The sequence below is a fragment of the Nansenia antarctica genome (assembly GCF_963989245.1).
Source record: "Nansenia antarctica genome assembly, chromosome: 2".
In the NCBI taxonomy this organism is placed as follows: domain Eukaryota; kingdom Metazoa; phylum Chordata; class Actinopteri; order Argentiniformes; family Microstomatidae; genus Nansenia; species Nansenia antarctica.
In genome coordinates this window covers 46445407-46589585 of record NC_137675.1, presented here as the reverse complement: position 1 = coordinate 46589585, position 144179 = coordinate 46445407, and the positions used below count along the sequence as shown (strand labels likewise).

The following is a 144179-nucleotide window of genomic DNA, read 5'->3' as shown; positions in this document are numbered from 1 at the left end:
CTCCACAAAGCTGCACCAGAGACGACACTCTGAACCTACACTATTAATAGAACTGCCCTTGCAAACAAGACGCAGCTCGGTGACACAGAGACACAGAGACACAGACACGCAGAGAACACATAGAAGTGTTATACATGTAAATGTAGTTGTATCTTATTGTAATTATCATACAATTCTGCATTGACTCAGTAAACGTAACATTTGAATTTACTTAGTAAACAGAGACATAGACCATGCATTGATGACTAGTTAATGCTCACACAAGCAAAGAGGAATATGTGACATTTTGATTGGACGATAATCCCAAACGGACAACACAACTCTTGCCAATTCTATCTCCTGACAGAACCAAGAAAATGCAGAGAAACTGAGCGACGGACTAAAACGGGGGCGTTGCTGAGGGCCAATCTAACAGAAGTGGGGGCTGAAATGACAGTGAACGATTGAACCAGATGAGAGAAAGTGGAAACCACAAATGATAATTCTCTGTGTAACTGTAAATGAAAATGTTGTTTTTCTGTTTGGAAGCGGAAACATGATAATGACATGACAGACTACAGACTTTGATAAAGCAATTACACATACGAATATGACAGTACTTCACACAATCAACAGTGTTAATCGGCCAACAGCTGAATGCACGAGCATTACACATTGATGCAACATTTATGATAAAGAACCATTCACACTGACTCAAGAGTGTCTCTGATAAATCTACTAAAACCAACGGGTGATTGACTGAGAAATATTGATTATAAGAGAGGGATAGAACATTTAAATGTTCATAGCAAATTTAAACCTTAATGCAAAATAAGCTTATAGTGTACATAGACCAACGGGGAAGTATCAAGCCATCAGTTATGATTGTGATCAGAATTTTTTAACATACGGGTAGAATAGAACCTATCTACCTCATTAAAAGTATGCTTATTGGAATTGACTCAGATTGCACATTGACAGTGTTTAAACTAAGTATTGAAGACTGATTTGGATATTAAAGGGACGGTTCAAGGTTTTTCACAACCCACGTCATAGTTTGATACCCATGGCATGAACCTCAAATGACAAATCCTTTTGTTTCCTCTAGGAGCATTGATGAAGGACGAGTTAACCCTTTTGAGAGAAACTAAATGTCTGTCTACCTGTACTTAACGATTGTGCAATCCCTGTATCTAAAAATGTCTCAGCAGGCAAGTGCATAACTCACTAGAGGGGGGGGACCACAGGGGGCCCAACCCATTCTCGACTCTGACGATGAGACCCAAGCAAACGGGAATACGGACACGTATTATGACAAACGATTACTGATTCCAGTACCATAATGATGACTATCTCTGCTATTAACAATTATTATTGATGTTGTTGTGAATTAAGATTGAAACTAGGACAAGAGATACCGGACAGACGATGCGTGCCGAGAGAAACCGTGTGATCCAGGCCTCGTTGTGGATAAGATGGATAGCCACAATTTTATCGGTTATGTATACGCTCTGGGTGTTAACTAACGAAACAGACATTACTTTAACTGAAGACTCTGACACTAATCTTGTTCGCATGCGTCGTGACATCCAGGGAGTTAAACCGAATAGCGCACTAGACTCAGTTGCAGGAGTTTGCCAGTTTGTTGAAGATTGTTGTACGTATTCACCACAACAGGATTAAACCTTTAAGATTAGACAATGGGGACATAGAACAATAGGGGAGAGAAAAGTAGGGGGTGTGGATTTAGAGTTTCAATAACACTGTTAAAACATTTGAGCAAGCATCATGATGGTGAATGAAATAATTTCTACTGTGAGTCTCTCAATAACACAGCAACAAGACAAAAAAGGACGACAAGGCGAAAGACAACAATGTTCCACCAGCATCTCAGATAGTGCCTCATTGCGACCGGAAAAGCATGATGGTCCCTCTGTTGAAGATCGACCTAGGATATCAAAGAACCAAGACACCTAAAGAAACTGATTGACGACATCCCTATTTGTTAAAAATGTATAATTATGTAACAAACTATGGAAAAACATTTGATTTGACTTAATGATGGAAATGATACCTACTTCATTTGTAATGAGTAGTTAGACATAGTAATGAGAAACCTATTTGGATATTTTCTCCTTTAAACAACAAAGGTTTTTATCCAAAGAAGGTGATTATTCATCAGAGCAGTTTTAACCACAAAGTGACCTTTTACTCATGCCAAGTCAATTGTGGAGTGAGATGTTTGTTCACTTTGTCAGGCCACATGACTGAGGACTTATATTTGTCTATGGGGAAAGTCATTTGATGACGATTCCGGGGGAGGAATGCAAGATCTCAGCCATGTGGAAAGAAAGAGAAATAATTAAAGTTACTGTCCATTAGAGGAGAAAAAAAAGAGTGAGCTGATATGATGCGTTTTGTGTAACTATATGCAAATGCGGTGTGGCTATCGAATATAGCAATACTCATTGTTTGACCTTAAGCATACTTTAAGTGTGTCCACTCTCAGGACATAAACTGACCACTCTTAGTCAACATGCTTTTCTCTGTAACTGGACCTGAGCCAAATATAGAGACCACGGCTAGTGGGGACCAGTATAGGTTACCAGTGGTCAGCAGGGTAGAACAGCATGGACACAGGATGGAGACTTATATGGGAACTGTTGTCAGTATATTTGGGAACGGTCGGTCAGCTGACTGAGAGTCAGGTAACTGTTGCCGGGACGACTAAACCGTTATGGTATGGAAAAGAGGCGAACGCCACATCTAACTTTAAACTGTTTCCTGTGTCAGCGGAAATCTAGGATATAAGCCCACTGCAAAATGTCATTCGGTGTGTGTCTCTCCTGCTTGCCGTGTTGAGAGGACGCCCAGCGCTGTATGGAATAAACTTATATCTTAATGGTCTACTTGAGCAATCTATTAATTATTCACTTAACGGGGAAGGAACAAATCTCGGTCGCCGCCCTCTTCTGAATATTCACCCACTATCAATGCCATATACTATGGAATCATTTGTGATGCTACGCCAGACATTTCCCACACTGAGCAAAATGTTGTTCTCATACGATATGTCCATTATAATGAAGATACGGGCGAATGGGAGATTACTGAAAGATTCATTGAATTCAAAGATTTCAACCAAAAAACAGGAAGTGAAATAGCAGGGATGATAGAGAGTGTGCTTCTGGATATAGGGATAGACATCAGTGATTGCAGGGGGCAAGGGTATGATAATGGGGCAAATATGTCAGGGAAAGCCAAGGGAGTCCAAGCCCAAATACTGAAAAGAAATAATCATTGAGAGGAGGAGGAAGAGGTTCCATGATGAGACTGCTGAAGAAACAGGTCAGAAGGATAGGCCAGAAACAACATTTCGGAACACTGTGTTTTTCTCTGCCATGGACCAGATAATAAGTGACTTGGACACTCGGTTCAGAACCACAGCAAATATTGTTGAAGAATTTGCTGCCATACTTAAAGTTGGGCAGTTGAGTGACAGTGTTATGGCTTCTGTGTGTCAGCCACTGAGGGAGAAGTACAAAAAAGACCTCACAGATCAGTTTGAGAGCGAAATCAGGCATCTCAATGCAATCTTTTCAGCCACTTTCCCCTCTGGTTGTAGCTCTCTTGCACTCCTGAATGCAATCTATAAAATGGAACTCCAGAGCATTTTTGGAGAGGTTTGCATTGCTCTGAGGATTTTCTGCACTCTCCCAGTTACCGTTGCCGGTGGAGAAAGGGTATTCAGCAAACTGAAACTGATCAAGAGCTATCTGAGATCAACAATGTCTCAAGAGAGGTTGAACAATCTTGTTCAAACAGGACAACAATATTGTCAATAGAAAGCAAGTTGGCTTTATCGTTAGATTTTAAGGATCTTGTTAAAGATGTTGCTACCAAGAAGGCCCGGCGCTTAGCTTTGATTTGACTTGTAATTCTTCATTTATTTATTTGTGTGATTTATTTATAATTTGGTTCATATCTTTATTTATTTTTTATTTTTGTCCTTGTTTTGATCAAATCTTAAGGTAATTAAGTTAAAGAATGTTGAGATTTTTATTTGTATTTATGTGTGTGATTTATTTATAATTTGGTTCATATCTTTATTTAATTTATATTTTTGTCCTTGTTTTGTTCAAATCTTTAAAAAAGTGAAAGAATGTTGAGATTTTTTTGGCTGAATTGTTCCTGTATTAACTGTAATTTTCCATTAAATTTACAAAAGATGGCCATCATTGGATTTCTTGCAGTGCATCAATAGTTCATCAACTTCAACTGGGTTGTCTAGGTTGATGGGTGGTTTAGGTGATTCAACAGATTAGTGACCTTGAGCTTGTATATCCTCAAAGCATGTACTGTATGTATGAGTTGACTTGGAAACTGTTGACATTCAGGCTCTGAGTCAAAAATATCCTGAAATATAGATAGGATTCAGATAGGAAAGAGTTCTAAATGGATTGACTTCTATAGCGCCTTATTCCAAAGCACTTTACAATGGCACCTCATTCACCCATTCACCTACCAATGGTGGCAAGCTACCATGCATGCAAGGCCCGCCGGGTTAGAGGTTGATGGGTGGTTTAGGTGGAGGGGGCCCAAAATGATATTCTGTCATGGGGCCCAGAATCTCTAGCGGCGCCCCTGGGTGTGAGACAGAGAGACAGAAGCACACTGCAGATTCTCCAAAGCATTTAGCATACTAATGAGATACAACCAGTTCTGTTTGGAGACCATGCATGTACACTTCCCCACCACCAGATGGCAGCCAAATGTCCCTACTGGTGCGTTGAGCCGACCCAACCGGGGCGCCCCGTCACATAAAATAAGTTAGTAAGTTAAGAGTGCGTGAGTTACATTAACATAACCCTCACCTCTCCCTTGTGTCTGTCCCCCATCGTCTGACATCTCACATTCATCTCGTCTCCTCTCCTCTCCTCCCTTCATCCCTCACCTCCCCCTCTCCAACCCTGCATGCCACTGTCTCACCCAGAAGCGAGCCCAAAGTGTAGAATCAATACTAGACATTGACAGCTCTTATGCCTGCACAAATGATGTGACGAAACACACCTGACTTACCAGAAACACCTGTCAAGCCAATTGTCCCGTTACTTTTGGGTACCCTGAAATAGGGGGACTATGCTGCAGACAGTTGTAATTTCTGAATTGTGAGAACAATATGTACACAAATACGATCAAATAAAGGTTGAGAATCACTACTTTAACCTCACAGTAATTGTTTGATTTCAATTCCAAACCTTTGGAGTGTAGAGATTATTATTCACTGTCCCATTACTTATGCACTCTGTATATGACGAAAAAGCTAAATGGAGCAAAGTCACCGGTTTCCTTTCAAGAGGCTTCACGGCTGCCACGCCTCCTTCGCTACTGCCACGCCTCCTTTGAGACAGAAGCGTCTAGAACGTAGTGATCACAATTGTGTCGGAAAAAGTGTCGATCTATCGATGCAGTCGATACAGCAGCTCCACAATGACATCTGCTGGTCAGGTCGTGGTATGGCGGCTGTATCGACTGATTCACAAGTCAGGAATTTGAGGCAAAATACAATAAGCCCACCGTCATCTGCGATGTCTTGTTCAATAAAGGTGCTGTGACAAACTGTGTCGATGTATATGTGGCCATATACAGTATGTGGTCTTAAATGTTGGTGTGTCTAGTAGACTATAATAAATACATATGAATAAATAAATAAATGCAACTGTTGTGTCCATTTCTGATATGAATAGAATAGAATTTGCCCTGGAGTAATTGTAGTACTCAAGGGCACACTAGTGGTGTTGTTTGAGGCAGGATTTGAACTCACAACCTTCCGATCACCAGTCCAATTCACTCCACTATCCCCTTGACATGTAATTGGAGCAGATATAAATGGTCAACATGTCATAACAGGGCCAACAGTGTTGGGACGTGCTCGTGGAACAGGGAAAGAGTGCAAAACAAGGCTATATTGTGGGAACTGGACAGACTTGTGCTTATGTGAACAATCAAATATGTATTGCTTGTGTACATGAACAGGCAACGTTTTTTTAATGTATATCTATCTGGCTAGCCTATGTGTTGCAATTATGAATCTATGACTATCTCTGTATGTTCTATGTCTATCTATCAATATCTACCAATCTCCTGTCTATTTCTATCTCTATCTCTGTCTCTGTCAATAAATGTATTCTGTCTATGTCTCCACTCTGACTACAACCCTCGAATATGAGTGAATATTGTTAGGGATTTGTATTAAAATAACTAGAAGTGATAAATCAAGTACTGTGTGTTCATTTAAATAATATGTGACTGAGGTCAGTTGAAGTCTCACAGAACCATAAAAGAGAGGTTCTGCTTTTGAGCGACATGGGGGGAAGGGGCTCCTGACTGGGAGAAAGTGCTGTAGATTGCTTATTTTTACCTATGTACTAACAACCATTTTGTACCTGCTGTTATGATATTCTATTTTCCTATACTCATTTTATACTATCATAACTAATGATTAATGATAAGTCTATTCTTCTATACTGTATTTTAACTTGTTAATCGAATCCCAAGTCATGGGAGTCTGTGGGCCTAGCAACAGTGATGTTTACACAAGCGATCCTGATAAGGACATAGGACCTACAGACCTGGTCAGGAGGGAATGTGTTTGAAGATTAAATAACTGGCCAATTAGTGCTTTAAAACGCACGTAGAATACACCCAAAATAACTATCAAAATATCTGTGCATCCTAAAAACATAACTGTGTGCATATGCTTACTGGTTCCTTTAAAAACATTAGAATGTGTGTGTGTCTAACGTCGCGCAAGACTAGGCTGCTCGGGATACCATTGCCGACAGTGTCCGAACACTCTCACCATGACAAACGACCGGGGGGTCAGAAGAAGAAGATAACACACAGCACACTCGCACGGACACCGAAAGAAGTCGAAAGCCACATACCGATATAAAACAGACGCTTACCATAAAACCTACCAGAGGGACAGCTCATCCCTAAATGTTAAGGAAAATGTATAAAGACTATGCACCAAGGCGAAACGGGGCTCTTGTCCGGTGAAGCTTCTGCAGTTAACCAGCTGATACTGGCCTGCGGAGGTGAAGCTAGATAAGACCAGTGGCGTGCAGTCAGGTGAGGCAGGGTAGGCAGTGCCTCACCCAGGCATTTAAGAAAGAAAAAGAATATCAGTCTTTTAAAAATATGTTTTAATTATTTTTTTATCTAAAAAAATTATATATATATTTTTTTAAATTTATTTTACTCATTATTCTTAACTTTAATGTGTTAAAATGTTGTTAAAATAAAAATAAATGATGTAAAATGTGTTGTTATAAAAATATAATGCATGCCCTGGCACCAGGAGAGTTTGCTCCCAAAGCTAGCTGATTGCTGATTGCTGGCGAGAGGCACCTGTGTGTGCGAGAGGCAGACTGTGCTTGTGCTTCTGTGCTATGCGAAGTGATAGACCAACGGTTTCGTAGGTTTGCGCATGCGTAGTCTGTTCTCACATTGTCTGCATTGATGGACGTTGAGGCACCGTGCAGGCTGCCTCTGACAGCATGATTGACAGTTTGCGTTTGGCTTGCCGTAGCGGCATTCCAGTCCTCTGCTGTTCGCGCCGCGGTTCTACATTTCCACAGCTAACTTGAGATCAGCATCATGGATATCCAACAGTTAAGATAATGTAGGCTATTGCGTGCCGGTTCAAATGCTGTAAATCCTGTGTTGTTGATGCAGGTGAATTTATATTGTCATTGAGCTGTTTTGTGTGCTGCTGTAAATCCTGTTGAGATGCAGGTGAATGTAGGCAATGCCATACAGGCTGTTGCGCTACGCTATGTGTAGTTATGAGATAACAATACATTACATTTTTGACCAGCTATTTGATAGTATAGTATATATGGGCTATGTGATTGACTTTATAGTATAGTATATTAGCCTACATTACATACAGTCATTTAGCCGACGCTTTTATTCAAAGCGACTTACAATAATTGCATTTAACGTAGGAATGTACTGCTTTTTTAAGGCAAAATGAAGAATAGCAAACTAAAAATACTATAGCAATATAGCAATAGCAATAGCATAGAGAAGAATAGCAAACTAACAATACAATAGGTGCTTGAAGGATTCTGGTAGTAGGCCTACTTCTTGAAGAAGTGAGTTTTGAGCCTGCGTTAAAAGATATAAGGGCTATTGATTGCCTTTATATTGTAGCGAACGGGAATCTTCTAGTGTAACTCGCCCCATGCGGGAATCGAACCCCGATCTCCCGCATCACCGACGGCCGCGCTAACCATTAGACGAGTTCTCTCTTGGTCTAATGGTTAGCGCGGCCGTCGGTGATGCGGGAGATCGGGGTTCGATTCCCGCATGGGGCGAGTTACACTACCAAGTCTCCGTTCGCTACAATATTATGCGCTATGCCATTTGAAGTCTGGCTGCTGCGTTAATCGCATGTTTTTTTTAAATAGCTCACTGCCTACCCAGCCAATGACCTCACTGCACGTTACTGGATAAGACCCCTTTCCATGGAATGAAATGCTATTGTTTGCTGATGCTATTGTTTGCTGATGTGCTCGAATAAATATTCTCTTAAAGAACAGTTCAGTAGTGGTGCCGAATATATGATTGGATCATTTTATCTTAGAAGTTATATCAAGGACGTCTCGTTGAGATTAAACGAACTCGCTTGTAAGTGACGACTCAATTAAATCAATTCTGGAGAAGTTGATCGCCTTACAATATGAGTGAATACGAGTGAGTTCAACGTCATTTTATGCAGTACCAAACTTGGAACACTGCCTCGTCTGCGGAATCATTGAGACACCGGTCAGAGGTGCTCGTGTGACGTACGAAGCTTCGTTCGAGTAGTCACGTGGTTTTTGCCAATTTGACACAAGCATCGATACATTTGTATCTATTACTCTATCTGATACATTTGTATCTATTACTCTATCTACTGATACATTTGTATCGACGCACATTGTGTCGGAAGATCGGCCCGTATGCGTTTGGGAGTTTTGACTCGAGCGTAACATCACTACCAGAACGCCCCTCTGCTGCACTGCGCAGTCTCAAATCCCGCGCGCACCACCGAAGCTTGTGTGCGTTGTTTGTATTAGCCAAGATGTCTGGTGGGACGGTAGCCGTCTCGAACGACCACCACAATATCCGAGATAATAACTATGATAACAATGTTCCTGAAGATCGAATGGACGTCGAAAGCGATCCCGGACACGCAGTAACGGACCGGGGAGAGTTGGAGACCGGTACTCAAGCCGCTGGTTCATCTAATGGCAGTGGCGGAGAGGAGGACGAGTCGGAGGCCGTTGACCAGGAAAGAGAAGCCGGGGGCTCGAATAATCACCGCGCCGGCGATGGAAGCGTTTTGGGCTGCGGCGGGGAGCAAGAGGTATCGGTTGAAATCGGAGAGACGTATCTTTGTCAGCGAGCCGACAAGACATGGCGTAAGCATTGGTTTCCATCCTATGGCTTGGCAGCACAGCCGCTTAGCTAGCTAGCTAGCTCCATTTGACAGAGACAGTCGGAGGTGATATTTATGACAAATTCTTGCTATTGTCTTGCTCTCCGTACATGTGTCTTCTCGAAAGGTATGGCTGTGAAGGTACATGTCATGAGTACGTATTATTATTTTTTATCTCGATGATAGGTCTGGCCATGTTAGCTCTTAATGGAAGTTGTTTACTATATCCTCCCCGATAACATGGTGATTACGAACCCAAATGTAAGCGAACACATGCTCGTTTTTTCTATACACACACATTAAATGTGTTACGTGCCTTTTACACAAGAAACTGTCTTTTCCAGATTCTGCTGAGGTTATCCAGTCCCGGCTGAATGAACAAGAGGCGGGCAGAATGGAGTTCTATGTGCACTATGTAGGATGTGAGTGGGAGCTGACTGCGTGTTGATCATTCTGCTGTAGCGCCAGTACACACACACACACACACACACACACACACACACACACACACACACACACACACACAGCAAAAACATTAGGGATGCACCGAAATGAAAATTCTTGGCCGAAGCCGAATTTAAGGAAACACTTGGCCGAATACCGAATGTGTATCGGCAGTTTTTAATTTTATCATTGCATAAACTAAATACATTTTGCTTTTTATTCATGCTTCTCCAAGAAAGAAATTGAGATTGAAAAAAAATAACTTTTATTGAACATTCCAGCAGACATCAGTCTATACCAACAAAGCACAACAAATAAAATAAATCAGTCAAATTAAATGTTTTTGTTTTCCCTGAATAGCTGCTGAAAGAAAATCTTTCATCAATGTAGGCCGAAGCTTTATTCATGACTTGTGTTAACAAGAATGATGTGCCATGATAATATTATTACAAAATACTTTGGAAGATTGCAAGTTAACTAATTAGGTGAACTCTCTTTAAAGAGATGCTACAGGATTTTGATAATTCTGTATGTTGTGGCTTAAGTATTGATGTCCGTATGGTTCAATGACATAGTGTTACGGCTGGGCCTTCACACACCCTCCCCCGCCCCCACAGCTCGAGCACAGCGTGCTCTCCGCCGCAGCTGAGGCTTGTCCCCGCTAATTAGATCTTCAGCCAAACCTGCACACCTGTCTCCACTCCCAATCAACCCTCTGTCTCCACTCCCAATCAACCCTCTGTCTACATCTACCCTGGACTTCCCTTCACTCATCGTCAGTTCTTCCCTAAGAATGACCTGGCAAGTATCATCAAAACACGCCCACTATTCGGTGGTAAACATTCGGTGTTTTCACACATTCGGCCTAATACCGAATGTGCTTTATTTTGCGATATTCGGCCGAATACATTCGGTGGCCGAATGTTCGGTGCATCCCTAAAAAACATAAACATCCCTTTTAACAACTTCCTCTCTTTTCTCATGCTACCCTTTTCCTCTCTGGCCCTTTTTTGGCTCCCCCTTCTCCCCGTGTCATAATGGTTATGCACTCTCTGTGCTTCTCCTCTCTTTCTGTCTCCCTCCCTCTCATAAAATTTCTCGGCCTCTCTACCCTCCATGTGCTCCTCTTTTTCAAAAACTCCATTGCTTATATTTTTCAACTTTTCCTCATTCCCTCATTCCCATACACCTGTTTCTTCTTTTTGTCCTTCAAACCTTCTGTCTCCCTGTGCTCCCGCCCTATAGTCAACAGGCGTCTTGACGAATGGGTGGGCAAGGCCCGCCTGGCGCTGACCAAGACGGTGAAGGACGCGGTGAGGAAGAGTGTGGAAGGAGGGGGTGAGCTGGGAGAGCTGGGAGAGCAAACCGAGAGAAAGATCACCCGCAACCAGAAGCGCAAACATGACGAGATCAACCATGTCCAGAAGGTAACAGCTGGAGCCATACGTTTCGAGCCACAGAAGTCGAGCTGTAAACTTGGTTTGGGATTTAGAATTTGAGTGGGCACTGAATGTTGAGACAGTCCCATTCTGATTAGAATGCAAAATGAAAGGTTATTCTTATTAGTGTTGCACGATATACCGGTACCAACGATATACCGCGGTGCCAAAATGTCACGGTGCCTACTATACCATAAGCTTTATACAACGGTACTACCGTGGAATACTATACTACCGTGTTGAACACGGTACCAGCGGGGCAACTCATAACACTTTCGGCTGCGTTCGTCAATTCGCTCCGAGAGCGCCGGAGCGCACACTGGGTGCAACGTCACAGAGCGACCGATTCGTTTGATTGGACGAGAGGCGTTCCGCGAGTGCGGGTCAGATTTCCAGAGCGAATTGACGAACGCAGCCTTTTTCGCGACTACCCATCGCGTTAGCTTTGTCGGCTAACAGGTTAGCAACCTCAAACGTTGTTCCTATGGTTCCTGCGAGCTCAGTGGGCATTAACTAGAAAATTAAAACCACTGAGTTTTCTTAAGTTGAGTTAAGTCTTGAGCTACAGTTTGGAAGTAGCCCTCTATTTTTTTGATATGCCAGTGTTTGCTTTTACTTTTCAAGTTCGTGAAAAAGACCCCACAGACGGACAGACATACAGACAGACACACACACACACACACACACACACACACACACACACACACACACACACCTACTTTGCTATACTCTTGCAAAAGGCCAGTTGGTCTGTTTGATGTTTCAAACTACTTATTAATAAACATGTTATTCACAAAAATATCGGTTTCAGTACTTTTACTTACCTGTAGAGTTACAGTGTAATGCATTAAATGCATGTTATTCATGCACCACTCATTAAGTTATTGTAACTTGTATAAATACATTGCATGTTCATAAAAATAAAAAGTGTTACAAAAGTGCCGCGGTATCGCGATACTACTCAGTATCGTGATACTTGGGCTGGTATAGTATCGCAGGGTAAAATATTGGTATCGTGACAACACTAATTCTTATGGAACTTTTGGTGCCAACTGCCAATATGATTTGCCAAACTGAAAGGGACAGTTTACAGATATAAAACATGTGGCTGTCTTTCCGGCCGAAACAAAACAAAATGTTTATACAGTCAGAAACCATTACTTCCTTGTTGAGACGTGCCAGATCACTACTCACCCCTACTACATGCATATGATGCCCACAAGGCAAAGACTCACTCAATATGCAACTGCACACAGAAGGTGAGCAATGGATTGTGGGAGTTTATGTAATTGTGGTCAACTGGATCAGACCATTGACATTTGGTTTGGATCTGATATCTAGATAACTGCAATGTTGACAGTGACACATTTTAGGGAGAGTACAGGAGACTCTAAGATAGGGTAAAATTGCTTAGCAATGCTCAGTGTGAACCATCCAGGGTTCTAAAGTGTGCCATTGGTTTTACTGAAGATTCATTATCTTAATAGTCTTAAACAGCGTCCTCTTCCCTATCTCCTGTTCTCCATCTGCACTGACATGAAAGAACTGAACAGGTCAAATCTCATTCTTGATAGGCGTCCTTCATATAACATTTAGCCTATCCAGTGTATTGATATTAGTGCAGATGAAGAGGAAGTATTATCATACCAGTTAAGATGCAGAGGTCACTGTTTTGCCTTGCCTCATTTCCTCCATGCAGTATATTAGGTGATGGTACTTTGTTTCCTAAAAGAGCTCCTCGCTCTCTCTCTCTCCAGACGTATGCAGAGATGGACCCCACAACAGCTGCCCTGGAGAAGGAACACGAGGCGGTAAGACTGTGTGTTTGCGTGCCCGTTTTAGTGTGTGTGCACACTGACACAGACTCGCGGGTCATTGGAACCTTGCCATGTCCATCATCAACTTACGGCCGGGCTCCTCGCCTCTCCCATCAGACCTCTGCAGCTCACTCAGAATGCTGCAGCCCGTCTGGTGCCCAACCTCCCAATGTTCTCCCATATCACCCCCGTTCATAAAGCTTTTGCTTTTAACAACCATGTTGTTGGCGATCAAAGATAGTTACTCATATCATTACTAACTTTTACATAGTGGCGCTGCCAAGTTCAGAGTGGCGAAGCGCCACTCTTACGTTTTTTGGGGAGAATGCTGGATGTGTCTTGTTTCACTGATTTTAGGTGAATGTACTCTGGATGGATGACTAATGTAAATCAAATCAGCACATAAATCATGAATAATTTTTTAACATGTCTCCCCCGCACAGATCACTAAAGTGAAATACGTGGACAAGATACAGATTGGGAATTTTGAAATCGACACCTGGTACTTCTCGCCGTTCCCCGAGGACTACGGCAAGCAGTCCAAGTTGTGGATCTGCGAGTATTGCCTCAAGTACATGAAGTACGAGAAGACCTTCAGATACCATCTGGTCAGTGCGCTCCTTGAACAAACCTCTGCTTCCTTGTTGGGGGCCACTGTCGTGGGTGTCACATCGACGGCATGCATGAGATTATCCACTAATTTTGTTTATTGTTATTTTAACCTAAGTAGCATCCACAGAATGATGTTTTCATGTTTCTTTTTTCTTTGAAAAAAGAAGAGCACATTTAAAACAGCCAATCAGCTGTGAGTTCAGGTATAGATAGAACCTTGTCTAATAAAAAGGTTATTTGCCTTTGCATGGGTCTATATAGAACCCTAATGAACCTTTTCTCTATTAAAGCCTTATCTTTAGCCTCATTAGCATTCTGATCCCCAGGCTCACTGCAACCTGTTCACTCATTGCTCGATTTTGCATTAGCATTGCTGTTGTCCCTTCAGTAGCATTTACCTAGCATTCCCATCCACTAACCTACCCCCTCTCCCTTCAGTCACAGTGCCAGTGGAGGCACCCCCCCGGAAAGGAAATATACAGGAGAAGCAACATCTCTGTGTTTGAGGTGGACGGCCGCGACCACAAGGTGAGGGGATGCATGTACTGTCCTGATCCCAGTGAACCATATTTCCCTGTAAAACCCACAGATGTGTGATTAACCACATACTCGAACACCAAGACACATTTTAAGACATCATCCAGGTTATTTCGCAACTTACACCTTTTGCAGTATAATGGACGCAGATATGGTCCACCTTGTGACCAGAAATGCTAGATGGATAGATTCTTAGATGGACACACAATACAGTGGCTATTTTTCATGCATGAAGAATGAAATTGATTTGAATAATTAATATTTGAACAGCTTGCATTCTAACACACATGACCCCACACGTAACTATGGTAACATACCCCCTCGGTTTAGAAGATTGAGAAACCCTGACACTTCAATATAAAATTAATCATGTTGCTGGAAATTGTCTGAAACAAGCCAAATTGCATTTCTCTCTCTTTCTCTATTTCTCTCTCTAGCTCTACTGTCAGAACCTGTGTCTACTGGCCAAACTCTTCCTGGACCACAAAACACTCTACTTTGACGTTGAGCCATTTGTGTTCTACATCCTTACAGAATTCAACATGCTAGGCTCACACATAGTGGGCTACTTCTCTAAAGTAAGCACCGGTCACACATTATGTGGGGGTTTTGAAAGCCTTTGACTCCCACTGATGCAGTCTACACTCTGCATTTCAACCACGGGTTGTTTGTGAGAGGAAAATCCTCAACCAGGAAATGTTCCTTTTGGAAAACATTATACAATACAGCAGGCGATACGTGTCCATACGATCGAGCAAGAGAGTGATTCATATAATGTATTATACATACGTCAGGCTATAGCTCCATTTCAAGCAGTAAAATGGAAGGTTAATAACTGTTGTTCTTAGCTTGTCCACAGAATGTCTTTAAAGTAAACGTGTACTTGTTTGTTTGGTTCACAGGAGAAGGAGTCGCCGGACGGGAATAACGTGGCGTGCATCCTCACTCTACCGCCATACCAGCGCAGAGGCTACGGAAAGTTCCTCATAGCTTTCAGTGAGTGGCAGAGGCAGAACACACACACACTGCCTAGAGCAAAACATACCAAATTCCAACAATTGACTGACAAGTTGATTGCATGGTAATAAAAAAACAATTATATTTATTACACATGCACAGACACACACACACACAAACACACCCTTTGCGTTCACTCTGAATTTACTGTGTGAGTATGCTTGAGTGAGGCTACTCACTTCCAATTGTGCCCCAGTTACTTCAGGTCTCTCACTCCCATCTCTAAATCTCCATGGCAACTCCTGTCTCTTTTCTCTCCCTTCTCCCATTCATCCCTCTTGCTCTTTTTAAGCCAACTTGTTTGGCTTACATAGAACATGTGGGTAATGGCAACCCTGGATGCTGATTTATGGGTTTCTGTAACTCCCCCCACATAAGACAAAATCAGGGTGGAACACATATGGAATTCTCTCTCTCTCTCTCTCTCTCCCTCGTAGGTTACGAGCTGTCGAAGTTGGAGAGCGCAGTGGGCTCTCCAGAGAAGCCCCTGTCAGACCTGGGAAAGCTGAGCTATAGGAGCTACTGGTCCTGGGTGCTCCTGGAAATACTGAGGGACTTCAGGGGCACACTCTCCATCAAAAACCTCAGGTAAGCGTGCTGGGGCCTAGCGGTTACCACTGCCACCTTTTGGTGCGCACACACACGTATGAGAGCGCGGGATGGAATACAGGTCTCCCCAGATTGACATAATTCACCACCCCGCTCTACATGTCCTGTCTCTGTCACTTAACCCTGGGTGAAAGAAAAACACATGAAAGAATGCACCCCCCCCCCCTCAAAATACCAGGGTTCCCGTGCTGGTCTTAAAAAGTCTTGAAGTCTTAAATCCAGCAATCTGGTTTATAAGGCCTAAAAAGGGCTTACATTTCAGTTAGTCGGTCTAAAAATGAGGTGCTAGGTCATAAAAATGAGATTAGCGTATCCTGCAAGGAAATCAGTCCGACCACATCTATTTACACGGAAATGTTATATTTAATTTATTTTCTATTAATTAGCCTTCAGACTTTTTTGTCTGTATGGCAGTGAAATCCCGAATTTCATCCCCTCGAGGATGACAAAAATGTATCATATGGTGTCGCGAATAGGTCTAAAATTTGATTCATAGAGGTCTAAAAAGGTCTTAAATTTGACTTGTTGAAACTTGTAGGAACCCTGAAATACACACACAAACCTGACCCTCCTCCCCTCTCCCCCCCCCCTCCCCCCCTAGTCAGATGACCAGCATCACCCAGAGTGACATCATCAGCACGCTGCAGTCTCTGAACATGGTGAAGTACTGGAAGGGCCAGAATGTCATCTGTGTCACGCCTAAGCTGGTGGAGGAGCACCTCAAGAGCGCCCAGTACAAGAAGCCACCAATAACAGGTAAATGGCATCATTGAGCTATTATCAGAGGGCACCTTTTGGAAATGTGTTTTGTTCATGTTTTCGGGCGGCGTGGCGCAGGAGGTAGAGCCGCCGTCTAATGATCGCAAGGTTGGCAGATCGGCGGTCGAGCCCCGGCTGGCCACATGTCGAAGTGTCCTTGGGCAAGACACTGACACTTGCTCCCAGTGAGCGGGGCCGGCGCCTTGCATGGTAGCTTGCCGCCATTGGTGTGAACGTGTGTGTGAATGGGTGAATGAGAGGCCGTTGTAAAGCGCTTTGGGTAAAGGCACTATATAAGTTAAGTCCATTTACCATTTATGTACATCATCCACCTACACCTCGTTCCAAATTATTATGCAAATTATATTTTTCTCAGATTTTCCTAAATAGTCGATGCAAATGACAATCAGTATAATTTTCAAGTCATCAACCGTTAGAGTATAATTCAAATTTTATTGAACAAACCTCCCAATGATAACAGTATTTAAAAAAAAAAAAAAAAACTCAAAATGCACTGTTCCAAATTATTATGCACAACAGAGTTTCAAAACATTTTATAGGTTGTAAAGAACTAAAAATGGTAATTTGATGAATTTAGGGTTAGGAGGTCATATTAGGAGGTCATATTTACTGAAATCAAAAGCTATTTCAAACAAAAACATCTTAACAGGTCAAGTTACATGTTAACATAGGACCCCTTCTTTGATATCACCTTCACAATTCTTGCATCCATTGAACTTGTGAGTTTTTGGACAGTTTCTGCTTGAATTTCTTTGCAGGATGCCAGAATAGCCTCCCAGAGCTGCTGTTTTGATGTGAACTGCCTCCCACCCTCATATATATTTTGCTTGAGGATGCTCCAAAGGTTCTCAATAGGGTTGAGGTCAGGGGAAGATGGGGGCCACACCATGAGTTTCTCTCCTTTTATGCCTGTAGCAGCCAATGACACAGAGGTATTCTTTGCAGCATGACAGTGGGCTCAGAAATACATGAAGACTAATTTCCAAACAGTCTTGTTTACTGATGAGTGCCGTGCAACCCTGGATGGTCCAGATGGATGGAGTAGTGGATGGTTGGTGGATGGCCACCATGTCCCAACAAGGCTGCCACGTCAGCAAGGAGGTGGCGGAGTCATGTTTTGGGCCGGAATCATGGGGAGAGAGCTGGTAGGCCCTTTTAAGGTCCCTGAAGGTGTGAAAATGACCTCGGCAAAGTATGTAGAGTTTCTGACTGACCACTTTCTTCCGTGGTACAAAAAGAAGAACCGTGCCTTCTGTAGCAAAATCATCTTCATGCATGACAATGCACCATGTCATGCTGCAAGGAATACCTCTGTGTCATTGGCTGCTATAGGCATAAAAGGAGAGAAACTCATGGTGTGGCCCCCATCTTCCCCTGACCTCAACCCTATTGAGAACCTTTGGAGCATCCTCAAGCAAAATATATATGAGGGTGGGAGGCAGTTCACATCAAAACAGCAGCTCTGGGAGGCTATTCTGGCATCCTGCAAAGAAATTCAAGCAGAAACTGTCCAAAAACTCACACGTTCAATGGATGCAAGAATTGTGAAGGTGATATCAAAGAAGGGGTCCTATGTTAACATGTAACTTGACCTGTTAAGATGTTTTTGTTTGAAATAGCTTTTGATTTCAGTAAATATGACCTCCTAACCCTAAATTCATCAAATTACCATTTTTAGTTCTTTACAACCTATAAAATGTTTTGAAACTCTGTTGTGCATAATAATTTGGAACAGTGCATTTTGAGTTTTTTATAATAAAAAAAAATACTGTTATCATTGGGAGGTTTGTTCAATACAATTTGAATTATACTCTAACGGTTGAAAATTATACTGATTGTCATTTGCATCGACTATTTAGGAAAATCTGAGAAAAATATAATTTGCATAATAATTTAGAACGAGGTGTATTCTTGTTTCTCATTGAAAAGAAAACATATATGATGCTTGCAGTGGCGTACCGCAAAATCCCGTGGCCCACCCGCAAGGTGGCGGCGGGGGCCCTTTCGCAACGGAGGTTAACTCAAACGGATGTAGCGGTACATTTATTTTAAGGCTGCATAAAGCCTACAGCATAGACCGTATGGTTGGCCTGGACAGCTATCAGCTACAGCGCGCTGGCCGTTTGCTCAGAATCATTCTGACACCGTATGTGTGACTGTGTGTGTGACATGTCCATACACAAACGGCAACAAGAACAGACCGACAGGCTACACACCACCCCAAGTTAATTTGATTCATAGATTAATAAATATCTCGAATAATATAAAATAATAGGCTATTCTTACCTTTAACAATGACCAAAACGTCCTCCTCCTGGCATTAGTCTGTGCGAAGTCCTTCACTATGTAACATAGTTGTTTGTTAAATCCATTTGACGTGCGCGCTGGCTTTCAATGCTGAGAATCGCTAGTCTGGAGAGTGTCCTGGAACATGGTGCTTCTCAGATAGCTTTTGATAATTTTGAGTTTTTAAAACGATCTCTCGGCCGGGTCAGCCTGCCAGCTGCAGTAACACTGACCTCCACAGCGGTGCAACAGGTGCATCCACGACGTTCGTCCCTGACCCAGGGCTAACTGCATCCCCTGTGAGAAAATATGACATTTTGGGAAGTTTCGCTGCATTTTGTTACATTTTATATTGCTCTTGCTGTTTTTGCGCACCACTGAGGTAATTTCGCTTGCTCATTTTTCTGCAGGGTCTTGTGTCTCGCTGCCTAAAACTTTTTTTTATAAAAAAAGTTTGTATCGTAGTGCAAAGAGACGGGAGTCGGAGCCGGCATATGAAATTACAAAGCTAAACGTTTAATGAAGAACATGAACGATTGTCAACAACACACTCAAGCAGTAACTGAATAAACAACTCGGGTACCATGCACTTAACTGTTTGTGCGGAACAATACTCCCAACCCACCGTGGGTGAATTATGTCAACCCACCACAGTATCCAATGTTAGGGGGCCCCCTAGAGGCTGGGGGCCCCCCCGCGGTGCGTCGCTTGCGGGCCCGTCCCCTACGCCACTGGATGCTTGCTTACAAACTTTTAGCATGCTAGTCCTTCCATAGATCCGTGGTTATCAATAGAGCGACCAGTGGAGACCTCACACTGACTGCTGTGTTTCTGTCTCCACAGTGGACACAGTGTGTCTGAAGTGGGCTCCGCCCAAACACAAGCAGGCCAAGTTCTCCAAGAAGTGAGAGGCGGAGCCAGTGACATCACACCTGCTAGTCAACCCACCATGTCAACTCTCCAATCCCCCTCCACCTGTTCTCTTTGTATTGTGTATACATAATCTTTGTTGTATAGAAGAAAAAACATTACTGTACATTTCTTAGTGTCCATTGTTATTGTGCATTGTTTTTTTTGTTTTTGTTTTTTTACATAAATAAGAATATTGATATTCTGTCGGTGATATATGGAGATCTTTCTTGGTCAGATGTATTTATATCCTTCGTCCTGGGATGCACCACTTGGGATTTTGTGGGGTGGGGGGGGGGGGGGAGGGTTGGGACATTCGTGTTTGTGTTTTTTGAAAAAAACAAACCAAAACTGAAAAGTATTATTTCTGTATATCTGTAACATCTCAATAAAAATAAAGTAAAAAAGAAAAACATGTGGAGTTCTTAATAAAGTCAATGAATGACCACATCAGAAATAAATTAGGCATCGGTTTCATCATACAAAGTACATTATATGTCAATATGTCAATGTCTGGAAGTAGATCTTCAATCAAAGGAACGGCCTTGTGTTTCTGGTAACAAGGAGTGCTATTTGATTCTTTGATAGTCATCAGTCTTGCACGTGTTCTTGCCTCTGTTCACAGCGTTAATAGGTTTTATTAACTTAAGACAATTTTAGCATTATCATTACACTACACCCCTCCTTTTCTTGACTTAAGTCTATAAAATCTTAGGCTCTCCATCAATGGATTGTAGAATTAACCTGCTCAGAAACAGTTGGAAACAAAAATACAGATGTTAAGCATAAGTTTGTTAATTGGGTTATCTGGACTGTTGTTACCGTCCCTTAGAATTCCTAGAAGAAAGTTTGTAAATTCGTGCTGTTGAATTCAGCTGTTTACTGCTGATGACACTGTTAGTTGCGTGCGTCAGTACAATTGAACAATTACGACTACATAAAAGTATGTAAGTCTCTCGTCATCATCATGTCTCTGTCTTAAATCATAAGAATTAACATTTCCATTGTTTGTCACATTGAAATGTCATTAGTTTGTCTCATTTCTCATGTTTCATCCGGCAATAGCTTCCTTCAGCATCTGCAACTTTCTCTCCCCACTTCTGCAATGGTTAATTAGACCAGATCTTAACAGCATCTCGGTCTCTGAGTCCTTCGCTCAATGTCTCTTGATTTCCTTGATTCTGTCAGGAAATAGAATCGACAGGCATTGTCAGAATACATTCCAGGTCTTTCTTGCTGAATTGTGTTTTCTCCATCAGAAATGTCCTCCTTTGATGTTTCATAGAGTCTTAATGTGTATTTCTCTGTTCACTAAATCAATCAAAATGTTATATGTCTACTGAATTAATACAGATTTGCATGATAATTTCAATATGAGATAAATATGTCTATGTATGTGTGTGTGTGTGTTTGGTTACAGGAGCAGTCTCCGTTCTATTAATAGCCTAGGGTCAGAGTTTTAACACACTCGCCCTGTTGTGATGCTTGGTTCAGAAATGTGGTTGTTATTAATTTCATTCTTAATGATAACATTCTGCATGCCATTCATACTAGTTTGCTTCCCATGATGTTAATAGACATGCGGTTTTAGTAATCAATTATGTTGATTGAAACTCTTAGTCTTTTAAATATTATGGCCAAATCTTTTCAAACTTAGTTTCCCTCAAAGTGCTGTGCTTTCAATCACGTATTTAAGGTCTTGTCCCTAACTTAATACACAATAAATATCTCAGTCTGTACTGTTTGTCCACAGTATTTCCATTACACAATAGATTTCTGCTTTGTTTCTCTACAAAGTTCAGAATCTCAATAAATCCTAACTCTCAGTGTTTTGACCACCGTCTTTGGCTATACAGCGCCTTCTATTCAAACTATATTTTTATTTAGTACTTTCCAATATCAATACATCTCCTTTTTGAAAAATTTTTAGATTCGTTCTAGAACAGCAATTCAGGTTAAAGCAAATAATCACATTGTGTTATCATGCCTTACCTGTTTCGCTGAATCTAGCATCCTGTTCGTTAGACGCCATCTGATATATGGAGATCTTTCTTGGTCAGGTGGCCGGAAATGATATATTGATGACTCAGAGAGAAGGTTGAATTGTAATCATGCCTGCTCCTAAGAATGTTGTTTACTACTGAGAGTGGGCACACTTAAAGTATGTTTAAGGTTAAACAATGAGTATCACAAATTTGGCATATAGTCACACAAAAACGCATCATATCAGTCGGTGTTCAGTCTTCTGTCAGTAGAAATGTATTTAAAAATCCTTGCCAGTGTGCTACAACAGCTAACCAAGCCTAACCAGTGATGACTGCTGCCTGTTTACTAAAATCATGTTCTATACTAACCTTGTTACATTCTATTAGAGCATACTGTTTCATAAATGGATCGCATTCATACACAGAACTTCACCTGTGGTTCAACCATGTTGTTAATGGTAATTGGTTCAATTTTGCTACTGCCCACCCACCTTACATTGACATTGTATATTACATGTTTGGCATTTTAGCAGATGCCTTTATCCAAAGCGACGTAAGAGCATCGCCTATCCATCAGTCATCATAAGAAATAGTTATCTATGCCAAAACCAGGCAGCTACAAGATGAAGGATTTTTTTTATAGTAGAGAACCTGTACAGGGGGGGGTAGTGGGGATGAGGAGGACTTTAGGAGGGACAGTTAAGATGTAGCCTGAAGAGATGTCTCTGCAATCCTGACAGCAGTGGGCAGCTTGTTCCATCTGCGGGCGCCAGGACAGTGAACAGCTGTGACCAAGTGGCCTTACCTGCACCATCAAATCATAATCACCAAATCAAGTGACCTTACCTGGGGCGGCGGTAGCCTAGACTCTACATACATACATTTACCTTCCTGCAGGCTCTTTAATTGTGTCTCTCTAGTCCCCCCACACTGTAGTTATGGCAACCATCAGGGAGGCAATTCATATGTTTATTTACACTGCATTTAAATTAAATTAAATTTTGCCATTTAGCAGACGCTTTTAATCCAAAGCGATTTACAATTACGAATTACAGGGACATTCCCCCTGGAGTAACTGAGGGCTAAGTGCCTTACTCAAGGGCACACTAGTAGTGGTGTGGTTTCAGGCGGGATTTGAACTCACAACCTTCCGATCACAAGTCCAACTCACTATCCACTAGACCACCACTACCCCTTTAACATGGACAATCGACAGCAATCAATTAAAAAAACAGTGGCAAAAGTGACAGAGGTAGCTAAACAGTTGATTTTGGTCAGTAGGCCCTGTGCAGAGCCTAAAGGCACAGACAGACAGACAGACCAACGTCAGTGGATTCAAGGTTTAGCATTGCGTCGTGAAAGTGCATGGTGTTTTGAAATCACAGTAACCAAAGAATCTCAGTGAAGTCCAATAGAAAAAAAAGAGTAAAGGTGTTAAAACACAGCTGACCATCATAACGTGTGGAGTGCTATAGAAAATCATTCAGGCTCAGTAGCTCAATAAGGCGCATGTCATCGCAGGGTCCCTGGTTCCGATTCCACCCATCGACCTATCCTGCATGTCATCCCTCCTCTCTCTCACCCATCCTTCCTGTCAATCTCTACTGTCTCTATCCTGCATGTCATCCCTCCTCTCTCTCACCCATCCTTCCTGTCAATCTACGGTCTCTCTCCCAATAAAGCAGAAATGCCCTAAAAACATTTCATATATAATATATATACTGTATATATATAATTCAGGACCCATCAAAAACAATCTTCAACCCTCCTGAACTAAACTGACCGTAGTCTCTCTCTCTCTCTCTCTCTCTCTCTCTCTCTCTCTACTCCTCAGGGTGTGTCTCTTCTGGGACATGCCGGTTGGCCAACGGAGCGGGGGTGGGCATGTCCCACTCCAACAGGACACGCCTCTTCCCGAGGGCCACGTTAAGCCGGTCCCTCCCCTTAGGAGTGACGGTCCACCGCTGGGCGGCCAGGCGAGACAGGGCCGGCAGGCGCGGCAGGGCCGACAGCAGGGCCTGCAGCCAGGTGAAGGAGGGGGCGGAGGCGGAAGGTCGTAGGCTGAGGTCGAGGTCCTCCAGTGACCCCAGACCCCCGGCGGCGGCGGCTTCAAAGAAGGCCGCCCAACCCCCCTCCCCCACCCCGCCGTTGTAGGACAGGTCCAATATACGGAGGGACGAGAGGCAGCCACGCTTACACACAGCAGCTAGAGAGAGAGGGTGGTTAGAGAGAGAGAGAGGGTGGTTAGGTAGAGAGAGAGAGGGTGGTTAGGTAGAGAGAGAGGGTGGTTAGAGAGAGAGAGAGGGTGGTTAGAGAGAGAGAGAGGGTGGTTAGAGAGAGAGAGAGGGTGGTTAGAGAGAGAGAGAGAGGGTGGTTAGAGAGAGAGAGAGAGGGTGGTTAGGGAGAGAGAGAGGGTGGTTAGAGAGAGAGAGAGGGTGGTTAGGTAGAGAGAGAGAGGGTGGTTAGGGAGAGAGAGAGAGGGTGGTTAGAGAGAGAGAGAGGGTGGTTAGAGAGAGAGAGAGGGTGGTTAGAGAGAGAGAGAGGGTGGTTAGGTGGAGAGAGAGAGGGTGGTTAGGTAGAGAGAGAGGGTGGTTAGAGAGAGAGAGAGAGGGTGGTTAGAGAGAGAGAGAGGGTGGTTAGGGAGAGAGAGAGGGTGGTTAGGTAGAGAGAGAGAGGGTGGTTAGGTAGAGAGAGAGGGTGGTTAGAGAGAGAGAGAGAGGGTGGTTAGAGAGAGAGAGAGGGTGGTTAGGGAGAGAGAGAGAGGGTGGTTAGAGAGAGAGAGAGAGAGGGTGGTTAGAGAGAGAGAGAGGGTGGTTAGGTAGAGAGAGAGAGGGTGGTTAGGTAGAGAGAGAGAGGGTGGTTAGGGAGAGAGAGAGGGTGGTTAGAGAGAGAGAGAGAGGGTGGTTAGAGAGAGAGAGAGGGTGGTTAGGGAGAGAGAGAGGGTGGTTAGAGAGAGAGAGAGGGTGGTTAGAGAGAGAGAGAGGGTGGTTAGAGAGAGAGAGAGAGGGTGGTTAGAGAGAGAGAGAGAGGGTGGTTAGAGAGAGAGAGAGAGAGGGTGGTTAGGTAGAGAGAGAGAGGGTGGTTAGGGAGAGAGAGAGGGTGGTTAGAGAGAGAGAGAGGGTGGTTAGGTAGAGAGAGAGAGGGTGGTTAGAGAGAGAGAGAGGGTGGTTAGGGAGAGAGAGAGAGGGTGGTTAGGGAGAGAGAGAGGGTGGTTAGGGAGAGAGAGAGAGGGTGGTTAGGTAGAGAGAGAGAGGGTGGTTAGGGAGAGAGAGAGAGGGTGGTTAGAGAGAGAGAGAGGGTGGTTAGGTAGAGAGAGAGAGGGTGGTTAGAGAGAGAGAGAGGGTGGTTAGGGAGAGAGAGAGGGTGGTTAGGGAGAGAGAGAGAGAGGGTGGTTAGGTAGAGAGAGAGAGAGGGTGGTTAGGTAGAGAGAGAGAGGGTGGTTAGAGAGAGAGAGAGGGTGGTTAGGTAGAGAGAGAGGGTGGTTAGGTAGAGAGAGAGAGGGTGGTTAGGGAGAGAGAGAGAGAGGGTGGTTAGGTAGAGAGAGAGAGAGGGTGGTTAGGTAGAGAGAGAGAGGGTGGTTAGAGAGAGAGAGAGGGTGGTTAGAGAGAGAGAGGGTGGTTAGGGAGAGAGAGAGGGTGGTTAGGGAGAGAGAGAGAGAGTGGTTAGGTAGAGAGAGAGGGTGGTTAGGGAGAGAGAGAGAGAGAGGGTGGTTAGGTAGAGAGAGAGGGTGGTTAGAGAGAGAGAGAGAGGGTGGTTAGGGAGAGAGAGAGAGAGTGGTTAGGTAGAGAGAGAGGGTGGTTAGGGAGAAAGAGAGAGGGTGGTTAGGTAGAGAGAGAGGGTGGTTAGGTAGAGAGAGAGAGGGTGGTTAGGTAGAGAGAGAGAGGGTGGTTAGGTAGAGAGAGAGAGGGTGGTTAGAGAGAGAGAGAGGGTGGTTAGAGAGAGAGAGAGAGGGTGGTTAGGGAGAGAGAGAGGGTGGTTAGGGAGAGAGAGAGAGGGTGGTTAGAGGGAGAGAGAGAGGGTGGTTAGGTGGAGAGAGAGAGGGTGGTTAGAGAGAGAGAGAGAGGGTGGTTAGGTGGAGAGAGAGGGTGGTTAGAGAGAGAGAGAGAGGGTGGAGAGATGGAGCAAGAGAAAGAGAGGGGGAGTGTGTGAGTATATGTGTGTGTGTGTTTTTACAGTACAACCAATTTTCTTTTGCCCAATTTTAACTCAACCCCTATGAACTTGTGTAGAGATAGAGAGAGAGAGAGAGAGAGAGGGTGTGTGCGTGCGTGTGTGTGTGTGTGTGTTACCCAGCAGAAGCAGGTCGTCGGTGGTGAGGTCACAGCTGTTGAGACGAAGCTCCTGGATGACTGACGGCTGCAGAGAGTTCAACAGCAGAGAGAGCCGCCCGCCCACCACCTTACACCAAGAAACATCCACACTCACCAGGCACGGCACGGCCATGGCTGCGTCACACACACACACACACACACACACACACACACACACACACACACACACATTTACACCAGGGACTGTAGCATGTTGTGGAATGCCGTGTTTATGCTCTGGGTTTATGTTCTATGTACAGGGGTGCAAACTGGTGATGGCCCAAAAAAGGTGACACGTTTTTTGCCTGAAAATGATCAATGCGCCGCACTAATGGTGCTAAATGGATATCGCTAGCACTAACGGTGGTCTAACAATGATGCGCGTGTACAGTAAGTAGCAGTAGCCCTGACCGTAACACCTGCAATTACTTCGAAAACTGTTTACTTCGAAATCCATTCCCAAGATGGCCGCGCGCTTAGTCGCGCTTAGTCGCCGCAGCTGGGGGGCTACCACACTGGTGTTTCATTGTGTTTTTAAGAACATTTGTATGTTCACTTTTTTTTTAGTACTTATAGGGAACAGTTATGTATATAGTACCTACAGCAGGCTCGACTTATTAGAAGTCGGCACGCAAAACGACAAGATAGTTACGGCGGATTTCCTGGAGCAATACAGAATTGACAAGGACATCGCCAGGCTACCGGGAGAGCCCTGGTTCTCAGTCCCCTCCCTGAGGCGGAAACGCCGGCGGCGAGACCGTAGGAAACGGCGAGGCCGCCGGGGAGGCCTGCTAGCAAGGCTGAGGAGAAGCCCAAACAAACCAGCTTTGCCAAGCATTTTCCTCTCTAACGTCAGATCCCTGACGAACAAGATGGATGAACTGAGACTACAGGTGGCCAAAAACAACATCGTAGGGGATAGCTGTGTGATTATTCTGACCGAAACCTGGCTAAATGACAACATTGTGGACGCTACTGTTAGCTTGGAGGGACGTACGTTGCACCGCGCTGACCGAACGGAGCTTAGTGAGAATACCCGCGGAGGCGGCCTCATTATATCTACGAAGGACAGCTGGTGCTTAAACACGAAAACTGTAAGTAGCCACTGCTCCCCAGACCTGGAATACTTGACTGTTAAATGCCGACCCACATACCTCCCTAGGGAGTTTAACGCGGTGCTAATTACATGTGTGTATATAGCGCCTAGCGCAGACAGCAAAGTAGCATTGGCGCGACTATATGAAGTCATTAGTAGCCAACAAAGCACTGATCCACAGGCTATTCACATCATAGCGGGGGACTTTAATCATGTCGACCTGAAGGCAGTACTACCCAAGTTCTATCAGCATGTGAAATGTGCAACGAGAGGAGAAAAAACACTGGACAAGGTACACACCAACATCAAACGTGCTTACAAGGCTAGTCCGCTAGCTCATCTAGGCATGTCTGACCATGTGTCAATCCTCCTGATTCCTGCATACACTACAATGGGGAAAAGTTCTCCCATCACCACTAAGACTGTCAGAACCTGGCCAGAAGGGTCCGCTCCACTGCAGATCTGCCTAAATGACACCCTATGGCAGGAATATGAGCATGAGGACCTGGAACAGTACACGTCGTCGGTTCTGAACCACATAGTGAACTGCACCAACTCAGTCACCGTGGACAAACGGGTCCGGGTCTACCCCAACACGAAGCCATGGATGACTGGGAAGGTCCAAAAACTGATCAACGCGAGGGACAACGCCTTCTTCGCAGGGAAGCGCACACCGCTGTACAGCTCCACCAGGGCCAACCTAAAGCGCGGCATCAAAGCGGCCAAGGCAGAGCACAGAGAGAAGATTGAGGAATGCCTCCTGAGCAACGACTCCAGGCGGATGTGGCAGGGGGTTCAGCAGATTACAAACTTCAGAGCCAACAGGCTCACAGCCGCAGAGGACGACCCCCTGCTGGCGGGAAAGCTGAACACCTTCTACGCCCGGTTCGACGAGGGGCGAACGGAGGTAACCGCAACACAAACACCACTCTCTCCAGCTCTCAGCAGCCTCACCCTCACAGAGCATGAGGTGAGACGCGTACTGAAGGCGGTGGACCCCAGGAAAGCCTCGGGCCGGATGGCGTCCTGGGACGGGTGCTGAGAGACTGCGCCGACCAGCTGGCCGGGGTTTTCACCAACATCTTTAACCAGTCCCTGTCCCAGGCCACCGTCCCACCCTGCCTGAAAACCTCAACTATCATCCCAGTCCCGAAGAAAAGCACGGTGAGCTGCCTAAACGACTACCGCCCGGTGGCACTCACACAAATCATCATGAAGTGCTTCGAGAAACTAGTCCGGGCCCACATACTCACACGCCTCCCGCCCAACCTGGATCCATACCAGTTCGCCTACAGAGCCCACAGGTCCACAGAGGACGCCATAGCGACGACTCTCCACGCCACTCTATTCCACCTGGAGAGGGGAAACAGCTACGCGAGACTGCTCTTCGTGGACTTCAGCTCCGCCTTCAACACCATCCTTCCAGACAGGCTAGTGACCAAACTACTAGACCTGTGTCTATCACACTCTATATGTGCGTGGATCAAGGACTTCCTGACCGACCGCCCCCAGAGGGTGCGGGTGGGCCCCCACACCTCCACAGCCCTCAGCCTCAGCACTGGGTCCCCCCAGGGCTGCGTGCTAAGCCCCATCCTCTACAACCTCTACACCCACGACTTCACCCCCGTCCACCCCAGCAACTACATCGTAAAGTTTGCAGACGACACCACCGTGGTGGGATGTATCTCGGGGGGGGACGAGGCGGCGTACAGGGATGAGGTAGAGCAACTGAGCAAGCTGTGCAAGGTTAACAACCTGCTGCTAAACAAGTCAAAGACCCAGGAATTCATCGTAGACTTCAGGAGGAAAAAGTCCGAGATCCAGCCCCTGCTCATCGACGGAGAGAGCGTGGAGAGAGTCTCAACCCTCCGATTCCTGGGACATCACATGCGGGATGACCTGGCCTGGAAGGACAACACAAAAGGCACCATCAAGAGGGCACAACAGCGGCTATACACCCTGAGATGCCTCAGGAAAGAACACAACAAGCAGGAGATACTGGTGGCCTTCTACCACGGCGCAGTGGAGAGCATCCTCACCTACGGCATCTGCAACTGGTTCCACAGCTGCACAACAGCGGAGAGAAACGCGCTACAGAGAGTCGTGAGAACAGCACAGAAGATCACCGGCGCCCCCCTCCCCTCTCTGGAAGAGCTGTACAACACACGCTGTCTCAGGAAGGCCTCCAAGATCTCCAGGGACCCGACCCACCCTGGGCACGTACACTTTATCAGGCTGCCCTCGAATAGGAGGTACAGGACCCCGGCCGCTAAGACAAACAGACTGAAGAACTGCTTCTACCACAGGGCCGTCAAGGCCCTGAACACAGCAAAGGCCTAAGTTCTGGGCCCAGGACAGTCCGGACGGATTGTATGGCAGCTAGTGCTGAGGCACAAACATGTACATTTCAAGCCTGCAAACTGTGACACTTTAAAATAACGTGAAAAAATACGTTTGTGCAATATGACAACCCTAGTTGACTATCTGTGCAGTATAGTACAGTGGATTGTGTACATAGCCTTTATTTATGTAAACCAGCTCCTTACCTTCTTGTGATTTTATGCTTTTTCTAAAAAGAAAAAAAAAAATCCTTTCCTAACACCAGGGGAGCCACCCCTCCTAAATTTCGTTGTTTGGTACCTGTACTGTAGCAATGACAAATAAAGTCCATTCATTCATTCATTCATTACTGTGACTCCACACTGTCTGGAATTGTACCTAGCTATTTCAACAGCAGCAGAGTTTAGCAGACAGGAAGATTAGTTAGCTCACGCATCATGTGACTTGGATGAGACTTAGACCCCCCGCCTCCCCCACACACAAAAAAAAAGATCTACACGATTCACATGGATGACCTATTTTGAGGTAAAAACAGCTCATTTTGCACCCCTGTATGTATGCAGGCAGCACTAGTCGAGTACCGAGCGTGGCGAACGACTCCTCGTTCAGGCTGCAGCCCCCGAGCGGGAGGCGCCTCATCTGTGCCAGCGGCAGGGCGGGGAGGAGAGCGCTGACCACCCCCCCGGCAGCCTTGTTGGAGGACAGGTCCAGCTCTGTCAGCTCAGGGAGGGAGGGCAGCGCCTGGACTGAAGCCAAAAACAAGAGGCTTCATTTTTGCACAAACACACACTCAGTGATGTGTACATACACGGAAATGCGCAACGCCAATAAGCATAAGCGCACACGCACGCACACACACGCACGCGCACAAGCACACATGTACGCACACACACACGTACGCACACACACATACGCACACACACGCGCACACACACGCACGCACACTCTCACACACACACACACACGCTCGCGCGCACACACACGCACGCACACGCACACGCACGCACACATACACACACACACACACACAGACACAGAGCCTCACTGAGGGCGTCCAGGTCCGTGAGTGTGAGACAGCAGAGGTGCATGTCCAGGCTCTCCAGGCGTGTGAGGTGAGCCAGGTGAGGGGTGAGGAGAGACAGGCCTCCGGCCACGCCTCTGTTACCAGACAGGTCCAACGCCCGCAGGGAGGGGAGGCTGCCGAGCGAACCGCCTAGGGGGGAGACAACAACGGCGTTAAGACAAACATCACCAACTCTTTGAGAACCTGTAGCAGATTCCATGTTGTTCATTGTTTTCCTATTACTGTTTGTTATTAACCAACATGTTTTAATCGTGGCCCTTGCACACACTCCTACACACACACACACGTCATGAGTAAGAGGCCCCTTACCCAGAATGCTGAGGGTGTGTGGCGTCAGGCCGCAGGCATGCATGTTTAACGTGGTGAGTGAGGGGGTGTGAGAGAGGTAGGGGGCCAGCCCGACCATGCCCCCAGACCCCCCCCCCTCCTCTGGCTCGGCCAGGAGAGGGTTACAGGACACATCCAACACACACAGTCTGGGGAGGCCAGTCACTATACAACCTGAGGGAGGGAGGGAGGGAGGGAGGGAGGAAGGGAGGGAGGGAAGGCAACACAGACGTTACAGTAGTATATGTGTCACGTTCTAATGCTTTGGTCCTCACATCGGGATTTGATGTAATGATCAGACTTTTCTTTTGTAAAATGTGAACACATTTCCGCGTTGTTGAAAATCAATAACACATCGCTAGTCAACTAACACAGCTTGTTTTGTGAGCCTGCTAACAACATGAAGTAGTGTTATAGTTAACTAGGTAGCAGTGGGGATTACTCACCCAATCCATTGCGTTGCAGTATTTTGGCTTGACTAGCGAGTTTGTGTTGTGATCCTCTACAACGTTGAAACGTAGTTCCGTGTTTCAAAAGAAAAGTCCGAGCATTTTGATTGGTTGCCGACATGCGGACCAAAACACTAAAACGTGTCATATATTTATGCACTCACTGTACTCTAAGTCGCTTCGGGTAAAATATCACATATACATATAAAGTACAGTTCATCAGGTTTTAGTTGAGGGTATTTGTAGAAATATCGGTTTCACCATTTAGAAAGAACAACATGTTTTATACATAGCCTACAGTAGCCCCCCTATTTCAGGACACCAAAGTATTTGGAAAATTGGCTTGCCTCATTGTGGATCCAATAGAGCAGTGTTCTGGTACTAACAGGGTGTGCACTAACACTAACACCCCTGACCACTACCAGGAGTGTTTTCTTTCTCTCCTAAGAAATTGGGGGGTAAATGTGTGTGTGTGTGTGTGTGTGTGTGTGTGTGTGTGTGTGTGTCTCTGCGTGTGTGTGTGTGTGTGTGTGTGTGCGTGTGTGTGTGTGTGTGTGTGTGTACCCAGAATAGAGGCGTCGGCTGCAGTGAGCTGGCAGGCCACAAGATGAAGCTCTCCCATGGTTGGGTGGAGTTTACCCACAATGCCTTGCAAAGCCCCATCCCCGACGGCAACATTCCAGGAAAGGTCGAGAACCTCCAATACAGGAATACAATCCATGGCTTCACCTAAACACACACACACACACACACACACACATTCAGATATCCTGTAAAAAAATAAACATGAATGACGTTATGTGTCATCGCTGTTTAAGCCCCACCCAGTGCAGTGATGTCATCAGCATTCAGCCTACAGCTGCAGAGCCTCAGGGTTCTGAGCCCGCCCACATGCTGGAGGTGAGAGGTCAACGCCCTCAGAGACCCTCCCAGGAGGTCGTTCCACGACAGGTCCATCTCCTCCAACAGAGACAAGGATGGGAGCAACGTCGCTGAGAGAGAGAGAAAGAAGAGAGAGGGCAGAGTGAGTTAGAGAACCATAGATGTGTGTGTGTCAGGGTTTCCGTTAACCGGTAATTCCCGGTCTTTGTCCGGTAAAATTAGTGGAAGTCCGACAAGTTGAAAACTCGTCGGACATAAATGTCCGGTGAAAATAATTCCCTCTAACCATTTTCAGCTGAGCACCAAACACACACACAGAACACTGCCCGAGAGAGAAGGACCCGCCCCCTTTAGTTAGCCTATAGGCTATAGGCTAACTAAAGGGGGCGGGTCCTTCTCTCTCGGGCAGTGTTACACGAGTGTGTGTGTGTTTGGTGCTCAGCTGAAAATGGTGTCCCGAAGCGGAGCGCTTTAACTTTATCGCACAATAACAAGGATAACAAACAAAACGGACAACATTTACACTAAGATGGAGACAAACTTCAGCGATATGATCTAACAGCCGGTCTTCAGGACGACATACAGACCCGTATGAGCTTACAGGGCTATCCCCTATCTATCTGAGAAAAGGCATAGCCTAGCCCTAGGCTGTAACATCGAACGGAAATTAGCCTATACGCATTGCAAGTTAATTTAAAGCCTATTTATTTTCAAAGAGTTTTATTCTATTTTATTTTATCTGATAAAAGGCATATGAACGGAAATTAGGCTAGCCGTGTCACGCCAGAAGCCTACATGCTTGCACTGTTACTGTTCAATAAAATGTTATACATCTAGACATTGTGGTATTTCTTTATATACGTATCCCAGACTGCCTATCAATTGTTTCTCAATAAACAGTTATGTTCTCCCCATTGTCATACTCCCGAGCTAAACGAAATGCCTTCCCAACCAGCGAGACCTGGTTATAGAAATGACGTTGTTTTATTGATTTAAAAAAAAGGGTAAAACTGGAAAGAGAAAATAGAAAACTCACATTAATCCCAAACAATTTAACAAACTTCAGTTATCGTAATGTGGAGTCCGTTCATTGATCGATGCTGTCTGTTCAGTTCCCAGTGAGGCGCCCGTTCAGCGCTGGATTTGACGCATGGCATAGCGCGCATGCGTCAAATCATGTTATATTATTATATATTATATAGCTCGCATCTAATCGTATCGGATGAGAAATAGACATTAAATGGCATATATAGGCCGCTACACAACAGTAATCACCGCGACAAACAGCTATATTAGATTTGAAAAAAAGAAATATGATTTTGAAAAAAAAAAAATTTATTATATTTTAATATGATGACCGGAATATATCACGTTTGTCCGGTAAATCGAATTCGTCCCGGACACGATGTCCGACGGCAAATTTTTCTAACGGAAACCCTGGTGTGTGTGTGTGTGTGTGTGTATGTGTGTGTGTGTGTGTGTGTGTGTGTGTGTGAGTGTGTGTACTCTATGTAATATGTGTGTTGCTTTTATGCCTGCCTAACCAGTAGTTGATTTGTTGATTTTAATTGTTTTTATTGTTTTAGGTTTCCAAGTGCCAACTGAACATCTGGCCAGGGACTACGGACTTAAACTAGCCTAACTCCGGCATATTGCATTTGTGTCTCATATGTATTTTAATATGCACTGTCCCTGTGAAATAAACAATAAACTAAACTAAACTACTCACCCAGTTCCAATGTGTCTGTAGCAGTGAGATCACAGTGAGCCAGACTCAGACTCCTGGTGTCTGCCTTCTTCCCCAACCTCTGCAGAAAGGCACACACACGCCCCCACCCCATATCACACACACTCTCCGCCTGGTCTGCTGAGTCAGGAACATCAGCTACTGTTAGGACACATCAGACACACATCATGTCATCAGTCATTGTGTCATTCAGGGGATCACCTTCTCAGCCGTAAATGAAACAACTTTAACAATATACAGTACATGTACACATAACACACACACACACACACACACACACACACACACACATACTTGCTCCCTCTATTTTCCTCTCCTTTTCCCGCTTTCCGCCTCCTCTCACCTATTCCTTCTCCTCCCTGCCTTTCTTCCCTCTCTTCCGTCTCTTTACCCTCCGGGATCCCTCCGCCATCCGAGGGGCGAGAGAGGAAACGTCCTGAGGAGGACTTCCTGTCAGTGGCCGTTCGTTTCCTGCGAATCTGGTTCAAGATGAGGTCGAAGGGCGAACGCCTCTGGCCTGCCTCTCGCCCCCTCTGGGCATCTGGCCAATCAAAAACACAACATGAGTCTTTACAGCAAACAAGCACACACAGAGAGAGCATTACAAAAGAAAAAAGCACAACCTGAGTGATGTATTTATGATATGATGGTTGGAGAAGTTGCCCTAACCTACCTCAAGACATATTAGGCTGGCCTCTACTAACATCCATTCATTAAAATACTTATATCGTTGCATAATACGGGGTAATATGCAACGCTGCAGCAGCGCAATAGCTCTAACTTTTGATATCATTGGTTATGCTGGAATGGACACGGGGCGGTCAGCTTGCTTAAATCCAGACATGAAACAACGTACCTGGAGATTCCATTCTTCAGCCGAGCAGTCGACCCCAGGGACAGCACAGTAATCTATTATAATAAATGATACACTAGTTTATTTCAAAAGGCACAACTATACAGACAACATAAGACGGCATATTTTACAGTCTCTCGATCATGCAAGAAGTGCACACACAGATACTATAATCATAATCTTGACAGATCACTTTTGATTTGTTTTTTGTATATGAATATCGAGTGCACTCAGATGGCAACGCGCGCAAACACAAACATCGCACCGTATTCACAAGCCTATAAAACGAGACACGATCTCTTTGCAATATGACAGGATAATAAGCGTCTCACATGAATTCTGTCTGTACACAAATTGCACTTTCTGGTGTATATTTTACCTGGGAGCGTGATATTGTCCGTGCCAAGCTTACTGGTACTTTCACTCCGTGATGACACGTGATGTCTCGTGCTCCTCAGGTGTGTCATCGCGGAAGTGTCCCGTGTTTGGATGGAACTCCTTTCGTAAACACACATTGGCTGTGTTCCCATGTGTTCTTGCACCCTATCTAGAATGTGTACCGTACTTGCTATACTTACTTGCTGTACTTGCATCAGATTATACAGTGGTGCTTGAAAGTATGTGAACCCCTTGTGCAATCATAGATTTATATATTTTTTACCATGACATCTTTATTTAATCAGAACCAGTCTTTTTTATCTGATTTAACAGGTTTTTAATTACCAATTCCATAAGTTGGTTTAGAGGGAACCATGCATTGAGTAGAACAACTAAATTATAAAGAAATTAGTGCAGGTGCAAAAATAAGTCAACCTCTTCAGTCAATAGCTTGTAGATTAGAACCTCCATTAACAGCGATAACTTGGAGTAAACGTCTAATATAGCCACTTATCAATCTCTGACATCTGTTTTGAGGTATTTTTGCCTCCTTACAGAAGTGAGTCAATTGAGTGAGGTTTGAGGGGTGTCTGGTATTAACTTCCTGCTTCAGGTCCTGTCACAGCATATCAACTGGATTTAGGTCAGAACTTTGACTTGACCAAACCAAAACACAAATCTTCTTTATCCTGAGCCATTCTTTGGTAGATTTGTTTGAATGCCTTGGGTCCTTGTCTTGTTGAAAGACCAATTTTCAGCCCACCTTTAGCTCCTTGACCGATGGCTTGAAGTTGTGTTAAAAAATCTCCTGGTATACTACAAAAGTCATGGATCCCTTATAGTCTAGCAGGAAGGGCCCTCAGATTTTGAGATACCCTACCCGAGGTAGAGCAAATGACAACAATGATTTTTCTTATCTTTAGGGTCTCCCATTAATGAAATTGATTGTTGTCAAATTTTATTTTTGGGGAAAATATGTTTTTTTGGTTGTTCTTTAGAGCTACCCCAATCCCTGAAAAAGAGCCAAATTAGACCAGGCCGAATATGGGGAAGGTGACAAAAAAGCCCATAAGTTGAGAATGATCACTCTTTTCCTCTTCAGATTTGCTGAGGTATGAACCAGGTGGTTGTCCTACATCACCAAATAGTCAGACAACTATTTACCTAAATAAATACTGAATTATAGTCCTGTAAACTTAGCTTTAGTTTAGACGGAAATTGTACTTTTTGGCGACAGGAACATAGGACTCCATCACTTTTCTCTCATTTATCAGAAAAACAGAAATCCCTGAAAAATATATCATTACTGAATTGTCTAGGGTGCTATTGAACAATAACCAGTAGTTGTATGGAAATATCTCATACAGTTCTATTGCAAATTAGATTTCTTTAGACATAGGCCTACCTCTTCTCTGATACAGTCAAATTCCGAATGGGGGATAAGTGGCATAATAGCCTATAAGTTAAGAATGCTCACTCTGATGGTCATCATATTTGGAGAGGGAAATACCAGGTGGCTGAACTACATCACCAAATAGTCAGAATAAGAGTAACCCAATAAAATAAAGTTTATTAGTTCTAAATTGCAAGCCTCTAAAACATAGGTGTAAATAGTACAGGTTTTATTAAAACTGGAACCTTAATTCAAAGTACAGTATAGAAATAATTTTGAAGCTTGACAGTGGAACACTCTCTGCCACTCTGGTTTGAGTGACAGCTGCATGTTTCAAAACTGTGTAGCCAACTGGGCAGCAGCAGCCATAACAATCTCCATCTCAGAGGGAGAGGGGCTGTGTATTGACAGTTCTGTTCAGATTATCACCAATCTAATGACAGATAACAGGTAACACATATGTCCAACTATGATATTAATATGTTGTTGAATATGTTGTTAGATTTGTGAGCTTTTAAACCATAGTGCAGGCATTCTGATCTAGGCAGAGGCTAGCAGAGGCTAGCTAACATAGGCTAGCTAACAGAGGCTAGCTAACAGAGGCTAGCATAAGTTAATTGTGTGTGCGTGCGTGTGTGTGTGTGTTTTCCATATTTACCAGAGTTCACTGTAACAATGGAGCCAACAGGGCCAACGCAGACAGCTAGCCAGCCATATTTACAGACACAGGATGAAAAGGTCTGCTTATTATGTGAAAAAGCTCTACAAGGACATCAAAATAATCCATATGTCAAGAATCCCAGCTTACAAGGACTCAGAACCATACGTTGCTCAAGGACGAGATAATGAAGTTCATAAGAGACTATCGCCCCACTCAGATGACATACTGTCCTTCAAGGTCAAGGTTTCATATCACAGGTCATGTCGGGCCAGTTATTCAAGCACACATAACTATACGCCTACAACCAGTGATCAAGAACCACCCCAGGATCAGTGTCAAAGTAAAAGACTTAGACTGTCCAGAGACACTAGATTTGACATCCGTAGCCAGTGTTTCATTTGCAGCCAATGTTTCAATTGCAGCCAGAAAGTCACAAAGAGAGAAGGCCTGACCCCTATATGTACCGGTACAGGTGAAAGTACAAGGTCAAAGGTCCTCAATGCAGCCTCAGAGAGGTTTGATGAAATAATACATCACCGTATGCTGACCTATGAAGATCTTTTTGCCTATGATGCAAAGTATCACAGAAGTTGCCTAGGACACTATCTTTCAGAAAGGAACATTCTAGCAGCTAGAAACAAACATTTAACAGAAAAGAAGTTAAATGAACATGAAAGAGCTTTCATTGAGCTAACTGAAGAATTAACTAAGACAGTTTTTTCAAAGCATATGACTGTCACAACACTGAGTGCTGTAACTGAGAGCTATAAAGGAAAACTGAGTACAGCTACAGAACCAACAATGTATAAATCCTGGAAACTCAAAGAAAAGATGAACCAGCATTATGGGGATAAACTCATCTTCATTGAACGTCCTGGAAAATCTGATCTGATCTGTTCTGGTGCCATGACTGTTGGCCATGCAATGAGAGAAGCTTCTCTCCTCAGAGAAAACATAACAGAAGACAGGGAGACAATGCCTCCACAGAGAACAGAGACCCTCACTGACACTCAAATCCTCCACCAGGCTGCAGGTATATTGAGGAAAACTATGGAAAAGGTTGAGCATGAGCCTCAATTCTACATAAGCAGTGACAAGCTTTCCCTTCTCCAGTGCAGTGAATATGTGCCAAACACTCTGTATGATTTTGTGAACTGGTGTGTCAATGCAGGTGCATTTAAAAATGTGCAGACCTGTGATGAGGACCCAGCTCTGAAGAATAACACAAGTGTTATAACCTTTTGCCATGATCTAATTGCACAGTGCTGCAGCAGACGTACACCTATCACACTAGGACTTGGGATTATGATCCATCATGAGTTTGGCAGCAAGGCCCTTATCAACAAGCTACACATGATGGGTCATTGTGTGTCGTATGATGAAGTGCATCAATTTCTCACATCAGTAGCAGCAGATCAATTACAGAGAAGCAACGGTGTTTACATTCCAAATGGACTGACAAGAACCACAGAACATGGGATAATTGATGCAGCCATTGACAACTTTGACCAGAATGAAGAGACGCTGGATGGCAAAAATACAACACATTCCATGGCAATTGTTGTATACAGAAGAGGTGATGTTGCCACAGCACACAACCCCATCCTGAGAATCCCAGAGAGATCTCTCCATGCCCTGGACAGCTGTGATTTGGATAATGAAGAGGTTCAGAGGTAAATATTATAGACCAACTATCTGCCAGACACATGCAATACTTGATTGAAATGGCTCTGATATACTGTATGTTAATGCAATATAATCCAATATTAAAATGTAAAATGTGTAATGTGCACTGGAGGCTTCAAGTTTCACATTACACTTGTGTAAGTCAGACTAGCATTTGTCCAATATTCAAGTTACACATTATTTGTGAGGTCACACATCATAATCTAAGGAATCTGGAGTGTTGTTGTTTGTAAGGGCATTTTGTTAAAGATTGAATTATATGACAAAAGATGCCTAATGACTTGTTCTTGAATTTCAGATACATCAAGCCAGGTAGGCGATCTGAACCACCAGCAGTTCTACCACAGGTCCTCAAATCAGACAGCACAAAAGCTCAGGCAGCAGAAGGCCAAGACTTACTTTGGAAGGTGAGCCGTATCATGAAAGAAGAAGAACAGAGAATCCCAGGATGGTCTGCATTCAATGCCTATGTATCCACGTCAGACATCCCATTAACAACAGTACAATATATGCCCTTCATAAGAGCTTCACCATCAGACCTATCTACAATCTATACAGCTCTTTTGCAGCTCACACAGCTTGCTCAAGAACTGGGACAGAGGCATATACTTGTAACTGCTGACCTTGCCATCTACAGCAAAGCACAGCAAATTCTGTGGAGCAAACCTGAAGCTTTGGATGGCAAGATCACCATGAGAATTGGAGGAATGCACGTCACCATGGCCTTTCTGGCAAGCATTGGGAAGGTGTATGCAGACGGGGGTCTCTTTGACATGATAACCGAGTCTGGAGTCTATGCTGACGCAACAGCTCGGCAGATGCTTCAGGGGAAACAACTGACAAGAGGTGTGAGGAGCATCAAGGTTGTTTCAGAGGCTCTGTTCAGGCTCTTCTGGATGGCACTGGTCTCCTGGCTGAACAAAAAAGGCCAAAGTCCATTGTCTGCTGAACAAGAACACCTCCTGCGAGATGTGCAGCATGCCTTTCATGGCAACGACCAGGTCTCTGCCAGACAGTTCTTAAGTGAAGTGGAGACAGACCTTCCTGAACTGAGGAGAAGAATACAACAGTTTTCAGAGAGGGGAGTTCAACAATCAGCAACTTTTAAGTACTGGCTGAATTTCCTCAAAGGGGCTGATCTCTTACTCAGAATGCTACGATCAGAGCGTGAAGCTAACTTTGACCTTCATCTCAACTGCATGTCTGAAGCAATACCATGGTTCCGGGCTGCTGGCAGGATGAAATGCAATGTGTGGTCATGGTATTTGACAGGTATGACGGCCCACAGTCAATCAAAGACCTGGAGAGGCAAAGGAGAGGTGCAAGTCATGGAAGGCCTACACATGTTATCACTGGCAACACAAATGTCCCAAACTACAGGAAGTACTTGAGGAGTAGTGGAAACAAGACTGCACTGTGCATGTTTGTGAGCAACTACATTGTCACTGCAGCCCCGCAGAGACTACACTCAGATGACTCCATCATCTTGGCAGGTGGATTTGACAAAGGGGAGGAGGTGAAGAGCATCTGCACAGCAGGAGTCAGCAGTTTGACATCACTGTACAGTGATCAGGAGGAGGCAGACACAAGGATGGTGCTCCATGCCATACATCTTGCAGAGTCATAATTTATTCCCGCATCATTGTGAGGTCTGACGACACAGATGTGGAAGTACTGCTCATATACTATGCAAGCAAAGAAATGTTTGGTTCATCTCTGGTGTACATGCATACAGGCCATGGAATGAGAGAGAGATATGTCCCCATCAACACCATATCTGAGAAGATTGGAAAAGACATGTCTAACTGTCTACCAGCATGTCATGCACTCACTGGCTGTGACACAACAAGTAGTTTGTACAGAATAGGAAAGACAACAGCATTCAACAAACTCAAGACCCATCTCAGCGAGCTCAAAGATCTGGCCCATTTTGGACTCTCTGCCAGCTTGGAAGAGTCTTTGCCAGTCGCAAGAGAATTTGCGCTACTCCTATATGGAAAAAATAAAATGGAAAATGGATTGATGTGCACAAACCTGGATGAACTGAGGTTCATAATTGCATCAACATCTGATACAGCCTCTGCAAATCTGCCGCCAACAGAGGATGCATTTCAGCAGCATGTGCAGAGAGCAATGTTCCAGACAGCGGTATGGTGTCACAGCCACATGCCAAAACCCCTGTTATGGAGTCCTATTGGCAAGGGGTGGATTATCAGAGATGGGGCCATTCAACCTGTCCTTTTTACAAAACCCCCAGCACCTACAGAAGTGAGAGACATCATTCACTTATATTGCAAAGATGCAAAGTGTGGAGAGAGTGGAAAGTGCCAGTGCCTCTCTGTTGGCCTTCCCTGTACAGAGTTCTGCACCTGCTGTGCAGAATGTCAAAATGTGTCCCCTAATGTTTGAGGACTGTATTTAATTGTACTTTGAATTAAGGTTCCAGTTTTAATAAAACCTGTACTATTTACACCTATGTTTTAGAGGCTTGTAATTTAGAACTAATAAACTTTATTTTATTGGGTTACTCTTATTCTGACTATTTGGTGATGTAGTTCAGCCACCTGGTATTTCCCTCTCCAAATATGATGACCATCAGAGTGAGCATTCTTAACTTATAGGCTATTATGCCACGTATCCCCCATTCGGAATTTGACTGTATCAGAGAAGAGGTAGGCCTATGTCTAAAGAAATCTCATTTGCAATAGAACTGAATGAGATATTTCCATACAACTACTGGTTATTGTTCAATAGCACCCTAGACAATTCAGTAATGATATATTTTTCAGGGATTTCTGTTTTTCTGATAAATGAGAGAAAAGTGATGGAGTTCTATGTTCCTGTCACCAAAAAGTACAATTTCCGTCTAAACTAAAGATAAGTTTACAGGACTATAATTCAGTATTTATTTAGGTAAATAGTTGTCTGACTATTTGGTGATGTAGGACAACCACCTGGTTCATACCTCAGCAAATCTGAAGAGGAAAGGAGTGATCATTCTCAAGTTATGGGCTTTTTTGTCACCTTCCCCATATTCGGCCTGGTCTAATTTGGCTCTTTTTCAGGGATTGGGGTAGCTCTAAAGAACAACCCAAAAAACATATTTCCCCCAAAAATAAAATTTGACAACAATCAATTTCATTAATGGGAGACCCTAAAGATAAGAAAAATAATTGTTGTCATTTGCTCTACCTCGGGTAGGGGTATCTCGAAAACTAAAGCCTTTTTTGAGGACTTGCTGCTAGACTATTAATGATGTGGAGTTGGCCAGGTCCAGAGGATGAAAAGCAGCCCCAGATCATGACATTCCCACCACCATGCTTGACAGTGTTGGGGTTTTTTGCCAACATCGTGGATTTGATTGTGACCAAAAAGTAACATTTTGGACTCACCTGTCCAGAGAATGGACCTCCAGAAACCTTCAGGCATGTCCAGATGGTCTCCGGCAAAGTTAAGAAGGGCAGTTTGGTTATTTTTTGACAGCAGCTATAGCAACCCTCCCACAAATGCCATTTTGATTCAGTGTTCTATAACATATTATGTCCCCTATGCAGTGTAGCGGTAATTAGGATATTAGAATAATTACAAATCCTTAAAAACACAAATAACACATTTAGAGGATTACATGTTTATTTTACAGATATAGTTACATCTAATGTGTGGTTCCTTTATCCATATTTAGTATTTCTAAATACGTTTATGTCTTAATTTCTCAGGCGCTTTTATTTAGAAGAAATCCTCATTTACATACAGCCGGGCTAAGTGGGCGGAGCTCCACTATTGTCGTCCACAGAGAAGCTGTGTCGAACAACCGTCTGCGAGCTGCTTATCTGACATCCGACCAAGTCGTTGTAACAGAAAGTCTTCAGCTAGGAGATGGCATCTAACGGTAAGCAGTCTAGTGGGCGGAATGTCTATCATACCATATCATCAGCTACATGCGCCGATCGTTTTGGTGGACGTTGTGCTTGAAGTACGCCAGCGCTCCTCCGGCATCCAGACCGTCTCACCAGCTACAGTTATCACCAACAGCTAGCTAACATTATCTAGCTAGCTAATTAGATTCATTAGATAACGTCAGAGCTGTCCATCAAATAGACTGGATTTATTTTTAAATAGCTAGCTAATAGCTAGATTAATTAACTGTGGATAATTGACGCTAGCACCAGACCTTTAGCCTAGCACCAGAGAGGGGGCCTAGGCCCAGACCACAATGTCTATGGACCCAACACAAACGCCTGTCAATAGAGAATGACCGACTTATAGCTCCGTGATCAATTACACATGAGACACGATCGATAACATGACTTGATGGCTTTTACAATCACAACAACAAAAACGAACACAAGCTTGACTAGATATAATATATGGCGATATATTATATATGGCTGCGTTCGTAAATTCACAAGGGACCAAGTAATTTGATTGGACAAGAGGTATTGCATGAGTGCTGATCAGATTTCCAGAGCGAATTTACGAACGCAACCATGGTTGATTCTGATGAAACCAACTAAACATCACATAATACGTCACCACGTAAAACTCGTGACGTCATGCCCTTTCATTATCTACATGTGTACAAAAGGAAAATGAAACTATGATATAAATTACATCATTTCTGTAGTTAGACAAAAACAACCTGCGTTTGCTGTTGTAGGTTTTGAAAATCCCAGATTAATTTTTTATCACCCCTGTTGAATATGAGGTTCAAATGTGATGAAGCACTCCTAAAAGTTGGTTTCATGAGAAACACCCAACCAGCTAGATAAATGTATGATCTAAAAATGGAGGGCTTGAGTTGTGATCATTCGGTTGTTAAGTCGTGACGTGTTTCCGGGTCCAAAGTTGGCTGAGGCGCTGTCTTCGAAATGCCTCAGTAATAATAATCATTAATTATATTTATATAGCGCTTTTCCGAGGCTCAAAGACCCTGACAATATGGGGAAAACGGGAAAGTGCTGTGTCCCTTGTTGTATGAATAGATCAGAGTCTAAAAAAACTATTGAACTGTCATTCTACCGCTGTAGTACACTGGTACTCTGGTGGAGGGAATTTCTGGTTTGGACCCGGAAATTGCTAAACGTCACGTTTGACGTCAGACTTAACAACCGAATATGTCCTCTTAGATAAAACTGTAGCTTGTTAACTTTTTTTATTTTTTATTTTATTGAGTTACAGTAGAGATTTAGGCAGGAAGGATGGGTGAGAGAGAGAGGAGGGATGACATGCAGGATATGTCCCTGGCCGGAATCTAACCGGGGACCCTGCGGTTACATGGTCAACGCTTAACCCGCTACGCCACCTAAGCGCCCCATAGCTTGTTAACTTTTGAAGGTTCCCTACCACTGTGGTCGGTCATCAGCGTGATGGCCTGTTTCTGTCCTGTTCTTTGCTGATCTGTACCTTGTTTTGTTTTGCAGATTACTCTCAGACTGCTACCCAGGGGTGAGTCAAAACACAAGTTAGTTTCACAATAAGTGTTATGTATATAGCCAATAACATCTATAATTCACAATAAAGAATGGAGGCAGGTATACAGGCATAGGCCCAATCCTGATTCCCTTTGGCTCGTTTTCGAGTGTGACTCGATTTCAAGCCAAGGCCTTCGAACAGAGCCACAAGCCATAGGGGTTGAAATCTACCCCTATGAATTGGGACAGCCCTTCACGACGTCATCAGCAGTGGTTTAAATAGACGCGGTACGGGTGACGCGTTATGTTGCCGGCGAATTCTCACATCTCGCAATGCCTTCTTCAGCTGTGTTTATTTCTGTTGCGTGTGCTATAAGCATCTTTTTTCGTTTATTATCAACACACCTGAGAAATCATGGAAGAGGGACAACCCTTCAAGACTGATACGTCATCAGGAGTATCGTAGAAAAGCATTGACGCTCGCGACTCATTCATAACTTCACTTTTACGCTATCAATCGATCAAACAAGTCATCAAATAAAAAAGAACAATGCTTCATTATCAGACCATGACAGAATATCGGCGCTCTAACCTGTATGAAACCTGTGCTCCTACCCTGCCAGTCTGCACTGATTTAGGACAACAGTGCAACAACTTTGCGGCTGAACTTTAGTTACATTTACGGCGTCATATACCATCAATGGGAAACATGGAAAAATGCATGACTTACATATTACATTTTATGACGTTCCAAAATCCGAAGTGACAGGAACGCTGGAGAAACAGCCGCTGTCCACTGCATTAATTAACTACATGTCCTTGATGAGTCTCCCGCTCACTGCCCTCCATCAAAAATGTCACATCCAGTGCCCCGCGGTGGCGTAGCGGTCTAAGCACTAGCCACTAGTGCAAGCTGCCCACCGGGGACTGGGATCGAATCCCGGTCTCGCCAGATCCGGATATGGCCGAGGCACACAGGGAGCGGCATATTGAGCGGCCGCTCCAGAGGGCGGTATAGGACTATTTCCGGACAAGGATCCGTCGCGCAACAGCGCCCCCGGGGTGCCGGAATAACGGTGCTGGGCTCGAGGAGCCAGTCAGCTAGTCTGCCTGGCGGTCTCCTCTGGGGCTGCCGGCCACGGGGTCGTGCGGCGGATCCTACGCAATAGGCAATTGGATGGGTTGGGTTCAATTGGATACCAAATTGGGTGAAAAAGGGATAAAATCTGAAAAACAAATAAATAAAACAAATAAAAAAATAAAAAGTCACATCCATCAATAATATTACATAATAACAACTGCTCGGATTAGATTGCGAGTTGTTTTGGTATTCCGCAATACAATTTATACCACCAAGGGGGGGGGGGGGGGGGAATTCGCGCCTATCATGCACATATCAGCCTGTGGATAGAAAACTTTAGATAGATAACTTTACATTAAATATGTCTACCATCATCCGCTGTCAAACACCACAATTTATTTCATGATTGTACATCTCTGAAATGTTAATCGCGCACATTTCTATGGGTCAGTTGCCGGGGCAGAGGAACGAGTGAATGAGTGCTCCGGTAGTCTAATGGAAGTGATCAGGCATAACAGCGATTTTTTTTGTTATGCTTGTTATAAAGAAAAGGTCTATATTGCATTGTACATTTCATATGTGTACCATCATCCGCTGTCAAACGCCACAGGTAATAATTGATTTATGATTGTACATCTCTGAAATGCTCGACTGTCATGCAGCCTGTAACGTTAGACACACAGCACATCGGCATAATAACGTTTTGTTGTTGTTGTGCTTGTTATAAAGAAAAGGTCTATAATGCATTTAAATGAATGATACAACCCATTAATAATATTACATAATAACAACTGCTCAGATTAGATTGCGGGTGCCGCTACATGGAAATAGGTAAAATTGCGCATCATGTACAAGTCAGCCGAACGTTTGACAGATAACTTTACATATGTGTACCATCATCCGCTGTCAAACGCCACAGGTAATAATTGATTTATGATTGTACATCTCTGAAATGCTCGACTGTCATGCAGCGTTGCGTTACTGTAACGTTAGACACAGCACTGACATAAAAGCGATTTTTTTTGGTTATGCTTGTTATAAATAAAAGGTCTATAATGCATTGTAATGACATTAAACTAAGATAATAAGATGGTTATCATACTTCTTTAAATCTTTATTAATAAGTAATTACAGAGAAAGTAAAATGACATTTCCGCATTGAATAGAGCGACATAAGATTTCTGTAGATCAGCGGTTCCCAACCTATGGGCCGCGGCCCACGGGTGGTCCGCGAGAGTACTGCAAGTGGGCCGCCAAATCATGGGCAAAAAAAATGTTTTATTGACGTTTTTTTGTTACAAAAACGTTTTAATTTTTAAAAGATAAAAAATCTTGGATTGAACAGCCTTGATCGTATTGTGTGTGGTGTGCGCCGATATTTCCATCCGAAAAGAAGAAGTCAGCTCGCTTCTTGATTGGCTACATTCCATCCCGGACTCGCGAACAGGGTTGCCAGATGGGATCGACATTTTCCACCCTAACCACAGTCTAAAACCGCTAATTCCACCAAAAAAACCCGAGCCCATCTGGCAACCCTAGTCGAGAGTTGCCCACACTCATAAGGATGTTTGGTCGTATTGAACACATACAACATTTACGATCTTGGTATTTGATCACCTGCTATATAAAACATCGCCGCTCGGCTTTAATGGTTTAACCGCTATTTATTTTGTATTTATTTGCCACGTCGTTGTTTTGAGCGCTCGTGCGCGTTTCATGCGCGTGCACGTGAAAAAAAATCTCGCGCTTCGCACGCTGCTGAGTGGGCCGCGAATACTGGAGAGTTCTGTAAAGTGGGCCGTGAGTCCTAAAAGGTTGGGAACCGCTGCTGTAGATGATTCGCAATGCATCCTGGAATCAAGGGGTAGCGTACCCCTATGGCTTCGAAGCTAGTCTGGTCCTGGAATCGCTCGAAACAAATTCATAGTTAGCCCTCGAAATGAAGCCATGGCTCGATGAAATATGAATTGGGACAGCCCTCCCCCTAAACGTGAACGCGCAAATCAAGCCATAGGGGTGAAAACGAAGTCATAGGGGTGAATTGGGATTGGCCCATAGTATCCAGTGTTTCCTCCAGAATTTGTCACATTAGTGGCGGAGCGGTCGTCTTTCGCGCGCGCGATTTTTTTCCCACGTGCACGCGCATAAAACGCGCACTGGCGCTCAAAACAAAGACGTAGTTTCACCAAAAACTAGAGGGTGGCAACAATTATAATTTCTTAAATAGCGGTTAAGTCATTAAAGCCGAGCAGGTGATTTTATATAGAAGGTGATCAAATACCAATATTGTTATGTACGACAGTATGTCATTGCAGCACTTTGTTGCACTTTACGACGTCACGTTCTGTACGTCCGTTAGAGCTTTACGCCCTGTGTGTGTGTGTGTTGTCAGAATGAATGGCACTTCACAGTAAACGGAGCTCAGTTTGTATACCTGTGTGGATCTACATTTATTAGCATAACACAAACATAATAAATATATCCTACAGCTGCAGCGGAACATGCGGAACGCGCATTACACACACACACACAGAAAGATCAATACGAAGTAGGCCTACGTGAGAGTACACGCACAAAACCGGTAGGGGTGTAACGATACATCGATTCACATCGATGCATCGATTCATTGACTAACGATCTGATTACATCGATGCAATGTAAAAATATCGATCTATATCGTCATCTTAAAGATACACCTTTGTTTTGAAATGGCACATTCTGCGTGACTGTCACCATTTCCGTGCAGCACGCGACTAGCAGCGGCAAATTGAAAAGTCAAAGAGCGCTGCACATTGTGTGTTCTGCATTTTGTGACTGCGGCGGAGAACAGCGAAGCGGTTTTAGCTGCGACTGCCAAGCCCGCCCACGGCCGACTGTGATTGGTCAATGCTCTAGTCTAGCCGACAGTGATTGGTCAATGCTCTGGTCTGTAACAAAGCATCTGTCTTATGAATGGGCAAAGGCTGCAGGTTGGACCTTACTTACTTTACTCCGGTTTGCTTGTCCAATTTCTTTGGATAAACCTGAACAAAATTCCTATTGATAAAATCTACAGGTAAATCATTACTCCCGTAATCAGTGATCTAACATGACTGTCCAAGCATAGCCTTACCTTTCACCAATCAACACATCATATCAGATCAGTGCTTCCTAGAGGAAGTGTGATGGATGGCCCTATATTAAAAATTATCCTGACCTGCGTTCAGAGCGTAGTGTTTTGTCTCCTGAACATGTTGATCAGTTAGGTTTTTTTGAAGAAAAACCTCCCAAAGAAGAACACTGGAGGATATACTTATTATATAACACTGGAGGATATACTTAACTTATTTTGGTTAAGAAGAATGTATATAAGATGTACTGCACTGTACTGCATTTGCACTTATTATTTATTATTATTTTATTATTATTTATTATTATTGCACAAATATACTGTAGGTTAAATGGTGACCTTGGTTCAGTTCTAACTGTTAAAAATACTGTGTTTATGAGACAGTAAAAAAGTGAACGTTTACAAAAATCCTGCCTTAAAAAAGGGGGGACAAGTTCTTCCAGTTTTGTTTCATAGGACATTAATGTTTTAAAGCTGAATATCTCTTGTTTGTGAGACTAGTGAACGGGTCTATTTTTCTTTTTGTAACAGAAGAATACTGTATAATACAATATGATTTAAATGCTGGATACCTGGAAGAGCTCACAAATAAAATGGTCAAATAATATTCTAGTTGTTTTTGTGAGTTGATAATTGTGTTAGATTGGCATATGATATCGCGTCATATCGATCATATCGTCATATCGATCTTGAATCGAATCGAATCGAAATCGTATCGTGACTGACATTGTGATATCGTCAAACATTGTATCGTCATACAAACAAATCGATATAATATCGTATCGTGATGAAGCTGGTGATTTACACCCCTAAAAACCGGCTAACGTTACTCATTAACTGTTTACACAAGTAAAATCACAGTGTGACAGTCAGATGGAGCATTCGGTAAACAACCAACAGCAAGGTAATGCTATCAGTTGAGTTAAAGAAATCCAACTCTTACCTTTGAGGACACCAACATGAGCCCTGCTTACCCGTACCTCCGCCGTTCTGTTCGTGGTGATTTTAGAGGCAATAGATTATTTTTGCCCCGCGCATATTGCTATGAATAGTTCGAAGCTAGGTGCTTGCACGTTAGGTGCGAGAATGCTCGGTTAACCCATTAGCGGGAACATTATTTGTCTCACAAAATAGGCTGATTTAATTGACCATGAACATCAGAGACTAGACTACATTACGAATGTTCATTTAAAATACTCTATACTGAGCACTGGTATAAGAACATGAACCAGAGAACAGCAGTAAATGCAATAACCCACTTTTTTTCTGTTCTCCGGTCATAATAACTCGCTGCCTTTCTGCGCAGCCTGAATCAAAGTGGACTGTCTGAATCAATTAGTGGCGGAGGAAATTCATTCGTGGCGGCCCGCCACGAATAAATGCATATAGAGGAAACACTGGTATCACTTCCGCATTCCTGCCCGGGCAACACTCGTTACCTATACAGCTTTTCATCGCTCCAACTACGGTGGTCCACATAGCTCAAAAATAACACTTCAATACATAACAATAAGTTATCTAGAGCCTGACTGATACTGGATTGTTGTTTCAGTGCCAATTCGGGGGGAATTCACTGGTAACCGATATATACTGTATCTGCATGTATATATATTTTATTAAAATGTTGTACAGGGTTCTTTAGCACTGTTTCCTGAAGAAAACTAGGGATGTCCCGATCCAATCCATGGCATCGGTATCTGTCCGATATTGGTCCAGAATGCTGGATCGCAGATCGGACATGAAAAGAAATAGGCTCCGATCTGCGCGCCCGATCTGGTGTGTCACTCACGTGATGACAACAGTAGTAGTCAGTGGTCACGTGCATGAGAGTTGGCTAGTAGCTGCCTGTGTTGTAATGAGTCTGACGCCAGCTGGTGAAATCATAAACCATTTGCCTAAGTAATTTTTCGTTTCTTTACATATTCTGAATCTACAGATTGTAAGCTTTCAAATGATGCGTCATACATTGAAATCCCCCCCCAAAAATAACATGAGTATTTGAATGTTGGTGCACCTCAAGAATGGGAATGCGACAGGAGAAAAGTGACTGATCAAACCACAACAACAAATGCTGATGACAAGGAGGAGCAACTGCAATTCCAAACATTGAACAAGCTGATCTCTTATGCTATTGCTACAGGGAAGGAATGTAGTACATATTTGCAACAAGTATCTCAGAAGGACCTATAAGCTTTGCCCATTAGATTTTCTGCTTATTACACTTTTTTGTCCCCACCAAACTTTGAACAAGCATATATCTCCTGCCCCGTTTGAGCTATGGTCATGTCATTTTGGACATAGTCTCTCTCATTAATCCTGAAAACAGACGTTTGAATAATGGTCACCGATTCATACATCATGGGGAACCAGGTGTTCACTGTTTGCATCATTATGGGATGAACGTGATATACAGGGCTTAAAGTACTCCGGCACAGTGCCGGATTTCCGGCGCGGGAGAATAAAATAAAAATAAAAACTGCAATTGCGGCATTGCGCCGACGTGGTGGCGGGGGCGCTGTTTCACAAATAACTTAGCTTTCGTGTTTGCTAGCGAAACAGCTGATAGTTGATGTTGACTGCTCAAGGAGAATACATATTTGAAAGTACAGAATGCCTGAGAGCCTTATATTGCATTATATTACATTATATTTTGAATGGCCATCTGGTGCCTGAATATTGTTTTTTCCTTTACATATATAATGACATTTCCACCATAAATTGATGGCGAAAGGGCACAAATTGGTGCATATCAATTCACCAGAATGCAAGAAATTAAGTGTTTGATGCTCGTTTAAGGACCCCCAGACAGCCCTGCTTCATGGGTCCCCCCGATGTCAAACACCACTGGTACCACCTCCGCCTCATTTTGAGCCAGGAAAACCCCTGAGTAGTGACGGGAAGCCTTATGGGACGTGGTGCCAAGAAGGAGAATATAAGTGATAGTGGCTTAATAAGTAATCAGTTTGTTCTTTTAAAGACATGTATATATTTTATTCTGTATTGTTATAGTGATAGTGGCTTAATAAGTGATGCAATCAGTTTGGCCTTTTAAAGACATCTAATGTTTTTTTATTTTTATTAAGTATAAAACAGTATTATGAATGAATGAATGAATGGTCTTTATTGTCATTACAGTTTTTCCCAATTGCTAAAACACAAAAGCCAATTCTCTAAACCAAATGACCAGTTCTCTAAACACATTTAATAAAACTAGCTCCCATTTGCCAAAACCATAAACACATTTCACATGAAGACACAATTCACAAAACACAATCCTCCTTTTCTCATAAATCTAAACACATTTTGTCTTGCTAAAACACAAGTTGCAAAAAACTCTGCTCAAAATGTCAAATTCTCAAATTAAAGCTCATGTGATGCAAAATGCTTGCCATAGTCAGCAAAATGTTAACACAATGAACACACCTGGCTTCATTCATTAAACATAACGACTCAAAATGTAAGACACTTGTTGCAAATGATTGTGGTGTGTGTGTGTGTGTGTGTGTGTGTGTGTGTGGTATAGTTCCATAAATAAATAAAAAAACATCACACTCTGAACATTGTTTTCAGTGAGTATTGTTGTGTGTAATGGATCCTCTGTAGTGTTTGCATTGAGTTGTGATACAGTACAGTATTGTACATGTTACGGTACATGTGGGAATACGGTAACATTTTTCAAACCTTTATTTACGTAAAACTCGATAGGACAACAGTGCAACAACTTCGCGGCTGAACTTTAGTAAAATTTCGGACATCATATGCCATTTAAAGGGGGGAAATAGATATCTAAAAATGCATGACTATCATGCAAAATCAGCCTTACTGTAATGTAAAATATGTAATGTTAGATATAACGTTAGACAGGGAGCGCAGATTTATTTTTATGCATGACTATCATACATGTGGGAAAACTAGGGTTAGGGTTAGGTGCTAGGGTTACAGTAAGGTTAGGGTTAGGATTAGGGGTAGGGTTTGAGTTTTGAAGAGAGAAGGTGTGATTTTGCTTATGTAGCTTTAGAAAAGTGTGTTGTGTTTAGAGTTTTGGGAAAATGGAGGAAAGTTTTGTGAAATGTGTTTTAGCAATTGAGAAAAACTGTAATACAGTACAGGTACCATACAACGAAATTTAGGAGGGGGGGCTCCCCTGGTGCTTGGAAAAAGACTAAAAACACGAGGTCCAAGGGTAAAATAAAAAAGGGAAAAGAGCTGGTTTACATAAATAAAGGCTATGTACACTATCTACTATACTACTATACTATACAATAAAACACTGTGCTGTACTCTATGCTATGCTATAAATATCCTAACTGTTCCTATATCTGAACCTTATGTACACAAGGGTTGTCATATTGCACATAGTATTGTTGCACATTCATTTAAAGTATTAATGCATTTTAACATTGAGACATATATTTTGTATTGACTATAAAATAGTATTAATGCATTTAAACATTGAGACAAGAAGCTGTCTTCTGTACCCGCTCTCCCAATATCTCAAACTGTGACCCCCCTCCCCAAGAAAAAGTTTCAGGCACAGGATTTTTTCCCACTTTAAGCCCTGGATATAGCTCTAAGGCCTAGGTTCAGTTTCTCATGAAAGTGTCTTCTCTTCTCATTTCTGTTCCTGTCTTCAGCTATGGATCCTATGGCGGCCAGGCCAACCAGGGCTATGGTCAGTCCCCTCCCCAGAGCTATGGCCAGCAGGGCTATGGTGGGGGCTACAACCAGAACTCGGACGCTAACCCGGCTGCTTACAGTCAGGGAGGTTACGGCTCCAACCCTGGCCAGTCTCAGTCAGGTAGGTGAACAACTAGACCCATGTCTCAGTCAGGTAGATGAACAACTAGACCCATGTCTCAGTCAGGTAGATGAACAACAACTAGACCCATGTCTCAGTCAGGTAGGTGAACAACTAGACCCATGTCTCAGTCAGGTAGGTGAACAACTAGACACATGTCTCAGTCAGGTAGGTGAACAACTAGACCCATGTCTCAGTCAGGTAGATGAACAACTAGACCCATGTCTCAGTCAGGTAGGTGAACAACAACTAGACCCATGTCTCAGTCAGCTAGATGAACAACAACTAGACCCATGTCCCAACAAACAATTCCACTTTCTTACGTATCTCAGACGGTTGCATCCATGACATCTAATTCACATTTTATTCACTCTCTCTCTCTCTCTCTCTCTCTCTCTCTCTCTCTCTCTCTCTCTCTCTCTCTCTCTGTGGGTCATCATTTCTCTCCCTTGCTTGACCCCTCAGCTCCCTCTCAGGGTGGCTACAACCAGTCCAGTCAGTCGTATAACAACGGTAACCAGCCCCCTCAGAGCGGCTACGGCCAGCAGTCGTCCTACTCCGGCTACGGCCAACCGCCGCCCACCGCTCCGTCCTCTGCCAGGTAGGAGACACCACCGGGGACCGCCGTCCCGCTACACCGTTCCACTTCCAAAAATATCAGGAACCGTTTGTTCTGTTGTTCCTCCCAGGTGTACTACTACAACAATGACTCTTTGAATGTGTGCTACACTAAATAACCAGGAATAGGATGCTGCTTTAAACTTGACAAGTATAACCGTGGCATACCTATGTTAAGGATGGTGATGAATTAGTCTGTGACCTTATCTTGTCAATGCTGTTGGGCAGGAATTTACCAGTGGCCCTTATAGCCACCGTGGCTGAAGTGCCCTTTAGCCGTTACTGTCTCTAATAAGCTAGCTTAGGGACTAGAGATGGCTTACTTAAAGACTAATCAAATGCTAGTTAACCTATGTAGAATTTCTTTTTGACAGTAGCTTCGGAGCCCATTGGTATTGCTAAAATGCTAAGATTCTCCTCCTCTTCAACAGTGGCCTTTGTAAGATGTATTTCCGAGTGCATACAGTATAACTGATTAAGATGTCGACTAATCATTCCAGCTGTACTACTACTGAATGAATAATATAAGTCAATTAGAATGACGGCGCTACGGTGATGTATTGCATGACACTTTGCTAATAAAAACTGTCATTACAACCATTAGAAAGCTTAGCTGTTAGCTATTGCACCTTTTAAAGTACAATAAGGACTGTTCTATACAAACATTGTTTTGGCAACTCAGAGGAAGCTTACATTTACTTGATTTGGGCCTTGCCTTATATGCCATGGCAAAATGAATTCCAGGATTGCTGTTGAGTAACATAAAGTGTGCCCCCATGTCTTAAGCTGCGCACTATTATATCATGTAAGTAAGTAGCCTTGAGAACCGACAGTTCTGGAGCCTAACGGCCCTTAGGGGGCAGGAGCCGTAGCGTGAGGCGGCTTGATGTACAAGTACCCCCTCCCTGGACATGATGCTGGTATGTTGCAGGGTCTTCCCCCCAATCCAACCCTTAATGCTGAGTGCCAAGCAGGGAGGCATCGGGTAGCATTTTTATAGTCTTTGGTACGACTCGGCCGGGGATCGAACTCACGACCTCCCGATCTCAGGGCGGGGACACTCTAACTGCAAGGCCACTGCGCTGGCGTCACTACTACATCATGTAAGGCAGGGGTCTTCAACCTTTTTCAACCCAAGGACCCCTTGGACGAGAGACAAACAGAACAGGGACCCCCACATGTAATATATATTTTTAAATGTCTCACATTTTAAAGCCTATAATAACTTTTATATTTACTTCATTCACCTTTTCTTTCACCGTATTAACCTATTTATATACTGGGTTATTAGCCTATATGTGTTTATGATTGATAAAACGTTCATGCATAATTATGATTGGTTGTTGTTGTTGATGAGGCTTATATTTTCTATTATTATAATTTTTCAACAATGAAACTTTTAGCTTCAGGAAGCCAGGTATGCCTACCTCAGTGAGATGACTGGCCCTGGTTGGTGGTACACAGCTTGTCTATTCTGGGGAAGATGTAGGTGGTCAGGCAGAGCATCATGTCATCCTCAGACTGCTGTCTGGAACGGTATTTGCTCTTCAGGTAGGTGAGGGAGGAGAATCCACTTTCAAAAAGATAAGTTGTTGCAAAAGGCAAGAGGCTCATCGAGAACTGGGTGAGAGGCTGTGACTCGTACACATTATTGTGTGTGCTGTCTGTGGTTAGGTCGATCAGCTGATCTTCCTCAGCGGCTGTCAGGTTTAGGCGTCGGATGCATTGTCTTTGCATGGAAACCGTATCCATGTCTTGTGCTTTCTCCAAGACTCAGTCTCAGAAAAGTACTTCTCAAATTGACTTTCGAGTGCCTCCAAGTGATCAACAATTGCGCATTTCACGTCAGGCGAGGGCACCGCGGAATCCGCGGAAATGCATTGAAATGCGCAGCCAGCTCCGCGCGGTAGCAGAATCTCGTGGATAGCTGTGCGTAATTCAAAGACGCGCGCCAATACTGATCCACGGGAAAGCCATCTGACCTCGGAATGGTAAAGGAGCGCGTTATAGCGGCACACAGAGAAGCAAAGAGGCGGGTTTGTTATTATCAAACGAACTAAATTAGTAACGTTATGCTAGTTATTAATTAACGTTAATTTCGCAATGAAGACCGAACTGCAGCGTTTTAGCCAAGACCTAGCTTGCTAGACAGGTGCTTTTTTTTTTTTCAGCTGACGTTATGTGAGACTCTAGATTCTAGAGTCTAGAATCATGGGCATCATTTATTTTGTCAATAGTTGTTGTCAAAAGTAGCTTATTATTGCCTATTAATGCTTGTACTTTACTCAATATCATTTTTGGTATATTTTTTAATTCTCACTGATTATTTTGGTGAAAAATGTCAATTATTATGACAAAAATTGGCGGACCCCCTGCAGTACCTCTGCGGACCCCCTAGGGGTCGCGGACCCCCGGTTGAAGACCACTGATGTAAGGAACACGACCAGCGTGTTGACGAACCTCTCCTCTTCTTCCGTAGCTATGGCAACAGTTCCCTGGCCTCCAGCTACGGCCAGCCGCTGAGTGGGGGGGGCGGCGGCGGCGGCAGCTATGGCAACCAGAGCGGAGGCGGTGGGGGGGGCTACGGAGGCAGCAGCGGTGGGGGGGGCAGCGGGGGCCAGCAGCAGCAGCCCCCGCCCCAGCACGGAGGCACTCCCTACAACCAGGCCTCCGGTTACAGCTCCCCACCACCCCAGAGCTACGGTCAGCAGAGCCAGTATGGCCAGGGTGGTGGAGGAGGTGAGGCACCTTTTTCCGAGATCATGTTTTCTACCATTGAGGGGGGGATGGGGGGTGTCTTTTGCTTGGGAAAAAAAGAGTTTTAGATCTCTGGGTGGGCCCATTGTTGGACATTTGCTGTACAGTTCTTTGGTGAGAGAACTGGCTTCTATTAGAGCCACTTGGCTGAATCGTAACCACCGACCTCCTCCTTGTCCGAAGGATACGGGCAGGATGCTCCACCGATGAGCGGGGCAGGTGGAGGAGGAGGATACGGGGGGCAGGACGGATGGTATGGAGGCCAGGATGGCCGTGGAGGACGGGGTAACGGAGGAGGAGGAGGAGGAGGGTTTGGAGGTCGTGGGGCTGGAGGGTTCGACCGTGGGGGCCGAGGCGCACCAAGAGGCAGAGGAGGTATAGGGTAAGCATTCAGAAACATTTCCCCCCTCCGACACACACACACACACACCTTTCTCTCATGGTACTACCTTAGGATGAACTTGCATCAGTCCCAGTAAAACTTGTCTCCAGCAACACACTCACACAAACCCTCCTATACAGGTATAGATTGTAAACTAATTCTCAGACATATGCTCACGTAGGTCTCACCGTTGCTGGATAGCATCCTCCTCTATGCAAGTCTGATGGACTGCACAGAGTTTGAGGCATTACATGACAAGACTATGTCAATACACCGTTTGTAATAAAATCCTACTTTCAAAATTAATGGAATAGCAAGCTAAGGGAGATGGGAACTCACTTTGACCTGAGTTGGAGTCCTGAGTTGGAGCCAGTTAGCTCACTTCCGTAGAGTTAGCTCAACTCCGTAGCTCGTTTCGTAGTATACCCCTGGGGGGTATTCCAACCACGTCGCTAAAGGAAAATCCAGGCTTATTTTTGGTAAGTCTCTCAAGGTTTATTAAAATAAACCCAGATTGTTTTTATAAATCTTGCAAAACATTTCAAAATAAGCCTGGATTTTCCTTTAGCAACGTTGATGGAATAACCCCCAGAAGTCAGTGTGTTTATGTTTACTTTGCTAGGGAGGTTTTGTTTTGTTTAGTTTTTTGCCATGCAATCAACTAGTCAAGTCAATTGTTGGAATCTGGTATTTTGTGCTCTAGGCAAGGGGTCAGCCATAGACGGCGCCCCTGGAGCAATTAGCAGTTAAGTGTCTTGCTCAAGGGCACATTCAGCTCCCTTCTGAGGCAAGGATCGAACCAGCGACCTTCCGATTACTAGCCCGCCTCTCTAACCTCGGCTACCGGCGCCCACATTTGTCAACCTTGATTCCCAGTACGAGGGACACCCACTCAACCAACCATCTGAGTGTGTGATAGTATGTGTGGTAGTAGTAGGGTTTTATTACAAACTGCAGGGGCATTTTGATTTAGATTCACAATGTCTTTGTCTCCATGTAGTCCATAGGACCTCCACAGAGGAAGATGCACTGAGTCTGAGTCATTACTCCTGGATACACCCAAGACTTCATTAGTTTTCACCTCAGGACACACACACACACACACACACACACACACACACACACACACACACACACACACACACACACACACACACACACACACACACACACACACACACTTATAGTAATGGTCAGATGGGCATAGGTGTGTCTCAAACATGATAGTGCTCTGGGGACATGAAACCTGGCTAGTGGTCTGGGTAACCCAGTAGCCCTATATACAAAACTGTCTGGTCAAAAAAAAAAATCTATTTAATATGAACCTACGGTCCTTATCTAAAACCATTAAACTGTCTGATGGTACAGAAACCGCTCGGGTGGAATGAGTAGCCTATTTCCTGGTTATCTGGAAATATGAGGGGTTGAAGGAAAGACATTGTTGTCCATGTGAAGTGTTTTATGTGCATGTCAATTTGGTAATATGTGCAGCCATAACAATGATAAACCAAAACATAATATGGATTCTGCGTTCCAATAACCTATGAAGAATACCAAAGTGTCAAATGTTATGGATGGCTATAAAGTTTATATGCGATAGCGGAGGGATTTTTTACGGTTACAAAAACATCAGTCTTAAGGTTCTCCTTGTTATTTGGTTGTTAAGTAGTACCATATCATTTGTTAATGGCACCCACATTTTGCTCATTACTTAAAATCAAAAGTGCACATCTGTGTGGTGTGTTTGCATCACAGACTACAGTCAATGACTGTCATGATAAGATCTCTCTAGCATTATATTTTGGAGAAAAGCAAGTTGTTGAAGAAGTTAGCCACACAACCGTCTTAGTAACGCAGTTGTGTGTCGTTACAAGCTCATGACAATGCCAAATGTAATCCATGTCATCTGTGAAGTGTAGCTTCACATTAAGCGTCGCCAATATAGCTTTAAACATTTTCTATGACCGAATGTTTTATTTTTCTTGCAATGTCTTGCCTAAAAATAGGTTCAGATCTGAGGGTGGTAAGGCGCATTACGACTAAACATGGCCATCTAGGTCGCCTCACACACAGGGCTCAGTTGTGTGTGCTTTAAATGGAGACTCAGTGATGTGACGTTGCCACAAACCACAAAGATGACCTCAAACACAAACAAGCAAGATGTTTCACTCGTCTGTAGTTCTATAGGCGTCTGTGCTCAGCAGAGCTACAGTATATGTGACAGCAGCTGGTGAAAGCGAGAACAAGTAGGCAACCAATACAAATGTTCCTGACTTTTTTGAAAATGTGTAATAAATGTCAATGTTGTTGAAAATCAATGACAAGCTTATACATGCACTGGATTCGGTGAGTAATCCTCACTACTACCTAGTTAGTGTAGAGTAGTGGGGATTACATTGCATTGCAATGTTTTGTCTTGACTAGCGAGTGTGTCATTGATTTTCAACAACGTTTTTTTTTTCTTTTTCTGAATATAAGTCTGAACATTTGTATTGGTTGCCTACTTGTTCCTGCTTTCACCATCTGCTGTCACATAATGGATTCAGACCACCTTCACTTTTTCCCAAACAATTGTTTGTTGTTGTTATAGACTCTAATAACTTTTTTTGTTGTTGCCATCAATCCACACACAATACCCCATCATGACAAAGCCAAAACACCTGTATGGATGGTTTAAAGAATAGTTCATGTGATTTTGGAATTAATATCTTTGTTTTTATAGGAACAATGAATTCATGTGATGCAGCAAAGGAAGTGGCTGGAAATGTGTTTATTTGGTTTTACTACAAAACATTATGTTTAGTGCAAATCCAGCACATGCAATGCAGTTCTCCACCATCCCTCCTGTGAAGCATAGTGGTAGCTGCATCATCTTATAGGTATGTTTGTCACCAGCAGGGTGTTTGTCAGGATCAAGAGAGAATTTTGACATTTACTCAGTTGATTGATTGATTGAGATGTTTATTTCAAATTTGTGCAAAACAGCAACAATAATGGATATAACGAAAAACCCAAAAATAAAACGAATAGATTTATAAAGCATCAAGCAAAATAAATGATTGCACATTAATTAACTTAGTTTCATTCTTTTTTTCTTTTCTTTTTTCTCTCGCATATTTGAGTTGGTAGTGACATGGTAGGTAGTGACATCCTAATCTACACAGTGTGTAATTGATTCCTATGCAAGTCAGAGACCCTATAAAAACAAAGATATTAATTCCAAAATTACATGAAAATGAAATTCAACTGTGATTTGTTGACATTTTAGCTCATTTTAAGAGTGTCATAGCAAAAAATGTGCTTTCAGTTTGTCATTCTGGGGTATTGTGTGTGGATTGAGTTGTTAATCCACTTTAAATTCAGTCTATAACACAACAAAATGTGGCAAAGTGAAGGGGTCTGAAACTCTGAATACTACCACATAGTACCACATAGTATTCAAAGCTAACAGAACATGTTAGGGTTAGGCTCAAGCCTTTTCTGTGAGACTGGCCCTAGGTTACAATTGCTACTCCATGTGGCTCTATGAAACGTTTGGGAAACTCACCCCTGCCTTGTTGAATGCACCTCTGGTTGACTAATTACTTTGAGTGTACAAAATGCCCTTATCTTATGAAGAGGGCATTAAATTAATTTCTTGGTCTACCAGCCAAGGAGACTGGTGGATGAGAAAATACCAGCCAATTTTTATCAGTCATTTTTCTTTTTAAACCAACATTACGGTAAAAGTCACAAAAAAAACGCATGTCTCCTGATGCATTGAAAATTAATCCCTGCACAGAACCAACCTCCTGTAGAAGGGTAAGTTCCGTGCCCATCCATGTCAAAATACGTCTAAATATGTTCAACTGCATGTTTTCCATCTCACAGAGTCGCTTGTAAGTTGAAGTCTCCTGCTGTTGCATGTGGTTGAATTTGACTTAAACGTTTTAGTTTAACGCATTGTTTGGTTGTAACCAAGAAAGCTCATAGACTTGCGTTTGTTTGAAAGTCAGGAGAAGCGTGGGTGAGATGTTCTGCAGCTACAGTCAGCTGGAGGAGCAGCAGGAGTGTCAACTGGACACTATAATTCCAGATCGCACCAGTTTAGTTTTTTAATTGAACCAGTATTTGCCAACCTTCCAAGATTTCTAGATTTACCCACCATTGCCAGAATCTACCCACATTTGGCGGGTGTTAAGTTTTTGCCCTGCTTCTGACAATATTAAATCAACTAATTCTGCGCCTACTTGCCTGCACACAATCTTGTTCCCCACCACACCTGCTTATTATCCGTGTTGCCATTGACCTGAAGGGTGTGAAGGGGGTATCATAAGCAAACATTTGTAAACTGGTCTTTTTGGAAAGTGGTCGCACACACACACACACACACGCACGCACGCAAACACATCAAAATGTTCTTGCCATCACCCTTCCTTGCCCACCACTTCCCCACCCACCCCTTACAGGATCACTGTGATATAATAATGCTTTAATGAATCTCTAAATCTCCTCCTAGGCTCTTACCTCTCCAGGGTGGGTTTTATTTTTTGGGGGATTCTTTGTTTTATTTTGGGGAACTATAGAAAGAAAGGAAAGGTAGTGAAATCAAAAAGTTGAGAGATGGAGAAGAGGATGGGGGAAATAATTAAGAAAAGTACAACATGGACACACGGTACCAGTTAGGATGCCAAAGACCAAGGCAGTGTGGTATGGACAAGACTGTCACACCCAAAGGAAATACCATCAACTGTTTAATGCAAATCTCCCCTATAGATGCTCAGTTTGCTGTGACAGCTGTTCTTACAGTGTTGTGAGAAGCAGAACAGTGTTCTTGACTGAACAGATCAAGGAACCAAAAACGTTTTGGTCTGGGTTGGTTTGACAAATCCTTTGAAAATGAGAAGGTAGTGTTAAAATGGTCTCTCGCACAAATCACAGAGGTGATTGGAAAGTTTGTGGTTAGAAGTCCTTGCAAATATTTGGAGGTCTGAGGACTAGGGTACCAAGCAGACATGGTCCTCACAGTCCTCATCCTTGGACTGTTAAAGACATGAAGTGTAAGAGAGAAATCAAAGAGGTTCAAGAGAAGAGTGAGGGGGTGAACAGAGAGAGTGAAGTGGAAGAGAGGTTGGGCAAGGGGAGGGGGAAAAGACAGGGAGGATAACCCCCAGAGAGAAATGTCTCCGTCCACAACAGCCTTCAGTGTCGCTTGTCTCTCCCTCTTCATCAGAATGGGCGATCGCGGAGGACTCAATAAGTTTGGTGGTAAGTGACAAAACTCTTTTAACAAGAGGTTTGATTGGTTTAAAGAGTCCAAGCTAAAGGGAGGGGGAACGTGAGATTTTAAATGGTTAAGATTCTTTTGGACCGAAAGGAAGCTGCCCTCTGGCTATCGAATTGTTCTATGTGTTATTTAAGAGTGGGAAGAGGGAATTAATGGTTGACTGTTGAAAGAATATTTTATCTGGAAAGAATCAACCAAGGTAAAACCACAATGAAAGGTTGATAATGTTTTTTAGAGAAAGAACTATGGTAAAGTGGAATTAAAAGATATATATATATATATATATATATACACACTAATTTCAAGTTTTTATGTTACACAGTATCTGGGGTGTCATTATCTTCTCTTGGAGATCAAGAGAGTAAGTACCGTTACACCTCCCCCAAAACAGAGATGTGGTTGAGCATAGCATATTGAGGTGGAAACTGGTCATGTTAGACAAAACATAACGTTTCATCAAATAGGGGGGGGGGGGGGGGGGGGATTTGTTGTTTTCAACTGATGGCCTAGTTGTCTTGATTTTCTTGCATAATAAGTTTGATGTCAGGTTATGCAAGAAGAACCTCAATATGCTATGCAATGTAGCATGTGATGTATGTTTCACATGTTGTCACCTTCACAGGTAAGGATAACTTGTGTGTGTGTCTGTGTATGTTACATAACACTGTACAATACCGTCAATTTACATTGCACTGCAATGTCCTGGACAGTAGAGGGAGCTATACAGTAATTTACATCACCATTGATTTTATGTCATGTTGTCTGAAAACTGACGCCTCTCATTGACACTGAGATGACTGAAATTCAAAGTGTACATGCTTGACTGAGTCTCTGCAGTGGCTGAAACGATAGTATGTGTGTAGGAATGTAGTATTTATACTCCTCGAAAAGGTTCTGAAAGTATAGCAGCTCTGGCCAGAAGAAGGGTCACAACAAATCATGTTGGAAGCAGGATCCAATGGTACTCTGAATGAACATAAGAGGAATGTCAGCCATATCTTGATACCCCAACAAAATGCCAGATGAGGCAAACAATTATGAAGGTTCATAAGGATTGCATTTTTCCTTTCCCACTCATGACAGCATATCCTGATGTTGTGACAGAAGATGAACAATTCATCATTGTCTAGTTCTAAGATGCTAGTCTGTGTGTTGGTCAAACCTTTTCAAGATGCCGCGATTCTTCTTGCAAGAATAGTTTTTTGGGGATAGCATACAACTACTTGCTGTCTTGTGCTCTTGCTCTGGAATGAAGGAGATGCACCATGTGCTAGTATTTGTGTTCCCATGGTTGTTTTTTAGATGTTACAGACCAAGCCTGCACATTCTTATTAAAGAAGAGTGGATATTGCTGCCTATGAATAAATCACATGGCTTAGAGTAATGTGGATGGACTACAAAACTGATCTGTCAAGGGTAAACCAGACCAAGGTGAGGCTATACAACAACCCATCTGTGATTGGTGCAGTGGCACAATCATGAAATCAAATTGCATGGTGTAATCTAAGGCAAACAAAAGGAAAGCACAGTGGACAACAGTGAAGTAGGGAGTGTTTTTGGCTTCATCTCTGATGCTGATCTCCCGAGTATAGATAGTCTGGTCCACAGGTAGATCGAAACTCACTTGGGAGCAAGAGATTTAGAGCTTCCTGATGATGGTGGTGGTGATGGTACAGATGGTTTGGTTGGTAACCATCATGAGCTTATTCAGTCTCAATCTTCCACATTTGGATGGATGGATGGATGCATTAATATTTCACCTCCTCTGAGTAACTGTACGTCTAAAGAAGTTACTTACGGGTAAAACTTACTCTGAATTTCACTGAATTCATAACCAAATGGATGGAAGGGTAGGGAATGGTATTGGAAAACGTTTGGTGAAAGAGATTTTGACGTGCACTGAAGAATTCTTTAATTCTTACAATTTAATAGGGTGAACTGCAACCTTTCTGATAACTGATGGTCAGCGTCATGGGTACAGACTTCTCATGCCAGTCCCTCACTGAATCAACTGGCTGTTTGTGCCTCCATTGTAAAACACTCTTCTTTTTTTAATTTTTAATTTTATTTATGTTTTAAAAAAACAACAACAACATGTTCTTCATTTAGAAACTGAAATGTGGTGTTCAGAACTGACTGGGAATGATGACTGACATGACCAGTCTCGGGTCTCATTATGTCAAGGTGTCTCCACACACGATGGTAACAGAGGATGTTATGACGCACACAGAAATCAAAAGAAAGTGAAATCTTTGATCACCAAAATATTAAACAATGAGTAAAGTGGAGTATCTTGTATCTATCTACAACGGAAGCTTGGGAGTTTCTCAAATCGGTGAAGGTGTCAACGTACGCGTAAGCATTAACAATAATTGGAAATACGAACTGGATTCCTGAGTGTCTTTCATACTCAGGAGCAAGTCTTTGTACACGTTTGATCCTAGAAATCTCATTTAAAAAGTCAAATGAGTGGTATGGTGGTACCAGTGAGTTGTGATTACAGAACTGAATGGATGTGAACACTTCAGCAAATTAGCATCAGCTAAAACCAGTAAATGTGGTCCTATTGATCACTGGGTCCTTGTCCATACACGTGTCGTTTCGCTTCTTTCGGTACATTTGGAGGGCAGGAATGCTCAAAGAAATGATCAAAACACGGGGTAACAGTGGAATGATGTAAAGGGAGGAGAACGAAAACATGATTGATCATGGAGTTAACACATGAATCTGGTGTCCGGTCGATGTGAAGTATATGTGCTTTGCACTACACAAAGGCAGTTGAACTGGTTGTTGTGGTATGTGTTGGCGTGAATGAGGGATAATAACTGGAAGTGTGCACAATTGTGAATGTGGAAACTTTGCTGGCGTGCAAGCAGTGTTCCACATGTTTAGTAAACTTAAAACTGTCCCTTCTCCTCCTCAAGGACCGAGAGACCAGGGAGCTGGCGGGTCCAACTCCAGTAAGTATTGACCTCTGAACCTTGACCGTTTCGGTACATTACTGACTCCTCATTTGAAACTAATTGAATGTTTTGCAATGTAATAATAATAATAATAAGAAGAAGAAGCTTGTACAAGCGCAAAAGAACAGATTAAAACCAACAGTATAAAAGAAAGAAAAAGTAACAAGGAATAACACTAAATGAGAAAAAGTGTATTGAAAATATGATATATATATATTTTAAAAAAAGAAACATGATCTGGTCAAGACTACCATCAGGTGGTCCACTACTGCCTTTTTATTCGCTGTTTTAATCATATAATTCAAATGACATGGTTTTAACCCTCTCCTCTTCACCTTTTGATAGTGCAAGACCAGGATAACTCTGACAACAACACTATCTTCGTGCAAGGCCTGGGAGACAACTACAGTGTTGATTCTGTAGCTGACTTCTTCAAGCAGATTGGCATCATCAAGGTACAGCTCTTATGCATACCCCCCATGCATTTATACATAACCCCTATTATAATGCCTTCATCCATTGCTGCCCAGATTTTCTTGCGGGTCACCATTTTCCTGAATCTTCTTTATACAAATATGGGTATATATATATATATATATGCATAAATATGCGTTTCGAGTGACACTGCAATGTTTGAGTGTATACAGGAAGTTAAGCTTTTCTCCCCTCTCGCTTTCTCTTCCATCTCTATCTCACTACCTTTCTCTCTCTCTGTCTCTTCCCAGATCAACAAGAAGACTGGCCTGCCCATGATCAACCTGTACACAGACAGAGAGTCAGGGAAGCTGAAGGGAGAGGCCACAGTGTCCTTCGACGACCCTCCCTCAGCCAAGGCCGCTATCGACTGGTTTGATGGTGAGGGGGATGACTTACGAGGGTGTTGCTGAGTGGACATTGGTTTATGAAAAGACCACTGAAGAAGGCTCCATTTCTTGAAGGGTTTACACGATGTAAAAAATATGCATGACGGTGAATGAGGAGAGAACACACTTCTCTTCCTTCAAGGGTGGTTACGTGAGCGTGTGCCACCGCGTCATCCTGCACGCTAGTCACAAGTGTGATCGGAGGATTTCGATGAGAGTTCCTGGACCTCTTAGTAGTACAGGGTTCCCACGGGTCCTTGAAATCCTTAAAAGTTTTTGAAAATAGACATGGGTCATTGAAAGTCGTTGAATTCCCCTCTCTCTCAAAATATTTATAATATATATATTAAAAAATGTTTTACTTGGCTCGTCAACTAGTAAATAAGTTTCTGCAACTTTAAACATATTTCACAATATATTGTTTTGCTGTGCTGTGGTAGAGAAGGCAAGAGACCGAGGCTGTGTTAGGAATAGCATACTAGCATACTACTCATACTAGATATGACGTAGATTTTGAGTATGTAGTGCGTTCACACTGTACAGTATGCGAGATTTTAGTATGCGAGCAATACTTCCGGGAAAATTGAAGTTTGTTACGATGGACACTTTTGGCATACTCGATCCCCAAAATGCATTTCGCGTCCAGGGTTGCCAGATGGGGCGGGTTACCGCCGAATGGGCTACTTGATTTTGAGGTTATAGAAAGTTTAGGCTGTAAATTGTCAATCCCATCTGGCAACCCTGTGCGCTTTCAGCCTCGTCAAACTGCGTCATACAAACCCGTCATACAGCTGTTGTTTACATCGTCCGATAGCCTGGGGACCGAAAGCTTGCAATAAATATCGTTTTTTGCACAGATTTGAGTGTGCAGATGCTGCTTTTTTGCACTCTATTTGATACTCTTCAGCTGCAGCACCCCAGCTAAGTCTGATCACGGATGAACGGTGGTATTTTCACTATACTGGGAATTAACATGGTGAAATGCATTCTTAGCAGTGGCGGCTGGTGCTAAACATTTTGGGTGGGGCACAGGTTATGGGGGCATGCTCCACGGGGAAGAATATCAACTTTAAAATCTGGATTTACAGTCGATTTTAGCATGAGAATAACAGTGTTTCCCCTAGGTTTGCTGCCTTGGGGGGGTGGCATGGACCGTGGCATGGACCCCCCCCCCCCCCCAGGGGGTAAGACCCTGCGACATGCCAGCGTCATGTCCAGGGGGTGTACTAACTTGTACATTAAGCCGCCTCACGCTACGGAAACAGGAGATAGGCTCCTTCCCTATGGGCCATTAGGCTCGAGAACCATCGGTTCTCAAGGCTACTTACTTATGTGGTCTTGACTACCTGTCCACTTTCTCACCTGGTTCTTGCTCTCTCTCTGGTGTGCCGACACCATCCTGCTCTCTCTCCTTCTCTCCCTCTCTATCCTCCTCTCTCCCTTTTGCTGTCAACCAAAAGGCAAACATAACAACCAGAGTATTTATAATCTAATAAGAGGTATAAATTGATCCATATCAATTTATAACATAATTATAATTGAATTTTGGATTGCTGTGGGCAATGCAGTCAGATAATGTCATTTTGACATTACTCTCTCACCTGGAAAAAAAACATGTCCAACTATACTATACAAAACAGACATTTCAAATGCTTCAATCCACTGTCCATGTACTGTAAATATGCCATTATGGTATTACCAATGAAGCCCAATTCTAGCAGAATAAGAAAGATTGTATATCTACTTTAACTTAAGTAAAATAATAAAGTGCATCCAGTTAGCTCTTTAGCTGGCATGTGTGCAGCAGACTAGCTCATCTCATCACCTCAGAGCTAGCTAGCTAGCTTGATAGTTCTTTGACACTATTTACAATGGAATTATAGTCATTGTCAAGTGTCAGTCAGACACTTTCTAGTCACAATAATAACTACCAATTTTAACCAACTTTCTCTGTCAGAACACTCAGCAATTATATTTGCTAACATTTCAACTTGCTTACTTTCTATCTGAAGACATCTCACCCGGCAAAAACTCTCTCGCGTCGCGCGCACAATGTTGTATTTCTGGTTTGGAGCCGGAAATTGCAAAACGTCACGTTTGACGTCAGACTTAACAACCGGATATTCAGGGCGCAATTTTTGCGCCCCGGCCGAGAAATAGGAGACAGACAATTGGAGCGCTGCTACAGCTCACGTGTAAGCCAAAAGTATTTGGCCTGCCATAGACTTGCATTCGGCCGGCGCCCCGACTCCTCCCCCTATGTATTTTAACAGTGAATTTTACACACACACAGATAAAATGTTTATTGTATTGGAGGATTTTTAATGAATGCTGATAGGCGCCGACAGAATATCAGCCGCATTTTGTGAATAAACAATGTTTATTTAAAAAAAAAACTTTTACAAATCGCAACTAGGAAGTGAAGGTGGGGGCGGCGCCCCAGCGCCCTCTATCGGCCAGCCGCCACTGATTCTTAGACAAGGCTACGTCGTCAGGAATACAAATATGCCACTTGAAATGCATGAAATCCAAGTTTATTTGTGTCTTACACACATGTTCACCTAGTATTTGACTGCTTGTAACCCAATCACGAATGATCCCAGTATTGAAGCTTCAGACGGACAAGTTGGTTGTAGTGCTTGCCCACGATATGTTATTGCTCATATATATTTATTTTAATCATGTTATTTTACCAACTGTTAAGACAACAATATAGTAAGCTAGTTACTTGAGCTAGCTAAAGATATTGGCCCCCCAAATCATTTTACAACGTGTTGTAATTATGTTACGATATTTCTGTCGAACTTCGTAAGTGAAGGTAAGCAACGTAGGGTGCGTTCGTAAAATCGCTCTGAGAGCGCCGGAGCGCACACTGGGTGCAACGTCATAAAGGGACCAGGTAATTTGATTGGACAAGAGGCATTCCATGAGTGCTGATCAGATTTCCAGGGTGAATTTACGAACGCAGCTAGCGAACAGAAGACGCAAAAAATCGTCAGATCAGATATATAAACGGGTTATTTTGGTAAACTGGACACATTTTGGGAATATATGTGGTTACTTTCTCGCCTGAAAACATATTAAAACTTCATAAAATGACATGTTAACACTTGTAAAGCCAAAATTACATATTTTAGCTAATGGAGGTTTAAAATGGAGGTTTAAATTCGCCTCTCCCGGCGAAATGCATTCTGGGAGGCAGTATGCATACTGTGTAAATGGTCGACTGGTTTTCGCATACTTATTATGAATTTAGTAGGCAGTATGCAGTATATACTCATTGAGTATGCTAGTATGCTAGTATACCATTCCGAACACAGCCCTAGTGTTCACACATTCAAGCCTCTCTTTTTAATTGTTGTCTGTGAGCGGATAGTTCCAATTATATCAATTCTCATCTAGATCTGTCTCAAACTATGCTGTGTTGGGTCCTTGAATTTGAGGGAATTGAGTCTTGAATGTCCTTGAAAGGTGCTTGAATTTGATGTTTCAGAAGGTGTGGGAACCCTGTAGTAAATTCACTTGATGACAATCAGCTGTTGTTTGGCGACAGCGGATCACAGAACGTTCATACCGATTATTCCCCTGTGTCTTTGTGGCCCTTCCGCAGGAAAGGAATTTAACGGGAAACCCATCAAGGTGTCCTTCGCCACCCGCAGGGCCGACTTTGGGGGTACCCGGGGCGGTGGCATAAGGGGAGGTCGAGGACGAGGAGGTGAGACCGAGCTTGTTGGTGAGTTTGTGGTCACACACAAGGCGTTTCACTATGACTGTCAGTTAGCCCAACCGGACGGTAAGCCTTGTCTGTCTAGTAGGAGAAACCTCAGCTTCTCTTATGCAACCAGAAACAGATCTACGCAATATCAGTATATATATATATATATCAAGCCAACGGATCTGTTAGGCTATGAGATAAACTGACGTCCGTCCATCCCATGACGCCGTCAGGTTGCGTATTGTTCATTAGAAATGTTTGGAATGAACTTCGACGGACAGATGGAGAGATGCAGGTTTTCTAGTGTGTGCTTTCCCGGGAGTTGCAATATTTCTTGTTTTTCTTTTCTTTTCCGAGAAAAGGGCGTCACTAGGACACCACATACCTGGGCTAACGCATGCATGTTATTATGTATATTTTTGTGTAAGACAGAGAGTGAACACATTTACATTTACATTTTTGGCATTTAGCAGACGCCTTATTCCAAAGCGACTTACAATCAATACATTTGAATACTAAGTAGAGATGCTCCGATCTGATTGGCGCCGATCGATATCGGCCGATATGCCCTTGATCGGTTTTGACCAGTGATGCTGCTTAATCAGAAGTAAGGTTTGAGTCTGAAATCTCCTTAGGTGCAATGTTTAGTTTTTTTGTTTTATTGATTATTGCTGACTTGCTGTCTTATCTCCTCCTAAATATGACTTGAAACTGATTGACTTGAAACAGTATTTTATATTTGGCTATAGCCTGTTTATGTTGCAGTTTAGTTTGGGTATGTTTATTGTTCCTCAGGAAAGCTACAGTATAAGCTCCAAGTTCTCTAAGAGACCCTAGTTCCTCTCATTCGAGTGGAATGTTGCACATTTGATGTGACAGTGTACATTTTATTTATTATGATTTTTATTTTCACATTTTATTTGTTTTTCCTGAAGTAAGCTACAGGTGGTTGTGAATTCAATAAAACAGATGGTTGTCAATGCATGATACTTTCTCATCTCCTAATTTCATTTGAATACTTAATATACAATGTCAATGGTGTTAAGAATAATTAAAAACATAAATAATGCTACACAATAAATAGAATGCTTCAATTGCCATTTTCGACGCTGTGATCGGTGATCAGTGATATCGGATCGGCAGATCACTGATTCCAGTGATCGGTGATCGGCACCAAAAACCCTGATCGGAGCATCTCTAATACTAAGCATGTGAATCATCAGTCCACCATTCGTAGCAGGAAGAGTAATCCAGCTCAGGCCCGGGGCCATTGATAGAAGGAAAAACCTTCTCCTATCACCTTCTTCTAAAACAGTGTGATTGGACTATGTTGTATTTGTTGTATATCCGCTTATCCCTTGTCTCCTCTCCATAGGACCAATGGGTCGCGGAGGATTTGGAGGCGGCAGAGGTGGCGGAGGAGGTTTCCCTGGCAACAATGGCAGCAGTGGCGGAGGAGGAGGAGGAGGAGGAGGAGGAGGAGGAGGAGGACAGCAGAGAGCTGGTGACTGGAAGTGTACAAGCTCGTAAGTGAGGACTTAGGAGTGTGTGTGTGTGCGTGTGTATGTGTCTGTCTGTGTCTGTGTGTGTACTTGTGTGAGTGGGTGCATGTGCCTGTAGTGTACATACATGAAAATACACAGCTTTTGTTTACTGTGTGTGTGTGTGTGTGTGTGTGTCCCTCTTTTCTCCTCTCAGGGATTGTGGGAACATGAACTTCTCCTGGCGTAATGAGTGTAACCAGTGCAAGGCCCCCAAACCTGAGGGAGCCGGAGGGATGTCTCCCCAGGGAGGAGGTAAGGCTGAGGACTAGGAGGGATGTCCCTCATGGGAGGAGGTAAGGAGGGATGTCTCCCATGGGAAGAGGTAGGGCTGAGGACTAGGACCATGTCCCCCATGGGCGCTTCATCAAAGACAATGACCCCCAAACATTCTGTCATGGCAACTTGGATGTTTTTCAGGGCCAAAAAGTGGACAATCTGGTCAATCTTCAGATTTAAATCCAATTGAACATTCATTTCATTTCCTGACAATAAGATTTTAAACAGAAATAAATAAAAACAAACAACCCCTGAAGATGGCTGCAGTACAGGCCTGACCGAGCATTATCAGATAAGATAAGACCCTGCGTCTGGTGGGGTCAATGGGTCGCAGACTTCAGGCAGTAATTGCAAGGAACAAATACCAAACATGAGTGCTTGATTGATACGTCTGTCTCATCATGTTTGGCAGCTTAAAATAGATAGGGGGACAATGTCTAAAAAGTGTTGTCATTTCATGTTTCATGTTTAGTGTTTAGTAAGTGGTGAACCCAATCTGAACTTGTTGGGAATTAAAGCTGAGAATCTCTTATTTCACCCCATAGCAATTGTTTGATTTCTAATCCAAACTGTTGGAGTATAGAGCTAAAAGAAGACACAATTATTCCTCTTTCCAATACTTATGGTGGGCACTGTACTAAAGAAAAGGGTTTATAAGGACAGGACAAGCCTGGAGATGGGGAGGAGCTGTTTCCTTAGGGCCCTGTAGAGAAGCAATTAGTAGTCGCCTGTTTCGCAACTGGTATTTGCCACTCAGCGAGTAGTGTCTCCCTATTATTTATCCTAAAACGATTTCTATAAAAGAGTGGGAACCATGTATCACACAGAGGGCTAGCTTGATAGCCAAGAGGGGAGATGTTTAGAAATGATTAATTTGCATAGTGGCTTATCAAGATTATCAAGACTGCCAATTACATGTCCTGTCTATACATGGCCAGTTTAGCATTTTGGCTTATGACACGATGAATCTGTCTGACAAAGATGTCTACCTCATTATAGTTCTTTGTGAACTACATTTCACTGATCTCATGTCTGCTGTCAGGAGGAAGCTATGGAGACCGGGGACGTGGTGGCTTTGATCGCGGTGGCTTCCGGGGCCGGGGAGGAGACAGAGGAGGAGACAGAGGAGGAGACAGAGGTGGTTTCAGAGGCGGTCGGGGTGGCGACAGGGGTGGATATGGACCCAGCAAGATGGATGGAAGGTTAATGCATGCACATGCACATGCACACACACACACACCCCATGACTGTATGAATAGTGATAATGACAGCAATGATCATTGAAGTAATATGGATTGGAATGTCTCTTGCAGGGGTGAACACAGACAGGACCGTCGAGACAGGCCTTACTAATCGCCACTTCGAGATGGGACCAATTTTCTCCACTCCACTTCCACTGCCCCTCCCCAACCTTACAGCCCCCACCCTCCTGTTACATGCAGTGTTAGAAGCTGTTACGTTAATCTTTTTTCTTGACTGTTTGGACAGGTGTGACTCTCGCTCTTATGCACACACACACACACACACACACACACACTCCCCCTATGTCCCTCTCCCTATGTCTTGGTTAACTTGCTTATATTTGTTCTGGAAGACCTCTTGCCATTTTGTGTTGCTGTTTTTTTTGTGTGAATTATGTAATGTTTGTTTTAAAATTATTAAAAATATAAAACCAAACAGCGAGTGTCAAGTTTTCATTGGTTTTAAGCAGGTTTCTCCTGTCACTAAGCAATCCATCAATCTCTTGTTTACAGTTGTGTATGTCAGAATGTCAGGTATGTCACAATTGTAAGACAAACCCTAAGAACAGAAACTTCCCTTCTCCAACCCCAGAAGGCACCGTTGTAAAAGTCAGACATCTATTGTGTTCTGCTGCTGACGTGGTTATTGGTGACAGCATCCGTGTCAAAGGCCTTAGATGGTTTACCTAAACTGGCTAATCTAGCCACCCTCTTCACAGTTGAACTTTAAAGAGTGAATACCCAATTCAAGTTGAACATGAATGAACTCTTTCAGAAGTTCTGAAATTGATTTACTGATACTAGTTGATATGTCTACGGTATGAATGTGATCATTCTTGAGTCTCTGTGACCTTGTGATCAGAACACAAGTCAAATCACCACCTTATTGATGGACCTATCGCTAAGCCACGCCCCAAAATAGAAATTGTCCAATCATATCACAGCAAAAGTCACTACAGGCAGAAAACTCGGACAAACAACTCGCTAATATCTGATGGTGAAAAGCTTCTAGAAATATTCTTGTCATCTTTAAAAAAAACATGTCTATTACTTGCTGTGGTAAATCAGAAATCAGAAATTTGCCAACTCCCGTCATTGAATGTCATTCAATCACGGTCGATCAGTCAGTCACTCACTGTCAGTGAAGTGTTGTTTGTTTGTCCGAGTTTTCAAAGGGGACATGGCTTAGCCATAGGTCCATTGTGTTTCCATTGTGACACCCTGGTGCATGGAGATGACATCACTGATTACTCATGCTAAAGGTAAAGGCCTGAAGTATAAAAAACAAAAAGGGGGGAAAAAGAGCAGAGTCATCCTGACACCATCAACAAGGAAATACTTTGCTCACAAGGTTATAAACAAACGTTGACAGATACACGTCTCCAGCATACCAACATTTGTCTGCCTGACTGATGAGCTTTTTCACAAAAGTGCACAGCAACGTCAGTTTACACACTATTGTCATGAGTTTCTGTCAAAATGTGTCATGGAGCTGTCTTATGAAATGGAGTAGGGGTTTAGAAGAACAAAGTGACAGTGCAACATTCAACATTCATTACACAAGGCTGGCCTCCATGACACATTTTGATCGTTGGCCAGGTGATGTGGTCATCTTACTGTCCAGTTCTACAAAGGCTCCTTGTGATTGTCTCTCAGCATTAGACAGAAACTCATGGTAGGTATGCTGGAGACGGTTGTCTGTCAACAACTCGTTCAATGTTTGTTAACATCCTTGAGAGCAATGTATTTCCTTGTTGATGGTGACAGGATGACTCTGGGTTATTTTCCTGATCAGATCAGTTTTATCCACATCAAACTGCATATCTTCGTGTGTAGTGCATGACTGGGTGTTGACCTTTCAAGGATTGGTAAGTTGGGTTGATTAACAGGTAGGGTGAGTTTACGTTAGAACATTCCTTCCATTTTACCTTTTACTTAATTTCCGTGTTCCTTGTTCCTCAGAAGGGCCCAGAATTGCTATCACTGTCAAGGTAAATTGATGACACAAAACCACTCTGCCTAGAATCAGCAAGCAATTTAAGGCAATGCACAGACTCTACTCATAACGTTATAAGTAAAGTCTAGTGTCATATTAGTTTCATGATGAATGCTGTCGCCGGCGCACCAATAATTCAAACCATTCAAACTTAAGCAGGCAAACACAACAATGCAAACTTCACTCATAAGGCTATGAGTGAGTCAACAACACAACCAGTGACGTCGTTAGGCCTGGGCATCCGGGGCTCTAGGACTGAATGTTTTCTAAATAGCCACCATCTACCACATCACCATCGATTTAGAGCAAGCCCCAACCAAGCCTCAACCTAAAACTCAGCTAACCATATCCATGCGCGTCTATTCTCATCATAATCATATCCATGATGCGTCTATTCTCTGGATATATCGATGACAGCACTGTAGAACGTTTGTTTTAAGGCAGAAAAAGACCTCTCCGTCGATGCTGTGGTGGCTGGTTTTGTTGCCTTTGTTGACAGTCTGTTCGTCATTTTCACTGAGGAAAGTGAGAAGCCGAACGGGCGATTTGCCCTGGAACATGTATAATCCAACAAGGTCAGCCTTTAGTCTAACTAATTAAACGTTTTTGTACTTTACTTCACGAGTCTGCAGTTTCCTGTCATCGAAGTGGACTGATATTTCATAAAACGTTTTACTATCAATTTAACTTAGAAAATCAACTTCACCCAAGTTATCAGATTAGAGAGGGCGGCTAGAAATCGGAAGGTCACTGGTTCGATCCCCGCCTCAGGAGGGAGCTGCATGTCAGTTGGTGACAGCAGGGCTGCTGGCATCATATCTAAGGTGCCTACCACTGCCGTTGTGCCCTTGAGCAAGGCACTTAACCCCTAATTGCCCCAGGGGCACTGACTATGAACATAGTTGTAGTCGTTGTTCTCTGTGCAATGACAAAAAGGTTGAATCTAATCTAACCTGGAGGATGCTGTAAAAGAGTCTCCTTCTCTTGTCTCTGACTGGATGCCTGCTTGTCAACCAACTTCTTCTCTGGGCTATGCTGCTGAAAAAGATCATAAAAAGGGTGGAAGGCCTGGTGCTGGCGGGCCACGGACTCCATAGTGCCACTGACACGTACATTGAAGGCCTGGTGCTGACGGGCCACGGACTCCATAGTGCCACTGACACGTACATTGAAGGCCTGGTGCTGACGGGCCACGGACTCCATAGTGCCACTGACACGTACATTGAAGGCCTGGTGCTGACGGGCCACGGACTCCATAGTGCCACTGACACGTACATTGAAGGCCTGGTGCTGGCGGGCCACGGACTCCATAGTGCCACTGACACGTACATTGAAGGCCTGGTGCTGACGGGCCACGGACTCCATAGTGCCACTGACACGTACATTGAAGGCCTGGTGCTGACGGGCCACGGACTCCATAGTGCCACTGACACGTACATTGAAGGCCTGGTGCTGGCGGGCCACGGACTCCATAGTGCTGTCGGGCCACGGACTCCATAGTGCCACTGACACGTACATTGAAGGCCTGGTGCTGGCGGGCCACGGACTCCATAGTGCTGACGGGCCACGGACTCCATAGTGCTGGCGGGCCACGGACTCCATAGTGCTGACGGGCCACGGACTCCATAGTGCTGGCGGGCCACGGACTCCATAGTGCTGACGGGCCACGGACTCCATAGTGCTGGCGGGCCACGGACTCCATAGTGCTGGCGGGCCACGGACTCCATAGTGCTGGCGGGCCACGGACTCCATAGTGCTGGCGGGCCACGGACTCCATAGTGCTGGCGGGCCACGGACTCCATAGTGCTGGCGGGCCACGGACTCCATAGTGCTGGCGGGCCACGGACTCCATAGTGCTGGCGGGCCACGGACTCCATAGTGCTGACGGGCCACGGACTCCATAGTGCTGACGGGCCACGGACTCCATAGTGCTGGCGGGCCACGGACTCCATAGTGCTGGCGGGCCACGGACTCCATAGTGCTGGCGGGCCACGGACTCCATAGTGCTGGCGGGCCACGGACTCCATAGTGCTGGCGGGCCACGGACTCCATAGTGCTGGCGGGCCACGGACTCCATAGTGCTGGCGGGCCACGGACTCCATAGTGCTGGCGGGCCACGGACTCCATAGTGCTGGCGGGCCACGGACTCCATAGTGCTGACGGGCCACGGACTCCACAGTGCTGACGGGCCACGGACTCCACAGTGCCACTGACACGTACATTGCAGAACCCTACGTCTTTGTTCTGCAGAACACAGAAGAGTGCATCAGTCTCACTGCAAATTGCGTCCGAGGCCGTGAGGAGGAAGCAGGTGGATGTCTTAGAAAGCCAGAGATCAAGACCGGAGGCCATGGCCACTGCCTCCCCATCCCAGTCATCAGTCATCCAGTCATCAGTTATCCCAGTCATCCCAGTCATCCAGTCATTCAGTCATCCCAGTCATCCCAGTCATCCAGTCATCCCAGTCATTCAGTCATCCCAGTCATCCGAGTCATCCAGTCATCAGTTATCCCAGTCATCCCAGTCATCCAGTCATCCCAGTCATTCAGTCATCCCAGTCACCCCAGTCATCAGTCATCCAGTCATCCAGTCATCAGTTATCCCAGTCATCCCAGTCATCCAGTCATCCCAGTCATTCAGTCATCCCAGTCATCCGAGTCATCCAGTCATCAGTTATCCCAGTCATCCCAGTCATCCCAGTCATTCAGTCATCCCAGTCACCCCAGTCATCAGTCATCCAGTCATCCAGTCATCAGTTATCCCAGTCATCCCAGTCATCCAGTCATCCCAGTCATTCAGTCATCCCAGTCATCCGAGTCATCCAGTCATCAGTTATCCCAGTCATCCCAGTCATCCAGTCATCCCAGTCATTCAGTCATCCCAGTCACCCCAGTCATCAGTCATCCAGTCATCCAGTCATATCAGTCATCTGGTCACCCCAGTCATCCAGTCATCCCATCCATCAGTCATCCCAGTCATCAGTCATCAGTCATCCCAGTCATCAGTCATCCCAGTCATCAGTCATCCCAGTCATCAGTCATCCAGTCACCCCAGTCATCCAGTCATCAGTCATCCCAGTCATCAGTCATCCCAGTCATCAGTCATCCAGTCACCCCAGTCATCAGTCATCCCAGTCATCAGTCATCCCAGTCATCAGTCATCCAGTCACCCCAGTCATCAGTCATCCAGTCATCCAGTCATCCAGTCATCTGGTCATCCAGTCATCAGTCATCCCAGTCACCCAGTCATCCAGTCATCAGTCATCCCAGTCATCAGTCATCCAGTCATCCAGTCATCAGTCATCCAGTCATCCAGTCATCCAGTCATCCAGTCATCTGGTCATCCAGTCATCAGTCATCCCAGTCACCCAGTCATCCAGTCATCAGTCATCCCAGTCATCAGTCATCCAGTCACCCCAGTCAACCAGTCATCCCAGTCATCCAGTCATCCCAGTCATCAGTCATCCAGTCATCAGTCATCCAGTCATCCAGTCACCCAGTCATCCAGTCACCCAGTCATCCAGTCACCCAGTCATCCAGTCACCCAGTCATCAATCATCCAGTCATCAGTCATCCAGTCACCCCAGTCATCAGTCATCCCAGTCATACAGTCATCCCAGTCATCCAGTCATCGGGGGTTTTCTGCATAAGCCGGAACACCTTGCAAAGCTCTGACTGGTAGTGGGCAATGGTAAGTAAGTAAGTAAGTAAAACTTGATTTATATAGCGCCCTTCACAGCACGGATGCACAGGGTGCTTTACATCAAAAATAAGAAAAGTGCAATCGAAACATCAATGATTAAAAACAAAAAAGGGGACAACATAAACAGAACATAAACAGGAACAATAAGAAGGCTATAGGTGACTCCCGGCCTGCCTGAACAGATGCGTCTTTAATTGCAGCTTAAAATTAGTTCTGAAGGAGCGGCTCTCAGGTCAGGGGGGAGGGCGTTCCAGAGTCTCTCAGGTCAGGGGGGAGGGGGTTCCAGAGTCTCTCAGGTCAGGGGGGAGGGCGTTCCAGAGTCTCTCAGGTCAGGGGGGAGGGCGTTTTAGAGTGTCTCAGGTCAGGGGGGAGGGCGTTCCAGAGTGTCTCAGGTCAGGGGGGAGGGCGTTCCAGAGTCTCTCAGGTCAGGGGGGAGGGCGTTCCAGAGGCTCTCAGGTCAGGGGGGAGGGCATTCCAGAGGCTCTCAGGTCAGAGGGGAGGGCGTTCCAGAGGCTCTCGGGTCAGGGGGGAGGGCGTTCCAGAGTCTCTCAGGTCAGGGGGGAGGCCGTTCCAGAGTCTCTCAGGTCAGGGGGGAGGGCGTTCCAGAGTCTCTCAGGTCAGGGGGGAGGGCGTTCCAGAGGCTCTCAGGTCAGGGGGGAGGGCGTTCCAGAGGCTCTCAGGTCAGGGGGGAGGGCGTTCCAGAGGCTCTCAGGTCAGGGGGGAGGGCGTTCCAGAGGCTCTCAGGTCAGGGGGGAGGGCGTTCCAGAGTCTCTCAGGTCAGGGGGGAGGGTGTTCCAGAGTCTCTCAGGTCAGGGGGGAGGGCGTTCCAGAGTCTCTCAGGTCAGGGGGGAGGGCATTCCAGAGGCTCTCAGGTCAGAGGGGAGGGCGTTCCAGAGTCTCTCAGGTCAGGGGGGAGGGTGTTCCAGAGTCTCTCAGGTCAGGGGGGAGGGCGTTCCAGAGTCTCTCAGGTCAGGGGGGAGGGCGTTTCGGAGTCTTGGGGCCGTCACCTCAAACACTCTGTCCCCTTTAGTTTTAAGTGTTATGGTCTGTACAAGCCGAGTTCTAAATCCGTATCGTGGGTGCCGCCTTGGGTGTGCACCGCCGTACCAATCCCTCCAGTAGATGAGTGCGTTTGGTAGATTTGTTAAAAAATGATGTAAGCCTGTCACACTTGTAGACCGGAATTTAACTACAATCCGTTTCTGTCTGTTATATATGGCAGAGATTTCTGTCTATGATTCCATCATAGAAAAACACATCTAATGTTGATAATCTGACTCCAATCTAATCTCCAATCCAATCTAATCACGGTGTGCATAGAAATGTTGAGTCTGTGCTTATTAGGACAAGGTAGGTCAAATACAATGAATCAATGCGGCTTTAATAATAATGTATACTTGTACATGTAGTACAAGGCAAACACTTAACCCTTGTGTGATGTTCACTTTTTGGACCCTTTCGTAGTGTTCGGGTCCAGTTTACCCGGGACATCATTGGGGTTTTAAAAGCACTTGTCTTGACACGGTGCTCCTAGTCCCAAGGGTGACCCATACAAGGGGGTATACTCAGGGCGCAAGAAAGCCCCAAAATAGCCCCTAATATTAAAGGGCGCCTCCTGTGGGCACAAACAGGTACTGTACCCAATAATGCACAATAGGTACTGTGTACACATTCAAAAGTGCATATCTTTTGTTCTAGTGGATCTAGGGGGCTGGAGCAGAGGATGCTTAGTAACAACCCACAAAGTGTCAGACCCCTGGGAATAGGTGGGGCCGAACGACAGCATGATGAGTAGAAGCGTTTTTACGCACATGATGCCCCTAACTTTGAAAATTCAAAATCCACTATAATAAAGACCTGGGTGTCATAAATCATACTTATCTAGGAAAAATGTTAATGAAACAATGTTTTCATTGCTGTTTATTATTTTGAATTCATATTCTCAATTGAATTTCACATTTATCTAATTATAATCAAAGCTGTAAAGAAAATACAGGTGATGAACAAGAATAGAAATGAAAGAACCAAACTAAGATTGTTTTTGCCAATAGCTATGAAATACCTAAAAAAAAATCTCTCAAAAATGTCTGCAAATGCTGAATCACAAAACACGAACGGAATGTACACTGTTTTCACTGTCACTGTCGAAATACAGTATTATGTCTGAAAAATCCCAAATAATTCTGAAATACCACTGGCTACAATTGTGTGGGCATGGGTATGCCTGTCTACACAACACATGAAGCACAGAATGTGACAGTGTGTGTACCTCAAATGTACTTTTTGCAGTTGCTGCATACGTTCTGTACAGTGCAAGAAAATGTAAAAATGTTTACAATGTTGCACTTCAAAGGGTAAAAAGTGCGAGAGCAGACGGCTTCTTGGCACGGGAAAGCTAGAGCAGAGGTGTGTGAGTGAGTGAGTGAGTGTCAGTGTGAGTGTGTGTATGTTTCTGTGTGTCTCTGTGCATCCGGGCCTAAATGACCCAAAGATAAATGTGTTGGGGTATTGTAGGATGTGTAAAAAAAAATACTTCACTTTTACATGTTTTTCATAGAAAAGAAGCCAAGGCCATGGAGTTTCATATTGATCAAATGTATTCTTGTACCATTTCTCACCAAGTAAAAATGTAAAACGGGTCCGGTTGACCCGAACACCACACAAGGGTTAATAGAGAATAAGTTTCATCCTAGCACAGAGAATAGGCAAATACATAATAGAGAAAAGTTACATTCTAGTACAGAGAATAGAGAGAGAAAGAGAGAGAGACATCACCACGGGTCATTACAACACTCTGATACTTACAACATGATGACAAGAACAACAGCACCCAGGAACAAAGATGACCTCACTCACAGAACCCCGGGACAAAGACGACCTAGAACTAGTCTCTCACCTCCACCTTCATACCATCTACAACTAGTCTCTCACTACCAAACTACTAGACCTGGGTCTATCACACTCTATATGTGCATGGATCAAGGACTTCCTGACCGACCGCCCCCAGAGGGTGCGGGTGGGCCCCCACACCTCCACAGCCCTCAGCCTCAGCACTGGGTCCCCCCAGGGCTGCGTGCTAAGCCCCATCCTCTACAACCTCTACACCCACGACTTCACCCCTGTCCACCCCAGCAACTACATCGTAAAGTTTGCAGACGACACCACCGTGGTGGGATGTATCTCGGGGGGGGGGCGAGGCGGCGTACAGGGATGAGGTAGAGCAACTGAGCAAGCTGTGCAAGGTAAACAACCTGCTGCTAAACAAGTCAAAGACCCAGGAATTCATCGTAGACTTCAGGAGGAAAAAGTCCGAGATCCAGCCCCTGCTCATCGACGGAGAGAGCGTGGAGAGAGTCTCAACCCTCCGATTCCTGGGACATCACATGCGGGATGACCTGGCCTGGAAGGACAACACAAAAGGCACCATCAAGAGGGCACAACAGCGGCTATACACCCTGAGATGCCTCAGGAAAGAACACAACAAGCAGGAGATACTGGTGGCCTTCTACCGCGGCGCAGTGGAGAGCATCCTCACCTACGGCATCTGCAACTGGTTCTACAGCTGCACAACAGCGGAGAGAAACGCGCTACAGAGAGTCGTGAGAACAGCACAGAAGATCACCGGCGCCCCCCTCCCCTCTCTGGAAGAGCTGTACAACACACGCTGTCTCAGGAAGGCCTCCAAGATCTCCAGGGACCCGACCCACCCTGGGCACGTACACTTTATCAGGCTGCCCTCGAAAAGGAGGTACAGGACCCCGGCCGCTAAGACAAACAGACTGAAGAACTGCTTCTACCACAGGGCCGTCAAGGCCCTGAACACAGCAAAGGCCTAAGTTCTGGGCCCAGGACAGTCTGGACGGATTGTATGGCAGCTAGTGCTGAGGCACAAACATGTACATTTCAAGCCTGCAAACTGTGACACTTTAAATAACGTGAAAAAATACTTTTGTGCAATATGACAACCCTAGTTGACTATCTGTGCAGTATAGTACAGTGGATTGTGTACATAGCCTTTATTTATGTAAACCAGCTCCTTACCTTCTTGTGATTTTATTCTTTTTCTAAAAGTTTTTTTTTTTTTTTTTTTTCTCCTTTCCTAACACCAGGGGAGCCACCCCTCCTAAATTTCGTTGTTTGGTACCTGTACTGTAGCAATGACAATAAAGTCCATTCATTCATTCACTAGAACTCAACTCATGACATCACAGATTTTACACCTCTGAGGGATGGTAAATTTGACCCAAAGGGAACTTTCCTTCCAACTTCAGACAAAGGGAATTTTCCCTCCTAAACACTGAAGAAAATCATACACTCAGGAATCGATTTTGCAAACTGAAAGCACCAGGTTTATTTTGTGGCCATAGCAGACTGTTTCTTTTATTTCCTCTTGTACTCCGTTGAGGTGTGATGCCATCACCAATGCGCCAATGTATGTTTGAGCGACCAACGTTAGAAGACAGCTAAACTTATCCAACGCGCCAAATACACAATCTGTTATACTCAAATACACAATCTGTTATACAGAAATACACAATCTGTTATACAGAAATACACAATCGTCAAAACCCCAAAAAGCTTCCTTCACCTCACTACCCGAGACCAAAAACTCTGCTACGACCCCACCCCCTATGTCGACGAAACACCTGGCAATCGAAAACTCTGCTACACCCCCCTGTCTGTCTGTCCGTCCGTTGAAGAAACCCTGTCATGAAACGTGTGGGGGGAAATCTTGTCTCGATCCCATCCCCTCCCCTCTTCTCCAATCCATTTCCGCCGACATCCTTCCTTACCTTACCACCCTAATCAACTCCTCCCTATCCACAGGATCTGTCCCAGCAGCCTTCAAAATAGCCAGAGTCAAGCCTCTCCTCAAGAAACCTACCATTGACCCATCATCTCTCCACAACTACAGACCTGTATCCCTTCTCTCCTTCCCTTCCAAAACCCTTGAACGCGCGGCATCTAAACAACTGACTGACTATCTCTGGAAGATGGAACACTTAGACCCCCACCAATCCGGCTTCAAGGCTGGGCACTCCACTGAGACTGCGCTCCTTGCTGTCACGGAAGCCCTCCACTCTGCTAAAGCTTCCTCCCTCTCCTCTGTTCTCATTCTCCTTGACCTGTCTGCTGCCTTCGACACAGTCAATCACCAGATCCTTCTCTCCATCCTCTCAGAACTGGGCATCTCTGGCACCGCACACTCCTGGCTTTCTTCCTACCTGGCGGGCCGCTCCTACCAGGTGACCTGGAGAGAATCGCTGTCTTCTCCACGAACCCTCTCCACTGGGGTACCCCAGGGTTCTGTCCTAGGGCCCCTACTTTTCTCTCTCTACACCAAGTCTCTTGGCTCGGTAATCTCTTCACATGGGCTCTCCTACCACAGCTACGCAGACGACACTCAACTCTTCCTGTCCTTCCCCCCGTCTGATGTACACGTGGCAACCCGTATCTCTGCATGTCTCGCTGACATTTCAACATGGATGGCTGACCACCATCTCAAGCTCAATCTTAACAAGACCGAGCTCCTCTTCATCCCCGGGAAAGCCTGCCCTCTCCAAGACTTCTCTATCACAGTGGAGAACTCTACTGTAACCCCCTCCCTGACAGCCAAGAACCTTGGAGTGATCCTGGACAACCGACTATCCTGTGCGGAGAACATTGCAGCAACGGCTCGCTCCTGCAGATTCTTCCTCTACAACAGGGGTCTTCAACCTTTTCAGCCCAAGGACCCCTTGGACGAAAGACAACCAGAACAGGGACCCCCACATGTAATAAACATTTTTAAGTGTGTTCCTCTCCTGTAGCGGCGCATAAAGAAGCGAAGAGGCGAGTTTGTAGGGCACTCTTCTTAATAACATTTACAGCCTTTACAACAGTGTCCATAACATCGGCAAACTCAGCCATCAGTCCACTCTTTTGCCCAGTCATAGCGCGCGCACCGTCGGTACACACCGCGACTCACTTTGCCCAACTTAAGTCATTTTCACCGAAAAAGTCATCAATCACTTTGAAAATTTCAGCACTTGTTGTGCGTTCAGGAAGCTTCTTACAAAACAAGAACTCTTCACACATTTTGTCTTGGTCAACAAAGCGCACAAATGCCAAGAGCTGGGCGTCTTTGGACATGTCCACTGATTCATCCAACTGGAGTGCAAATGCCGCCGCCGTTTGTAATTTCTCAATTAACTGCACCCTCACATCCGATGCCATTTCACCAATTCGCCGAGCAATTGTTGTGTCTGACAACGGGATAGTCTTCAACTTTTCTGCATATCCATCATTCCCAAACATGGTCTTGCACATATCAGTGGCCGCAGGCAATATCAAATCTTCTGCAATTGTGTATGGTTTTTTACACTGGGCAACGCGAAGAGCAACTTGATATGAGGCTTTCAAAGCAAGCTCACCGACTTTCGCAGATTTTCTTATCATTGTCTGTTGGCCTTGGAGAGAGTGCAGACGAGCCTGAAAGTAGTCCAGTGCTCTATCTTGTAAGTGGCCATGGTTTGTCTCCAAGTGTCGTTGCAGCTTTGATGGCTTCATGCTTTCGTTTGAGAGCGTCGCCGCACAAACAACACACACCGGCAATTCCACTCCTTCGGTTTCTTTGAAAGTAAATCCAAACTTTAGGTACACTTCTGAATATTTTCGGGACTTTTCTCTTTTGCGTTTATCTGCCCCTGGGGCAGGCGCTGCTGGGGCCGAGGTGGAAGGAGTAGCCGTTGGATCTCGAGCTCGAGGTCTCGTTACTGTTACAAATGTATCCATCCTGCTTCACTAATTAATAGTAGTAACTAATAATATATTGTTTTTACTTTTATTATTGTTATGCTAAATATTGATTGCTAACGATATGCTAATTATTGACTATTACTTCAATGTAGTTCTGTTGTTCTGTTCCGCTGTTCATGTTCTGTTGTTCGCAACACCTAGCTTGCTATAACGGCTAACGTTCGATTCTGCTCCATGGGAATAATTTATTTTGTAAATAGTTTTTCGTCAAAAGTAGCTTATTATTGCCTATTGATGCTTGTAGTTTACTCAATATAACTTTTGTTATATTTTTTAATTGTGACAAATTATTTTGGTGAAAATTGTAAATTATTCAGAAAAAAATTGGCGGACCCCCTGCAGTACCTCTGCGGACCCCCTAGGGGTCGCGGACCCCCGGTTGAAGACCACTGCTCTACAACATCAGAAGGATATGACCATTCCTTACCGGAGAGGCAGCGCAACTCTTGACCCAGGCACTGGTCATCTCCCGCCTGGATTACTGCAACGTACTCCTGGCTGGGCTCCCCGCATCCGCCATTAGACCTCTGCAGCTCATCCAGAACGCTGCTGCCCGGCTGGTATTCAACCTCCCCAAATACTCTCATGTCACCCCTCTCCTTTGCACCCTGCACTGGCTCCCGATAGTAGCTCGCATCAGATTCAAGACCCTGGTGCTTGCATATCAGGCAGCTAAAGGGACAGCCCCTGCCTACCTGAAGGAAATGGTAACCCCCCAAACTCCAGCCCGCTCACTCCGCTCCTCCACCTCAGCTGGCCGACTGGCCCCACCTCCTCTGCACAGCAATCGTGCTGCCCGATCACGTCTCTTCACAGCACTGGCTCCCCGCTGGTGGAATGAGCTCCCCACGGCTGTCAGAACGGCAGAGTCACTTCCCATCTTCCGTCGTAGACTGAAGACCCATCTCTTCAGGTTACACCTTAACTGCTCCTCCTGAGCACTACGTCTCCTAAAGACACCCGCTTTCCCCTCTACTGTGTCCCTAAGAATTTCTATTGTACTGTTTCTCTGTTCCTCCAGTATAAAAAAAAAAAAAAAACAACAACTAGGTTTTAGAAGAAGGTGATAGAAGATGGTTTTCCTTCTATCAATGGCCCCGGGCCTGAGCTAGATTACTCTTCCTGCCACGAATGGTGGACTGATGATTCACATGCTTAGCATTCAAAAGTATTGATTGTAAGTCGCTTTGGAATAAGGCGTCTGCTAAATGCCAAAAATGTAAATGTAAATGCATTGACAATAATAAATGTTGCATCCTGTTGTTAGTTGTCAACAACTTCCACAAGTTGAGGCAGTACCACATTGCCTAACCTCACATTGTGCAAATTGGTAGCTTGAGAAAGAAGCTCTGTAAAACAATACTGTTTCAATAATATTAATTCTTAGAACAAGAGTATTCACATGTTGCTGAAAAGTGTGAGATGGAGAGAAATTGAGTTTGTCCAAGACAGGGAACTATTTTGACTCTTACCTAGTTGCTCTAGGGCAAAATTATTTTATGTTTACATATGACTGCATTGTATCTGAACATTGGTCTCAAACACTTGACGAACTACATTACATGTAATATTATATTATTATATTATATTTTTGTATTGTATTATTATATTATTGTATTATAGTATTGTATTATTATTGTATTGTTATATTATAGTATTGTGTTGTATGTGTCATTGTTTTAAGTGAATTGATGAAGATGAAAATAAAATGAGATTAACAATATTTGTGACATGTGTCTGCAGAAGTGGACATGTGTCTCGGGGTGTACAGATGAACTGACTGGATGTGCTCTTAATTGGAGTCCGGTGAACAATAGTGTTGTTTATTTTATTAATGAATTGGTTTAATTATTAATACAATAACAAGCAACAAGGCGGCTTTATAACAATATATTAGATATAGAAATTAACATTTTTGGAGAAACTCACAAAATCTGAAATTCTAAATAATTTGCAGATGATGTTGTATAGATCGGAGCCTGCATGTCCCAGAGGAAGTTGTGGCCTTCAGAAGGATCATGTTTAGATTCACCAGTTTCGCCCCCAGTGAATTTAATTTAATGTCATGTTCAATTTCTCACCTTTATAACAAACCAAATTCCATGAAAATAGGGAAAGTAGGCAGTGCCTAGGGAACATGGAAAGTAGGCAGTGTCTAGGGAACATGGAAAGTAGGCAGTGCCTAGGGAAAAGGGAAGCAGTGCCTAGGGAATATGGAAAGTAGGCAGTGCCTAGGGAACAGGGAAGTAGTGCCTAGGGAATATGGAAGGTAGGCAGTGCCTGTGACCACATGTCACTGATGTATGAATAAATACAACACTTGCAAACATGTAACTTGATATGAAAATAAATGCAATAAGATTTGCAAGCAGGTTATAGACGTTTCTATTTTCTATTTTATTGAATTCATTGTAAGCTCATTGTGGGGAATGTCACTGTTACGCCTGGTCTGGTCATTTCAACAAGAACCCTTGTTTATGCTTGATGTATAGAACCTAAAGAATAAACAATAACTTACGTAGGGTAGTGTATTTGTCACCAATTTACCTTCATATGATCCCCAAGCTGCTGAAAGCCTGATCAGACCCCTCTTATCTGCATCTCTGTAATTCAAAGTGAAGATAAAAGATGAAGTGAAGATAAATAAACATTCTGGGGAGGTAGAGTTCCAGTATTTCTTCCCAGAAGGATTTTCTTTTCTTTTGGCCCTTTTTTCCAAAAGTTTGGATTTGAAATCTTTTAAGCTTTTAAATAAGTCTTAACCTCATATTAATTGTTTGATTTCAAATCAAACCTTTTGGAGTATAGATCCAAAAGAAGAACACATGCTTCACTGTCTAAATACTTACTGTACTTTGCATTTAATGACTTAATTACTACCTGAACTTCTTCTCATTAATTATTATGTGATGAAGGTGCTGCTCCAACTGATCTCATAAGTTTTGAAATGTTCTTTAGTCTAAAAAGCAATGACTAAGCAATGTGGATGGATTTACTTCCTTTTCCAGACAATGAACATTATCCTTGAATCTTCATTGGCTTGAGTGTCATGACATGCCTTCCTGGTTGGCTGACAATGAAACGATAAACAACAAAAATAGTCTGTGCATTGTGTTTCCAGTCATTAGTACATAGTAGCCAGGAATGTGGCAGAGCAAGCTTCTTTTTCAGGTCCAATCACATTACAACCATATGTGTTCAGAGATGCTTGCAGTAATGGCAGTGCTTTGACAAATGCTACCTGTCTGTTTGACTGAAAATCCATTCAAGGTGCCTGCTTTTGTTATTAGTTTTTTTATTTGAATGTCTTTTGGATTCTGCGATAAGCTGCTCTATTGTTTTGTATTATACTCTTGGCCTCTACGCAATGATCCTCCCTCAATCTCTCTCTCTCTTTCTATAATAATAATCATAATCATAATCATAGAGCACAAATGTAAAGAATAAGGCTAATGTTTATATTCACATTTTTTTTTGACATTGCTATTTGTTATACTTGTTTTGTTTGTTAATCATGCACTTTTGGATCACTGTATTCTCAACATGACCAGTGTTGGGTAAGCTACTCTGAAAATGTTTTTAACTAAATTACCAATTACTTTACGAAAACTACCCTTAGTAGCCTTAAATATAGTTTGTCAAATGTATTCTACTTTGAAATTCTCTGAAATAAATAAAACGAAATAAAAAACGTGTGAAGTGGAGCAAAGTGTAAGGAAGAAATAGTGGGGAAATTCAAGTTCAATGGCTTGATGTTTAATTCAAATAATGTATTCTTATTTTTCCCTTTAGAAAAATATAGTTTGTAGGGACAGTATCTTACTACACCGCTACCTGGCAAAACAAATAGTTAACTACTGGAAATACTACAAGGATTTGAATTTAGTTCAACTACCACAAAGCTACTGCATAATGCAGTTTAACTAATAGTTGAACTACACGTAGTTGAACTACTCCCCAACACTGAACATGACACAAAGCAAGTCATACAGTACATGGCTAATCAATTAATTGATAAAACAAGTACAATGGAGAAATACATTTTTAAAAAAACACACCAGGGCTACAGTTGCCTCAGATAGTCTCAACTGCCCTCATGCACAGAATAAATGAGCTCATATACAGGTGCTGGTCATATAATTAGAATATCATCAAAAAGTTGATTTATTTCAGTAATTCCATTCAAAAAGTGAAACTTGTATAATGTATACATTCATTCCACACAGACTGATATATTTCAAGTGTTTATTGCTTTTAATTTTGATGATTATTACTGACAACTAATGAAAACCCCAAATTCAGTATCTCAGAAAATTAGAATATTACTTAAGACCAATACAAAACAAGTTTTTTTTAAAATGTTGGCCAACTGAAAAGTATGAACATGGAAAGTATAAGCATGTACAGCACTCAATACTTAGTTGGGGCTCCTTATGCCTGAATTACTGCAGCAATGCGGCGTGGCATGGAGTCCATCAGTCTGTGGCACTGCTCAGGTGTTATGAGAGCCCAGGTTGCTCTGATAGTGGCCTTCAGCTCTTCTGCATTGTTGGGTCTGGCGCATCGCATCTTCCTCTTCACAATACCCCATAGATTTTCTATGGGGCTAAGGTCAGGCGAGTTTGCTGGCCAATTAAGAACAGGGATACCATGGTCCTTAAACCAGGTACTGGTATCTTTGGCACTGTGTGCAGGTGCCAAGTCCTGTTGGAAAAGGAAATCTGCATCTCCATAAAGTTGGTCAGCAGCAGGAAGCATGAAGTGCTCTAAAACTTCCTGGTAGACGGCTGCAATGACCCTGGACCTCAGAAAACACAGTGGACCAACACCAGCAGATGACATGGCACCCCAAACCATCACTGACGGTGGAAACTTTACACTGGATTTCAAGCAACGTGGATTCTGTGCCTCTCCTCTCTTCCTCCAGACTCTGGGACCTTGATTTCCAAAGGAAATGCAAAATGTACTTTCATCAGAGAACATAACTTTGGACCACTCAGCAGCAGTCCAGTCCTTTTTGTCTTTAGCCCAGGCGAGACGCTTCTGACGCTGTCTCTTGTTCAAGAGTGGCTTGACACAAGGAATGAAAATGAAAAAAAAAAAAAGTTGTGTGCATTGTTTGTACAAACTATTTGTCAAGGACTTACATAAATAGAGCCAAAAACCCACGTTATCGTTAGCTGGCTAGCCAACATAACTCTCACAGCGAACATACTAGATATGTGTGCAAAACGAACAGAAAATACTCTCTTAGCATAAATGTCTGGCGAAGATCTTTTGTTTACGCAACTTTGTTGTGTGGGTGAAATTCATCCCCCTTGTTTTTTGTCTTTAGCCCAGGCGAGACGCTTCTGACGCTGTCTCTTGTTCAAGAGTGGCTTGACACAAGGAATGCGACAGCTGAAACCCATGTCTTGCATACGTCTGTGTGTGGTGGTTCTTGAAGCACTGACTCCAGCTGCAGTCCACTCTTTGTGAATCTCCCCCACATTTTTGAATCGGCTTTGTTTCACAATCCTCTGCAGGGTGCGGTTATCCCTTCTTCTTCGGCGTATGGGTAGTTGTTTTTCCTCTCCACTCCACCAGGCTCGGGGCCGAGGGGCTACCCTTTTACCACCCCGAGACCTGGTTGAGGGGCTCACCCGGGCTATATTTCTGGACACCCCTCCAGAAGCCACGGTTATCCCTATTGCTTGTACACTGTTTTCTACCACATCTTTTCCTTCCCTTCGCCTCTCTATTAATTTGCTTGGACACAGAGCTCTGTGAACAGCCAGCCTCTTTAGCAATGACCTTTTGTGTCTTGCCCTCCTTGTGCAAGGTGTCAATGGTCGTCTTTTGGACAACTGTCAGGTCAGCAGTCTTCCCCATGATTGTGTAGCCTACAGAACTGGACTGAGGGACTGGACTGAGGGACCAGGGTGAACAATACAATACTACGCTCTCCCAACACTCAAGCGCAAACGTCGGCGGCGAGACCGTAAGCAACGCCGAGGACGAAGGGGGGGCCTGCTAGCTAGGCTGAGGAGAAGCCCGAATAAACCTGCTTTGCCAAGTATTTTCCTATCCAACGTCAGGTCTCTGGCAAACAAGATGGACGAATTGAGACTGCATGTCGTTACCAATAACATCGTGGGAGATAGCTGTGTGATTATCCTAACGGAGACCTGGACTCCGCGGTAAGCCTAGAAGGAAGGACCCTACACCGGGCGGACCGGACTTTGCTTAGTGGGAAGACCCGCGGAGGCGGCCTCATTATATCTACGAAGGACAGCTGGTGCTTAAACACGAAAACTGTAAGTAGCCACTGCTCCCCAGACCTGGAATACTTGACTGTTAAATGCCGACCCACTTACCTCCCGAGGGAATTCAACACAGTGTACATTACATGTGTTTACATTGCGCCAACCGCGGATGGTAGCTTAGCATTGGCGCGGCTATATGACGTCATCAGTGGTGAACAAAGCGCGGACCCACAGGCAGTCCATATTATCGCCGGAGACTTTAATCATGCTGACCTGAAGGTAGTACTACCCAAGTTCTATCAGCATGTTAAATGTGCAACAAGAGGAGAAAAAACACTGGATAAGGTATACACCAACATCAAGCTTGCTTACAAGGCTAGACCGCTAGCTCATCTAGGCATGTCTGACCATGTGTCAATCCTCCTGATCCCAGCCTACACTACCATGAGGAAAAGTGCTCCCATCACCACTAAGACTGTCAGAACCTGGCCAGCAGGGTCCACTCCACTGCAGATCTGCCTAAATGACACCTCATGGAAGGAATATGAGCATGAGGACCTGGAACAGTTCACGTCGTCGGTTCTGAACCACATAGTGAACTGCACCAACTCAGTCACCGTGGACAAACGGGTCCGGGTCTACCCCAACACGAAGCCATGGATGACTGGGAAGGTCCAAAAACTGATCAATGAGAGGGACAACGCCTTCTTCGCAGGGAAGGGCACACTGCTGTACAGCACCACCAGGGCTAACCTAAAGCGCGGCATCCGGGAGGCCAAGGCAGACCACAGAGAGAAGATTGAGGAATGCTTCCTGAGCAACGACTCCAGGCGGGTGTGGCAGGGGGTTCAGCACATGACAAACTTCAGAGCCAACAGGCTCACAGCCGCAGAGGACGACCCCCTGCTGGCGGAAAAGCTGAACTCCTTCTACGCCCGGTTCGACGAGGGGCGAACGGAGGTAACCACAACACAAACACCACTCTCCCCAGCTCTCAGCAGCCTCACCCTCACAGAGCATGAAGTGAGACACGTGCTGAAGGCGGTGGACCCCAGGAAAGCCTCAGGGCCGGATGGCGTCCTGGGACGGGTGCTGAGGGACTGCGCCGACCAGCTGGCCGGGGTTTTCACCAACATCTTCAACCAGTCCCTGTCCCAGGCCACCATCCCACCCTGCCTGAAAACCTCAACTATCATCCCAGTCCCGAAGAAAAGCACGGTGAGCTGCCTAAACGACTACCGCCCGGTGGCACTCACACCAATCATCATGAAGTGCTTCGAGAAACTAGTCCGGGCCCACATAGTCACACGCCTCCCGCCCAACCTGGATCCATACCAGTTCGCCTACAGAGCCCACAGGTCCACAGAGGACGCCATCGCGGCGACTCTCCACTCCACTCTATCCCACCTGGAGAGGGGAAACAGCTACGCGAGACTGCTCTTTGTGGACTTCAGCTCTGCCTTCAACACCATCCTTCCAGACAGGCTAGTGACCAAACTACTAGACCTGGGACTATCACACTCTATATGTGCATGGATCAAGGACTTCCTGTCCGACCGCCCCCAGAGGGTGCGGGTGGGCTCCCACACCTCCACAGCCCTCAGACTCAGCACTGGGTCCCCCCAGGGCTGCGTGCTAAGCCCCATCCTCTACAACCTCTACACCTACGACTTCACCCCCGTCCACCCCAGCAACTCCATCGTAAAGTTTGCAGACGACACCACCGTGGTGGGCTGCATCTCGGGGGGGGACGAGGCGGCGTACAGGGATGAGGTAGAGCAGCTGAGCAAGCTGTGCAAGGTTAACAACCTGCTGCTGAACCAGTCAAAGACCCAGGAAATCATCGTGGACTTCAGGAGGAAAAAATCTGAGGTCCAGCCCCTGCTCATCGACGGAGAGAGCGTGGAGAGAGTCTCAACCCTCCGATTCCTGGGGGTGCACATACAGGATGACCTGTCCTGGAAGAACAACACAGCAGCCATCATCAAGAAGGCACAACAGCGGCTCTACTTCCTGAGAGTCCGTAGGAAGGAACACAACAAGCAGGAGATACTGGTGGCCTTCTACCGCTGCGCAGTGGAGAGCATCCTCACCTACTGCATCTGCAACTGGTTCTCCAGCTGCACAGCCGCAGAGAGAAATGCGCTACAGAGAGTCGTGAGAACAGCCCAGAAGATCACCGGCGCCCCCCTCCCCTCTCTGGAAGAGCTGTACAACACACGCTGCCTCAGGAAGGCCTCCAAGATCTCCAGAGACCCATCCCACCCTGGGTACGAACACTTTGCCCGGCTGCCCTCGAAAAGGCGGTACAGGACCATGGCCGCAAGGACAAACAGACTGAAGCTCAGCTTCTACCCCAGGGCCATCCAGGCCCTGAACACAGCAAAGACCTAGGTTCTGGGCCCTGGACAGTCTGGACGGATTGATGGCAGCTGCTGGATTGAAAAATCAGGTGTAGTGCTGAGGCACAAATGTGTACATTTCAAGCCTGCAAACTGCGACACTTTAAATGAATGTGCAATAACACTATGTGCAATATGACAACCCTAGTCGTTTTATCTGTACAGTATAGTATAGTGGATAGTGTACATAGCCTTTATTTATGTAAACCAGCTCCTTTCCCTTCTAGTTTTTTTAGTTTTTTTTTTCTTTCCTAGCACCAGGGGAGCCACCCCTCCCAAATTTCGTTGTTTGGTACCTGTACTATAGCAATGACAAAAAAGACCATTCGTTTGCAGGTGTTTTTAGTTAATTAGCTGATTAGAGTGTGGCACCAGGGGTCTTCAATATTGAACCTTTTCACAATATTCAAATTTTCTGAGATACTAAATTTGGGGTTTTCATTAGTTGTCAGTAATAATCATCAAAATTAAAAGCAATAAACACTTGAAATATATCAGTCTATGTGGAATGAATGTATACATTATACAAGTTTCACTTTTTGAATGGAATTACTGAAACTTTTTGATGATATTCTAATTATATGACCAGCACCTGTACAGATAGAACATTTGAACAACGTGAGGGGAAACAATAGCCAACAAATTCCTCAAACATTCAATAGAGTTTGGCATACAGGTGTTCCCAGGTTGAGGGCGGGGCTCTTAAAGGTGTCGGAGGGAGGAGTGTGAGAGAGAGAGAGAGGGTTATTTAGACAATCAAGGTTGCTGTGCCGGACACAAACAAATGATGGCAGTCTACAGAGCACTGTGTTTGTTGACTCTAATGGTTGCCTTTCATGCAAATGGTAAGTGGCACAATTTCCATTATTCCGATGTTGTATATATACAGACAAAGTCCTTACCTGGAGTTCAGGAACTAGTCATGCCAACTTTTTGGATTAGTATTTGTGGGCTATATGGATGTCATAGCAATCAAAGTAACCCAGTGAACTTGAACATAGATGTCACTTGATGCTGCATGGTATGGTTAGAACATTGCAGTTACCATCGCAAAGCTATGTTAGTTGATCATTAGTTTACCAGTAGTTAGACTGTAAACAGCAGGTGTATGGATGTGTGAATATTCATGGTTGCATGGAAGGAATAGTTTCAACCACAAAACCACAAAAATTTCAATATGTCAAATATTCACTATATATTAAAACAATTGTTTTATGCATGAATATTTGGTGTACATTACCTGCATGCTATTTCATTTATTATTCCATTCACCTTTTTCTGTGTTATGCATATGATATATGGGCTTATTTAAGGAGTGAGCCTGAGTGAATTACCAATAGTAGGAAAGTATAGACCCTTAGTTTGGGTCTTGAGGGTGCTGTGTCTGGCTATGAAGTGGAACCTTCCATTCTGGGGAAAATAGGGGTTGGTTATCGTTGAAACCCTTAGAAATATAATTCTATGAAACAATTACAATTACAATGTAAAACAATGTATTTTTAGAACAGGTGTAGACACACTTGCGGCTTTGCAGCTGAGTTGCCGAGAGGAATGAAGATTCATTAATTACATTGAAAAAAGAAAAATGGCACAGGTGTATGTATATGTATTTATTTATTTTTCTGTAAAATGTGTAAAGCGTCCTTGGGTTCTGTGAAAGGTGCTATATAAAACCAGGATATTATTATAGTTTAACTATGTAAGCACTGAGATGCAAAGTTTCCAGCAGATTACAATAAAACTATTGTACAATACCGTAAATGCAATTACAAGGAAAACCTGTACATATAACATAATGTTCAGTACTTTAATAATGTTAATTACAGTTAATTTACTTCAATTAGACAACATTCAAGTAATCGAAGATATATGGAATTTCACAGAACTCCATAGTGATGGAAAGGTGGGGTCAGCCTTGTTGCCATCACACTGAAAGGGCAGCATATTACTTTACAATTACACTTTTAATTATTATAATAGAAGGGATACAAGCAATCTCTGATCTCTAAATATACACCACAATCGGTTTGACTATAGTTGGTTTATATTTAGCTTCTTGTACATTCACCAGGAGTGTATTTTGCATAGGCCCAAGGTTTTGCATGAGAGAGAATAGAGCTGTGTCATAAACGATTTGCCCTTTTCTTGGGGGTATTCCACCTCAGAAAAACAATCACCAGGGGTTCTAATTCTAATGGCATTTAGGCATTTAGAAGTCGATTGGCCATTGAAATCACACGCGTCTCCAACGACAACGAAGTGAACGTTTGCTGACCTCCGTTGAGGTTGTTGAACATTTTTCTTTTTTTTGGTCAGGCTGTTTCAACTGTGATACCCATTTCAATGTTACATTAATGACATTCTAACACCCACCCCCGCCCTTTCCACTCTCTTTATGTAATCTAATATGTGACACGTTCTAATGCTTTGGTCCTCATGTCGGGATCCGATGTAATGATCAGACTTTTTACAACCAACACAGCTTGTTTTGTGAGCCTGCTAACAATGTAAAGTAGTGTTGTAGTTAACTAGGTAGCAGTGAGTATTACTCACCGAAGCCATTGCGTTGCAGTATTTTGGCTTGACTAGCGAGTTTGTGTTGTGATTCTCAACAACGTTGAAACGTAGTTCCGACGAAAAGTCTGAACATTTTGACAGGTTGCCGATATGCGGACCAAATGATCAGACTGTGTTACATATACTACCACTGCTCTTCTATTTGTACTCCATATCCACCATTCACATTTGCATCAACACATAATGAAAAATACACAGTCAATCCTCAAGTGAATCCAAAGGCCATCCAAGGCCATCAAACAAGCAGCACGTTTCAGCAGAATGAAGATGCCATCTTCATTGAGGTATCATGTTGCAGGCAAAGAAGTATTATTTATCAGCACTATCATGCACATCTCATGCTTTGATTAGGATTTCACCTAGTAATGCACTTTTTTTTATGGAGTTGATGGGGGCAGGTCTAATGTATCACTAATAATATCTTTAATTTCTATAATTATATTAGGCTTGCGTACAACTACATGGCATTCAGATGTACTTGGCATAACACATATTTAATCAAACAATCAATTTGAAGGGGAGAGTTGTGGACCTTATATATATAATATATGTATAACCTTACCTTTAAATTAGGAAAAATGTCTACCTACTGTATTAGATTAATAGAGAAACTTGTTTTTATTTTATTTTATCTTATTTTATTTATTGACCAAAAAATACAATACATAGGCATTTGTGATTGTCAGGGATAGAGCGATAAAGTCTGTGACTTGTTTCCGTCGCTGTCCCTGGTGTAGCCAGTCAGTGACATGTACTGTAAGGTATCTGCCTTTTTGTTTCTGGGAATTGCCTTTGAGACCATGGCAGGTTGGACTTCCTCATGACAGCATGTTTTATATACAGGGTTCCCACGGGTTCTTGAAATCGTTGAAAGTTTTTTTATTTTATTTTTAAAAGAGGTCCACGAGGGGAAGGGGCCACACCAGCAGCCACTCCCATACAGTACAACAGAACAAACAGACAAACAGGTCCTTGAATGTGCAAGACGAAGCGCATCAAAAACAACCAACAAGTAAAACAATAAAACAATAAAAACTTCCTACAAACAAGTAAAACAATAAAACAATAAAAGCAATAAAACAATAAAAACGTCCTATTTGGTATCTATAACTCTCTATTTGGTTTACAGTGGAATGTTGCGAAACAGCTGTATGCTGATTTTAGCCTTGAAAGCTGCTGTACTGTCAGTTTCTGTCAGGATTCGACGTCTGTAGGGAGCTCTAGTGCTTGATTGGAAGTGCCATTTGGAAAAAGACATCTTCTCACACGTACAGGCACACAACAAGTACAACATGTTGCATTTTCATGCCATTAGGCAACTTGCTTCCTAGCATAGCAGGTCCCTGCTAATATATAGCAGTCGCGTGCAGGGCCTCTAGGGAATGGCCTAGGAGGGTGAAAGTTGACATGGTACAATGTCCCATGAAGGGGAAGGAGTGTGTAAAGTTTGGTGAGTGTGACTCTTTCGCAGCCCCTTCCCTGGGCCCAAACGTACCCTTTTCTCCACAGACACACACAGCGGCCATATAAAGTCATGGAGGTATTTCAAAGTCCAAATGGACATGGGATTGACTAGTGTGGCCAAGTGTGGTCACCTCTAGCGGCTGTGGCCCCAAACAACCGCATAGACTGTTTATACCAGTGGCCCTAGTTCCATACTACAGTCACAGAGAACAGCTAAGCTATATCACTATGGAACCAATGAAAACATTTATGGGACTGTGACAACAACAACTGCCAAAGACCAGGAATGTAAAGCCATAATGAAATCTCTTAATGTTCTATGTCATTTCTGTAAGCCACACAAATTCCCTCTATGTAATGTGTCTGCAGTGGGTACCTATCTAGTCTACAATGTAGAGTGTTGGTGTGATTCCATTTCTGAGTGAATGTATTATCTTCTCTAAGCTACTGATGGGTTAGGGTTAGGGTTTTTTCCCCTTTTTAAGGTTATTTCTTTAGTGTAGCAGTCCCACTTTTATATATTTTCTTTATTGGATAAAGACAAGAAAGTAAGGAGGAGAGCGCACGTCAGCAGGGCATGGGCCAGATTCGAACCCAAGCCCGGATGGACATGTAAGCCGCTAGACCACTGGAACACCGGAACACCCCAGGCCAATGATAATTTGTTTAATTCAGTTTAAAAGTGCATTTCACACACACAATAAAAAAAAACACACACACATAAGGCAATGGTGAAAGATGTGACAAATGGTATGCTATTTAATTTAGTTAATCAGATCAAATAACATAGGAAAGTCTAATAGCATACGATTCTAGTGCATATGAAAATCTTGCAAGGCATCCAGAAGAAAATGTCAGTTGTGCACACAGGGGTTGCCTCTTGGACCAAGGACAGTATTATCTGAAAGCAATCGATCAATGTTCATAATTTTTTGACATAACACACACTAACACATAGGCTATGTCATTTATATTCATACATTAGAATAGATGCACAACTGGACTGTGTGAGAGTAGATATGGATATTTTAAAAACGACTTGATATGCTAATCAACTCTGTTTGAACAAATATAGGAGATAGTAGTAGTAGTTTATTTCTGTCCTTTTTTTGTGTATGGATATAGAGAATACATATCAATAAGGCATTATATCATTTGTGCAAGGAGTTAATCCATCTATCAAGTTGATTAAGCAAGGCTCTGCAATCATAAACTATTCTCTGTCTCATGTTTATTTTTGGGATTATTCTGTTAAAGAAAGGAACACAAATCTAAGCTGCTGTGATGATAATATGCGTATTTTAAACAGTGACCTCCAACAATTTATATCTGCCCACCAATTCATTTGAGACTTCTTTCTCATTGTATCCCTTCTCTCCTTTGTGACATTTCATTGTCATTCATGGTAGGATTCACTGCAGCCAAAACGATTTGGCCCTCCTTGTTGCTACTAAACATGGTGTGACAAAAACATATCAATTATCACAGCCAAGTGTGTGTGGTGTGTGTGTGTGTGTGCGTGTGCGTGTGTGTGTGTGCGTGTGCGTGTGCGTGTGCGTGTGTGTGTGTGTGTGTGTGTGTGTGTGTGTGTGTGTGTGTGTGTGTGTGTGTGTGTGTGTGTGTGTGTGTGTGTGCGTGCACTACTGTCTTTGAAGTTGCTGAAGACTGAATACCTCTCCTACTGCGTGTCAAGGAAGTTTAGAACCTGGAGATGACAGATGAGATAATCAATGACATAATGACCAAGGACATTTAAGAACATAATCAATCAAATGTCTGGAACAATAGAACATTCATTTTCATAGGTGACAAACAGGGACAACATTAGATTGCAGAGTAGAGTTGGTGACCGATTGTTTTGCTTAAATGTGTCTTTCCCAAAAACTGTTGAATTGGACAGAATATTTGGCATCCTTATATGATGCATTGATTTAGCAAAAAAAAAAGGAGATTTATGTTATTTGCCCCGTTCTGAGTAAGGTATATCATATACATACATTGAAATAACCAATCTGATGTTTATGTGGTGGGACTGAATGTTGATAGAATTAGTCAGATTAGTGCTAAAATTGTGTTCCACGAAGGGCGATTAGAGACAATCGAGATTAGTTTTGAGAATTCGCGATAATTTCAGCTCGAGTTCTGTTCCATGAATGTGGCTCAAATAATTCGTTGCTTGGTTGCTATGCAACCAATCCTTCCGAACAAACCTGGGGGCTGTTCGACGAAGTTGATTAGTATATCGGCGATAAAAATAAATCAGGCGATCAGGCAACTCGGGATTGGAATTCAAGCCTCAGGTGATTCCTCGGCTTAGAAATCCTCGATATGGGTGCGTGCATGCAGACATAAAGAGCCCCGAAGAGTCGAACTGTCGAAATGAAGATACTCCACTCTGCAGCGGTCCTACTTTTGCGCAGCATTCCGACTTATTGATCTTTATGAAGACGGAAAAATAAGATGTAAAATAGTGCAATACTGCCGTAATTAACAAGGCGAGGGAAATGGTTTGGCAAGAAATTGCTGACCGATTAATTGCGTAGGTCATACTAGCCCCAGTTATTGTTATATGTTCATATTTTAATAAATAAATATTTACTACTGTGGTGATATCAGCAGCAGGCTACAAATTGTCATATCGTCACAATGGCATAGTGGTATCGACCGCTGCCATAGTATTTATTTGTCATTTTAAGACGGTGGTTCAAATCCCTTTTCTGCCACACTTTTTACTGCATTTCGTTGTCTGAATCTAATCTAAAATCTCATCTAAAAAAGTATGAAGGCTATAAAATGATGGTGCAGGCTAATTTACAAGAACTGACACGATTACAATGGTGCTTGAAGCCTTTCTGAGTAGTAAATTATGTTCTTCTAACTGGACCCTGGATTTGGCATAGATTATTTTTTCTTATGATTACTGATGGATAGATGATTCATTTAGACAGATATACTGTATCTATTGTAAATCGATTTGCATGAAGGCTTCGGTTAAATGAAAACAAGTTTTGAACACGCAACTTCCAGAACTCTATCTGGCTGCCTTAACCACTGTGCCAGCCACACCACTGTGATCAAGGCAATGCAAGTTGATATAGATACCTATTTATTTATTTTTTATTTTTTTTAAATTTATTTATCTATCGATCTATCTATCTATCTATCTATCACACTTTAAAAATATCAAGTTATCTATCACACAATCAAACTATCTATCTATCGATCGATCACACTTTCAAAATATCAAATTATCTATCTATCACACAGTCAAACGATCTATCTATCTATCTCATAAAAAGTGGGAACTAATATTTCCTAAAAGACACTTGAGGAACTGTCGTTCGGGATGTAGTTTCCGCCTGTGAGAGATTTTTTGACGCACACATTACCTAAACCAGCCTGTAAGTCTGCTCGGGACCAGAATTACTCAAAAGGATTGGTTGTAGCAACCAAGCAGCGAATTATTTGAGCCACATTGATGGAACCGACCGCAAGCTTAAATTAGCGCCCGAATCTGATTAAAACCTGGATCAGAGTTAATCGCCTTTAGTGGAACAGGGCCCTGGTAGCGACCAGGTTTACGGTCTGGTTTAAGTAAGATGTGTGTCAAACATTTCTCACAGGCAAAAACTAAATCCCGAACAGTAGTTCCACAACTGTCTTTTTGGAAATATTAGTTCCCACCTTTTACGAGATAGATAGATAATAGTTATTTTGATATACTTTAGTTATGTTCATGTTTATCTATCCATAGGATCTATCCGAAATGCAGTAAAAAGTGTATGTCAGAAGCGGATTTGAACCCCCATCGTAAAACAACTCTTTGATATTATGGCAGCGGTTAATACCACTATGCCATCATCATGATCTGACAATTTGTAGCCTGCTGCTAATATCACTGCAGTAGTGAATATTCATTTATTAAAATATGAACATAAAACAATAAGTAGGGGCTAGTATGACCAGGGGGGTATTCCACGAAGCTCGATAAAGTTCTAAGCCTCGATAAAGTTTTAAGCCTCGATAATGTTAGCTTGTGTTCGGTGCCATCAATGTGGCTCAAATAATTCGCTGCTTGGTTGAGCTCCTTCTGAGTCAGATATAACTAGCCTGGTCGCGACCAGGCTAAAACACAGGCTATAGTGAGACGCGCATCAAAAAAGGCTCACAGGCGGAAACTACATCCCGAACGACAGTTCCTCCCTAGGAAATATTAGTTCCCACTTCACACGAGATAGATAGATTAGATAGTTTGACTGTGTGATAGATAGATAATTTGATATTTTGAAAGTGTGATCGATCGATAGATAGTTTGATTGTGTGATAGATAACTTGATATTTTGAAAGTGTGATAGATAGATCGATATATCAATAAAGAAAAGAGTGTAAAAAAAAAAGTAATTGTCTCAACTTGCATTGCCGTCATCACAGCGGTCTGGCTGGCGTAGTGGTTAAGGCTGCGGACTCGAGTTCCAAAGGTTGCGAGTTCGAGACTTGACTAAGTCATTCTTTTTGTTTTTGTTTTTACATTTAACCGAAGATTTCATGCAAAGGTTTCAAACACCATTGTAATCGTGTCAGTTCTTGTAAATTAGCCTGCACCATAATTTTATAGCCTACAATACTTTTTTAGATGAGATTTTAGATTAGATTCAGACAACGAAATGCAGTAAAAAGTGCATCTGAAGAGGGATTCGAACCACTGATATAAAATGACGAATAAATCCTATGGCAGCAGTCAATACCACTAGGCCATTGTGGCGATATGACGGTTTGTAGCCTGCTGCGGATATCACCACAGTAGTAATATTCATTTATTAAAATATGAACATATAACAATAACTGGGGCTAGTATGACCTACGCATTTAATCGGTCAGCAATTTCTTGCCAAACCATTTCCCTCGCCTTGTTAATTGCGGCAGTATTGCACTATTTTACATCTTATTTTTCCGTCTTCATAAAAATCAATAATTCGGAATGCTGCGCAAATGTAGTACCCCTGCAGAGTGGAGTATCTTCATTTCGACAGATCGACACTTCAGGGCTTTTTATGTCTGCGTGCACGCGCCCATATCGAAGATTTGTAAGCCTGTCTTCTGTGAACACTGATGACACAAGGCTGATCCTTGTTCGAGGAATCACCTGAGGCTTGAATTCCAATCTCGAGTTGCCTGAGCGCAGCATTTATTTATATCGCAGCTAAACTGATCCACCTTTAGTGGAATGACCCCCTGTGCATTTAATCGGTCAGCAATTTGTTGCCTAACCATTTCCCACTTTTTTTACATCTTATTTTTCGTCTTCATAAAGATCAATAAGTAGGAGCGCTGCGCTGTCACTTTCCAGTCTAGTATCTTCTTTTCAACAATCGGCTCTTCTGGGCTCCTTCTATCTGCGGGCACGCGCCCAAATCGAGAATTTCAAACCGGACTTCTGTGAACATTGATGACACAAGCCTGATTCTCATTCGAGGAATCACTTGAGGCTTGAATCCCAATCGAGAGTTGCCTGAACGAGGCTTTCCTTTGCTTAGAGGTACATACATACAGTATTAGAGGTACATACAGTATTAGAGGTATAGTATTATAGGTACATACAGTATTAGAGGTATAGTATTAGAGGTACAGTATTAGAGGTACAAACAGTATTAGATGTATATAGTATTAGAGGTATAGTATTAGAGGTACATACAGTATTAGAGGTACATACAGTATTAGAGGTACATACAGTATTAGAGGTATAGTATTATAGGTACATACAGTATTAGAGGTACAGTATTAGAGGTACAGTATTAGAGGTACATACAGTATTAGAGGTACATACAGTATTAGAGGTACATACAGTAGTATAGGTACATACAGTATTATAGGTACATACAGTATTAGAGGTACAGTATTAGAGGTACATACAGTATTAGAGGTACATACAGTATTAGAGGTACATACAGTATTAGAGGTACATACAGTATTAGAGGTACAGTATTAGATGTACATACAGTATTAGAGGTATAGTATTAGAGGTACATACAGTATTAGAGGCACATACAGTATTAGAGGTACATACAGTATTAGAGGTACATACAGTATTATAGGTACATACAGTATTAGAGGTACAGTATTAGAGGTACATACAGTATTAGAGGTACAGTATTAGATGTACATACAGTATTAGAGGTACATACAGTATTAGAGGTATATACAGTATTAGAGGTACATACAGTATTAGAGGTATAGTATTAGAGGTACATACAGTATTAGAGGTACATACAGTATTAGAGGTACATACAGTATTAGAGGTACAGTATTAGAGGTACATACAGTATTAGAGGTATAGTATTAGAGGTACATACAGTATTAGAGGTATAGTATTAGAGGTACATACAGTATTAGAGGTATAGTATTAGAGGTACATACAGTATTAGAGGCATAGTATTAGAGGTACATACAGTATTAGAGGTACATACAGTATTAGAGGTACATACAGTATTAGAGGTATAGTATTAGAGGTACATACAGTATTAGAGGTACATACAGTATTAGAGGTACATACAGTATTAGAGGTACATACAATATTAGAGGTACAGTATTAGAGGTACATACAGTATTAGAGGTACATACAGTATTAGAGGTACATACAGTATTAGAGGTTCCCCTGCTTCCTCTCCTTGAGTGAAGGCAGACCTTTACCCTGTGGTTTGCTTCATTCAGTTATTTCAGATCAGCACAAAGACAGGAATGGAAGCCACTTTAGACACGCTTAGCATGTTCTAGTATAACACTAAATAAGATAGACTGGTAAAACCAGTTGGATTGCATCCTTCCCAGACAATTTTTCAGACCCATGACAAACAATCTGCCAAGTCAGAGTTTTCTCACAGAGGAGCAATGTTGACACCCCACACACAAATACATGGGACTATTGATGGGCAATAGGCCTACGTTATAGGTAGCCACACGTGTAAAATAATAAGAAATACGAAATAATAATAATAATAATAATAAAGAAATAACCGTATAGTTGCACGTTTATGCTTTTATCAACCATACATTACAATACAAATGACATTTGGGCTTAAAGTTTAGGCCAACCATGCTTCTTGTATGTGCCCTCGTGTTCAGGAACGTATCATTGAAACATGACTTGGTGGTGTAAAGAAGTACGTACCCGCCAACAGTGTGCCAAAATCAAATTGATTAATATTATGAATTGATTCATTGTTTTCTCCTCCTATTTTTCAGGGTCCCACTGCCAGTTGGATGGTAAGTTCCCTTCCTTCTGCAATCCAGTGTCCATTCTTTCTATATAACTTCAGAATAGATTTCAAGATCCTTCTGCTTGTTTATAAAGCTCTCACTGGCACAGCACCAGAATATCTGAAAGACCTTTTGCTAGCATATCAGCCCAATAGAGCTCTCAGGTCTTCTGACGCTGGTTTTCTCTGTGTACCACATGTACAAAAGAAGAGATTTAATGAGGCTGCATTCTCATTTTATGCACTCAAATTGTGGAATGCACTGCCAGTTTACATTAGGGATGCAACCTCAGCAAATATGTTCAAGTCAAGACTAAAAACCCATCTTTTTAATATTGCCTTTAAATGAAAAAAATATTAAATTATGATTATATAATGATTGGAGCACTTTGAGCTGCAACGTTTGCAGGAAAAGCGCTATACAAATAAAAAGTTATTATTATTATTATTATTATTATTAGATCTCCTTTCCCCCAATTTGCCTGAGAAACCTGATGCTGAGAAAGGAAAGCAATAATCCCATCAAGCTAATCTAATGAGACCAGAAGACTTGAGAGAGTTGCATTCTTTGCATACTTGAGCAGTAGCTGGGACAGTGACAGGTAGACACTAAGCTTGGGATCAGTTGCATCGTTACTGGGTGCACTCACCCCCAGAACGTCAAGACATGTGGGTATTTAGTTATAGAACTGTCAGCTACAACTGTGTGGTGGAATGACCTACTTGGCATTGGTCTTGGTATGGCATTCAGTTCCTGTACCTTTATGTCATGGTGGTGTTCATCAACATTTTCATGCATTCACTCGTTAACATTAGAGCATTGAATCTAACATTCAGTATCCTTTTCCCTTTCTTTGTTTGATCCTTTTTCTAAGTATGCGGAACGCCACCCTTAAACACCAGGATCGTTGGGGGTCAGGATGCCCCTGACGGGAGCTGGCCTTGGCAGGCTAGTCTCCATAGAAGTTCCCATTTCTGTGGAGGCTCCCTGATAAACAGTGAGTGGGTGCTGACTGCCGCTCACTGTTTCTCTAGGTGAGGAGGAGTCATACAATTGTTATTTAAGCTACAAACGTTTTTTACTAAAACATTTACCACATTCTTTAACGTCCCCCTCCACCCACACTTCTCTCTCAGCACCAGCACATTCGGTTTGACTGTTTACCTGGGCCGGAGGAACCAGGAGGGAGACAACGCTAACGAAGTGTCCCGGGCAGTTACACAGATCACCCCCCACCCCGACTACAACAGACGTACCAGTGAAAATGACTTGTGTCTGCTGAAGCTTTCGTCACCTGTGTCTTTTAACAACTTCATCCTGCCGGTCTGCCTGGCAGCAGGGGAGAGCTCCTTCCATGCTGGTACTGATAGCTGGGTCACCGGCTGGGGGGACATCAGGAGTGGAGGTGAGGACTGATGGGGCTGGTGGTCATCTGGTAAATGGTCAATATACTCTATGCTCACTAAATAGGTCATAGGAATAATACTTTGTGACAACAGACAGTTATCAGCACACCACAAGACAAGGCAAGGTAACTCATCATGTGAATGTTGTTCACTGTGCCAGTTCACAGGACCATGAGACCTTACATGTTTCATTAGTTAAGTTAGGTACTTTTTTGTTATTCTTCATTTATAGGATTTGGGCATTGAAAAAAGTATGAATCCATAAAGTAATGGTATTGATGTTTAAAAAAAAATATTTGATTAATTCACAAATAATAATAATTATAATAATAACTTTTTAAAACTTGTAGCAACTAAAATGTTTATAGAGTTTGTGATATGAGTTGCAGATTCAGGTTTGTTTGAGGACAAGGGTAAAATCATACTTCACCTAAATATGAAAATAGGCTGAACCATCCCTTTATGGAAAGGCCCTGAAATTTGCTAAGGATGCATGACTTCACAACACCTACCTACCTATGTTACAGCAATATACTGTAAAGACAAGTTGTGTTATACAGACAATTATATTAAAAATACCTAGATGAAAACAAAATATAGATCAAATATGTACAAAACAACCACCAGTGAGCATCGTAGAACACATCTAATGGATAGGCTTACAGTGTATTATAAACCCCTTTCACTGTTTACAAACATTGCAGCCTGTGGCTGTAGTAAATACAATTAACAATCGGCTATCCTGACAGCAGACTCCACACTTGGCACTGACGCCCTGCGTCAGTAATGGGACAGTGAAGCATTTTTCTTCTTTTGACTCTACTCTCCAAAAAGTGTTTTGTTTCTATTGTATATTCTGGTATCTGTTGCTGCTAAAAAATGAGGAAGAGGTCTTGAGCAGATTTAAGACTATTTATTCAAAAAAGCAGTTTACACAGCATGGTCTTCTCTGGTCTGCAGCAGGTCATCTGGGTGGTCGCAGGTAGTGTTGTTCCGATACCATTTTTTGATCCCGATACCGATACCGATACCTGACCGTGCAGTACTTGCCGATACCGAGTACCGATCCGATACCACGGCGTTTGAAAAAAAAAAAAAAAAAAAAAGTTTTTAGGCATTCCAAGTTCAGTCTGTACAGTTTGCAGACGTGAAGTGGCCAGTGGGGAATGCTTGAAGTGGCCGATGATCTTTCTCCCATTGGCCAGCGCGTCGCACACACTCCGCTGTGACAGTAGGCCTTCCTGCACCACTAATGCATGTGTGTTCTGTGTTCTGCATATGTAAACAATTCAAACAAACATAGAGAAAACTTCTCCTCGGGAGAAGGAAGGAGGCAGGAAGTACCTGCCGCACGGAGACAGACAGACAGACAGACAGACAGACAGACAGACAGACAGACAGACAGACAGAGAGAGAGAGAGAGAGAGAGAGAGAGAGAGAGAGAGAGAGAGAGAGAGAGAGAGAGAGAGAGACGGAGAGAGAGAGAGAGAGAGAGAGAAAGAGACGGAGAGAGAGAGAGACACGGAGAGCCACAACAGCAGATCCCGAAAGGGGGTGTGGCGCGGAGACGGAGCCGAGAACTATCCCGAAAGGGGAACAGCTGGGCGGGACTCGGAGAAGCGGCCGCGCGGACATTATTATTATTATTTGAACTCTCTCCAGCACGCCGGTGGCGGTGCTAGACTGTGCAACCGAAATAAATATCGATTAAGGTCGATATGTTTTTCCTGTAAAATGTGTCCTATCTTGGCTGTGGGTTGTATCGCTTTAAGCGGAGTGGCGTAGTCTATATCTGAGGGCTGCGTTGGTAAAAGTCGCTCTGGGAAACTGATCGGCACTCGTAGAACGCCTCTTGTCCAATCGGATTCCTCGGTCCGTTTATGACGTCGGAGCCCAGTGTGCGCTCCGGCGCTCTCAGGGGGACTTTCCGAACGTTGCCCCGGTAGCATAGCTTAGCTTGGGCTCTGAGCAGCTGGAAGGGACAGCAGGTTACCTGAGGTGAGCCTCGCTGCTCCACCGCTCCTCTCCTCGACAACCACAGTTGCGTGTTTGTTTTTCCGCGATAGTGAAAGTTTGGTATCGGGTGTTATATATTTGTTAGTACTCGCCGATACCGATACCAGCATTTTTGTGCGTATCGGTGGCCATGCCGATACCAGTATCGGTATCGGAACAACACTAGTCGCAGGAAGTAAAAAGAGACAGAGAGTGGTTTTCCAAAGGATTTTATCCCTTGTCCTATGTAAATCCCTTCATCCCTGAGCCAACCAAACCAGAGATATGGTCAAAGATTCTTTAGCCAATGATGGCCTTTTCTCCCGTCCCCTGCCCCAATATGGAGTGGTCAGTGTGTGTGTGGGTGTGTGTGTCTCCAAGCTGCCCCAAGGAACCTTGCGGCCCCTTCTGTGTAGTGGTCAGTGTGTGTGTGTCTCCAAGCTGCCCCAAGGAACCTTGCGGCCCCTTCTGTGTTGGTCATCTGTTAATGATCAGTGTGTGTGTGTGTGTGTGTGTGTGTGTGTGTGTGTGTGTGTGTGTGTGTTACAATCGGTCCCAACCCCCATTTGTTAGAGAGGTCAGACTTTTACAAGGCCTTACATATAATCCATGGTATGTGTGTGTGTTTCACGTAACTTAAAATATACCACATTTCTAATCAAACAATTGCTATGAGGTTAAAGTACACATTCTACACCTTTATTTGATGGTAATATGTGTACACATTAGTTTAACCATTCCGAAATTACAACACATTTTATGCATAGTGCCCCCTAGGTAAGTTTAGAAAGTCCCCACTGGTGTGACAATGTCGCAGGAGTTCCACCAGGAGGCAGTGTTGGGCATGATGGATATGTTTACATTACAAGAATACTGTATTGTAGCTTTCTGTATGAGGTGTGTGCAGTATGTCCGGTATGTTACTGGTGAGCTTATTAAACGTACCTTACCCTACTGTACATTATTACGATTTGAAAGCCACATTCAGATATGTCAGCATGTATGAAGTATATGTAAGGGACAAATTGAGTATTAATATATAAAGCTGAATGTCAACAGATTATTATCATTCGGATTGTCTTGTATTCACACAAAATGAGTCTGTTTTGGCAGCACGGTGTACGAAGGTATTCATTAACTGGTTGAATATGTCTTTCATCAGTGAACCTGCCCTCGCCCCAGACCCTGCAGGAAGTGGAAGTGCCAGTAGTGGGGAACAGGCAGTGTAACTGCCTCTACGGCGTGGGCAGCATCACAGACAACATGATCTGTGCTGGTCTACTGGCGGGAGGGAGAGATTCCTGTCAGGTGAGTTATTATCAATAATATTTCACTGTATGTCTTAATGGTGCAATCGGTTTTATGGCAAAATATAGGGAAATAACATCACAAGGTTACTTGTGCAAGATGCAATGTGCATCTTCCTCTCTAACCAAGTTATTGAAGCGCAACCCCGTGTTTTTCGGATTGTTTACCTCCAGTTGGTAGGCCAGCCAAATCACAGTTACGGATTGCTGCTTTAAACCGATCTCACTGTCAACTGCTGATCCTTTCCTGCATAGGGGGACTCAGGAGGTCCGATGGTGAGCAAACAGGGTACTCGCTGGATCCAGTCTGGTATTGTGAGTTTTGGCAACGGTTGTGCCTTGGCAAACTTCCCTGGTGTCTATACCAGAGTGTCCCAGTACCGGACCTGGATCAACAGCCACATCACCACGAACCAGCCAGGCTTTGTCACCTTCTCCTCCAGTGGGACAGACAGTGACCTCAGTATCACCTGCACTGGCCTGCCACCGCCCCCAACCACTGTCCCCCCCACACCAGCACGTACGTGTCGCCTATCCCCTACAGTATGTTATTATGGCTACATCATAATGAATCCCCAGCCTGACACTGGAATGGACCTGTGCCTCTTACCCTTTTACCCTCTCCCCCCTCTGCAGCCGTGGTGTGTGGCACGGCTGATTTGAACACCCGTATTGGTGGAGGAAGCACTACGGCATCAGCAGGGCAGTGGCCCTGGATGGCCAGCTTACAGAAGAACGGAACACATGTTTGTGGTGGAACGCTGGTGGCAGAGGGCGCTGTCTTGAGCGATGCAGCCTGCTTCTCCAGGTAAAACACACTCACTCATTTACACCAAAGCAAGAAGGAACAAGTCCTGGTTCAGTGTTTGGAAGGGCTGTGTGTTTCCCCTCACTAAACAGAGTCTCTCTTCAGTCAGCCCAATGCCTCTGACTGGAATGTGATCCTGGGTCGACTGAAGCAGAACGGGGACAACCCCTTTGAGGTGACAATCAAAGTTACAAACATCACCCTGAGCAACCTCACAGGCAATAACGTGGCTGTCCTCCATCTGGCCACCAATCCCACACTCGGTACTTACATCACGCCTCTCTGTCTGGACGGTGGAGACAGAACCTTCAGATCAGGGTCTACATGCTGGACCGCCGGCTGGGGAGCGGGCCAAGGCGGAGGTGAGTGGATAACTACACATGTATGCGTGTGTGAAAGAGAAATTATGGCTTTGAGTCATGTTTTAAAAAGAGTAAAGCTGCTCTCATGTCATTTAATTTCTTGAACCTATGGAAATGTCACAAAAATTAAGTGCTATTTGCGAATGAAAATTCATTTACTGCAATGTTTACTCTTTTATGGTACAGAGAAATGATTGTGTGTACCTTTAAGTGTTTGTGTGTGTGTGTGTGTGTGTGTGTGTGTGTGTGTGTGTGTGCATCGATATGAGAATTAATGCACCTCACGCTCCGTCTTCAGCTGAGCAAGTTCTGCAAGAGTTCCAAACCTCTGTGGTGGACTGTGTGAATACATCGTCAACTGACAACATTTGCACTGGAGCTGTGACACTACTGCAGGTAAAGACCGATGATCAATCTGCACATCTGTACGGTTGCAATCCATCTTTAACTATTTAGCATGTCTTTATATTCACATAGCCACAAGATTAATATAGCCACAACTGAACCTTGTTTTCCTCCAATTCCTTCTCCCAATAGGGCGATGCCGGAGGCCCCTTGATGTGTAAGCAGGACGGCGCATGGTTTCAAGCTGCGGTGTTGACCATCAGCAGTAACGAAACCTCCTCAGGTCGAGGAAAGCAACGCGCCTCATCTATGGTCTTCTCCGCGACATCACGCTATGCAAACTTCCTCACAGGTGCCTTGGGACGGTTCCTGTCTCCCAGAGTCAACAGCACGGACGTCTCGGCTGCCAATACCACCTCAGCCACCACAACCAGTGGAGGAGCCTCCCTAGCTTTCTCTCCCCTCTCTTATCTTCTTCTTCTTCTTCTCTCCTTCACCCTCATTGTTGTGTCTTCTTAGGCCCACTAAGGCCCAGTAAAGTGAAAACCGTCATTTCCAGTATTTTTTGTTTTAATTTTGGCTTCACCCCAAATCAAATTAGCATCACCCAAATAAGAAGAAGTTACTGTTGTTTCCAGAAAATTCTGTCCTATCTTCTCTTCCTCAAGTGCTCCGTTTTGGATGAATGTGATTTAGGATTTATATGCGTTCGTCACCAGACCAAACCCAATCAAATAAATCAGATATATGATTTGTCAGCATTGTCAGTTCCCGGCAGGTACAGATAATATCTGAGACAAGTATGGAACTGGCCATTTAGAATGTTGTGCTAAAATGCAGTAAGACTGCATTGACTGTAAAGTCTGTAAGGACTGTAATAAAGTTGAATCTAATGTAATCTAGTAAGACTGTTCAAAACGCACAGGTAAGAAAACGTTGTAGCTGAAGTTATCTTGTTGTTTGAGTTAACACAGTGTTATATTTTGCAAGCTAGAAAAACTACCCGTTCGCTAACTTTTGTTATAAAATGTGTAAAGTTGCAAACAATTGTACTACAGTTTTTCTCTATCGCTTTAACACGTTTTCTCTTAACTCTTAACACACATATCCAAAAGCTCACACACAAAACCCTAAACTCCACAAATCTCTTGCAAAAGCAAACACTGCATTCAAAATGATGTTATGTCTTCTCAAAATGAAATGTTGTCGTCAAATGACACACACACACCATCAAATGAATAGACACTTGTAACAACCAATTGAACACTGATGTGCACAATGGAAAACACTATGATCAGCGGAAAACAGTACTATGATAAGATTATCAGTAGGCCTTTTGCATTTTCAGTGTTACACTACATACGTACAGTAGCCTGTTATAAACTGTTATGTTTTCATACTCAAATATAAAACACACAAATATAAGAACAGAACGTTTTTTTTATTCTGAAATACTGTACACATCTCAGCAATGACAGTTGGATTTGTAAAGTGTTCTTCATACAGAACAAACAATCGAAAAAAGAAAATAAGCCTTCTGCATATACTCTACTACAGTGGTCTTCAACCGGGGGTCCGCGACCCCTAGGGGGTCCGCAGAGGTACTGCAGGGGGTCCGCCAATTTTGGTCATAATAATTGACATTTTTCACCAAAATAATCAGTGAGAATTAAAAAATATAACAAAAATGATATTGAGTAAAGTACAAGCATTAATAGGCAATAATAAACTACTTTTGACAAAAACTATTTAAGCTGAAAAAAAAACCACACCTGTCTAGCAAGCTAGGTGTTGGCTAAAACGCTGCAGTTCGGTCTTCATTGCGAAATTAACGTTAATTAATAACTAGCATAACGTTACTAATTTAGTTAGTTTGATAATAACAAACCCGCCTCTTTGCTTGTCTATGCGCCGCTATAACGCGCTCCTTTACCATTCTGAGGTCAGATGGCTTTCCCGTGGATCAGTATTGGCGCGCGTCTTTGAATTACGCACAGCTATCCACGAGATTCTGCTACCGCGCGGAGCTGGCTGCGCATTTCAATGCATTTCCGCGGATTCCGCGGTGCCCTCGCCTGATGTCAAATGCGCAATTGTTGATCACTTGGAGGCACTCGAAAGTCAAAGTACTTTTCTGAGACTGAGTCTTGGAGAAAGCACAAGACATGGATACGGTTTCCATGCAAAGACAATGCATCCGACGCCTAAACCTGACAGCCGCTGAGGAAGATCAGCTGATCGACCTAACCACAGACAGTACACACAATAATGTGTACGAGTCACAGCCTCTCACCCAGTTCTCGATGAGCCTCTTGCCTTTTGCAACAACTTATCTTTGTGAAAGTGGATTCTCCTCCCTCACCTACCTGAAGAGCAAATACCGTTCCAGACAGCAGTCTGAGGATGACATGATGCTCTGCCTGACAACCTCCATCTCCCCCAGAATAGACAAGCTGTGTACCACCAACCAGGGCCAGTCATCTCACTGAGGTAGGCATACCTGGCTTCCTGAAGCTAAAAGTTTCATTGTTGAAAAATAATAATAATAGAAAATATAAGCCTCATCAACAACAACAACAACAACAATAATAATAACCAATCATAATTATGCATGAACGTTTTATCAATCATAAACACATATAGGCTAATAACCCAGTATATAAATAGGTTAATACGGTGAAAGAAAAGGTGAATGAAGTAAATATAAAAGTTATTATAGGCTTTAAAATGTGAGACATTTAAAAATATATATTACATGTGGGGGTCCCTGTTCTGTTTGTCTCTCGTCCAAGGGGTCCTTGGGTTGAAAAAGGCACAAAGGCCACAAGACCTCGTCGACATCACAGGCAATGTTCTCCCTGGCCAAGCAGATGGGAAAGTATTGCCTGGCATGACGAATCCAGCCCTGATATACTTCAGATATATTTCAACACAGGAGAGCTCACATTTGGCCATTTTAATGCTAAAGCTATGATTGCGAATTCAAATGAAATAGGTGTTTGCCCATATGAGGAGTGTGATTGTGTGATTGGTGGTTTGAGTTTAGCATTCTGAATGGTAGTGTTTTCCATGTGAACACTAGAGATTTTATCAAGGAAGAATGTGCCAAATGTAGAGAATTGTATTTTGTGTTTTGTAACTGTGTGGTTTAGAGCTGCAAAATGAGTGATAAGCAAGAAATGTGTTTATCATTATGAAGAATTGGAGTGAGATAAAACACAGCAGTTTCAGGTTTTGGTCATTGTGTTTGAGGTTCCGATATTAGTGTTAGAGAAAAACTGTAAGCTAGTTTAAAAGTAGCTTACCAAAAATGTAATAGTATCCAACTGCAAACAGAAACATCCACACATGAGAGACACTGTAGACTGCTAATACATTGGGCACATGACACAAACTGTCAATCCCGTAGTCTGCTGCCTGAGAAATTGTGGTTAGCAAAAAAGCTACTTCTTGCTTCTTTTTGAGCATTTTAAATTAAAGTAGGTAACCTAAAAATCGGGTTTATTTTAAAAATTATTATTCAAACATAATGTTTGTGCAGACATGATTTATAGGAGTTACGTTTTAAACTTAATTTAAACTTATTTTTTAAATTAAGAATTCATCCGCAATCTCAGAGGTATTTCAGGGAGTCAGAAGCTAGCAACAACAACAACAACAACAACAACAACAAAAACTGTGCAACAGACAAAGTGCGACAGAGTCGTTTAGCTCCAAAGCTAGGATGATGAGCTAACTTCAATCTGCTACCTCATGCAATGTATTTGACAAGTAATTGACTCACTCAGCTATCCAAAGACCAAGGTCACTGTGACCTAACATGGCACATATATGCACTACTCTATTTGACTTATCTGTATACATACTACACTTCACTCTATATGTTATGGATTATTGGTATGTTTTAAATGTATCAAATATTTACTGTAATAAACAACATTGATCTGGTGAAGACCTTTTACTTGTCTAAAACCATTTTTACGGTCTTCACAATCTCTTCACAATGCTGTAGAAGAGATATTCTGGGATCAAAAATCAAATAATTACTATGTGGTTAAAGTTGAGATTCTAAATATAGATTAGACATGAGAAATGATAACCCTTTGTATACATAGTCCCCCTAAAGTAGTATTAGAAAATTGGCTTGACAGGTGCTTCTGGTTAGTCGGTGTGTTCTGTCACAACATTTGTGAAAATAAAAACCTTAGGCTTGCCAGCAACAACAGTTTGGAACATCATTCAAAAGATGAAAAACACTGGTGAACTTTGCAAACGGCCTGGTAGGCCAAGGAAGACTTGTGTGGATGACCGAAGGATGCTCATCATTTTTAAAAAAAGAAGAAAAAAAAGACACCCACAATCCCGCTATGGCTTTACTGATGACAGCTTCTGGGAGGTTGACTGAAATCTTTTTGCTTGAATTTTATTCTATTACACAGTCACCAGCCACTTCATTAGGCACACCATGCTAGTATCGGGTTGGACCCCCTCTTTTGCCTTCAGAATTGCCTTAATTCTTCGTGGCATAGATTCAACAAGGTGCTGGAAACATTTCTCAGAGATTTTGGTCCATATTGACATTACAGCATCACACAGTTAAAGAAAATTTGTGTCAAGAAAATATCCCCCACACCATTACACCACCACCACCATTTTCACCCAGAGAATATAAATTCGTTGGATATTTTCTCTTTTTCTGACCATTCATTGTAAACCCTAGAGATGAGCTGGAAAATCTCAGTAGATCAGCACTTTCTGAAATACTCAAAACAGCCCGTCTGGCACCAACAACCATGCCATGTTCAAAGTCACTTAAATCACCTTTCTTTCCCATTTTGATGCTTGGTTTGAATTTCAGCAGATCGTCTTGACCATGTCTACATGCCTAAATCTATTGAGTTGCTGCCACGTGTTGGCTGATTAACGAGTTAACAAGCAGTTGAAAAGGAAGTGGCCGGTGAGTGTATATATGTACAGTATATTGTGTGATGGGTTTCAAGTCATTTGAAGGTGGATATGCATCACATTTGGGTTCTTATGGTCGTTCTGTTGGAGAAGTTGGTGCTGTCATAAACTGGTTGCTGTTGACCTGAAATAAGTGCCATCTGGAAATGTTTTTGTGGGCGCAGGCGAAGGGTTGTCGGTTGTGTTGTAAGGGACCATAACTCTGCCAAGCCGACTAGAATGTTTTATTGCAGACTCATGGATTGACAGACAGATGTGGTTTGAGGATGGACCAAGTCTGACTGTAAGAGTCTCGAGGCACAGAGGGAGGTCGACACAGGGGAACGGGTTAAGCAGCTTGTTTATTTTAGAGTACAACTCAGCAAAACGCCCTCTTTTCTTTTCAAAGTTTTTTTTCAAAAAAATAAAATAATGTACAGACACTGCGTGACACAGAGTGCGGGTCGCCGTCCTGGACGACCACGTCCGGCTGTCTCCCCTTTCGGGATCTGCTTGCTCAAGTATTGCACTCTCTCCGTGGCAGGATCTCTCTGCCTTCCTCACTGTCCGGGGGGAACAAACACACCTGTCCGTAATCAGCCCCGTCATCCACACTCCACCACAGTCCGGCTCCACCTGCAGGCCAGAACGCGCCATGCTTCCCACACTGACCAAAACAGAAACATATTCTTTCTGTGCATCATGTTGTCTTTTTAGGCATGTAACCGGGCTGCAACCTGCCATCAGTCCTGGACCTGTTCCCCTCCAGGACCAGTAAGAGAGCAGGAAAGATCACCGCTGACCACCTCTTCCAAAGACTTCCCAAAAAAGGTTCCGGTCTATCAAGACCAACACCTCGCACCAACCGGCAGGTTGATGAGATGGGTCCGGTGCTGCCCACTGCCCAGGTTGGGCCCTGTGAAGCCGCGTAGGTTTCTGGAGCCTACTGTCTCTCCCTCAAGCCCTCGTCTCTCTCACCTGCACTCCTGGAACCATAATGTGACAGGCAACACTTACTTACAGAGCACATGCTGGCAATACATTCCAGGTGGAGGGTGGATCGCACAAGGATTGCACAAGGCAGGATCAATGAGTGGGTCAGCTAGCAGCATGGTACTGTAGGCATTCTGAGGTCGTATTGGGTCGCAGTGTCCTGTTTCTGTAAGTTAGCTTAGCTGGCTATACCTCATTGATTCTGCTTCAGTAACACAAGGGTCAAATAACCGGTGGCCAAAGCAGTACCTGTAGACATAGAAGAGCAGGTAGGAACTCTGCTGTACCTGTAGACATAGAAGAGCAGGTAGGAACTCTGCTGTACCTGTAGACATAGAAGAGCAGGTAGGAACTCTGCTGTACCTGTAGACATAGAAGAGCAGGTAGGAACTCTGCTGTACCTGTAGACATAGAAGAACAGGTAGGAACTCTGTACCTGTAGACATAGAAGAGCAGGTAGGAACTCTGCAGTACCTGTAGACATAGAAGAACAGGTAAGAACTCTGCTGTACATGTAGACATAGAAGAACAGGTAGGAACTCTGCTGTACCTGTAGACATAGAAGAGCAGGTAGGAACTCTGCTGTACCTGTAGACATAGAAGAACAGGTAGGAACTCTGCTGTACCTGTAGACATAGAAGAGCAGGTAGGAACTCTGCTGTACCTGTAGACATAGAAGAGCAGGTAGGAACTCTGCTCCCGGGTCCTGAGGACGTTGGCCTCGTCAGTCAGGGACACCTGCTCGTCATCACAAGAGAGCCAGTCCCCCCGGGCGTCCAAGATGTCACTGATGTAGTGTCCTGTGGTACAAGGAAGACAGAGTGTGAGTAAAGGTTGTGTGACAGTGTGTGTGTGTGTTTCTGAATTTTCGTCATTACCTGACATCGCACTGCCTCCCAAATGAGAGATCATGCCTGTCAGCCAGTAGCTTCCATTGGCTGGCTGCTCTCTGGCTGGCTGCTCTCTGGCTGGCTGCTCTCTGGCTGGCTGCTCTCTCTGTAAACATGTCTCTCTCTCTCTCTCTCTCTCTCTCTCTCTCTCTCTCTATCTCTGTCTCTCTTTGTCTTTTTGTTTTAGATGCTTTTCTCTTTCTATTTCTCTTTCTTAGAGAGATAGAGATAGACTTTATTTGTCATTGTTACAGTACAGGTACCAAACAACGAAATTTAGGAGGGGAGGCTCCCCTGGTGTTTAAGAAAGGAAAAAGAAACACATTTTGGAAAAAGCATAGATGCATAAAATCACAAGAAGATAAGGAGCTGGTTTACATCAATAGAGGCTATGTACACAATCCACTGTACTATACTGCACAGATAGTCAACTAGGGTTGTCATATTGCACAAGAAAGTATTTTTTCACATTTTTTTAAAGTGTCACAGTTTGCAGGCTTGAAAATGTACATGTTTGTGCCTCAGCACTAGCTGCCATTACAATCCGTCCGGACTTGTCCTGGGCCCAGAACTTAGGCCTTTTCTGTGTTCAGGGCCTTGACGGCCCTGTGGTAGAAGCTGTCCTTCAGTCTGTTTGTCCTAGCGGCCGGGGTCCTGTACCTCCTGTTCGAGGGCAGCTTGACAAAGTGTTCGTGCCCAGGGTGGGTCGGGTCCTTGGAGATCTTGGAGGCCCTCCTGAGACAGCGTGTTTCGTACAGCTTCTCCAGAGAGGGGAGGGTGGCGCCGGTGATCCCCTGTGCTGTTCTCACGACTCTCTGTAGATCGTTTCTCTCCGCTGCCGTGCAGCTGTGGTACCAGTTGGAGATGCCGAAGGTGAGGATGCTCTCCACTGCGCCGTGGTAGAAGGCCACCAGCATCTCCTGCTTGCTGTGTTGTTTCTTGAGGCATCTCAGGGTGTATAGCCGCTGTTGTGCCCTCTTGATGGTGCCTTTAGTGTTGTCCTTCCAGGCCAGGTCATCCCGTATGATGTGTCCCAGGAAACGGAGGTTTGAGACCATCTCTACGCTCTCTCCGTCGATGAGCAGGGGCAGGATCTCTGACTTTTTCCTCCTGTAGTCTACGATGAGTTCCTGGGTCTTTGACTTGTTTAGCAGCAGGTTGTTTACCTTGCACAGCTTGCTCAATTGCTCTACCTCATCCCTGTACGCCGCCTCGTCCCCCCCCGAGATACATCCCACCACGGTGGTGTCGTCTGCAAACTTTACGATGTAGTTGCTGGGGTGGATGGGGGTGAAGTCGTGGGTGTAGAGGTTGTAGAGGATGGGGCTTAGCACGCAGCCCTGGGGTGACCCAGTGCTGAGGCTGAGGGCTGTGGAGGTGTGGGGGCCCACCCGCACCCTCTGGGGGCGGTTGGTCAGGAAGTCCTTGATCCACGCACATATAGAGTGTGATAGACCCAGGTCTAGTAGTTTGGTCACTAGCCTGTCTGGAAGGATGGTGTTAAAGGCGGAGCTGAAGTCCACGAAGAGCAGTCTCGCGTAGCTGTTTCCCCTCTCCAGGTGGGATAGAGTGGCGTGGAGAGTCGTCGCTATGGCGTCCTCTGTGGACCTGTGGGCTCTGTAGGCGAACTGGTATGGATCCAGGTTGGGCGGGAGGCGTGTGAGTATGTGGGCCCGGACTAGTTTCTCGAAGCACTTCATGATGATTGGTGTGAGTGCCACCGGGCGGTAGTCGTTTAGGCAGCTCACCGTGCTTTTCTTCGGGACTGGGATGATAGTTGAGGTTTTCAGGCAGGGTGGGACGGTGGCCTGGGACAGGGACTGGTTGAAGATGTTGGTGAAAACCCCGGCCAGCTGGTCGGCGCAGTCTCTCAGCACCCGTCCCAGGACGCCATCCGGCCCCGAGGCTTTCCTGGGGTCCACCGCCTTCAGTACGCGTCTCACCTCGTGCTCTGTGAGGGTGAGGCTGCTGAGAGCTGGAGAGAGTGGTGTCTGTGTTGTGGTTACCTCCGTTCGCCCCTCGTCGAACCGGGCGTAGAAGGTGTTCAGCTTTCCCGCCAGCAGGGGGTCGTCCTCTGCGGCTGTGAGCCTGTTGGCTCTGAAGTTTGTCATCTGCTGAACCCCCTGCCACATCCGCCTGGAGTCGTTGCTCAGGAGGCATTCCTCAATCTTCTCTCTGTGCTCTGCCTTGGCCGCTTTGATGCCGCGCTTTAGGTTGGCCCTGGTGGAGCTGTACAGCGGTGTGCGCTTCCCTGCGAAGAAGGCGTTGTCCCTCTCATTTAACAGTTTTTGGACCTTCCCAGTCATCCATGGCTTCGTGTTGGGGTAGACCCGGACCCGTTTGTCCACGGTGACTGAGTTGGTGCAGTTCACTATGTGGTTCAGAACCGACGACGTGTACTGTTCCAGGTCCTCATGCTCATATTCCTGCCATAGGGTGTCATTTAGGCAGATCTGCAGTGGAGCGGACCCTTCTGGCCAGGTTCTGACAGTCTTAGTGGTGGTGGGAGCACTTTTCCCCATTGTGGTGTATGCAGGAATCAGGAGGATTGACACATGGTCAGACATGCCTAGATGAGCTAGCGGACTAGCCTTGTAAGCACGTTTGATGTTGGTGTATACCTTATCCAGTGTTTTTTCTCCTCTCGTTGCACATTTTACATGCTGGTAGAACTTGGGTAGTACTGCCTTCAGGTCGACATGATTAAAGTCCCCCGCTATGATGTGGATAGCCTGTGGATCAGTACTTTGTTGGCTACTAATGACGTCGTATAGTCGCGCCAATGCTACTTTGCTGTCTGAGCTAGGTGCAATATACACACATGTAATTAGCACCGCGTTAAACTCCCTAGGCAGGTATGTGGGTCGGCATTTAACAGTCAAGTATTCTAGGTCTGGTGAGCAGTGGCTACTTACAGTTTTCGTGTTTAAGCACCAGCTATCCTTCGTCGATATTATGATCCCACCTCCTCTTGACTTACCGCTAAGCTCCGTGCGGTCAGCGCGATGAAGCGTTCGGCCCTCTAAACTAACGTTAGCGTCCACAATGTTGTCGTTTAGCCAGGTTTCGGTCAGAATAATCACACAGCTATCCCCTACGATGCTGTTTTTTGCCACCTGTAGTCTCAGTTCATCCATCTTATTTGTCAGGGATCTGACATTTGAGAGGAAAATGCTTGGAATAGCTGGCTTGTTTGGGCTTCTCCTAGACTATCCCAAGATGGCCGCGCGCTTAGACGCTGAGGCTCGGGGGGCGACCACACTGGTGTTTCTTTGTGTTTTTAATTACCTTTATATGTTCACTCTTTTTTTAGTACTTATAGGGAACAGTTATGTATATAGTACCTACAGCAGGCTCGACTTATTAGAAGTCGGCACGCAAAACGACAGTATAGTTAGGGCGGATTTCCTGGAGCACTACAACATTGACACGGACATAGCCAGGCTACCGGGAGAGCCCTGGTTCACAGTCCCCTCCCTGAGGCGGAGACGCCGGCGGCGGGATCGTAGGAAAAAGCGAGGCCGGAGGGGAGGCCTGCTAGAAAGGCTAAGGAGAAGCCCAAACAAGCCAGCTATTCCAAGCATTTCTCCTAGCTCTCTGCTTCCCTGTTCTTGGTCTCTGGTGAATTGAATCTGAGGGATCAAATATATTTACACAGCTGTCGGAAACATGGGAAAATGTTACTCAGTTCTAAAATGGCTACCATGTACCACTTAAAATGGCTGCTACAAATACACTTTGAACTGCAGCCTCTGGCTTCTACTAGTCTCCTCCAGTTCAATGTTAATCTCATGACTCGGTGGTCTGGATGATGTTAGAGTAGACTAGTGGGTGTTGTGGTGCCATGACCGACCTGCACAGGAGGGGGCGCTCTCCCTGTGTCCAGGTGGGAAGGAGCACTGGTTGGTAGAGGGGCTTTATTGCACAGCATCCCCCAAGCCCAGGGACTCTGGGGATCTGTTAGGGTCAATGGGGAAAGAGAAACACAAAGAAAGCAGGTGTCAGATTGGATGACATAGGAAGTGATCGTCAGTTCATAGATGTATCCCCACATCTGGCCCAGGTTCAGTTCATCTGTCCATAAGGAGTGTGATCCCACCTCAGTCCAGTGTCTCCACAGAGGGTGGAGAGCTTCAGCTCTGCAGGACCCAACAGAGGAGCATTCAGCTTCTTCCCCCGATCCCCGCCGAAACGCTTCAGGTGAAGCACGAGTATGCTGCTCAGAGAGAGAGAGAGAAAGATTGTTGGAGGGAGAGAAGGAGAGGGAGGGAGAGGGGGAGAGAGATAGAGAGAGAAAGATTGTTGGAGGGAGAGAAGGAGAGGGAGGGAGAGGGGTAGCGATAGAGAGAGAGAGAAAGAGAGAGAGAGAGAGAGAGAGAGAGAGAGAGAGAGAGAGAGAGAGAGAGAGAGAGAGAGAGAGAGAGAGAGAGAGAGAGAGAGAGAGAGAGAGTGAAGGCCATGTGATAAATATATTGTAGTGAATAATCCTCTTTGATTAACAGGGCTTTGAATGGCTAAAAGAGGTCATAGTGAGGCCACTCACCGAGGCAGAGTGTGGAACTGCTCCACCACTGACACCCATCTGCATGCACATTTGCTGCAGGTGACCTCCGGCTTTTTCACCTTGGTAACCAGCAACAACATCACATTATAAAAATACAATAACAACAATAAGATTGAGCAGTGAGCTGTTTCCACTGAATGTAAGACGAAGAAGAAGTCTCTATTCTCAAAATGCTGACTTTGAAGTAGAGGTCCAAGCTGCTGCTCAGAGTTCCCTCAGGACACAAGTCCAACGAGAGGTTGTTGTTATCCTCTCTCCTTTCAGATAGAGGAGGAAGAGGAAGAAAATGGATCAGCTCTCAGAGATAAAAGTCTCACAGAGACTACCTTCTCTCCAAAGGGTAAAGCCTTAGACTAGTCTTATATTCTCAGGTTAGACCAGTCTAATTAAGACTGCCTGTTGCATAAAAAATAGAATGCATTGTGTGACAGGCTATCTAAGTCAGTCTTACTTTAGTCACTCATAGGTGAGCTTTTTGCAACAGGAACATTTTAGAGTCTATAGCAAGTCTGACTCAAAGTGAGATCTAAGTCTAAGACTGGATCTATCTTTATGCAACCAGGTGTCTGTTGTGGCCAGTGTTTGGTACAATTTTTAAAAATCTATTTATAGATTAATCATGTTCTCAGTAGACACATGGGTAACACTTAACATTACAGTGCCCTTTATAAATAGTTTATGAATGATTTATAACTAGTTTATGAACTATTGATTATTGACCCCCCCCCACCGATGAAATCGAAAACATCTATTTCAGAATAATCCAAATTTTCCATTGAAGTAGCCGCCATTTTGTCACTGTTGTGACATTTTTGTTCGTCTCTTGGGGAGCAATTTGGGGAGCACTTTGGTTGGTTTCTTAGCCCAAAGTGGCAGTGATGTCGCTATACTCCATTCTAAAACATGAAAACGCCCAGAGAGGTGCGCGCGCTTTGGTGGAGGAGCGCACAAAACACGTCCTTCTCATATAGAGCGGCGCTACATCATTTGTGATTTGTGATATGAGGAGGTGAGAGGGAAACACACAGAAGAGGATAAGTGGAAGGAGAGCAATTGGATGAGAGAACATTGATCAATACTGTGTTAGTGCTGTGAAGCTTACCTGTTGATAACCTTTCAGGAAGTCTGGGTCAAAAGCAGCTAAGCAAGTGATGACCTCCCGCAAGAGCCTCTTCTTGGTGTCGGCTGCAGTGCCGAGACGTGCTTGGTGCAGGTCTTTAAAACATCTATTGGGGGGGTTGTGTGCGTGTGTGTCCATAAGTTTGTTGTTAGAGGCCTTCAAATGGCTGGTCTATCTAAGAGAAGGGCCAAACAGCTAGCAATGTACTGCTATTATCTGCTATTATTGGTAGCCGCTCAATATGGAGAAGGCGGTGCTTCTTGTACCCATGAGCTGGATACTGTCTGTTTTATAGTATTGATACTATATCTGTCAAATCCACTGTAATCATAATTTAGTGTGAATAACATACTGTGCTTGGCATAACTGGTTGTTGGCTCAGCACTACTGTAACTGACTGTTTTCATAATGTCAAAATGCACTGATAGTATTTATGTCCTTTAGATCAGTGGTCTTCAACCGGGGGTCCGCGACCCCTAGGGGGTCCGCAGAGGTACTGCAGGGGGTCCGCCATTTTTTGTCATAATAATTGACATTTTTCACCAAAATAATCAGTGAGAATTACAAAATATAACAAAAATGATATTGAGTAAAGTACAAGCATTAATAGGCAATAATAAGCTACCTTTGACAAAAAACTATTTACAAAATAAATGATGCCCATGATTCTAGAGTCTCACATAACGTCAGCTGAAAAAGAAAAAAAAACACACCTGTCTAGCAAGCTAGGTGTTGGCTAAAACGCTGCAGTTCGGTCTTCATTGCGAAATTAACGTTAATTAATAACTAGCATAACGTTACTAATTTAGTTAGTTTGATAATAACAAACCCGCCTCTTTGCTTCTCTATGCGCCGCTATAACGCGCTCCTTTACCATTCCGAGGTCAGATGGCTTTCCCGTGGATCAGTATTGGCGCGCGTCTTTGAATTACATACAGCTATCCACGAGATTCTGCTACCGCGCGGAGCTGGCTGCGCATTTCAATGCATTTCCGCGGATTCCGCGGTGCCCTCGCCTGACGTGAAATGCGCAATTGTTGATCACTTGGAGGCTCTCGAAAGTCAATTTGAGAAGTACTTTTCTGAGACTAAGTCTTGGAGAAAGCACAAGACATGGATACGGTTTCCATGCAAAGACAATGCATCCGACGGCTCAAACCTGACCGCCGCTGAGGAAGATCAACTGATCGACCTAACCACAAGAATGTGTACGAGTCACAGCCTCTCACCCAGTTCTCGATGAGCCTCTTGCCTTTTGCAACAACTTATCTTTGTGAAAGTGGATTCTCCTCCCTCACCTACCTGAAGAGCAAATACTGTTCCAGACAGCAGTCTGAGGATGACATGATGCTCTGCCTGACAACCTCCATCTCCCCCAGAATAGACAAGCTGTGTACCACCAACCAGGGCCAGTCATCTCACTGAGGTAGGCATACCTGGCTTCCTGAAGCTAAAAGTTTCATTGTTGAAAAATAATAATAATAGAAAATATAAGCCTCATCAACAACAACAACGACAACAACAATAATAATAATAATAATAATAATAATAACCAATCATAATTATGCATGAACGTTTTATCAATCATAAACACATATAGGCTAATAACCCAGTATATTAGTAATAACCCAGTATATAAATAGGTGAATACGGTGAAAGAAAAGGTGAATGAAGTAAATATACAAGTTATTATAGGCTTTAAAATGTGAGACATTTAAAAATATATATTACATGTGGGGGTCCCTGTTCTGTTTGTCTCTCGTCCAAGGGGTCCTTGGGTTGAAAAGGTTGAAGACCCCTGCTTTAGATATTGTACATGTATGTGGACATAAATAAAGCATTTAAAATGTGTGTGTGTGTGTGTGTGTGTGTGTGTGTGTGTGTGTGTGTGTGTGTGTGTGTGTGTGTGTGTGAGTGCCAGTGTAGACTCCTGGTCTACTGTACCTCAGCAGGGTGGTGGAGGACGTAGAGGGCCTCCAGAGCTGCTCCTGACGGAGGATTTCCTCCATAAAAGGATGGAGGCTCAGGAAGCACTGCAGGGTGGCGTTCAAGTAATAGGTGTTCCCAGTGTTTGGAAACCTTTAGAGCAGAGGCCATCAGTACTTACAGGGATAAATGTCCTGTAGACCAGGCAGGACACGAGGCATGGACTGTACACTGTGTAACCGATCTGCTAAATGGGGACTAGCTTGATTATTAAGACCAGTGCATACCGTTTTACAGACTATTCGGTTGTTAAGTCTGACGTCAAACGTGACGTTTAGCAATTTCCGGGTCCAAACCAGAAATTCCCCGCACCAGAGTACCAGTGTACTACAGCGGTAGAATGACAGTTCAATCGTTTTTTAGACTCGGATCTATTCATACAACAAGGGACACAGCACTTTCCCATTTTTCCCATATTTGTCAGCGTCTTTGAGCCTCGGAAAAGCGCTATATAAATATAATTAATGATTATTATTACTGAGGCATTTCGAAGACAGCGCCTCAGCCAACTTTGGACCTGGAAACAAGTCACGACTTAACAACCGAATTAGGTCAAACTGTTTACCCGAGCAGTTGGTAGTCCACGCCGGGCCCCCTTCCCTCTCCTCCTCCGGCTCTTTGGAGCTCCAGCTGGTCTCCGCTGCTGCTGAGGCCACCGGAAGATTCCAGCCTCCTGGGCTTTTGACTGGAGATGGCCTTGCCAGCCAGAGGCCTGGAGGAGGAAGAGAAGCACTCTACATATCTGACATATCGTACCACTCTACATATAGTCTAACTAAGTCAGACCTTACATACTACACATTCTGACATTTGAATAGCTGTATTGAGGACGTAAAAACTGCAAACAGTGATTTAGAAAAACACACATGTCTGAGGGGGTCTGAATGGATCATATCAGAATGAATGAAGTTGAAAACTGGCTATTACTAATTGTGTGCACTAGATGGGGGAAGAGCATCAAAGTACAAAGTTGCTACGTCTATACGCACCTCTCCAAGGAAACCGTAGAGGTTCTGATATTCTTGGATGCCACTGGGGAGAGAGGCATGTAGTGATGATAGGAAAGTCACTGTTAACATTAATGGATTGTAATACTGGTAATAAAAAGATTAGTTTGAGCCATAATCTGGTTCCATCTTAATTACTACACCATACTTAGCACCACTTTAAATAGCTGTTTCTCCAGAACATCCCAAAATCTCTTTCAATAAGCATTATTTAAAAATAGATATTTTACACACTTTAATGTATTGTTTTTAGAAACGATTTTGCTTTACATCATACATTCTAGAAACGAGACAGGGACAATTCCTATGGAAATTGTGAAGTGTGCTTGCCCCTCACAGCCAGTAGGGGGCAGGTCAGTGGCTTCTGGACCACCCCCCTGCACCCTGCCCACTCCACTGAATCCCCCACAAATACACACAAATACAGACCTTTGATCGCAACCACGGGAGGATGAGCAGGGGAGGGAGAGGGGCATTTAGCAGGGGAGGGGGGAGGAGAGGGGCATTTAGCAGGGGAGGGAGAGGGGTATTTAGCAGGGGAGAGGGGAGGAGAGGGGCATTTAGCAGGGGAGGGGGGAGGAGAGGGGCATTTAGCAGGGGAGGGGGGAGGAGAGGGGTATTTGGCAGGAGAGGGAGGAGGAGAGGGGCATTTGGAATGGAATGGACTTTATTTGTCATTGCTACAGTACAGGTACCAAACAACGAAATTTAGGAGGGGTGGCTCCCCTGGTGTTAGGAAAGGGAAAAATTTTTTTTTTTTAGAAAAGCATAAAAGCATACAATCACAAGAAGGTAAGGAGCTGGTTTACATCAATAAAGGCTATGTACACAATCCACTGTACTATACTGCACAGATAGTCAACTAGGGTTGTCATATTGCACAAAGAGTATTTTTTCACATTATTTTAAAGTGTCACAGTTTGCAGGCTTGAAAATGTACATGTTTGTGCCTCAGCACTAGCTGCCATACAATCCGTCCGGACTGTCCTGGGCCCAGAACTTAGGCCTTTTCTGTGTTCAGGGCCTTGACGGCCCTGTGGTAGAAGCAGTCCTTCAGTCTGTTTGTCTTAGCGGCCGGGGTCCTGTACCTCCTGTTCGAGGGCAGCTTGACAAAGTGTACGTGCCCAGGGTGGGTCGGGTCCCTGGAGATCTTGGAGGCCCTCCTGAGACAGCGTGTGTTGTACAGCTCCTCCAGAGAGGGGAGGGGGGCGCCGGTGATCTTCTGTGCTGTTCTCACGACTCTCTGTAGCGCGTTTCTCTCCGCTGTTGTGCAGCTGTGGAACCAGTTGGAGATGCCGAAGGTGAGGATGCTCTCCACTGCGCCGTGGTAGAAGGCCACCAGTATCTCCTGCTTGTTGTGTTCTTTCCTGAGGCATCTCAGGGTGTATAGCCGCTGTTGTGCCCTCTTGATGGTGCCTTTTGTGTTGTCCTTCCAGGCCAGGTCATCCCGCATGTTGTGTCCCAGGAATCGGAGGGTTGAGACTCTCTCCACGCTCTCTCCGTCGATGAGCAGGGGCTGGATCTCGGACTTTTTCCTCCTGAAGTCTACGATGAATTCCTGGGTCTTTTACTTAGCAGCAGGTTGTTAACCTTGCACAGCTTGCTCAGTTGCTCTACCTCATCCCTGTACGCCGCCTCGTCCCCCCCCCGAGATACATCCCACCACGGTGGTGTCGTCTGCAAACTTTACGATGTAGTTGCTGGGGTGGACGGGGGTGAAGTCGTGGGTGTAGAGGTTGTAGAGGATGGGGCTTAGCACGCAGCCCTGGGGGGACCCAGTGCTGAGGCTGAGGGCTGTGGAGGTGTGGGGGCCCACCCGCACCCTCTGGGGGCGGTCGGTCAGGAAGTCCTTGATCCACGCACATATAGAGTGTGATAGACCCAGGTCTAGTAGTTTGGTCACTAGCCTGTCTGGAAGGATGGTGTTGAAGGCGGAGCTGAAGTCCACGAAGAGCAGTCTCGCGTAGCTGTTTCCCCTCTCCAGGTGGGATAGAGTGGCGTGGAGAGTCGTCGCTATGGCGTCCTCTGTGGACCTGTGGGCTCTGTAGGCGAACTGGTATGGATCCAGGTTGGGCGGGAGGCGTGTGAGTATGTGGGCCCGGACTAGTTTCTCGAAGCACTTCATGATGATTGGTGTGAGTGCCACCGGGCGGTAGTCGTTTAGGCAGCTCACCGTGCTTTTCTTCGGGACTGGGATGATAGTTGAGGTTTTCAGGCAGGGTGGGACGGTGGCCTGGGACAGGGACTGGTTAAAGATGTTGGTGAAAACCCCGGCCAGCTGGTCGGCGCAGTCTCTCAGCACCCGTCCCAGGACGCCGTCCGGCCCTGAGGCTTTCCTGGGGTCCACCGCCTTCAGTACGCGTCTCACCTCATGCTCTGTGAGGGTAAGGCTGCTGGGAGCTGGAGAGAGTGGTGTTTGTGTTGTGGTTACCTCCGTTCGCCCCTCGTCGAACCGGGCGTAGAAGGTGTTCAGCTTTCCCGCCAGCAGGGGGTCGTCCTCTGCGGCTGTGAGCCTGTTGGCTCTGAAGTTTGTCATCTGCTGAACCCCCTGCCACATCCGCCTGGAGTCGTTGCTCAGGAGGCATTCCTCAATCTTCTCTCTGTGCTCTGCCTTGGCCGCTTTGATGCCGCGCTTTAGGTTGGCCCTGGTGGAGCTGTACAGCGGTGTGCGCTTCCCTGCGAAGAAGGCGTTGTCCCTCTCATTTATCAGTTTTTGGACCTTCCCAGTCATCCATGGCTTCGTGTTGGGGTAGACCCGGACCCGTTTGTCCACGGTGACTGAGTTGGTGCAGTTCACTATGTGGTTCAGAACCGACGACGTGTACTGTTCCAGGTCCTCATGCTCATATTCCTGCCATAGGGTGTCATTTAGGCAGATCTGCAGTGGAGCGGACCCTTCTGGCCAGGTTCTGACAGTCTTAGTGGTGGTGGGAGCACTTTTCCCCATTGTAGTGTATGCAGGAATCAGGAGGATTGACACATGGTTTTTTTTAGCAGGGGAGGGGGGAGGAGAGGGGCATTTAGCAGGGGAGGGGGAGGAGAGGGGTATTTGGCAGGAGAGGGAGGAGGAGAGGGGCATTTAGCAGGGGAGGGGGGAGGAGAGGGGTATTTGGCAGGAGAGGGAGGATGAGAGGGGCATTTAGCAAGGGAGGGAGAGGGGTATTTAGCAGGGGAGAGGGGAGGAGAGGGGCATTTAGCAGGGGAGGGAGAGGGGTATTTGGCAGGGGAGAGGGGAGGAGAGGGGCATTTAGCAGGGCAGGGGGGAGGAGAGGGGTATTTGGCAGGAGAGGGAGGAGGAGAGGGGCATTTAGCAGGGCAGGGAGGAGGAGAGGGGCATTAAGCAGGGCAGGGGGGAGGAGAGGGGTATTTGGCAGGAGAGGGAGGAGGAGAGGGGCATTTAGCAGGGGAGGGGGGAGGAGAGGGGCATTTAGCAGGGCAGGGAGGAGGAGAGGGGCATTTAGCAGGGCAGGGAGGAGGAGAGGGGCATTTAGCAGGGCAGGGGGGAGGAGAGGGGTATTTGGCAGGAGAGGGAGGAGGAGAGGGGCATTTAGCAAGGGAGGGGGGAGGAGAGGGGCATTTAGCAGGAGAGGGAGGAGGAGAGGGGCATTTAGCAGGAGAGGGAGGAGGAGAGGGGCATTTAGCAGGGGAGGGGGGAGGAGAGGGGCATTTAGCAGGGGAGGGGGGAGGAGAGGGGTATTTGGCAGGAGAGGGAGGAGGAGAGGGGCATTTAGCAGGGCAGGGAGGAGGAGAGGGGCATTTAGCAGGGGAGGGGGGAGGAGAGGGGCATTTAGCAGGGGAGGAGAGGGGCATTTAGCAGGGGAGGGGGGAGGAGAGGGGCATTTAGCAGGAGAGGGAGGAGGAGAGGGGCATTTAGCAGGGGAGGGGGGAGGAGAGGGGCATTTAGCAGGGGAGGGGGGAGGAGAGGGCTATTTAACAGGGGAGGGGGGAGGAGAGGGGTATTTGGCAGGAGAGAGGGGAGGAGAGGGGCATTTAGCAGGGGAGGGGGGAGGAGAGGGGTATTTAGCAGGGGAGGGGGGAGGAGAGGGGCATTTAGCAAGGGAGGGGGGAGGAGAGGGGTATTTGGCAGGAGAGAGGGGAGGAGAGGGGCATTTAGCAGGGGAGGGGGGAGGAGAGGGGTATTTAGCAGGGGAGGGGGGAGGAGAGGGGCATTTAGCAGGGGAGGGGGGAGGAGAGGGGCATTTAGCAGGGGAGGGGGGAGGAGAGGGGTATTTGGCAGGAGAGAGGGGAGGAGAGGGGCATTTAGCAGGAGAGGGGGGAGGAGAGGGGTATTTAGCAGGGGAGGGGGGAGGAGAGGGGCATTTAGCAGGGGAGGGGGGAGGAGAGGGGCATTTAGCAGGGGAGGGGGGAGGAGAGGGGCATTTAGCAGGGGAGGGGGGAGGAGAGGGGTATTTGGCAGGGGAGGAGAGGGGCATTTAGCAGGGGAGGGGGGAGGATAGGGGTATTTAGCATGGGAGGGGGGAGGAGAGGGGCATTTAGCAGGGGAGGGAGGAGGAGAGGGGTATTTAGCAGGGCAGGGAGGAGGAGAGGGGCATTTAGCAGGGGTCAGGGCTGGACTGGGACAAAAATTAGGCCCTGCCATGTGGCTCAGACCGGCCCAACACAATCGGTCCGACACCGCCGATCAACATGCTGGCAGTCTGTTGAATATACCATTTGTAAAACCCCCTATAGAGCGGAGTAAGTGACATGGACAGCAAGTATACCAATGCAAGTGTGAACCAGTGTACTCACTCACCGTACTCCACGGTGATGAGACATGGCTGCTGTGCTGAGCAAACAATACCCATACTCAATACTGTTAAGTAGTTGTATAACAAAAAGCTCGGCAGTCATAGGAATAATTACAATTATTTATTAACATTTTAATACTGTCAAGTAGTTGTATAACAAAAAGCTCTGCAGTCATAGGAATAATTACAATTATTTATTAAAATTTTAAATACAAACAATATCAAATATCACTCAATATAACACCACTGTAAAAAAAAGTGCAGACAATGCAATAGGGAAGAGAGAGAAAGACACACACACACACACACACACACACACAAGAGAAATGTGAGACATGGTACAGCAACACATGTAAAAGATGGCTATAGCTGAAAAGATTGGATACTCACCCAGTTCCGAAAGGCTCAGCCCTTTCAATCTCCACCTGGACAATTAATGGCCATATCCGAAAGATAGTGAAAGGAACAGAGTAGAGGGAGGGGCAGAGATAAAGAGACAAGGAGTGAGAAGACATGATAAGTGATTACATAACTGATTCAGATCAGAATCTTCTGGGAATCAAAAAACAGATTTGCAGCATGTCTATATAGTGTATACTCACCAAGTCAAAACGCTGCCTGTGAACTCCAGATCAACCAACACAAACGGAAAGGCTGCAGTCTTTAAAACATGACAAGGGAAGGCATCCTATGAGACATAGAGAGAAAGAGAGAGAGAGAGAGAGAGCAAGAGAGAGAGAAGGAGAGAGGAATGATTACATGACAGATTCAGATCAGAATCTTCTGGGAATCAAAAAACAGATTTGCAGCATGTCTATATAGTGTATACTCACCAAGTCAAAACGCTGCCTGTGAACTCCAGATCAACCAACACAAACGGAAAGGCTGCAGTCTTTAAAACATGACAAGGGAAGGCATCCTATGAGACATAGAGAGAAAGAGAGAGAGAAAAGGAGAGAGATTAGCATTTGTTTGGCAAGTCTGTGGTACACTCCCGCACAGTAGGTGGCGGTGTGTGGCACACACATCCCTGAGACTGGACTAGCCTAGTGATGAGAATTTAGATATTTTTAAATATATGTCTCACCTTTTTAAGCTAGAGGAGCATCTTTCTCATGAGGTCACTCTTCTCAGCTACCCTGTCAATGATGGTGTCAGAGTCCAACCCCATGAGGACATCTTTTTCGGTCGCCATCAACAAGAACGTCTCCAGCTTGTCTGCAGACAGGGTGCTCCTCAGTCTGTTCTTGATGAACTTGAGTGTTGAAAATGTTCTCTCGCAGGCCACCTGGGTTACAGAGAGCGTCAGCAGGTACTTGTAGGCAAGCCCAAGGACATGGTAGGCATCTGAGAGCATGTTGAACTGTCGAAGTACCTGAAAGCAGCAGAGTGGGCAGTTTCTGCAGGAGGCGCAGCTTTTGCTGACAATATCTGGCTCCTTATCCTCTCCTGCAGACCCATCTTCTTCCACTGTTCTGGCGGTGTATTCCTCCATGTGGGATGCCTTAAGCCTGTCCCACTGCAGAGCGAAGTTCTTCATTTCCATCTGAAGGTTTTCCACTGTAGCCCTGCTGTCAAATCTGATTAGACATTTGCTGAGGTCCTGGAAAGCATTGTGAGGAAGGTCTGTCGTCTTGAAATTGTTGAAGTCCCTGGGGTCCAGGCATGCCAAATCATTAATGAGAGTGCCGTTTGTTAAAAACCTTCTCTGGATTACCTCGCTGGCTGTGTCCAGGATTAGGTTGTGGACATTCACCTCGTATGCTCTGAGAGCATTGTCAGGTACCTCATCTAGAGCCTTCTCTCCCGGCATGTTCTTCCTCTTCCTTATTCTTTTCTTGGGGAGTGAAGTCTCCACTTCGATGTCTGCTCCTCCCTCTCTCTCTTTCAAGTTCTCGTTGGCCCACTTTACAAAGGTGTCTGCAGCCGCCTTCACAGTAGTGAAATCCCGTGTGATGTTTTTGAGGCTGTCTTGTGTGGCTATCACCATCCGATGGGCGGAGAGGATTTCCATCCCACTGGTCTGGAGGTACTTGGAGAGTGGCGTGGTCAGCTCAAATATTCTGAGGAAGATCTGTGCTGTTAAGACGGTTTCGTATTTGAGGAGGCCCTCTTTGAATCCTCTTGCTTTGGCACGGATGGTTGGCTTCTCCTTTGCCTGCTGTTCTATGGCTGTCAGTGTGAGCACTGTTTCGAGGTAGAGGCTGCTTGTCGGTTTATTAAAGTGTCCAAACACTTTTCCAACTGCTTCATGCTTGGACAACCACCGTGTTTCTCCTATTGGAGATAGTCGTCTGTGCCTTTTGTCTTGGGCTTCATTGTCCCACAGTATGACCCTCTGATATGAGTCCTTGATGAAGACTGCCACGTCGTTTAGTAGACTGAACAGAGAACCACTTTCCAAAACACTTCCAGTCGTGTCTGCCAGGACAAGATTCAGTACATGGGCATAGCACCATACATGGACATGAGTAGGAGACTGGGATGCCATAAGTGCTGAAAAGCCTCTGTACTGACCCTGCATATTTGAAGCTCCATCTGTTGAGTTGGCGATGCACATGGCCTTGTCCAGTTTCAGACCATCCAGGACCCCAGAGAGCAATTCCACAAAGTATTGCCCTGTGGATGCATGGCACTTCACCACAGCAACCAGCCTCTCATGGACTTCCTCTGTCACGTACCGAATAACGACGGCACACTGATCCTGGCTGGTTATGTCCTGTGTGGTGTCGAGCTGAACAGTGAACATTCCAGCTTTTTGTATGTCACTTGCGATGGTCTCCTGAATGAGATGACCAATACTGTCTATCACTGAGTTTACAGTGGTCTTGGACAGTAAGGTGACGAGGGACCCTCTACCTTTTGTTCCACTGGATGCATGCAATTCTTTGCTCTTTTTAATGCACTCCTCAAGATGCTCTTTGAGGCTAACATTGCACTTTCCTATTATAAGGATGAGCTCCAAAAAGTTGCCATGATCCAGGGTACTGTCGTCCCACTTGTATGCTGCCTCGTTCTCCACATGCCTGTAGCTCAAGCCCCTCTTGCCTATCACCTTCACCACATCCACAACACACTCCAAAACCTGGCGTTTCTTTCTTACTTGCTGCCTATGAGCAGACATCTGACTGCCAGCAAACTTGCTCTGGATATCTCCTTTTCTACTTCTTAGAAAATAGGCTTCAGCACACTTTCGGTGTGTAGCACTCTTTTCATGCTCCTCCACATTCTGTTGCGCACGTCTCCATCCTGTCATTCCAGTAATACATTTTCTGGGGTCAGTGCTATTGCCAAATGCCATACAGACAAAACAAAACAATGTATGCTGTTCTTCGCAATATGTGAGCCACTTCCTACTGGTGCCATCTGCACATGTGAAATACTTTTGTGCCGCTGTATTTTTGGTTCTCTGCTGAGGGTGGTAATCTAAAAAGTGATCTAGCATGGAAGGCTCAGGACAGGCAAAGTAATTGAAGTCCTGAACGTGGCACTCTGTTTCCTCTGTTTCATCTTTTTCTCTCTCCTTTTCCTCTCTTTCCCTGACACTCTGCTTTTCTGGGGAGGGCAGCAGCAGCTCAACCTGGTTCAACAAGACATGGACAGAGAAGTAAACTAACTGGTTGTCAAAATCAGCAAAGTTCTCATTTACATGTACACACAGGCTGCATGATTGCATTATGTTACACCAGAAGCCCAGTCATTTCAAATGGAAGGTTGCAAGACAACATTATAGGGTTGCAGACTGCATGAGTTTTATTTCTCCATGCAATAAAAAGCATTCATTAGTTCTGAAATAGGCTAGTGTAGATTTTTTTTAAAATATTTTTATTTTCAAATAAAAAGTATTATTAACACCCATTGTTGGTATTGCATTTATGTCAGTGACAGTGATACCTCAACTTGCTAGCTAGCAACAAAATAGAAAGTCACAAAATGCAGAACACCCCCATCTAACGTTAGCTATAGAGTCCACAGCCAAGCAGCACTAACGTTACACCACGAGAGAGATCACTGTGTGTGCATGAATTCCAGCCAAGTCCTGGTGAAGCGCAATGCAATCATGCTGCCTGTACGGGTTAGCATAAGTCATAAGACATTCTCTGCTGCTGCTCCCTTAATCTGGCCAATGCAAGCGACTAACATAACTTTGCTTTTGTAAAACCAAGTAACAACATTGCTTACCTCTCTAGCTGTGTCCTCTGTTTCCTCCTCAATTGCTAACGGCACATCAGTGCTAACGTTAGTTAGCGGTAAAGATTTTGCTGTGGCAGCCGCAGCTGTAGTAGGCCTAGCCCCCACAGTCGATGCAGAGAACATATCTGTCAGTTTCTGACATTTTGAGGCATCCTCTGCTAGCTTCTTACTTTTTTTCTCCCTAATTTTCTGGGCACCCCCTTTCACTATCTTATCTACGGACATGACACTGTACTTGGGTTGTCGGCTGAGGGATCAGAGTGGGGGAGGGGGCCGATGGACAGCAGGTGTGTGATTGGGCCAGCCCATGTGTTAGTATAAACCGGGGCCGCCGCTTGATTCAGCGCTATTTTGGGCCGCGCTAGTTTGGGCCACGCTAGTTTTTTTATTTATTCTATTTTTTTATTTTTTTATTTTTTTTTGGGGGGGGGGGGGGGGGGGGGTCAGGCGGCCCGACCGGCCCAAAACTAGCGCGGCCCATCTGCCAGCGGGCAGAAAGATTGTATGGCCAGTCCAGCGGTGGCAGGGGTTGGAAGGGGAGAGGAGGTGGAGCGCCTCTTTTTCTTCTTTCTCCATCTCTTCTTTTCTTCCACCTCAATTGATGCAACTTTGCACCTTGTTTTCTGTTTACAAGTAAAGAAACAAGGGACATATTCCAGGTAGGACATTGGCCCAGTCACTCCAGAGCCATAACCTTAAGATCGCTGGTTTGAGCCATAATCTGGTTCCATCTTAATTACTACACCATACTTGGCACCATGGCTGTTTCTCCAGAATGTCCAAAAATCTATTTCAATAAGCATTATTTAAAAATATATATCAGGGCTGGATTCGTCATGCCAGGCGATACTTTCCCCTCTGCTTGGCCATGGAGAACATTGTGTTGTGAATCCCTCATCGGCTCCGCCCCCTCCTGCCTCGTTGGCGCTCGTTGAGCCTAATCAGGCTCAAGTGGAGACAGCTGGGTCCAGCTATCAACTCAGGAGGAGGCAGCCCTATAAGAAGCCCCAGCAACCTTCCTCCGACGCTTGATTATTTTTACCCATGTGGTTAGTAGTTTGGCTCTCCCTGTGGTCTCTTCTCGTTCAAGTAGTTTCTCTTCAGAGTTTTGTTTGTTTTGTTATTTTGCTAACCGTAGTTGTTTTCTTTGTTGATCCTCGCTCCCCAAAGGAACCTGCCTCCCCCTGCCTAGACCTCCTGCCTGCCTATCGACTACGTCTCCTGCCTATGTCCCTGCCTGCCTAACGACCACCCCTCCTGCCTATGCCCCTGCCTGCCTACCGCCAACTCCTCCTGCCTAACCCCCTGCCTGCCTGCCGCCTACTCCTCCTGCCTAACCCCCCCGTCTGCCTGCCTGCCGACTATTCCCCCTCTCTGCTCTGGACTGGTTAGTACACGCACATATTCCAACACTTCACTCATCTACATATCTACACCACACTAGTTTTGCACGCTAGACACACACACCCAGACACATAGAGTACAGTTCCACTCACACCTCATTTACATTATCCCGTTCTCTGGCATCCACACATTCCCCCCACTTAGGCCCCGTTAGAGTAGGGTTATTCTTTTGTCCATCATTTTAATAAAATCCTTTATTATTAATTTGCCTCTTGTGTCCGTCTGTTCTGGGGTTCTGCCACACTTGACTCTCTTGCTAGTACTACCATAACAGAATAATCAAGCCAAAATGAGTCAAGGCAGCACCTCGGGGCAGACGCCCGCAGTTAAGCCCAACCCAGTGTCCCATTCAGTTGACGAGCTTGTTTCCGCCCACGCGGCCGAGCTCGCGTCCCTCCAGGCGGAGTTGTGTAAGGCTTTCCCCTCCGTTCAGGGTAACATCGCGGAGCTCCAGAAGTCGTCCACCTCCGCCTCAGCTGCTCTCGCCTCCCTTGCTGTCCAGATGGGCACTCTTGTCTCTGCGGTGGCTTCCATCCAGCTGAGGCTGAACACGCTCCCTGGAGGAGCTGCAGTCCCTGCTCCCCCTGCTGATTCACCGGGGGTTCCAGCCCCCCCAGGGCGAGCTCCCGCCCAACCCGAGCCCAACCTGGTTACCCCTCGACCCTTTGGAGGGAACTTTGATCTGGGCAGAGGGTTCCTGACCCAGTGCGAACTTTTTTTTGCTTTCCAACCGTCCAAGTATGGGTCAGAAGAGGCTAAAGTAGCCTTCATTATGTCCCTCCTGGTGGACAAGGCTCTAGACTGGGCCATAGCCGTGGTGGGCAGAGACCCACATCTTGCCCAGGACTACGAGGCGTTCCGCCGGGAGTTTTCCTTTTTGTTTGACCACCCCTCTGACGGCGCGGACGCCGCCTCCAGGATGCTGGAACTCCGGCAAGGCTCCAGGACCGTCGCGGACTACACCTTAGAGTTCCGGATCCTCGCCGCCGACAGCGGGTGGGGAGACATAGCGCTCCTTTGCGCCTACCGGCGGGGTCTGAGTGAGGCGGTGAAGGACCTTATCGTCCGGGACCGCCCAGGCTCCCTTCAAGAACTGGTCACCTTGTCCCTACAAATGGATGAGCGCCTGCGGGAGCGCCGCCAGGAGCGCAGCCAACGCGCCGTGGGGCCCCCTCACTCGGTCCCCAGCCGCACGTCCTCTCTCCCCCGTTTTGCGGCCGCCCACTCGGCCCTGCCCCCTCGGGTTCCCATGCTCTCCCCAGCCCCGTCCACCTCTGAGTCAGCGGAGGAGCCCATGCAGGTCGGCCGGTCCCGCCTCTCTCAGGAAGAGAGAGAGCAGAGAATGCGGGGCGGGCTGTGCCTGTATTGCGGAAGACCCGGACACGTCCTCCGAACCTGCCCGGCGCGGCCAAAAGACCCGGCTCGCTAAAAGAGGGTTTTTTGGTGAGCCGTGCCTCGATCCCCCAACCCATCAAGAACCACAACCGGCTGTTCCCAGCCACCCTCTCCTGGGGTGAGGAGTCCATTTCTGCCGGCGCCCTCATTGACTCCGGGGCCGACGAGTGCTTGATGGACATCACCCTCGCTCGTCAGGCCGGCATCCCGCTCGTTCCCCTCGACCATGCCTTGTTCCCCCAAGCCATCGATGGGAGGCCCTTAGGTAGGATCACGCATAGCACTGAATCCCTCACCCTCACCATGTCCGGTAATCACGTCGAGACGGCACGTTTTCTTGTCCTCCACGCCCCCACTGCACCCCTAGTATTAGGTAGGCCGTGGTTGGAGAGACACGATCCCCACATCTCCTGGACCACTGGACGGATTTTGGGCTGGAGCATCCCCTGTCATGCCAACTGCCTACGCTCCGCCCTCTCTCCGTCCAGCGGTCCCAGGCCCGTAGTCTCTCCCCCGGACCTCACTGGTGTCCCCTCTACGTATCTTGACCTGGCCATGGTGTTTAGTAAGGACCGCGCCCTTTCACTTCCTCCTCACCGGCCGTATGATTGTCCCATCAACCTCCTTCCCGGGGCCGCCCTTCCCAAGGGTCGTCTCTACAACCTCTCGGTCCCGGAGAAGGAGGCAATGCGCAATTATATAGCCGAGTCCCTAGCCTCGGGTGTAATTCGACCATCGTCTTCCCCCCTCGCGGCGGGCTTCTTCTTTGTGGCGAAGAAGGATGGTGGCCTGAGGCCCTGTATAGATTTTCGTAGTTTAAACACCATCACTGTTAAGAATAAATACCCACTCCCCCTTATGAGTTCCACTTTCGAGCCACTCACTCACGCCCGGGTGTTCACTAAACTTGACCGCCGCAACGCCTACCATCTGGTTAGGGTCAAGGAGGGGGACGAGTGGAAGACCGGGTTCAACACCCACCTCGGTCACTTCGAATACCTGGTCATGCCCTTTGGCCTGTCCAATGCCCCCGGAGTCTTCCAGGAGCTGGTCAATGACGTGCTGAGGGACATGATAAATGTTTTCGTGGTTGTTTACCTGGACGATATCCTGATCTTTTCCCCGACCATGGAGGAACACCACCAACACGTGCGCCTGGTCCTACAACGGCTCCTGGAAAATCGTCTCTTCGTCAAGGCGGAGAAATGCGTCTTCCACTCCTCCTCTGTGACGTACCTGGGTAACGTCGTGGAGGAGGGGCAAATGCGCGCCGACCCGGCTAAGATTAAGGCGGTGGCAGAGTGGCCACGACCCACCGACCGAACACAACTCCGGCGCTTCCTCGGGTTCGCCGGGTTTACCCGGCGGTTCATCAAGGGGTTTAGCCAGGTGGCGGCCCCTCTCACTGCTTGTACCTCCACGGTTCGCCCGTTCTCTTGGACCCCTGAGGCTGAGGCGGCCTTCTCCACCCTGAAGGGCCTCTTTACGACCGCGCCGGTGTTGGCCCACCCGGATCCAGCCAGGCAGTTCATCGTGGAGGTAGACGCTTCAGACACGGGCGTCGGGGCCGTTCTCTCCCAGCGGTCGGAGGAGGACCAGAAGGTCCACCCGTGTGCCTACTACTCTCGCCGGTTTGACCCTGCCGAGAGGAACTACGATGTGGGCAACAAGGAGTTGCTGGCCATCCACGCTGCCCTCGGAGAGTGGAGGCACTGGCTGGAGGGGGCTAAGCTGCCGTTCCTAGTATGGTCTGACCACAAGAACTTGACCTATATGAGGACGGCAAAAAGGCTTAACCCTAGACAGGCACGCTGGGCCCTGTTCTTCAGCCGATTCGACTTCACCCTCACCTACCGCCCGGGGTCAAAGAACGTCAGGGCGGACGCCCTCTCCCGGCTGTTCCCGGGGGAGTCCCCGGATATGCCGGTGACCCAAGACACCATCCTCCCCCCTACCCGGGTGGTAGGTGTCGTCACCTGGGCCATCGAGTCGGTGGTCAGACAGGCCCAGCGTGCCGAGCCGGACCCAGGTACCGGACCCCGGCACAGACTTTTTGTTCCCTCCACTGTCCGGCCGCAAGTGCTAGAGTGGGGGCACTCTAGTCACTTTGCCTGCCACCCTGGCTCCCACCGGACAGCGGAGTTTATCAGCCGACGTTTTTGGTGGCCCACACTCCGGGGGGACGTTAAGGAGTTTGTGGGTGCCTGCACCATCTGCTCCCGAAGTAAGGCCTCCCATCGTCCTCCTTCGGGCCTCCTATGTCCCCTCCCTATCCCCGGTCGTCCTTGGTCCCACATCGCGTTAGACTTCGTTACGGGGCTCCCCTTATCCAAGGGTAAGGACACCATCCTAACCATTGTGGACAGGTTTTCCAAAGCTGTCCACTTTGTCGCCCTTCCCAAGCTCCCCTCCGCGGCCGAGACTGCTGACCTCCTCACGCTCCATGTGGTGAGGCTTCACGGCATTCCCCACAACATTGTGTCCGACCGGGGCCCCCAGTTCATCTCCAAGGTGTGGCAGGCCTTCTGTAAGGGAATTGGGGCCTCGGTCAGCCTCACCTCTGGATACCATCCGCAGTCCAACGGACAGGCCGAGCGGACCAACCAGGCCCTGGAGGCAGCCCTGCGTTGTGTCACCACCAGCAACCCCGCCTCCTGGGTCAAGTACCTACCATGGGTGGAGTATGCCATCAACACCATGGAGAGCTCCGCCACGGGTATGTCCCCTTTCGAATGCTCCTTGGGCTATCAACCTCCTCTCTTTCCCCAACAGGAGCTGGAGGTGGCAGTCCCGTCCACCAGGGTCCACCTCCGCCGGTGTCGGCGCATCTGGAGGACCACCCGGACCGCTCTGCTGCGGGCCACTGAGCGGTCCCGTCGCTGTGCCGACCGGCGGAGGGTGCCAGCCCCGGCCTATCGTCCCGGCCAGAAGGTCTGGCTGTTGGCCCGGGACCTGCCCCTCCAGACCGCCCAGACCTCCTCCCGTAAGCTAAATCCCCGCTATGTTGGGCCCTACACTATTGACCGGATTATTAACCCTGCAGCGGTTCGATTAAACCTTCCCCCTGCTCTCAAGGTCCACCCAGTATTTCACGTGTCCCTCCTCAAGCCTGTTTCCACTAGCCCCCTGTCCCCCCCCGTTCCAGCCCCCCCACCTCCCCGGGTCCTGAAGGATGGCGACCAGGTGTGGACGGTTGACCGCCTACTGGCTGTCCGCCGTAGGGGACGGGGGTTCCAGTATCTGGTGGACTGGGTGGGTTACGGCCCCGAAGACCGGAGCTGGGTGCCCCCGTCCTACCTCGCCGACCCCACACTCCTGGAGGATTTCTATCTGGCCCACCCGGACGCTCCAGGACGGTCGTCAGGTGCCTCCCCTAAGGGGGGGGGTACTGTTGTGAATCCCTCATCGGCTCCGCCCCCTCCTGCCTCGTTGGCGCTCGTTGAGCCTAATCAGGCTCAAGTGGAGACAGCTGGGTCCAGCTATCAACTCAGGAGGAGGCAGCCCTATAAGAAGCCCCAGCAACCTTCCTCCGACGCTTGATTATTTTTACCCATGTGGTTAGTAGTTTGGCTCTCCCTGTGGTCTCTTCTCGTTCAAGTAGTTTCTCTTCAGAGTTTTGTTTGTTTTGTTATTTTGCTAACCGTAGTTGTTTTCTTTGTTGATCCTCGCTCCCCAAAGGAACCTGCCTCCCCCTGCCTAGACCTCCTGCCTGCCTATCGACTACGTCTCCTGCCTATGTCCCTGCCTGCCTAACGACCACCCCTCCTGCCTATGCCCCTGCCTGCCTACCGCCAACTCCTCCTGCCTAACCCCCTGCCTGCCTGCCGCCTACTCCTCCTGCCTAACCCCCCCGTCTGCCTGCCTGCCGACTATTCCCCCTCTCTGCTCTGGACTGGTTAGTACACGCACATATTCCAACACTTCACTCATCTACATATCTACACCACACTAGTTTTGCACGCTAGACACACACACCCAGACACATAGAGTACAGTTCCACTCACACCTCATTTACATTATCCCGTTCTCTGGCATCCACACATTCCCCCCACTTAGGCCCCGTTAGAGTAGGGTTATTCTTTTGTCCATCATTTTAATAAAATCCTTTATTATTAATTTGCCTCTTGTGTCCGTCTGTTCTGGGGTTCTGCCACACTTGACTCTCTTGCTAGTACTACCATAACACATTGCCTGTGATGTCGACGAGGTCTTGTGGCCTTTGTGTAGAGTATATGGATATATTTTTCCTAACCCTAACTGTCATTGCTGATAATGAGATTGCAATTGCATGTTCCACTTTTGCATGCATTCTTTCAGACAATATTCAAATTCAAATGCAATTCTAATGATTTGCATTTCATTTTCATGTACCTTATGTGCACATTCACTGTCAATATTAAAATTATAATGCAAAGCCATTTGACATTTAATTTTCAAAGTCATGCGCTGCTTTGTAGCTGACAAAATTCAAAAGTTCATTCTAATGTGCAAATGACTATGCAATCCCAAAATAGACTTTTTACTTTTGGCTCTATCTATCTATCTCGCTAAAGCGGTGTCATATAACCCTAACCCATATCCTGTCATATAAAAGTACCTTATTGAATCTCCAGGTAATGTAGGCTATTTCTGACATCCATCACTTTTGCTGTCGTTAAGATACTTTATTTTTCTGTTTTGGTAGTCTGTCCAATGTGACACCCACCGGCCCTAGTTTTGGATCTAGCTTGCTGTTCATTATTTTCATGATAAATCGTAGCTAGCTAGCTATAACATCTTCATATACACCATACAGGCTACTGATTAACAGTAGGCACTGATTAACAGTAGGCAAATGCCCATTGAACAGATTTATTCATTATCCTATCTTAAGAAAACGAATGTAACACTCATCTGGGGATTTACACGGCAAATCAAATGAAGAACTACAAATGCCTGATGACAGGGAGATGACGTATGACTGCTCTGATGAATCAACCCCTATTTCATGAATTTTCTCTATATAACGACGTCGATCATTGGCAACGACACTATATAATAGTTTGCCTAACTGGCCATCGGATTTGGGCTCCTAATATCTAAAAAGCACTACAGTTTTCTTATGTTATCGCATTAAAGTAGCAAAGACCAGAAATG

The 144179-nt window shown here is 44.9% G+C and overlaps 4 protein-coding genes across 4 annotated transcripts; 3 read left to right on the top strand and 1 right to left on the bottom strand.

The window, feature by feature from the left end:
- Positions 1-9136: 9136 nt before the first annotated feature.
- Positions 9137-20183, top strand: LOC308152030 (histone acetyltransferase KAT8-like). The gene is made up of 11 exons (XM_080524936.1): positions 9137-9452; positions 9814-9891; positions 11159-11340; positions 13110-13163; positions 13613-13777; positions 14220-14309; positions 14756-14896; positions 15221-15314; positions 15773-15923; positions 16546-16700; positions 19854-20183. The coding sequence occupies exons 1-11, from the start codon at positions 9197-9199 to the stop codon at positions 19916-19918; spliced, it is 1431 nt and encodes a 476-aa protein (XP_080381062.1). The 5' UTR covers positions 9137-9196; the 3' UTR covers positions 19919-20183.
- A 3544-nt stretch (positions 20184-23727) lies between these two features.
- On the bottom strand, positions 23728-35459 carry LOC308150192 (leucine-rich repeat-containing protein 31-like; the record flags this gene model as incomplete). The annotated part of the gene is made up of 10 exons (XM_080523051.1): positions 23728-24110; positions 26194-26349; positions 30232-30396; positions 30696-30863; positions 31044-31235; positions 32075-32239; positions 32335-32502; positions 34122-34280; positions 34531-34680; positions 35372-35459. The coding sequence occupies 10 exons, from the start codon at positions 35457-35459 to the stop codon at positions 23728-23730; spliced, it is 1794 nt and encodes a 597-aa protein (XP_080379177.1).
- Positions 35460-39802: 4343 nt separating this feature from the next.
- Positions 39803-73482, top strand: fus (FUS RNA binding protein; the record flags this gene model as incomplete). The annotated part of the gene is made up of 14 exons (XM_080523050.1): positions 39803-40050; positions 53346-53509; positions 53975-54110; positions 56607-56871; positions 57079-57266; positions 62479-62513; positions 65457-65492; positions 65841-65950; positions 66221-66350; positions 69969-70073; positions 71449-71599; positions 71772-71869; positions 72936-73095; positions 73207-73482. The coding sequence occupies 14 exons, from the start codon at positions 39803-39805 to the stop codon at positions 73244-73246; spliced, it is 1866 nt and encodes a 621-aa protein (XP_080379176.1). The 3' UTR covers positions 73247-73482.
- A 14410-nt stretch (positions 73483-87892) lies between these two features.
- Positions 87893-112016, top strand: LOC308150190 (serine protease 33-like; the record flags this gene model as incomplete). The annotated part of the gene is made up of 8 exons (XM_080523049.1): positions 87893-87899; positions 106447-106606; positions 106709-106977; positions 110136-110281; positions 110536-110800; positions 110917-111088; positions 111194-111450; positions 111988-112016. The coding sequence occupies 8 exons, from the start codon at positions 87893-87895 to the stop codon at positions 112014-112016; spliced, it is 1305 nt and encodes a 434-aa protein (XP_080379175.1).
- Positions 112017-144179: the final 32163 nt, after the last annotated feature.

Coding starts and splice junctions, on each gene's coding strand:
- LOC308152030 (XM_080524936.1), top strand. CDS start 9,197: ATGGACGTCGAAAGCGATCCCGGACACGCAGTAACGGACCGGGGAGAG. Junction 9,453..9,813: donor GCGAGCCGACAAGACATGGC/GTAAGCATTGGT, acceptor TGTCTTTTCCAG/ATTCTGCTGAGGTTATCCAG. Junction 13,164..13,612: donor TGGAGAAGGAACACGAGGCG/GTAAGACTGTGT, acceptor TCCCCCGCACAG/ATCACTAAAGTGAAATACGT.